Raw genomic sequence first — 144179 nt, 5'->3', positions numbered from 1 at the left:
TGGAAAAACAAGCATATGCATTGGGAAAGGATTTTAAGGATTTTGGAGTTTATGTGCTCCATTCCCATGTTGTTGCATATGTTCCAAATGTTGTTATGAAGGAAATTTTAACATAGCATTATCCTGAAGGTTGAAGGGACAGATGGATAGCAAAAATTATGGAGTATGATGTGGATATTAAGCCTAATAAGTTGATAAAGGGTCAAGGATTGGCCAAATTGGTGGCAGACTCAAATCTTAGTGTGTTGGACATAAACTTTATTGTTGGTTTGTCCATTGACAACAATGTAGAATCTACTCAACAAGTATTTGAAACGTTTCTCTCTTCCCTTTAGTATGATGACATAATTTATGTTTTTTAACATTTATAGGCCCTCCAGAGTTGACCAAAAAGAAGGAAAGATTTTTGAAGTTGAAGACTATAAAATTATGCATTTTAAATGAGTTTCTCTATTGGAAAGATTCAGTATGTGTGTTGTTAAATAGTTTGTTGGAGGATGAGGCCCAGAAGGTTATGCAGGAATTTCATAAAGGAGATTATGGAGGTCATAATTTTTGGAAAGCCATAGCCAATAAGATATTGAGGGCTGGTTTTTAATGCCCAACATTATTTTTTGATGTGGACAAAAGAGTATCAAACTGCCATGAATGACAATTTTTTGAAGGAAAGAGAAATATCTTACCCTTACGCTTGAAACCTATTGTAGTGGAGGCACCTTTTTAGCAATGGGGTTTGGATTTTAATGGGGAAATCTATCCCTCATTTTCAAATTGACCCAAATGGATTTTGACAGCCAAAAATTATTTCACAAAGTGGATAGAAGCGATACCAACTAGGAAAGCCACACATACAGTCATCATTTGATTCGTGGAAGGTAACATTCTTTCAAGGTTTGGTTGTTCTCATAGAATAATCAAAGACAATGTTGCCGCCTTTAAATCTAAAAGAATGGTTGAATTTTGTCATAAATACCACATTGTAATTGGTCACTCAATAGAATATTACCCATAGGGTAATGGCTTAGCTGAGCCATCTAACAAAATCCTAGTGAATATCATTACGAAATTGCTGCAGGAGAAAAAGAAAACATGGCAAAAAAGTTAATTTATGCCTTGTCAACTGATCGGGTAAATAACAAAAAATCAATAGGTATGTCTCCTTTCCAGTTAGTGTATGGGACAAATGTTATTTTCTCTTCCTCGTTGGTAATTCCAATCATGAAATTATTGTAGGAAGAGGATACAGAACCAAATGACATGAAAGGTAGATTAACCAAATGATTAAGTTGTAGAAAATTATAAAGGAGGTATACGACACCACTCAGACAATTCAGGACAAGATAAAAAAAAAGCTTTGATAAGAGGGAAAAGGCTAAGGACTTTCAATATGGTGACTTGGTTCTAAAGTGGGATGCTAGAAATGAAGAAAAAGGGAACCATGGTAAATTTGAAAACCTTTTGAAGGGACCTTTCGAGGCTGCAACATTTCACGGGAGCAATGCATACTTGCTACAGGATTTTACAGGGGAGTTTGTTGCTGGAGGGTCTGTGAATGACAGGTTCCTCAATCACTATTTCACTTGAAATCAACAGAATTTCATCACTACATTATATATATTCATTTAATTTTCAATATTGTAGGCATGGGAAGTTGTTACTAGAATTTGGAGGTTGAGGAGAAGGCTCAGAGAGTTTGATGGCCTACTTCCATTTTCTAGAATGTAATCAATTTTTGAGTTAGTTTGGAGTTAAGTAAAAAATTCAATAATCCCAATGGTTAGGCACTTGGTCTATGGTGCTTTTGGCACCTCAAAGGGAGGATTCCATCCCCATTGGAGTTAATGTTAGTATCCTATAGTTATATTAGTCATAAATAAATGTTGTCTTTGAAATTTTGTTAAACGTATAGAGGTGTGGCTATGATCTTGTGTAAGATCAAGCTTTAGGTCTTAAGGTTGGAATAATATTTTATTATTGATTATAAATATGTCAAAGTGTGTCAAGAGTCACAAAAATTGTCTTTTATATCCCAACGAGTCATGTTAAGTAGGTCTAGGTTCAAGTTGCATCAAGAAATCATGAGTAAGATTGTGTCGCCATGCTTTGTCATCATCGACACAAATTTGTAGGTGTCTTCAGTCAGTTAAAATGTAAAATCATGATTATTCATGACATCAGCAATAGTACAAGAATCAAGAGGATGACGATTCACTTTTTCCAAGTGCTATGCTTTTGGTTATCAAGTTCAAATTGTAACTATCACCCATCAAGTATGCTCTCGGCGACCTTGGGAGGTTAATTGCATGATTATATTGACAATAAATCTCACAACACTCCATTTTTCCATCAAAAGCTCATTCTATGGTTGTTTATGGTCACTATACAAAGGAAGTAGGGGAGGGTTGTGTTTGCAGATAGTGCTGTGTTTCTCTCAACATGGTGGTTAAATCACCTATCTAGGTGAAAAATCTAGTTTTATTCAGTTACTTGGTTTTGTATGATTTCAAAATTACATGCATGTGCTAATAAAACAACTTGGAAACCTATAAAACACTAAATTTTTGCATTGCTACACTTTCTTCCCTATGCTGTGCTTTCTAGGATTTCTTGTGCTTTCTTTGTGTGCTACTTTTTTGTGTTTACCCTTGCCAAACAGTTAAATTCTAGTTTGTAGCCTCCATATATAAAGTCTACCATGTGATTGAAACTAAATTGAAACTTCTTACCTAATCTTTGTGTTCCTTAAAGGTTATTTAGTTTTTTTTCGATGCTTTGCACTTTTTGTGCATCCCTTCTAGCACTGCGCCTGTTTATTTAAATTTCTGCCACTAGGACCAAGCATGTCATAGTTGTGTTGGGTTTTCCAAAAGGTGGTTTGTGTTAACTAGTTTGTTTTATAGGGTTTTATATTCTCATTTATCATCAAATATTAATTTGGATCCCATTTTACATTATTTATATCACACTCGTTGCACCAATTAAATTTGCATTGAGATTATAGTTTAAAAACCCTAGAGTAACCTTCTGCAGCAAAAAACCATGTTAAACCCACAGGGAAGGAAACACAAGGGAGGTTCCATTTTTAGATTTGAACCCCAAGACCTCACATTTATCAATGCAGACCCAACTATAATAGTTTCTTTTGAGAAAGTGCGATGTATAAGGTTTTGTGAAAAAAATCAAGGGTATAATGTACAACTTACTAAGGATTTTTCCATGAACTTTAATGGGTTAGAGGCTATGATTGGAGAAATCGCCTTTCTAGTTTCATATGTCACACTATTAGTTGCAATAGAGATTCCCCTTTAGGGAGAGCAATGGTTCAAGGGCATGCCTCTTGATATTGTCCATTATAAAGATTTTTTGAAGCATGAGTATAGATATAAGGAGTATAGGTCCATTGTTCCTAAATAGTACTTACTTGAACATCACAACAAGATTTCACAAGCTATTCAGAGGTATTTTACATGTGAGGGTAGGTTTGGAAGGATTTATCAATACCATTTCATACATGTAATGTATTTTATAGGGAAGTGTCCCTTGCATTTTCCCTTCTATCTATTCAGGAGTCTCAATAAGATTGCAGACAAAGTGCAGGGAAAAGAAATCCAAGTGGAACCTAGCCTTTTCCACTTTTCCTTAAATAAGTTGTTGGTATTGGAGGAGCTAAACAAAATAAATCAATTGTGGTAGTCATTTGTATATTCTCCAAACCTAGTGGTTGACTTACCAACTAGTTCTTGGAGCAAGAAAGAAACACCCACAGTGGTGGAAAAATAAATTCAATTAGCAACTAGAAGTTCAGTGAAGAGGCCCTTAGCCACAATGCACTCAACAGGAAAGAAGAAAGGAAAGAATCTACATTTTTCTTCAGAATTCGAGGATGCCCCTAAAAAGTACGTCACTAAGGTTTGCTGCAAAAAGGTTACCCTTGGAGTAGACATTTGAATGCATGGAAACCATACAAGAAGATGAGGTTGTTGATGATAAAGTCAAATAGATTGCACAATTGCAAGAATAATTTAAGAAGGCCCATATAGTTATTGCACAATTGCAGTAGGAAAATAGGGAATTAAAGAAGGTTATTCTAGAAAAGACAGCTAAACCTAGTGAAGATGAACCAATGGCTAAGGCTGCACCAACTACTACCAAATCCAAGGGAAAATAAAAGGTAGTGAAAGAATATATTAAGAAGGCAAAAGTTCTAGCAGCTAGAGTTACCAAATCCTCATCTAGAAAGCTACAAATCCAAGAAGAGAAGACAGTGAAATAAGAGAAGACAAAGATAGATGAGGGGAAGCACACCTTTAACAGGTTGAGAATGCAATTGAAGAAGGCTCATAGGGAGATTTCTAAGCTCAAGCAGTAGGATGAAATGGCTAGGAAACAAATGAGTGATCTTTTGGACATCTATCATCCAACAATGGAAAATGCCAAATATATGTTGAAGAGGTCCCTTCCACTACATAGGAAAATGAAAAACATATGCAAGAAAAATATTTCTATGAGGAAATAATTAAGAGCCACCAAACAATAGTTAAAAGAGATGTAGGATAAAGATAGAGGCAAGTTGGACCTATTGGTTGAAGCAGCCAAAGTATGAATTATAAAAAGGGTGAAATATCACAGTTTTGATTTTTTATTTTTATCTAGAGTATGTTTGTTTATGAGGTTGAGGTTTAAGGTGATAATGTTTTGCATAAAATGCCTCCTATAACCGCAGTTAGTCTGAGGTTCTTAAGTAATTTTTTACGAAGAAACTTTCACAACATTTTTTTTCCCTAACTAGTATTAGGGTTAGGGTTTTTGGTGTGGACATGAATTTTTTGTACTTTTGAAAAAGGGGACTTGAAAGCGACATGTGGCATGATTGTTGCAGTGTCAAAATCATCACCATTGTTGTCACTCACTCCTTCATAAGGTTATCAGTTGCCGAAAGTACAAAAAAGCAGTGACATTTGAAGACATTTCCCAAGCCACAAAAGATCTCAAGGTTGAATCAAACCCTCTCGACTGCATAGTTCTTAATATAATATTTACAACAATATATAGAAGTCCAAAAATGTACTTCTAGATTAGAAGTTAAAGCAGTTTGAAGATGGGGGTTATGTTACCTTGAAATGAACGAGGAGCACATTGGAGGGCCTCGGGCACAACAAATACCGCATTCTTGCAATATCATAGTCCCACAATCCCGTAATCCCACATCCCACAAGTCCCATAGTACCGTAATCCTGTAGCCTCGTAGTCCTGTAGTCCCATAGTCTCACAGTCCCGCAATCCCACAGTCTCATGATCTCGCAGTCCCACAGTCTTGCAATGAGTCATCCTTAAGGAATTACGAGGGGAAAAACACGCCAATAGCACAAATCGCTGATAACTCAAGTCCTTAGTGTTAAATCGACGGGGAAGTCTGAAATCATTTAACAAAGGAAATGAATGAAAAACAGGAATAGGCAGCCCCCTTTCTCTCTCTTCCAATGGGCCACGTTGCACAATCCCATTGGCCCATATGTATGGCATGACAATTGACATCAATAATGTGGTAGTACGGTTGTGATGTGGCAGTATGGGTGACACGTGGCACATAGATTCGACATTTTCAGGGGTCCTATAGGCGCATTTCCCAGTGACACATGCCAACACTAACAAGGTGACATGTGGAAGTGATGATGTCATCCGCCCGCAGATTGGTGATCGCGCACAGAAAAATTCATTCTTCGGCTGAAGTTCCTTCCCAACCCGCAATTGTGATATGCGGGAACTCCTAAGAGGCAATATTTTATACAGTAGAGTTATAGGGATGTTGGGTCCATCCCTTTAAAAAGTCGCATGCTCATTCATCACTCTATCCTGTAGATTGGCGATCACAAGTGTCAAAGGGAAAAGGCTAAGGGTAAAATCCTATCAAGAATCAAGACGCGGGATTCCAAGTAACAAAGAAAACAGGCCCTTGGGATGGGAGCCTAAAGGCCTTAGCACCCGAGGGCTAAGCCCCTGGTCATAGCCCCTGGTCATATGATAAGAAAAGTAGAAAGGGGCTAAACCAAAGGGGGTTGAGGGGGATCATAGCCTGTGGATTCATAATATTTCAAAGGAAAAAGCCTTGATTATAGCAAGGCCCCAATAGTACAATACAGGGAATTGAAGGCGTATGAGTCAGCAGTTGAAGCAATGAATGATGTATGGCGTGACAATAAATCAGTATGGGGTAACTCGGGAAGACTTAATGACTCAACATGGAGCCTCACTCCTCTGCACAACAAAGGACCGGTGAGACAAGCACTTGAAGTGGCCCACTCCCTATTACACAAAACTAGTCATTCGTGCAGTAAAGGAAGAAATGACAAAAAACAGCTTCGCAACAGAGAAATGCAAAAAAGCAGGGAAGTGGCTTGACTAGAGACCATTCACAGGAACAATAGAATGGACACTTCCTCCATCCTCCACTAGTTTTATTTTTAGTTCTGTAATTTCCATTTATTTCCATGAAGGGATTGAAGCCAAATTGTAATAGTTTTGGTCAACAATGCCTTACATGGGCCGAGACAGCTAGTCTAGGAGACAGCTAGAGCTCTAGCTCAGATATTTGTAAATTGTAATTATAGCTCCCCCTATTCTTATAAAAAGGGGGAAAAGACACTCTAACAGGGTTGGCTAGTTCTAGAATTCTATACTCGTAGGGTTTGAATTCTAAGATGCCATTTTGGTTCAATTTGTTTTCCATGGGGGCTTCATTGATATCATGCTGAATGTATGGAGAACTTATTTGGACCCTTTAAGATAAATGGAATTTCCTTGTTGATTCTAAGCATGATCAATGTGTAGTATGTTTTCGATTCTGTAACCTCATTTCATAAGCTACTTTTCCTTCTTTGAAATAATGTAATGAGAATGTTGGTTTCTCCTTGGTTCATCGATTTACCTTGGCTGCTAAGTAGAGAAAAATTCCTGTGTGTATTACATATTTACTTGTGTTGTTTAGTAGCCTACAATACCTATAGTAACTGTAGATTTACTTGTGTTATTTGATTCGCCTGCAATACCTGTATGAGCACAGAATTTCTGACACTATTTGGTGATAGACGTACCCACGTCATAGGCATAAAACCTCAACAAGTACTTTGTTGTTTCTATCACTCCACCTCCTCCGTTTTCCATATTTATATTGGATTTTTTTAAATTAGGATTCTATGTTGTTTACAGCCCTATACATTGAATTCCATATTTTTGCTATAACACTGCTGCTTAGAATTTTGTTTGTTACAACACTATGTATCTACTTCCCTCCTTCCTTTGCTCCTCTCCACCATTTCTACAACTCCACTTTTAAGTTGTCTCATTGTTGTGTGTCGGAAACCAGAGGAAGAGGTCATTTGTCTTTGAGATTTCCCCAAATATACCCCAAGCATTTGGATTGATGTGTTGGCTTGAAACTACCCCAGTGAAGGCTTATTGGACCAAACCCACCCTATGACCTTTTTACGTGACAATTGGAGTGCCGAAAACCCATCAAATATTATCTCTTAAGAACTCCTATCTCTAAGATGTCCTAGGAACTGGTCTACAATCAACCCAAAGGCTGTCTCTAGGAGGTGTTCTATCTCCCTTGCAGCACTTGTGCTGCTAGTGTGATTTGAAGTGACAACATCTTTTTGGAACCAATATTGTCGGGGAACACATTAGAATATTTTTCTCTGGGTACAAAATGTTTTTACATTTCCTCTGTTAGGTGAACACGGGAAGTGCAGGTTCAATATCTCTCACCTTGGTGGCTCGACTGTTTCAATTTTATGGTAAACATCCTTGCAACTCCATTGTCCATATCTCGGTTTGATCATCCTGGCTTTAAAGCAACCCCATACTCACTCTAATGCTACAACAACCAAAAAATTCCCCTACTTTTGAAACTGAATACACTCATATAGGGAGGTTTTTGAGATCGCCCTTCTTGCATTTCTAGCCAACGAATTTTCCCCACTAGATTTCTCTTGTATTGCTGGTTATCCCAATCATGTCCCTACGTTTCATGAGTGGAGTACCTATTTGCCTAGATTCAGTGGGAACATAGAGAGAAGACCAGACTAGCACCTCAAAGACTTTCATGAATGCATGAAACACCAAGGTATTCTTTTTGAAGATGTACAAATGAAGTTGTTCAAATTGTCTTTAGATGAGGATGCTAGAGTCTCGTATAGAACAATACCTCGTGGGAGCATATCTTCCCTAAGAAGTTTTCATACAATGTTCAATCACTATTACAAAGGATTATATCCACCAAATTCTCTATTTGAATATTTATGCGCATATTTCAATGATGAAGACATTTCCAAGGTTGATGACTCTGCTGAATATGTTTGTGGAGATCCATTCCAGGAAGACACCCTCTCGCATCAATAAGCATCACCTACTGAGCAAGAAAGAGAAGAAGGGAATGTCATCGAGCTGCCAACAAACCCTTTGGGGTTTGATTCGACTGAATGTGATGCTCCCCTTCTTATAATGAATATGACTCTGGTGAAGAGTCGAGTGATGCGGAGCCACAATGCTTCCAATCAGGGAAAGTTGTTCAAGAAGAGGAAGCCCATCAGGAAGATAGTGAAGAGGCTCCAGTTTACAGTGCCCACCCTTCACATGGAGAGAAAGATAAAAAACCTCCTCCCATTTATGATGCATATTATTCAGAGGAGGATGAGATGGTTGTGGAGGTCTAGAAGGATTTGTTTACCAGCAAGTGGGGAGAAAGCTCCCAACAACAGGTTTTTCAAGGAGAACCCAAAGCTGAAAGACCACACAGAGTCTGTTACTGTATATCACAAAAAGATTACTACCAGGAATTCTTAGCAGACCCTCTAGTTTATGACTCTTACAGTTTAGAAGCTGAAGATTCCATTGCAGATTTCCAAGAGGGTTGGCCCTTTGAAGAATGGGCAGTAAAAGATCAGCAACAAGCTTTTCTTGAAAGACCTAAGGTTGAGGAGCTGGTAAGTAATTGTGGCTACCCTGACCAAGAGGATATTGGTCAGTAGACTGCTCATGAAAAAGAGGCAGTTGCAAAATTTCCTTGTCCATTCCATGACCCTGTGGCTGAGTACATGGGCATATTCTTAAGCCAACAACAGAGGTTATGTCTAGAGCATGCATCAAGATTTTCATTTGCAGATTTTTCATGGTGCTTTCTTGTTTTAATTTTTATTTTTTAGCAGCATGAAGGCATAAGGTCTAGTACTCAAATTCTGGCCTAGCTCCATTAGAGGGTTGAACTCACTTAGGTGAATTGAGCCCTGTGCATAAGTAGGAATGTATATAAATAAGCTCACTAGCTGAGCATTTAATTTCTAGTTGTTAGAATTTTTATTCTTGCATTTTTGTTTGAGGTGGAAGTGACTCTTAGTAATCAAAGTTTCATGGATATTTTATGTAAGTTCATATATTTATAACTCCATGCCCAATGGTGAAGGATATTGATCTACTCGTTCTCAGCACCTTGCTAGCAAGGCACTGTCCCCAGTTGGAGCCAATGTTGTCACTCACTGCTTCATAAGGTTATCAGTTTCCCAAAGTACATAAAATCAATGAATTTTGAAGCAATTTCCCAAGTCACAAATGATATCAAGGTCAAATCAAACCCTCTCCACTGCATAGTTCTCGTGATAATATTTTCAACGATATATAGAAGTCCAAAAATGGAATTCTAGATCAGAAGTTAGAGCAGTTTGAAGATGGGGGTTCTATTTCCCTGAAATGAAAGAGGAGCACATTGGAGGGCCCCAGGCACAACAAATCCTGCATTCCCACTATATCATAGTCTGATGGTCCCGCAATCCTGCATCTTTCATCCCACAGGTCCCGTAGTACCATGATCCTACAGTCCTGCATTCCTGCAGTCCCAGAGTCCTGTGATCCTGCAGTCCTGCAATCCTGCACTCCCATAGTCCTGTAGTACTATGGTGGACCATCCTTAAGGAATTGCAGGGGGTTAAACACTTCAGTAGTGAAAATCACTGATAATTCGAGCCCTTAGTGTTAAATCGTTGAGGAAGGTCGAAATTATTTGACAAAGGAAATGCATGCAAAAACAAGAACGGGCCACATGACATGATAGCTAATTTCATCAATGAAGTGGCAGTACAGTAGTGATGTGGCAGTACGGGTGACACATGGCAGACAGATTCAACATTTTTCAATGGTCCTATAGGGGCATTTCTCGGTGACACTTGTCACCACTCACAAGGTGACACGTGGCAGTGATGGCATCATCCCCCCCACAGATTGGAAATCGGCGATCGAACATAAAAAAAAATTCATTCTTTTGCTAAAGTTCCTTCCCAGCCCACAATTGCAATATGAGGGAACTCCCCAGATGATATATTTTATACACTAGAGTTATAGGGATTTTAGGTTCTTCCATTTCAAAAGTCAAATGCTCATTCATCACTCTATCCCCCAGACTGAAGATCACAAGTGTCAAAGGAAAAAGGCTAAGGGTAATCTGCTATCAAGCCTTGAGACATGGGATTCTAAGTAACAAAGGAAAAAGGCCCCTAGGATGGGAGCCTGAAGGCCTTAGCGCCCGAGGGCTAAGCCCCTGGTCATAGCCCTTGGTCATATGATAAGAAAAGAGGAAAGGGGATAAAACAAAGGGGGTTGAGGGAGATCATAGCCTGCAGCTTTGTAATATTTCAAAGGAGAAAGCCCCAATTATAGCAAGGCCTAGAAGTACAATACATGGTATTGAAGGTGTATGGGTCGGTAGCTGAAGCAATGAATGGAGTATGGCACAACAGTAGATCAGTATGGGGGGAACTCAGGAAGACTTAATGTCTAAGCATGGAGCCTCACTCCTCTACACAACAAAGGACTGTTGAGACAAGCACTTGCAGCGACCCACTCCCTATTCCACAAAACTAGTCATCCACACAGTAAAGGTAGAAGTGATAAGAAATATCTCTATAGTAGAGGAACACATCATAACATGCAAGTGGCCTGACCAGAGGGCATTCATAGGGACAACAGAAGGGACACTTCCTCCATCATCCTCCATTTTTTTTATTTATGCAATTTCCATTTATTTCCAGGAAGGGATTGAATTCCAATTGTAATTTTTTTGGGCAACATCGCTTTACATGGGTTGAGACAACTAGTCTAGCAGATAGCTTAAGCTCTAGCTCAGATATTTTGTAAACTGTAATTCCAACTCCCCCTCTTCTTATAAAAAGGGGGAAGCAACACTTTAACAGGGGTTGGCTGGTTCGAGAATTTTTTACCTGCAGGATCTGAATTCTTAGATGCCATTTTGGTTCAATTTGTTTTTCATGGGGGATTCACTGATATCGTGATGAATATATGGAATAGTTATTTGGACCCTTTAAGATAAATGGCATTTCCCTATTGATTCCAAGCATGATCGATGTGTAGTATGTTTTCCCTTCTATAACCTAATTTCATAAGCTAGTTTTCCTTCTCTAAAATAGCATAACAAGATTACTGGTTTATCCTTAGCTCATGGATTTACCTTGGTTGCTAAATAGACAAAAGTGCCTATGTGTATTACCGATTTACTTGTGTTGTTCAATAGCCTACAATACCTGTAGTAACTACAAATTTACTTGTGTTATTAGATTAGCCTGCAGTACCTGTATGAGCACAACCTTTCTCACACTGTTTGGTGATAGAGGTACCCACGTCATAGGCATGAAACCTCAATAAGTACTCTATTGTTTCTATCACTCCACCTCCTCCCTCTTCCATATTTCTATTGGAAAATCTTTGCTTAGGATTTTGTGTTGTTTACATCCCTATACATCGAATTCCATATTTCTACTGGAACATTGTTGCTTAGGATTTTGTGTGTTCCAACTCTATGCATCTACTCCCCCCCTTCCTTTCCTCCTCTCCACCATTTCTATAATTTTAGTTTTAAGCTGTCTCATTATTATGTGTAGATCACTGGAAGAAGAGGCCATTTCTCTTTGAGATTTCCCCAAATATACCCCCAGCATTTGGATCCATGTGTTGGCTTGAAACTACCTCAGTGAAGGATTATTGAACGAAACCCATCCTATTATCTTTTTATGTGACAATTGGAGTGTTGAAAACCCCTCATAGATTATCTCTTAAACACTCCTCTCTTTCAGGTGTCCTAGGTATTGGTCTACAATCAACCCAGAGGTTGTCTCTAGGAGGATTTCTATCTCCCTTGCAGCACTTGTGTTGCTGGTGCGATTTGAAGTGACAATAACCAACATGTGCATCTTGTCCAAAGACCTCACTATTACTCAAACATTGAAAACGGTTGGTGCTACGCTTCTTTCATCTCATGCTGGGTTTTTGGCTATGGATGAAATTTTCTAAGTTGGAGGCTTTATGTGGTGAAAGAAATCTTATAAGGGGAAAATTATCCATGTATATGTTTTTTCACACATGCTAAAGTCATCAAGAAGCTCAGGGATCGATCAGAGGTATCTCAATAATGGAGATTTGTGTTTCCTTGCTGCATTTTTGTTTTTATGGATAATTAGGTGGTTGTGTAGCACCGACGTCGTGCTTCCAGACACTTATGTTTTTTATCGAGTTACCCATGCAAAAATATTCTATAATTTTTTTCATTGTCTAAGTAATTGTAATAAAGAATTTAATGACTCATGTGATTTATTTGGGTTAGGAATTCAATGTAAAAATGCTTAGAAAAGATCTAGTTAAGTAGTCCCTAGTTTTTTAGAAATCAGTTCTATTTTCATTGCTTAAGTTAGAAATAGAAATCCCATTGAGGAATTCCATTCCTAGAGGTGGGAACAAACTTTTATTATCATATTTATGATACGATTGTAATGAATCAAATGGTTGGCCATGCTCAGGAGAAAGGACATTGTGTACTACACTTATTTTTGATATATTTTATAGTGAATGAAGACAAAGGTGGAATTTACAGGGATTCTTATGTTAGTTTGCTTTGGAGACATGATTTCTTCCTTTGTAAGTTATCTTTTATAACAATCATGCTTTAAAATTTATATTCTTGTTTAGTTAAACACAAATATTGATTCAAAATTCACTCCAAATAGTGCTATGTTTCAGTTTTCTAGATATCTACGTTTTTTTCTAAAATGATAGTTAGAATTCATCTTGATGTTTGATGCTTTATTTTTCATTTTCTCTTCATTTCATCAGTGGAAACATAATCAGGTAGAGATGACTCCATGCCCAATGGAACTCTCTCCTTTCTTACCAGAAAATATTTCAAAGTTATACCCTACTGAGCACCCATACCTAGCCTAGAATTTGAGTAATTGAACATTCGAGATAGAGAGAGCACTCCCTAAAGATAGAAGGGATGGATTCTAGCTTACAAGTGGTTTTTTGGTTACCTCAGATTTTTGTGGTTACCTCAAATTTTCTCTCCTCAGCCTAGGGAAAATTACAGAGTTCTAATAGAGTCCTTAAGTCCTTGGGATTATAGGCATGCACCTCAATATCTTATGAGGAGGACCATGTAATTTACCCTTTTTTTATGGTTCCTATTATGCCCATGTTTCAAACATATCTTTTTATCTGCATATTCTCCTATATATAGAATACAATCATTCTAACATGCATGATATGATATGTGCTCAAAACCAAAAATTTCCAATAATTACTTTACTTCTTTGTAGCTACCAAGAAAGACAATATCACTCGGAAGAACCGTATTGAATAACTTGTAGTTGGTGGGAAATATAAATGTACAATGTCATTATTTAATATTCATAAAATTGGTCATTTGTAATATTGATTGTGTGACAAGATTTCTCAAAATATAAGGGACATGATCATGGTTAATTATCTCAATATTGTCAAGAAATATGCATTATACATGCCAAAATTTTCTTTCAAGTTGTATAGTATCATCATTGTCCCCAACTGGGTATACTTTGATTGGGTGTCATGTTCATAGAGAGGTGTGGTGGAGGCAAATTTCAAGCTTTCGAAAATGGTATCAGTGACATGAGCATCATCTCCTAGCTCATGATTCTGGAATGAATCTAACAACATTGTATCCGTGGCCACCATATCCCTTAAGTAATCATCCATACCTACCTCTATTTGGTTGCATCCATTGCCAACGTGTGATGAAGAACTACTATTGTTGTAGTCATTCCTAATTGGTGAATCTCGACGTAGTGGGAATTGAATAGGCAATTGATTCAACCATTCTTAGTATGCTTCCTCTCTAAGTTTTACTCTTAATGAAATCTTCTCTCGATTTGACATTGTAGTGGGGTGCATCGGGAGATGGTAGGTGGGTAACTCATCATCATTAGAATCCTAATTTCAAAAAATATTGAATAGTAGCATACACCAATGATATTAGTAAGCATAACGTAGTTGGTTTGCTGAATTTACATTATATCAAACAATTATTACCATCGACAACTTGAGATTGCAGATGGAATATGGCATGTTACAATTTCCAGGGCAAAAATATTGTCCATTTTCATCTACCAAGTGCTTGTGGTATGTTGCTCCTGATAAGAGATTCTGACATTTTTGAATTGGTGGAATATTGTCTGCATCTGAATTCGATTCAAAATTACGATCCTACAAATTTGGATACATTTTTATTCAAATTGACATGAATAAAAAAAAATTCAATTAGATAATCGAAATATAAATAAAATATAAACTAAGTGGAGATGGAAAGGGAAAACTCTAGGAAGGCCTTTGAGTAATATGGAATGAGTTGGAATTTGAAGAATTGGCCATTTGGTATTACGATATTTTCTCCATACATTTGAACAAAATCAACATTAATTTTTTGCACATATATCTAAAATCAATTTTGAGAACCGTACAACAATATGAATTTCAATATAGTTTTCAAATCATTTTTAAAAAATAAGGCAGCTTTAAGTGGGAAATGTGTACTATGAATTAGTATAATTCATGTGGATGGATCCTAAAGGATAATATGAGATGAACATGTCATTTTATGTGAAAATACAAATTCAGATAGCTTTTAAATCATATCTATGATCTTGTAAAACTAACTACATCGATGCATTGAAATAATAACTGCATTGGCTTCTTGGATTTCGAAAATAAAAAAGGAATTCTATCATATCGGTGCATTTAAAAAATTAATGCACCAATAAGTTATCTTAATCGGTGCACGTTACCAGTAACCACATTGGTTTTTTTACTAAGAAACACATCAACGTTTCTAAAAACTAAGGAAAAAATGCGGTTTGATTTTTTTCAAACTGGAAAATGAGTAGTAGTTGATTTTTTGAAATCTAGTTTCATAATTTTTTTTAAATAGTAAGAAGTTATTCACTGTTTATTATTTTTTCCAAAATTTCAAGGGATATATTTGCAAGAGAGACATATTGGGAGCATTATCAAGCAACAAAATACTTTGGAACAACAAAACTATTGAGAAGATCAAAATTTGGAAGGTATGGTGATTCACTCAAAACCCCACATAGTAAATTTTATAAATTTTACTGTTGATTTTGCTAATAAAGTTTTTTACAATTTATGTTAGATTTAATTAAAATTCAGAAAAAAATAGAAATCTTTTATAGTAAAAAATTTACTATTGATTTTACTAATAAAATTCTTATAATCTTTGTTTCTTTTAAGATCTAATTAAAATTCTAAAAAAAAAGAAAAAAGAAAAAGAAAAAAGAAAAGAGGAACAAAAAAATGTAATACTTAAAACCTTTCTTCTCTTACTTATATGATTGCAAAATTTCACGTTAGGGTTTAACTCCCTCTACCAATTCACAATTAGGGATTTTGATTTTAGGCATTTTAGATTTAATGGGTTTGTGCTACTGTATATAAGGTGTTTTACATGTAAATCAAGGGGACCATTTATTGAATCCGATCCAAAGACTGTTATCCCTGTCTATTTTTTTTAAACAAAAAATTTGTTTATCGCCACGCCTTGTGTAAGATAATGCACCAGTGCACCCTATGTAAGAAAACACATTGGTGTGCCTCTGAAAAATAACACCGTTAAATCCAAAAAAGTTGTGTTTATTTTTTTATGTTTTCATTTTCTTACTATGATGGTGGTGCATTTATCATTACATATTGCACTGTCATAATATAAAGTTATTTAAAATATAAAAAAAATTCATTGTCGGTGCTCAACAATTAAACACATTGATGTGTTTGTTAAATTAAATGCGTCGGTGCATTAACACACATAAGCGCACTGGTTACCAGACCTCTTTTTAGCTGAAAATTATGTGATCTATTTATAAAATATATTTAATGGCTTATGTATTGAATTGTACAAGTTGTATATTGATAAAAAAAATGTCTAAGAAGTGGTTAAGTAACAAAAATACTGATGGACACTATGATATCACATCCAAAAAAGTAGAAAAGAAAAGTTCTTTGTAAATTCTTTACAAAATTAATATGTTTGAACTATATGTAAGTTTAAATAATATGTATTTGTTAGTGTGTATCATGCAAAGCCACAAAATGAGGAAGCTCGATAAGATTCCTTCTAATCTAAGTGTAGAAGAGAATAAAAGCATGATGGAAAATTACAAAAAGATGAACCAGATGAATGAAAAAATACTATTCAATGAGATTTTTCTTCATTAATAATATACTTAAGAATATTAGATAACATGTTTCAAACAATCTATTAATTCACATATGTTTAATGTTCTAATGGTCCAACAACAAATAAGAGGAATGTCATTCTAAGAAAATAGAAATTATAGAACATGTAAATGATGATAAATTGGTCCTTAACTCATCTAGAGTGGTGTTGGAGCTTAATGAAAGGGGGGGGAACTTTTACAAAACCATGAGGGATATAGTGGAATGAACGTATAGACATGTTTTCCACTTATAATACAAAAATTAATCCAATTATTCTAATAACCAAGTTTTATATAAACTATAGGAAGAATTTCCAGAGAAATGGTCAATGAGACTTGTCAAACTTGTAATAGAAAAAACATACAAAAAAAAATGCATTCAAGATGTAATATTCCTAAACAAAATGTTTTTCTAAAATTATATTTATATGTTATTACAAAGCATTCATTTACTAGTTTATTACTTTTTCAGTAATATTATGAAAATCTCAAATGATTAATGAGCTAATATCCTAAACATGCCAGCAGGAATGTCAAAAAAAGTGTAAAAGGAGATGGTCAAAGAAATAGACATAATTGCATCACAAGAGGAGCCATCTCAACAACAACATGCTTAAAATGTATGTAATCATTGAATTTTTCTATTATGTACATATAAAAAAATAATTTAGCATTAAATATTAATTTTCAAGTATTTTCTTGTAGACAAGAAAACAAAATGGAACCCATTCAACACATAAAATAGGACAACAACGAAGAAAAAGGTTGATATCAAAGTTTGTGAGTAATTGTTAATATTTCCTTATAACAACTTAAGATCCCATTTCTGTATATTTTAAGTTGTTTTACAACAAATATCCTTGAATGTCTTCAAATAGATGTTAACATACAAAGAAGAGCCATGAGAAGAATTGATTGCCATTGGGTTAAATATGGGTTGTGAGTATATGTTGGCATATCAAAAATTAATTGTAGAATTTTAAGTATCCATGTTGTTTGACTTGTTTGAGTTTATAATTAATAGAAAAAATACTTTATATTAAATCTATGATTTATTATTGGGTATAAAACTTGCAAGAAACAAAGTATGAAACTGCACCGACAAAAGAGTTGTTGAAAGAAGGAATGAGATTTGGTTTTGAAAGAATGTGTATAGTTCATGACCCAATTCTTGTTGTGTACATTGTTTTTTTATTTACATTGATGAATATTATTTATTTAAATTTTCATTATTTTCACCAATGTAGGTACACTCATTACACTTTAGTTTTATGTTTGTAGATGGAACTTGAAGAAGATGAAAACAATTGACACAATCAACAAAACATTCATTCAATTAACCCAAGTCATGGAAGTAGCTCAAGCACTGATGAAAATTCCAGTGAAGAATGATGATCGATTTGGATATCAATGCAAGTTGTATTTTTTGAAATAATTGGTTGTGAAAATCAAACATTTTGTTTAATGTAATGGACATAGTGTCCCAATTGAAAGCCAAGGGTTACCAATAACTATCCCATTTTACATGAAAAAGAGCCCCTTCTTCATATATAATAAAATACATTTTAATTTATTCTATTACATTTTCTAATATCACTGTGAAATGTTACACCTCCTAATAACATATGGATGATTAAATATTATAATGAAGAGATTCAATATCTGATGATATAACAAATTAACCCAAACATCATATACAAATGCACTAATAAAAATTTAATTTATATGAATATTTTTATAAGATATATGTTGATTTTTCAATGAATAATGGATTTTAAAAATCACAATAATTTCACTGTCATAGGTCAATGTTTCTAAAAAAGAGAAAATGGATACCTTGACATCATATATTAATGCACATCACTTTGAATATTAGCTTTGCAACAATGATATTTATAATAATAAAAAATGATATCATGGTGCATTCGTACATACAAAATCTTGGTGCATGCATAAAATCAATACACACTAGGAAGATACACATTTCATGCAGCTGTGTGATTCACCTTTAACGCACCAGCGCATCATTACTGTTAAGACACTAGTGCATTAAATTACATAAAAGCACCAGTACTGCAAGATTTTTTTTTTCTGCCCCAATGCCTTTTGTAAAAATTACAGCACCGAGGATTTTGCAAACATAGAAGCACTTGGGCATTATGGTTTTCAAGCACTTGCTTTCATTTAATTCTTTGGTGCATGGTATCATAGATTGTACAACCTAGTGGATTGTTATTATTAAAGAACCCATTCTTTTATAAAACCAATGCTTTGGTGCTCCAAAATATTGTTTTCAACCCTGGTGTTATTATTTAAATTAACAACACTAGTTATTTTATATTAGTGGCTCCCAAATGCTTTTATACAACTCATCAGGACCAGTGCATTGTTACACATAACAACCCAATGTGTTGGAGAAGATAAAAGCATTGGGGCTGTAATATTTTGTTTCGTGCCTTGGCGCCATTCCTAAAAAGTACTTTGTGGGGTATTTTTAGAAGACATAAGCATTGAGGCAGTATACTTTTCAAGCACCAATGTTGTTTGCATTCAACTACCCAATGCATGGTATCATAGATTGTACGAGGAAGTACATTTTTATTATTAAAGCACCAATGCTTTTATAAACTTAACGCATTGCTGATCTGAATGTTTGTTTCCAGTCTTGATTCTTTGATTTAAATTTATAGCACTGATGATTTTATATTCGTAGCACACCGGTACAATTTGTCTAGTAAGTGCACTGCTAAGTAAACATCTGCTAAAACCTCTAACCACCCATATTTTTTTAGTTGTGATGAAGTTCCATTATCATCTCCACTAAAAAAATTGATACCAAAAATGGGTGTTGTAGTGAGGATTTTTTGACAATTTATGCTAATTTTATAACACTAAAAACCTCTTTTATAACCTCCGCTATAAAGTATTTTCCTTGTAGCATGAATCTCTAGACATCTAATCATGTTGATTGTGTAAGAGGCTCCTTGAACACCCTTCCTCAAGTTCTAAAATCTAGCTCAAGAGTGATTGGTTGTAAGAAATATTGTGGTGCAAGCCAATCTAAGGTTGGGTGGAGAGTTGAAGTCTCAATCTTAGTTGCCAGACTTTACATCATAAGATAAGTGCCTATCTAATATTTTTGCATGTGTTTGTTGTGTAAATGCTCTTTATGTTGTTAGAATGTGTGTGATGAAACATAGGAATGTTTATTCCTATATAGACATTTTCAATGCTTACTTTATGTTTGATGCATGAATTGATGCTGAGAAGTGTTATTTCCTTCTTGATTTTGAGGAGTGGTCTAACTCTTTTTTGTTTGATGGGACACTACTAAATTTGGTGTTTGTCTTTGAGCTCAACTTTATGTGAAATTATTCAGTATTCGAGAAGGGTGACTCTATGTGGTATAGTCAATCTACTGCATTAAAGATGAATGGTATTAGTAGGCATGTTTTGTGTGATTTTCTCGACAGAGTCATGATTTTCCATATTTATATTTATATACCTATGTATGGTTGTGTACCTATAATCGATACAATGGCTAGGATAGTTAAAAGCCCTTATAAGCTAAGAGAGTTAGGCTGCAATGACTAATCTGAGGAAGCCTCGAATTATATATATGCACACACACACACACACAATTTTATTGAAAGCTAAGGAGGGATAATCCCATATGGTAGGGTGTTGAGAGCGCCCCTTTAAATTAATTTCATACATTATATAAGCTTAGGAGAGATAGATTTATTATTTATATATAAGTGTAGGCTAGGCCAAGTTTTGCAAGCTCAAGGGTTATGATGATGTATGTATAAATATAGATACATATGAACTATGTATGGGCTAGGACAAGTGTCTGTTAAGATCAAGAGAGATGGTGTTTTTTGTCAAGTATAAGTTTAGGAGGGGCCAAAAAATAGCTAGAGCTGAAAGATGCTCCCCATAATTAATATATATATATATATATATATATATATATATATAGATAGATATATATATATATATATATATATGGACCGAGGATTGGTGCAGAACTTTTATGGGTGGAATGTAGACGAAAGACCCCCTCCCATTGATACCTCATTAGGGGGTACCCCACCTCATTCTATTGATTTCGTGGGGTGAATGCCCACCATAGGATGTTGAGTATTGAACTATAAATGGAATCAAAAGTGTGATACATCCCCCATGATTCCACGAGGGAAGGGAGGGTCCCTCATTTAAATCTAATCCATTGACAACCTTAACTCATCATAAATGTTGTATGGAATCCTTAGGGCTAGAAACATGCTAAATGAATTTTAATGAGAAATTCATGTTTCACAAGGGGTTGTGACCCTTGTGGGACCCAGGGCCAGGTGGTGATTACGTGTATCTAGGTCAATGTGGCATCACATTGGTATGCCACATGGTAGCCAGATTTGGCCATATTAGAGGGTTGAAAGCCCTAAAAATGAGTGACACATGGCACATCCAGAGGGAGTCAGGTGGATGGGATGATGTTAGATCTTATTAATGAGTTATTTATGCCAGTGGATAGAGAATTATTCCACAGTTGATGGATACCATTTTCATCTTGGGGTATCATACCACTAGGTGTAAGTATGGGAACATTGTGCATAGGGACTCAGATGACCAGTAGACATAGGCCTGGAGAGGAAAAGCTCTTGTCATCTCACATAGAAAAATGTTCATCTTGCCCTAGGTCTAGAGTTTACAGAATTATTGAGCGCCAGGGAAAGGGGCAGATAGATGAAGGCGAGAACAAAGGAATTTTCGGCTGCTCATGTAAACATAAGTCTATTCTGCCCCAGGACTATAGTTGATGAAATGGTTTAGCTTCAAGGGAATGGACCAATATACGGAGACCATACTAAAGGAAAAAAAAATCGGTTCACGTAAAAGGAAGTCTGTCCCACCCTGGGACTAAATTTGATGGAATGGTTGAGCATACGAGGAAGGGGCCAATATATAGAAGCCAAGAAAAAATTATTCATATATGATTTCATTAGCTATAATTCCATCACCTCAAGAGGATTTATAAATTGGTACATAATAATGAATAAGTGACAAACACGCATTGGGATGGTCCTATGGGCCTTAGCGAGGATGATGTGGCATAGCCATGTTGATGGCCATGGGGTAGGGTGTGATGACGTAGACCCATTCAGGTGAGGACATGGTAGTAAGGAGGAGTTCTATGTGGGAACCACATGAGAGGCATGTGGGTTCCACATGGTAGTGCATGTGGATGTGACACAATTTTATTGGCCAAATATTTTGATCAAGGATTCAGATTAAGGAAAATTTTATATCGTGGAAAAGCTATCGATGATCTAAACGTGATGGTGATGTTTTTTTTAGTTTTGAGGAATTTTAAAAATGAAAAAGTTTTGGAGACCCTATTTCCATGAAAGGACCATGGAGGTCAGGTCAATAATAACAACACCCTCTTATACCCTTATTAAGTTTTATTAGTGGAAAGTGGTATGTTCAAGAGTGGCATTAGAGAAAAGGTTTAAACACTAGGTATTTGGGAATAAATATTTGAGCATTGTTACAAAATAATGTCAAAGTCGAAGGTTCTATGATTGGACCTTTAGAGATGAAGTGGAGCTCTAGCTTTGAGTGTAGTAGGTTAATGTGAATGTGGTTGTCTGTTTATTATAACATTTGTTTGTGGATTTCATGTTGACTGCAATGATGTTTCTAACATCTCACTTTGATGGATGCACCAACATTACATGTGTTTTCTCTCTTTCATCTTGAAGGTTTGGAAAGTCTATTGTTGTGACCTTGGATGTTTTTTGTTTCTTTATTTTATTGTAGGAAGTTCCTTCATGGATGTGTGTATGGTTGTTTGTAGAATACCATAAATTTTAGTTAAATGGCATGCCTTTAAATACTTGGAACGAAATGTGCATGTAAATGTTCATATGATATGAGGGATTTGGGGAAATCCCTATGTTTCTTACATCTACATAGTATTGCTTGATTATGTGGAATGTTATATATATACATATATGCATACACACACACACACACACACATATATCTGTGTGTGTGTGTGTGTAGGCCAATTGGGATGGGCTAAGCCGATGGTCTATATGTTATGTGGCAAAGAGCATCGATGGGTTGGAGGCATGGTAACTATGACTATATTAGAGAGTGATGTGTTCCAATCATTTATTGATTCTGCAAGAGGGTGTTGGTTGTAGCATTGTGATTGTTGGGTTTTTATGTGCTAATTGTAAATTGTGAATTGTTTTCATACCCATCATTCAAAGTTATAAATGTGATAATTTTTACTTATAAACATGGCAAGTGCTTGCGTGTCAGTTGTTTTCAAACTATCCTTTTTAAAGTTGTAGATTCCATGGTTGTTAGCCTTTGTGAGGAGGGTGAATTTAATTGTTGATGTTCGCCTTGGTAGAAGGCTTAATTTAATTTACTAATGTTGGTTGTGGTAAAAAGTTCACTTTAATTTTTTGTTATTGGTCTTGGCAAGAAGACTAAGTTTTGAAATTTTAAATGTTGAATTTTAAAAGTTGATAATGTCTTTTGGTAAAGAGGTTGATTTAACTAATGCATATGGTCTCGGTAAAAGGATTGATTTTTAGAATTTTGGTGCAATGGCAGTAAATGGTAAACATGCTAATATACACATGTATGAATTTCTGATTTTTGAAAACATGTTAATGTATATGTTTAATTGTGTCTCGATTAGAGACATGCAATTGATAATAATTTTTATGATGTGTGAACATCTGCAAGGTAACATGCTTGGCCTAGCATGGTAAGGGTGGTAGCTAATATATATGTATTTTATTTTCATTAATGCACTAACAATTGAGTCTACGTGGAAACATGTAGAATGAATTATTGGCATCCAAAAAGAAGCATGGACAATGGCATGGTACAACATGATATGAATTGATTCCATCAAGAATAGGAATGGGGTGGAATGCCTTGAAAGAGTAGAAGCCCTTAGGAGCTTGAAGGCTAAGCTTAGGTGATCCAAGGTAGAGAACATAAGGCTCATAAAGGAGCAAAGAGAAAATGTAAGGTTGAACACCACACTGATGCAAAATATGTCATACCTACAACGATTGTTACATCATATTTCCACCCTCTGAGATGTGGAAAAATTTCCTAATGAAACGGCCAAAAATAGGCCTTGTAATGTTGAAATGGAAAGGAAAGTTATTTCTTCTTGGCATTATGGAGGGGAAAACGTAGAAAAGAACTATCCCCATAGGCAGAAAGAGAAAGAAATTAGTCTATGCAATCCATATGAACATGAAACAATAAGGTATAATACTAAGAATAGAAGGGGGAGTTACCTCAAGATCTATGATATATTTTTGTATATATATTGAAAAGGCCCCCGTGAATTATTTTGAGTGATGTTGAGACTTCAAGGTTGTTTTAAAACCTTGGGAAAAGTCTTAGAATGATTTTTATATATACATTTGTATATGATGGTGAAGTATATATTGAACATTGGACTCATGGAGTTGAGTTTTTATGGGATTTATTTTTTATTCTTTACATGCTTTAATTTTAATTTTTTGTCTCATGTTTGTTTTGCATTGCTTTCGTTGCTAACTTGAGTATGACCACGCTATTCACTTGTAATGTTTTGTGTTGTTGTCGTGGATTTTGTTTTTTTTTCATTTCTTCTTATTATTTCCTTTTTATGTGTTGGAGTCTTGGAATTTGTTGGATGTAGAAGGAAAAGAAATGGAGTTCAAAGAAAGAGGTGTAAAGAACCCACCATGAGGCATAAGACTTGAATGAAGCCTCGGGTGTGAAAGAAAGGGTAGTTAAAGGTAGGAAAGGAAGAATATGAAATCCAAGTGAGTTGGCTGGGTCGACAAGAGTAACGGATAGTTGTATAGAAACCATGAAAATGGCACTAAAAAGAGGTTTTTCTAAACTCAATCTTACTTGACATATGTGATTATGTGGATATATCTTATAATCATGAATACAGTCATGATTAATTGAATGTATGTAAAATGATTTTGACTTATAGGTTCTTGTCAAGGATAATTTTCATGGAAAAATGATCGTTTAAATTTATGTGATGCATATGTGAGTTTCTTGTTGGGATAACATAATGAAGTTATGCAATAAGGTTCCCAGTTGTGTGAGGAATCAATTGGGAAAGATAAATCCTTGAATGACTATAATTTCTTTATCATGTGATCTTGATACTCACGCTTATGTCATGGTTGTAAATAGGTAATGTTGAAGGTTATGTTAGTAGATAAAGAGAATTATGATTTTTGGCATGCTAGGAAAAGCATGGGAAAGTTGAAGGAACCATAGACCTGGGATTTTGGTTCTGGGTGCACGTGGAAAACTATGGGAAAGATATTAGAGGTGTCATTGCCTAGTTTATGTAGGTAGAGGTAGTGTAGTCTTTGGATTCTTCGTTCTGTTGTGTAATGTGTATATGTGTATATGTGTCTATGGTGTGCAATGTGTATATATGCATATGTTGTATAATGTGTTTGAGATAGGAAAGTTTGGGACTGTTTGGATCAGTGTGTTCTATAATGTGTTTTGAATAGGAATGTCTAAGCTTGTAAGGGACTATGTTTTGTATAACATGTTTGGGACAAGTAGGTATGGGACTATCTATACATATGATGATTTCAAAATAGGTAGGTCACTAGGGATTGGGGGATTCCTGGGCATGTTATAATATTCTTCTCAACAAACGACTACTAGGATTGGTAGTGCCCATACTCGCAGTGAAGCAAATGGGCTTGATTATATATATATATATATATATATATATATATATATATATATATATATATATTCCTTTGGATGCTTGTTTGGTTTGGAAGAGAAGAAGAGAAGAGAAGACTAAATATTGCATGGATCATGTCCACCACTGAATATTGTGAGGTTCGATAACCATTTTAGTGCATGTGAGTTGAATATTGCATTGAGATATGTCAGCATTGTCGAGTTTTTTCTAGGCTTACAAAATCACTCATTATGTGAGGATTGAAGAAGAAAAATAAAACCAAAGAAAAGTATTTTCCATTTAATTTAATGAAATTCTAATTATTGCCATGATTTATCTAAATTTAAAATTACAATTTAATGAATTTATAAATTATGAACACGATTTAATATTATGATTTATGATGGTTTGGTTATGAACTAATTTGGTTTTGTTGTAATAGGAAGTAAGTGTAGGGTTCAACTCATGGATAAATTTGCTAATAAGGTATGATTTAATTTTATTGCACTTTCTTTATGATGAATCTCATGAAGATTCATATGCCATGATGTAGGAAAGCATGAGAACTCCGCAATATGAGTGAATGGAGCTATATGAAAGGTTAGATAGTAGCAACAACAAAGGTATTAAACCATGTAGCAGTATGTTGAAGTTAAATATTTTATGAATAGGGCCATTATGGGACACAATGACCCAATAATGTCCATTAATTACCATGAAGCATTTCATGATAGGTATGAAGGTGTTGAGGTAGGGACTTGCCTCATTTATGAAGTTCTTCTAATGCGAGGAAAACATGCCAAGGCAAGGGGCGTTCTAGAACATGGAAGGTGAGTGACTGCACATAAGAGAAACTAGATCACCCAAGTGATTGAGATTCATAGAAGGGGATGCCAGAATGTAATTTTGTTTTAAAAGAGTCATGGGAATGATTGATTGGAATCATAAGAACATTGGGTGTGTCCTGAGAAGTAATGGGCCGGGATTGTTTGCTAAAGGAATAAATAGCATAAACAATGAAAAAATTGTATATTGGAGGTAGGAAACACTCCAAGAAAAGGGAAAAGTTATCAAGTTGGATTGGGTGCAACAAAAGCACCAGAAACTGCAAAAGAGCCACTGAAGGATGATTTATTTAATGAAGTTTATTCTAATTGAGTTGTTGGGAAATAAAATGTGTATGTAAAATGTAATTGTAAATAGAGTTATATTTATGAAGCTCACAATTATTTAAGTTTAGGGTTAAACATGTTTGGTAATTGTATTCGTGTATAGAACACCAAGGATAGTGTTCCTCTAACGGGGTTGGGTTTTTGACAACCTCTTTGGGCTAGTCCCCTATTGTAAATAATATATCCATTTTCTTATAATTAAATGGCTAAGATATGTTTCACAGATTGCATAGCTTGGGTAGGGAAGTTTCTTGGGAAAATGGTCGAAGCCTAGTTCTTTTAATGATAGTCATTAAAGGATAACCAACATACATAATGGGGATTAATATGTTTTAATTTAGCTAGAAAACAAAGGTTGGAGTTGACATTCCTCTTGGGAAAGTACACAAGTAAAAGACGAAATAATTAAATGTGAGAATGGGTTGCACTGGCCAAGAAAAAAATTCCTGGGAAGAATGCATGTGGTAAGTGTTGGAAAAAGTAACTAGGTTTGGTCTTCATAAAATACTTGAAGAAGGCATTTACTAATTAAAATAAATTTATTTTGCAATATTTCTCATTTGGACATTTGAAAGAAAAATAATTTTGAAATTTTATTTAGTTGTCCATGTAGCCAAGTCATCCCTCCTAGATGTCATGTCATCCTGACTTGAAAAGATGTGACTTTTCACATGGAAAAACCACTATATATTGGCATAAGCATTCCATTTGGAGAAAAAATTGTGGATATTTTGGGATGAAATTCAGATCTCCGTGGTAGAATTCTGGTGTATTCTATAATGGATTTTGGACCTCCTATGGTTCATATTATGTAGTGCCTTTCTGTGATGGAATACAAAGATACCATGGAGCCTTTATATGATGGAATACAAACATACTATGGAGCATTTTTGTGATGGAATATCAGCCTACTATGGAGCCTTTCTGTGATGGAATGTGAGGCTACTATGGATCCTTTCTATTATTAGTATATGAGCTCTTGTGATGTATCTTTGTGACTTATGGATGAACCTATGGAAAAATATTTGAAGGATGTTAGAAAAACCTATGGATAGACATATATAGGTCATTGGAAAGACCTATGGAGGATGTTGGACAAACCTATGGACAAATATATGAAGGACATTGGACATACCTATGTAGGATGTTGGATATACCTATGGAAAAACCTATGCAGGACGTTGGATAGACTAGTGGATAGACTTATGGATAGATTCTTGAAGGACATTGTGAAGGTAGATGCTTCCTAGTGGAAGGCTGATATAGAACTTGGGATAATGATTGATTGAGTTGGATTTTTCCCTGACTCTATAAGGAAAGGATTTTTGGGTTTCCCCCTTGGTGGGGTTTTGCCTCAGATTTTGGCATATTTCTGGTGTCTCATATCTCTTGTGTTTAATTTCTTGCATTCTAATGGTAGTTGCTTGATGAAGAAGATTAATAAAATAAGAAGAAAAAATAATGTTGATAAGTAATTATCATGTTAAATATTACCTTTTACACTGGAATTCCAACATGGTATCAGAGCTAAGGTATCGAACAAATTTATGAATATCAAGAAAATCATAGTTTGTGTAAGAAATTTGGCAATGTGTATCAATAATATGAACTATCCCTACACCAATGAAAAATAATAAATAAATCTTGCATACTAATAGCGAGGAAGAATAACCAGATCTCTATAACAATTCATATGATATTAATCTTGAGGTAGTTAATGTGAATATTATAAGGTTGTATAAAATGTTCCTTTCCAAAGTAATTGAAGCCTCTATGATGCCATGACTTTGATGAATTTGAGTTTATTTAGGATGATAACATCAAAGGGTCCGCAATATAAGAAATTTTGGAATATATCTATAAGCTCCTTGCTGAGAATTTGGATGGTAGTATGAACCTGTCTAAAGTTTTCAATTGATCTAAGGTTTGTAGAGTCTAAACTTTGAGCTTATTTCCAAAAATGTGTTCAATGTTGTAGCTTGAAGTCAAGACCTAGTATTGATGTATCTAAGGAGAAAAGTTCTTTTGTACATCCTTGTGGGATTGAAAGCAAGTAAAAATTGGGTTTCCATCTAAGGATTTGTAATAAAAGAAGTAAGAAAAATGATTCTCGTGGATAGAGATCTAAGATTTACCAAAGGTTATAAAGGTTTACAAACCAGTATCAAGTTGATAGTTATATATCTAAGTTAATGAATGTATATACTAGGTCGAGACCTAGTTTTGATTCCAAAAACAATATAGAGTAGTCATTGATTGAAGGTTTGAATAAGGCTTTGATCTTGTGTTCTATAAAAAATATTGTTGTTGATTAGGCCAAGACCTAATGAGGACGAGATTCCTAAAGAAGATACTCAGTGGTTTAAGGTCAAGATCCTTGAGGCCTATGTGAGTATAAAGGACTAATATTCCTAAAAGAATTCAAGATTCCATGACAGCTTGGGCAAAGTTTTAATGACTTTTGTATGAAAAATTTGAGATACATTATATATTTCAGGACATGAGGAAGGTTTGTTTCCATTTATGAAGTTGACCTCGTTTCAATGAAGGACAGTCCTATGAGATTTTGGAAGAACATCTTGCTATGATTATATATGTGCAATCCATGTGAAACAAGAAAAGGAACATTGCAAGAAGATCGAAGGAATTTGTTGCGATTCGATGGCTAATAATTTGAGGTGTATTTGGTAGAAAAATATGAAAATATTTGTTGAAGAGAAGGACTTTTGATTAAGGAAACCTTCATTTTGTTGAAATAAATCTTAGCTCTTGGGAATGGAACATAGTGAAAAATGATTATATAGCTCACGTTTAAGAGGGAGTTGTTGCTATTATGTTTTCGCTATGACTAACACCCTCCAAAACAAAATTTTCACTTTAATTTTGGAGCCTACTAAGGATCTTATGATCTATCGCTCTATGGTTACTCCATGATTATTTTATGTTTTGTAAATTATTCAAGTCTTCTTCCTAGTTCCAAACTGTCAAGTCACTTGCACACACCTACATTAGGGGAATTTTGAGGTCTAAAATGGGCCTTCTAAGAAAAATGTACAACCAAAATAAACATTATAAGAAACAATAGGATTCAAGATGATGATGTCAACAATGGGGGATCATTCAGCATCTTTGGAGTAAAAAATTAAAAATTTTAAAAATAATAAAACAATAAACCTACCTTTTTTTCAATTTATCTCCCTAAGGTTTTACTCAAATTTCAAGGGGGAGTACTCGTTGGATGAACAATTTAATTATTCATCTAAGGAGTACCCATGTTGCATATTTTTTATGGACCCTGCTACACAAAAAATGAGAAATACATGAAAAAAGTGATTGGAATCATGTTTTTCATTTATTTCTCATTTTTTTGTAGCAGGGTCCATTGAAAGTATGCAACACGGGTACTGATTGCATGAGGAGTCAAATTATGCATCCAATGAGTGTTTCCACTCAAAATATGAGTAAACCCATAGGGACATAGGCTGAAAATACGAGTTAAAAAACTAGTTTTTCCTTTTCTCCCTCTCAAAGTTGTATGATGTAATATAATCTTATTTTATTATTTCCACTATTATTTTATGATTTCTTTAGGAGGCCCATTTTAGACCTCAAAATTACCCTAATGCATAGTTTTTAATGATTTCATGAGAACACTTCCTTTATGCAATCTTGAACAGGAATAATGTCATCCATTCAGACAACTCCTATGTGGTTTTCACCTCATGTTGATAGTTAATCTACACTTTTATTTGCAGCCCTCCTCACTTGTTGTATTTTTACATCTTTGGTGAGTTTTCTCAACTGTCGTCTTTTGTAAATTTTCACTTTCATGAGTGTCATTTTCACACTTGTGGTTGTCATCCTGATTTGATTTTACTTTGATAAGTGGTGTTTTCATGTTATCTTCACTCTGTCATTGTTTCTTTCAAGGTCGTTCACTTTTTTCAAGTTTTGTCTTATTTTTTACTCATTTAGCGTGTGTCTCTTTTGTCATTTTGACTCCTACATGTGTCACACCTTTGTGCATCACCAAAGTTTGTTTTTGCATAGTATTCTACATTAGATGGTTTTAATTATAATTAAAATATGTGCTAGACACATTCCTACATCTTAGTACACCGTTTGATCATAGATGTCATAGTTGTCTTAAATTTTGTTCTAAGTGTCGTAATGTTTCGTTTCAACTGTCACACTTAGACATAAGTGTTGCTTTGTTTCCATTTCAAGGTTTAGTTATCATTCATGAATCTTGTGTATTTATTCTAGCTTATATTGCTATTTTTATGTGGTGATCCATGTTTGAGTCATGTCAGATGCATTTCCCTCTTTTACTTAGTTGATCCCAAACTTAGCCATTTCAGAGCCCTTTTTGGTTCTTTAGCCCAGTGAAAAATATTAAGCCTTTCTCCCTCCTATCAAGTGAATATATCAACCTAACCATAGGCCTAAATGATGAAATCTTGCTCCCAAAGATTGGTGCAATGAAACCCTCTAAGTTGCACATTATGATCCTCCCAAGGGTAGTCATGTGTCCCTTCTTTCTCATACTAACTCAGTTCACTAAGTTTTGGTTAGCTTTTCCTTACATTACACATAGATCACTCCTAGCTAGCAACATGGACCTCTTCCACGCTTTTATAGAGGCAAAGCATGCAATGCAAAGATCCTCCTTTCCTCCCAGTGTAGTTAAAACCCTCTCGAGATAAGTGGCTTCATCCCTATGGCCTCCCTCAATGAAAACCGTGATGCAAAAGGTCAAGAACCTATTGTTGGGTCAAAATATTCTAGCCTAGGATGAAAATTGCATTAAAAGATAAAAATGAGCCCTTGTTGAAGATAATTGTGCACTCTCTCAAGTCTCCTTTTCCTCTCAACACATGGCGCACTCCGGAAGGCTAAAGCTTCACCCTTCCCCCTTCCCCAATGCATTGTATGCAAAATCATGGCATAAATTCATCCTCTAAAGTGCATGGAATAGTATCAAAGGCTAAAGGAAGCCTCTTCCTGCCTCTGACCAGTCAAATTGCGCCCTCCTTGATGACTCCTTCCCCTTGAGTGCATAGTGCAGTCTTGAAAGTTAAACCTTTCACCTTCCATCCTTCCCAATGCGCTCATGCACAGTAATATTTCCTTTGAACCCTCCTTTTGGAACATGGAATAGTAAGGAATACTAAAGGAAGCCTCATCCTAGCTATGACCAGTCAAATTTTACCCTTTTTGGAGTATTCCCTCCCCTTTGATCGCATTATGTAGTCTCAAAGGTTGTACCTTTCACCTTCCCTCCTTCCCACTGCGCTCATGCACCCTAAGCTTTCCTTTTTCCCTTCCTTTGAGTGCATGTTATAGTAGGGAAGGCTGAAAGATTCCTCCCCTTACCCTTGACTTGGAAAACTGTGCAATTAATCTTTCCTCTCTTTTATCTAGAGCGCATGGTGCAACCATGAAGCATGCAACTTTTCACCTCGTCCCTTCGGCATCCCAAACTATGCTATAACAAGGAGATATCTTCCTCATAATGCATGGTGAAGTAAAAATGAACAATTGAGCCCTCCTAATGCATTGATGAGTTTGAATACAAACTCTTAATCAATACTTCTTCTCTAACCCTCTCACAGGTCTTTCATGAGCAAATCATTCCATGAGCTAGGTAGTGACATGATAGATGTTTTTATTACTGATCTTACCTTGCCATGAATGATTTTAATTGGAAAGAGTACGTCCCTAGCATGAAAAGGTGATGCTCAAGAGAAAATATCAAGGAGAAACCATGAAGAAAAACCTGCATAGAAGAAGCGCTGAGAGAGCTATCACAAAGACATGAAGAAAATCATGGATTGAGATAGAAAGAAGACATTGTATGATGACTCAAAGGATTCTGATATGATAAAATACACTTTGGAGGGTGAATATGAGAAATGAAGTGGATATTTTATGAATATGAAGCATAGATATGGCCTATCATCAAGAATGCAAAGATGAATCAACAAGGGAGGAAACTTGGCATTTTCACCTCATCATGAAGTCCATGTCATCATTTTCAAGTTGTAATTTGTATAAGTGTCATCGTAAAGGTCAATATGTGTCCTTGTTTCATTCCACATCATCATGTGGAATGTAATGATCTATTCTAAATAAAAGGATAAAATATAATGTGTGGAGTTCCAAGAGTCATATGTGGAATATGAAAAGTCACTTCATCATATATGGACAAAATGTCTTTAGGAAAAGTCCAAAAGTCATTAGAATTTCAAGAGTTGATTAGAAGTCCAAAGGAAACATTAGAAATCCAAGAGTCATGAGGATAATTCAAGAGTCATTGGGATATGAAAGTTCGTCCCATTTTTTATAAAAGAAACCTCATAACTCAAGAAAATGGATTTTTGGAGGCTTAAACTTTGGAGAACTAGTCTTGGCCTCTATACTTGTCATAGGATAGAAAAAGATATTCTTTGGAGTAGCAAGAATTGGATTAATTTTCCACTATTGGAACTAGTGTTCACAATTGTAATTGACATACTTGAACATTTCACCTTACAATTGAGGCTCTATGAGCCAACAAAATTTCATGAATGTATCACAAATGTTTTAGGACTATTCTTGAGATGTTTACAATCTATGTCTTTTTCATATGTACTAGAGAAATTAAACTATTTTTGTGGCTTAGATACTTATCTTGTTGAATGTGGGTTGTTTTTTCCATAATATTGTTGTGTGAACTATTTTACTAATGAATCATTTCATGCTCTCATATTCCTCTTCTAGGATAGTACTATTACTTTCCTCTTAGCGATTCACCTTTTGTCTCCCCTCGTGAAGGTTTCTTTTTACATACTGCAATTGGTTTTTCACAATGTTAGCTTACTTGCTTATTCAAGGTTTATGTATATAATCTCTTATGTTATCTATTGAAACTAGGATGAACCTTTGTGTTATGGTGGTTGGGTCGATACTCTGGATGGGGCTCCTATTCCAAATGATGTGAGGTTTAATTGGAACTTCACATCTCGGAGACCCCCTGTGTGTTGGGAGTCAAAAACTATCAAAATTTTGGGGCTAGAAGGGGGGCCAAATGAAAATTTGTTCCCATTGAGTCTATTTTGAATCTCTTATCTTAAATGGATCTTTCCCAAATCATAATCCCATGATGTTTTTCTAAGGAAATTTATTTTACCATTCTTGCGGAAATCAATCATCACTTGTCTCAATTCAAGTTTGATGGCACGAGTGAACTAACTGTCCTCAAATACTTCTTTTAATTTTTGAATTTTTTTCTCTATAATGGAATTGATTGTAAATATGTCATGGTCAGGATGTTCACCCTCACATTTGAAAGTCAAGTAAATAAATTGTGTCATACATTAGATGTTTCTTCTATCAAATCATTTGAACAATTTGTTAAGGATTTTCATGAATCTTTTAACATGTATGATTATAAAGATGTATGTGATAGAATTGATTTGGTTAGAATGGATCATGGTGAATCTATAGAGGAATTTCTTAATTGGTTTCTTCACCTATGTTGTGAATTTCCAAAAGGAGTTATTGATTATGATTTCATTTCGGGAAAATTTCATAGTTTGATTCTAGACTCTTTTAGATATTTTGAATTCGAACTCCCAGATGATTATCTCTACCCAACTTTGGTTAACCATTATACAGAGGAGGAAATTATTATTCCTTTTGTTCCTTGTCATTCTCCTTTTCCAGTACTAGTTTGGGTGCCCCTTGGTGATGATGTTAAAGTTGGGAGATATAAAAATAACACTGTTAATATATCCATTGAACCTCCATCCAATTCTTATGATCCACATCCTACTAAGGAAAAATTGGAGTGGTTGAATAATTTCATTGAGCCTAAAGTGAAAGTTGATCCCTCAAGTTTTTAAGATCATATTAATGTACATAAGTCCAATCATGAATCTGATCTGAATGAAAACTTGATTGTTTCTAGGGATACTTTAAAACCTCTACTACCTATGTTTCATGATTCCTTATTTCAGGATACACTTGTTTCACCTACTTCAACTTTTAATGATGTTCAACTTGTTGTTTCAAGTGTTAATCAAGAACAAGGTGGTATTATTTCACATGTAGAAGAAAAAAGTGTTCAAGATATGTCTTATCTTTCCTCCCTCTTTCAAAATGATAATCTTTCATTCCAACTGATCTCCGATATTTTAATATTGATAAACTATCAAGTGACTCTGAACCTCACATCCAACTTGAGACTTTGGATAACCATCAATGTGAAATCCCTATTTCCATTAACACATATGAATGTGAATATCACAGTACATCAGATCATATCTTCTCTTCTTTTAAGGGGTTGGATTTGCTAGGTATCGATTCAAAGTCTATTTCTGATAGTTTACAATCTCCATTTGTGAATTTGGATGATATTTTAATTCAAAATGGTCCTAAATTTTCTTTTATTCTTTCACCTTTGGATGATAAATCTAAATTGGTTAGTTGTAAGGTTATTGAATCTTTGGAAGATCCCGGTAAATTTGAGTGTCATATTGATATGGTTGTCTTTGACCACTAATTGATGAAAATGAAGTTGTCCCAATATTCTTTCAGTTCAATCTTATCTAAGTACAACTGCTACAACTCCTCTTGAAACCTTCAATCTTTCTTCATCTTTAGAAAATTATTTATTGTACCCAGATACGTTTCATAAGTTTTTCACACCAACACCCCCCATATATCCTTTTGATATCTCCCCATATGATCATGGTTGCAATCAGGTATAAGATGGTGTGACATTACAATCACAGGATGAAAAGTTCTAATCTACCATTCATGACCTATTCAACTGTAAATATTTCATAAATAAGGAAAAATATGTTCCAAATCTGAATGATCAATGGATTTTTCAAAATGATGTATCATAAATTTCTATCCATCAAGAGCTTGTTGTGTTTAATCTTAAACATGATCAAACTAGTGGAATTTACAATGTTTTCATTGATACATCTATTGGTAGTGGTGCATGTCTACCTGTTCATGTTTCTAAGCCACCGGATTTTATTATCCACCATTAGAAAGTTTTGAATCTGTCAGAAAGTCGAGGTAATTCAAATCCTATTGATGGTTATGTCAAGTCCTCATTATCCTGTTGAGATCTCCGAACTAGGTTGGATCCAATTTTTCGCACATAATTCTTTCCTTAGTATTCATCCACTAGTTATGAGTTCATTGTTAAAGCACTCTTGGTATTTTCAAGTCAATCTTCACGATATCCAAGCTATAATTTTTAATCATATGAGAGGTTATTGTTTAGTTATTTCCTTTTCATGTGAATCCCTTGAATTAGACGAAGGATTGGAAAGCCCGTATTTCATGGATCTTTACAACTTGATAACTTATCATTTTAATAATTGAGATAAAGGTCATTTTGGGTGGAAGGAATTTTCTCTATTAAACTCTTCCGAATATGACCATCTTATTATCTCTTTTGTGCATATCTTGAAGCTAATCATCTCCATTACACATTTTATTTTCTAGAACAATTGTAATTTCTTCAATCATCTGGCCAACCAAAATCCTTGTGCCAGTAGTGAGTTTGATTTCACAAGTGTTTCTAATCTTTTGTCAACCCAGTTTATTGATTGGTTTCCTAGATTCATAATCTTAGTAATAGTATTGAATGCCCTAAGCTTTGTTATTGTCGAATTTGCATGTAATTGGATACAAAGGGAACCAATAGATAATCTACAGTCTCCTATGTTAATTCACCAATTTGATCATAATACTAAAGATTCTTGTTGTGATGGGAATAAATTAAATGAGAATTTGTTTTCCCATAAGTCCCAGGGTTTTCAAATTGGTTGTCTTGAAAATCAATATCCAATCACTAAATCATTGGAACAATCATATGTGGCAACCTCTTTTGCAAATAACAAGTTTTGATCATTTTTAATGTTTGCAAGAATTGAAAATGCATATGAATTTGTATTCACAAGCAACCTGCAAGGTTTATATTATCTACATTTAAAACAACAATGTAAAGATCGAAATTTTCTCAAACCATTTGGTATGGAAAATTATTTTGGAAATAACCCAAACCTTCAGTTTATTGTGCAATTTTTCAAGGTTCTTATCCTTTCTATTGGACATAGTTTTATACTGCTTTTAATTGCTCATATATTTGTGGTTGCAGGTTGGGAACGACGATGGTTACATTGGAAATATCATTACACTTAGCATTGACCTTATAGCTTATTAGGTTAGGGGAAGTTTTAGTTGCATTTAGTTTCCTTTGCATTACATACACCCTCTACCTTGCTCTCCATTGAGTGTTTGTGTTTGTTTGTTTTCTATATAATCTACATGTTGTTCTATGTTTCACCTCCATTTGCTTGTTTCTTTTTCTTTTGTTTCATTATTTTTTATTGTATTTTCTTTTTTTTTGTTCAATAAGGCCTTGCATGAAAGATTATTTTGTTTGGCTCAAAATATAACGTGGAAAAAACATGAAAAGGGAAATTATGATGATGAACAATGCTTGGCTAATGTAATAGCTCTTCTCTATCTTGGGTTTAAATATATTTAAATTTGTTGGGTTTTGTTATATTCTTTCCATGACTAGCCCCAGTAGTGAAGCCGGGGGGTTAGATGGGGGGTGACCAACCCCCCCCCCTTTCATTGTGTCGGACGTAACAGGGGGGGTTTGAGGGGGGTGGTAGCCCCCCTCTATGGGGTCCAGGGCAGTGGCCCAAGAAATTTTTATTTGGACCTTATATTAGGTGGGTAGACCTAGCTATGGTTTTGTGGATGGATTTCGCACATGGTTTCGGTCGTGATGGTTTTCGGTCCATGGTATTTTGTAAATATGGTCAAGGGAACTATGATTATGTTTTCATCTAGGGTTAATGGATTGGAGTTTATGGATGCTTCAACATGTATATATACGTATTGTAACATTGAAAGGAACATAATGAAAAATCAATCTGGTAGTTCCGGTTTTGGGATCTAGGGGAAAATCTCTATGTATATTTCACTAGTAGAAAATGAGGAATTAGTGACTAGGTTACTAAAAAAGTTAGTCACCACAACTCTTCCAACTGAAATACTGCCAAAAATGAGTAGTCGTAAGTGACCAAACTAAAAATGACTAACATAAATCACTAATTTAGCCATGGGTTAAAATATGTGAGTAGCTAATAAGTAATACAACTAAAAATGACTAACGTGAATGACTAATTTATTCTAAGAACAAAATACAACTACCTAACAAGTACTACAATAATATGAATCATTTTTTTAGGTTAGTCATCTTAATTGTGTCAAGCAATCTAAATGTATAATTGATAGGGGATTGAAAGGTTATCCTTCCTTAAACACTTCATCCTCACATGGTGTATAGGTGAGCCAACTTTGCACTATGTATTTCTAATAATTTGTAATTTTAAAAATATATTTTGTAATAACAAAAATTATTTTATGTATTTTTTTAAAATTTATTTATTGAATCTAATTGGATCTAGTTCTAATTTGAAATTAATTTAAAGGGAAATTTTAATTTTTAAGACTATAATATCAAATAAAAACTACTTTAATTTCATTTTAACTAACCTACATCCATCTTAACCTCAGATCTATCAAGCATTGGGAGGGGTCCAATCTCTCGAGGTGCAAACTTTTTTTTCTAGTGCAAAACTTCAGGAAATGTTTTCACCTCGAGATATTGGATCCCTCTCGGCACTTGAAAGTCATAGGGTTAATATGGATCTAGGATGGTTATATAATACTATATAATATATATATATTTTTTGTGTATCTTTGTTATTCCCTCTTTCTATCTCACCCCCCAAACATACACACACTCTCTCTCCATCTCTTCCCTTTCTCTGTCTATCTCCCTCTTCCCCTTCTCTCCCTACCTATCTATATCCTTCTCTCTATTCCCTCCCACTCTCCTCTCTCCCTCACTCTCTCTCCATGACTCCCTTGTCACCCCTTCTCTCTCTCCACCTTTCTCCCTCTATGTTTTTCTTGTTCCCTCCATCTCCTACCCCATCCAATTCCATCTCTCTCTGCTCATCCCTATCTTCCTTCATCTCTATCCCTTATCTCCCACCTCCCTATATCTCCCCCACCCAAATCACTCTCCCTCTCTCTCTCTCTCTTCCTTCCAACTCTATCACTATCTCCCCCCCTCCCTATCCTTCTTCATCAATCTCCCTTCCCATTCTCTCCCTATCTCTATCCTCTCCTCTTCTTTCTCTTCCCTCTTCTCCTCTCTCCCTCACTCTCTCTCCATCTCTCCCTTCTCACTCCTCTCCCTCTCCACCTCTATCTCTCTATGTCTTTGTTCTTTCCTCCCTCTCTCTCCCACTCCAACTCTCTCTCTCTCTCTCTCTCTCTCTCTCTCTCTCTCTCTCTCTCTCTCTCTCTCTTCCTTCCTCTCGCTCCCTCTCTCCCACCTCACTCTCTCTCCCCCCCATCACTCTCTCTTTCTCTCTCTATCCTCCAACCTTTTCACGGCCTCGCTCCCTCTCTCCTCCCCCTCCCCGACTCTCTCTTAAATTTGATCACAATGTATTGTGTTTAAGAAATTATCTAAGTTAGAAAAACTTAATTGGTTGTAAAATATTAAACCTATATTTTGGATCAATCATGTCAAAGAAAATAAAATAATGAAAAAACTTTTAAAATCATGCAATATATTTAATCTATTATAATTAGTCAATTTGCTTGCTCTCATCCGTTGGATCCTTAGCTATGATGGATAGATGTCCGTTCTTTATATATATATATATATATATATATATATATATATATATATAAAGAACTGGCATAGATCCATCTTAGCTTAATTTTATTAAAACCTTATTTTAATTTCTATGGGAATATTTTTAGTAGTCATGAGGATAGAGGGTTTAGATATATCTCAAATTGTAACATTTTCCCTTTTAGATTCAATTAAAAAAATGTTGTAAAATTAAATTAAAATAAAATATTTTTACTATGAAATAAGTTATGGTTTTTTGGCATGTGGTATTGATAAGCCATGGTATTGGCCCATGGTATTGGCCCATGGTATTGTAACAAAGTGATTTACAAGTTAATATCCATGGTAAAGTGATGGTGAATATGCAAGGTTAACAATCTTGTCATATTGTTATAAAATATTTGATTGTGAAATACTTTATGTTTTTTGGGCATGTGGTATTGTTATAAAATATTTTGATTGTTAAATAAATTTATTTTTTTTGGCATGCGGTATCGATAATCCATCGCATTGACCCATGATATTGTAACAAAGGCTATTTTTTACAAGTTAATAATATCTACTGTAATGTGGGGGTGAATATCCACGGTTAAGAATCTTGTCATATTGTTGTAAAATATTTTAGTTGTGAAATAAGTTATGGTTTTTGGACTTGTAGTATTGATAAGCCATGGTATTGGCCCATGGTATTGGTTGTAAAATATTAAACCTATATTTTGGATCAATCATGTCAAAGAAAATAAAATAATGAAAAACATTAAAAAAATCATGCATAATTAGTGAATTTGCTTTCTCTCATCCCTTAGATCCTTAGCTAAGATGGATCTATGTCGATTCTTTATATATATATATATATATAAATATATATATATATATATAAAGAACCAGCATAGATACATCTTAGCTTAATTTTATTAAAACTTTAATTTAATTTATATGGGAATATTTTTAGTAGTCATGAGGATAGAGGGTTTAGATATATCTCAAATTGTAACATTTTCCATTTTAGATTCAATTAAGAAAATGTTGTAAAATTAAATTAAAATAAAATATTTTTACTATGAAATAAGTTATGGTTTTTTTACGTGTGGCACTGATAAGTCATGGTATTGACCCATGGACAAGTTAATATCCATGGTTAACAATCTTGTCATATTGTTATAAAATATTTGATTGTGAAATAATTTGTGTGGCATTGATAAGTTATGATATTGGCCCATGGTATTGTAACAAAGCATATTTACAAGTTAATATCCATGCTAAAGTGAGGGTGAATATCTGTGGTTAACAATATTGTCATATTGTTATAAAATATTTGATTGTGAAATAATTTATGTTTTTTGGGCATGTGGTATTGATAATCCATGGTATTGACCCATGGTGTTGTAACAAAGGCTATTTTTTACAAATTAATAATATCTACCATAATGTGGGGGTGAATATCCATAGTTATGGATCTTGTCATATTGTTGTAAAATATTTTAGTTGTGAAATAAGTTATGGCTTTTGGACTTGTAGTATTGATATGCCATGGTGTTAGCCCATGGTATTGGTTGTAAAATATTAAACCTATATTTTGGATCAATCATGTCAAAGAAAAGTGGTGAGCATGAGTATTGCAACAAGAATGCTACAACTCATTGGTTTCCAACATTACTTTTATCAACTCAGTAGTTCGTAACAAACTTGGAAGCCTCGGTGCTATATGCACAAGTACTAGTTTGTACTAGTTCTCAATGCAGATTGTCACTTGGTCAATCGGTGCAGTCAAGCCAACTTCTATAGATTTCAAAATAATCTCTACGCGTGATGAAAGGAAAGAAATATTACTCTACAGATGCTATTCTAACTGCACAAAGGAGGAAGACTGAAATGTAAAGAAAAACCTAGTAAACCCTAATTAACAAGCTAATTATAGTTTTTCTAAAAACACTATGAAAACAATGAAAGAAATGCCATTACCTACTCAAAAAAGTAAAAAAAATCTAACCATGATATTTCTGGAAGTAAATAAGCAAAAAACATATTTTTGGATTTTTATGTGTTTTTATGTGAATTTAACATGCATCTAATTTATTGTGTGTGAGTGTGGCAGCGAACACGTGGCGTTAGAGGGCGGTTTTGGAGCTTGGGAGAATGTAGGATGGTGTGGATGGGTCCTAGGAGGTCTTAGGTGGCCTTCTGGAGGCTTTTCCCACACTTGGTGTTCAAAAGAAAGCCTACAGAAAAAACTATAGGAGGACATAGGAAAACTACAGGAGGAAAATAGGGAAACTACAGGAGGCCTATAGGACGAGGCCAAGACCAATTTTCACTGTTTTGAGGGTGTGAGAGTGGGTGGAAAAGGTCGATGAAAGTTGGAATGAGGTATCAAGGTGCCTAAGGTCTACCATGAATCACCAGGAGAGAGAAAGATGATTGGGTTTGCTCAAGGAGAGAGGAAGAAGTTCTATGAAAAATGAAGGAAACTAGGGCAGAATTGAGGTGAGGTTTGGGAGACCTATAAGGCATCGATCAGATGGACGGTGTGATTGCTAGTAATCTGGCCTACTGCTAGAAGAGATATTCTGCATAGAAACTGACATTCAACCAAGAAAATCAAGCAACCAATGAAATGAATGCATCCTAGGAAAAACAGAGTTTTGCATTAAAATGGCCTAAACTCTGATGTATAGAAGGAAATGCTGGGAAATTTTGTAAGAAAGGAAAACATGAAAAAGGACTATTACAAATCAGGAAGTGAACATGATAAACAAGATCCAAAGAAAAGCAAAAATGGACTATCAACCTACTAGAGAGCTGCAAACACTAGAAGTCCTAGGAATGAAGAAAATTTGTGTTTTCGGGGCAGCAAGAGAGTCCTTGCAACAAATCATGGTCCCAGAGGGAGGAAGAGAGGAAAAGGTGCTATTGCTAGCCTTTTGAATCTTCTCTGATCACTGCTTAACCTACTACAAAAAGCACAAATGGAAGCATGCTACTAAATCATCAAAAGAAACCTATTCTTAACCATAAGAGAAATAAATCCAACAACAAACTAATCTACAAACTGAAGTAAAGCATACAAATAAAAGTAAAGAGAAGCTTCGCTTCTTGTGTTGGGCCCTAACCCAAGAGCTTCAGCCCTCTGAGGTAACTCAGTGTTAGCTCAAAAAATATTCCATCTTAATTATCAAAAAATAGCAAGATTACATAAAACTATCATAAAATAGTAAGCTCGAAATTTGAGCATAGTTTACAGAAGAAAAAAAGTCAACCCTAGTGATGCCCTAGGACTCTCTACTTATACATCTAAAGCTACCAATATCTTCCTTAAAATTAGGGAGTCTTGGCTCCCAAAACTCGAGATAATTATCAATCATATTCCACTTGCTCGACTGCCTTCTAGTGCATGATTCGGCTGCTTGTACTCCGAGCTGAATGAAGGGGAATTCGAAGTGAGGAGCAATAAATGAGGGGGATTCCCTCCTATAAGTCCTCTCCTCTGTCTACTTCGAGTTATTGCTGCAGTTTGACCACTAAATCCTTGACTTTGACCTTGAAATCCATCAATAATCTGCATTAAATACATGTTAGACCACATGGCATAATAACTAAGTCAACTCACCCTATAAGCATAAATATAATGAAAAAATCATACAATAAGCTAAGAGAATGGTTGATTTGACTAGGTTAGGAGGTAAAATGAGCCCACATAATTACCCATTTGTGAGGCTCATCATCACCCCCTACTAAAGGTGTTGCTCATCCTCTAAGCAACTTAGTCAATCTCCTGGTCTTTCATGGCCCTGGTGGCCTCCCTAGCATTCCAGGCTTCTAATGTCATTTTATTATGTTCTCCATAAAATATTGTCTTTTTGTCTATGTCTTTCGATTGCTCCTTCTCTTCTTCTTCTCTTCTTTCTTCCAGCATGCCTAATGTGAGTGGGGGACTCAGATTGAGGCCAATCTAGTTGACCTTCAGCCTTTGCATGGAGTGCTTGTACATTGGCACTCTTTCCAATGCCTCCTTTAGCCTGCTGGGGGAATGGTATTCTCTAATCTACAAGTTGTGGGGTAGGGTGTTCCATCTTCTCATGCATGCATGCACATAGTCATCCCCAAGTAGCCTAAGCACATCTTCAAAGTGTGCAATGGCCTATTCCTGATTGGCTAGATATTTAGGGAAAATCTGAGGGTCATTGGAAAGTAGGTTGTGTGTTCTGATGAGTGTCATAGGATCTGGTGGCTCAACTCTTATCATCAGTGGTTCATTTTACTCTTTTATTAACAATATTTTCATTTCTGCTACCCTCAATTCTTCATGGTTCATCCATGATGCCATGGCCCCATTAATTGCAGATCGCCTAGCTTGGCATTGAGGTCCCACACATTCAAGTCTATGAGGGCCATGTTGTGTAGATAGAACTCTGCCATATTTTCTTTGTCCTCAGAGGTGCTTTGGTCACACAAATCCATGAACTTCATGTAGTCTTGGAAAGGCATTATTCCTCTTTATGCCAAAGTTTTTATTTGGAATTGAAGCCATTGATCCTTCAGATAGAGGCCATAATATTTGGCTGGTGTTCAACACTGTAATTCTTCTATGGATAAGCTGGCCATGTATGCCAAATGAGTCTCTCTATCATGCAGCTGCCTCCTTAATAATTCATTCTCATTCTCAAGGTGGCTTCTTGTAATGGCTTCTCTGTCTCTAAGAGAACTCAATTCCCTGCCCATTTCCCTTAGTTTGTCTTCCATGTGGCCAATATCCTCAACTCATTTGGACTTGGCTATCTACATCCATCTATGCGTTCTCACTCTCTCTTTTTCCAATTCGAAAAATAGTGGAATTGCAAATTTCTATGGGATTATCTTGCCTCCCTAAAGTAGTTTGTAATAGGAGTCAATATTAGGTTGGGGGTCAGGTTCTTGTAGCTCTTGTGCTTCCCCTTTCACCTCTAGTTGTCCTCCTATCTTTTCCTCAAGTTTTTGTGTCTCCTGTAGTTTGGACAGTGTCTCTTGTAGGACTGTTTTAGCTTCCTGTAGGTCTGGTTTGGAGTCCTGTAGAATTGACTTTCCCTTCCATGTAGAAGACCTTGTAGTCCTTCTTTCATAGGTTATGGGTGTCTTGGAAGGGGATTCTTTCACCTTGGCAGATGGTGAATCTTCAATTTTAATGGGAGTCTTTGTTGAGGGTTGAGGTTTACTTGTTTTAATTCTAATACTCTTCCTTGCCTTGAAATACATGGACGTTTTTATTTTCCTCTTCTGCTTCTGCTTGACTGGTGTACTAAGGGCAGTGACGGCAGCTGATGCTTCTCTTTCCAAAGTTTCAGGGGACTCTTCTCTTTTCTTTGCCCTCTCTGCCTCCTTTTCTCCCTCTTCTGTCTCTTTTTCCTCCTCCTGCTTTGTCTCTTTTTCTACCTCCTGTTCTGTCTCTTCAACTCTCCCCTCCTCTATTTCTTTTCTTTCCTCCTTCCTCTCTTGCTCTGCTATGTCACCACTGGCTTCATATTCTCCTCCTTTTTGTTCTTCCTCCTCACTAATAGCAGGACTGACATCATAGGTTAATGCCTTGATGTCATCCTCAGCTGTCATATTTCTGAAAACTTCCCATGCTATAGGGATTGTAAGGGTATGGAGGGCTTCTTCTACTAGGATATTGATTAGGCCATGGTGAGCTAGTTGCTGTGAATTTCCTTCTTGTACCTTGGTGCTGGAGTCAATGAGGGACTGAAGGAGAAAGTAAGGGATATTGAGCTTTCAATGTGCTGGGGTATCCATGCCATATCTCAATTCTTGGAGGATTTTGAAATGATATTCATAAATAATGTTGTGCCTCCCCTCACAAGAAATGTATTTGATCACTTATTAGCTAACCTCATCCCAGGGATATGGTACACTAGCCCTCCTAATTCTATTTTTTTCTTCAACAAGGGTTTCATTATCTTGGAAAAAATTCCTCATGGCAGCCTGCCCAATTATTTTCTCATCTTTACTCCAAGGCAGCCCAAGAGGAAGGGTAGTGTTCAAGGGTTATTTCAATTGAGAGGCCTCTAATAGTTATAGTAGCATGAGTTCTTGTGTGAGGGACTAGAGAGAGAGAGAGAAAAATCATGGGCAATTTCATCATCAAACCCTCTAAACTTCTCAAAGAAATTCATCCAGTCTGCCCTTGTAAATATTTGCACCACTTAAGGAATCTGGTGGAGTTAGTGGGCTCTTTTCTCATAAACCCCCCTATCATACTGCTTGTACTTCTTTTGAAAAACCATATATGGAGGTGGAGACAAAGAATTTTGAGTGAAATAGAAAAACAAAGGGGACTGTATTTTTTTTTTTAAACAGATTTTTTTTTATGTATTTCTACACTCTTAAAGACTCATTTTATCTTCAATTTGAGACCAACTCTTTCACATTTTGATATTAAATAGAGGGCTTTCATGAAGCCTAGCTCTTTAGACTGAAATGTGTGCCAAAAATCATGTTTCCTCCCTTCAAAAGGACTCACTGCCCCTCTTGTAGAAGCCCGTTGTCCCTCTTGTAGATTTCCTATAGGTGCTCCTGTAGAAAAAATATAGGGCTCCTATAGAAGATGCCGAGAGAAAAAATATGGAGGAAATCGATGGAGGATGGTGGATTCAAGGTTATGGGGGCATAAGAAGACTGTTGTGTGGCTAAGTTACGAGGAGAAACTGAAGGAAAGGTGGTGAGAATGCGCGGGGAGGAGTGCTCATTACCTTTTATGGTTGTTTTCGGTTATGAGCGTTGAGCTGGCAAGGTGTACGTTGCGCAGATTAGGACTTTTGGTCCCCACCTACTTGGTCATCATGACCCCCCTCGTAATCATCCCCTCATTACTACATCAGAGTTAACTCTTCCTCCCACTACTTGTCCTTTGCATCTTTTGCTTGAGTTGATTGTGCGCACGTGTGGGTGATATCTTGGTTAAGTGGAGTCAACTAAATGAAGGTGGCCAAGTTAACTGGCCACCTTTCCCTCTTTCGATTTCAACCATCTCATTTCCTTCGTATTATTCCTAACTACACAAATGCAGATAGAGGAGTGACTTAGCTACTTACTTGTAATCCAAGTATATTTACTGCCATCGACTATTAGGAGTTGTGGCTTTCTCTGTTGCATGCCTTCATTTTCCTTCATGCATGTTGTCTCTGCTTGCTGATGTGTTGTTGTGTGTTTTTTTAGGTTCTTCTTTTGTTGGAACTGAGCTACATGTTCCTTTTCAATCTTCAGATGTGTTGTCCCTTACCGTTGGTGCTGGACTTCAATGGGATCAGCTGCTACAGGAATTCCTATAGGAGCTCATGTAGCTGCTTCTCCCCTTGAAACTTCAGCTATTTCCCTGTGCTAGGATCTCGAGAATGATGCCAGAGGTGGAGATGAATGATGGAGGGATAGTAGGTAAGTTTTAGGTAAAGTTAATTGTGCTTTTTTCCTCCTTTTTTTTTTTTTTCAAAACCGAAAAAACTATTTTTCTGTGTTTTTTCTTGGAAAGGAAAAAGAAATAATAATGATGCTTGGAGTGTAATGCAGGCTTGGAAATGATGGCAAGAATGTTTGAATATGGTAAGAGGGATTATAGGTTCCTCATGAAGCTTTTCTTGTCCCTCAAACATCCTCCTGTAGACACTTTTGGCTCTCTGTAATTCCTACAGGAGCCTTCTGTAGAGAAAATAGAGCCTCCCGTAGGAAACACAGTTTTGGAAGAAGAGGTACAGTGGAGTGAAAGAGATGCCAAAAATTGAGGAAGGTGTGGAGAAGATGAGATGGATGCTGGTATGAATGTCAGGGTCCCCTTAGCACCTTCCTCTGCTTCCTATAGTCCTCCTGCAAACCTGCAATGCAATAAAAATTCATTTTTCTTTCTCTTTTTTTGAAAACAACTAGGGCACCTCAGAGAGGTTTTCACCTTAATTGCCTACCCTAGGTACCTCCAAGGGAGGTTTTCACCCAGGGATCTTATTCTTTTCCATTTTTTTTTGACATCACTGGGCCACCTCAGAAGATGTTTTCAACCCAATGATGGGACTCAAGCGCCTCATGGAGGTTTTCACTTAAGTCCTTATTTTTTTATCTTTTTTCTTCTGTGAGTGGGTGAAGTGGAAGCTAAGACATGCTCCACTACCATAATTGTTTTATTCAAATCTTTAATAAACTCTCGCTTAGAGAGGGGTTTCTTGTAGACTTTCAACCGATGTCCATTGACAAGCATGGGGATGGCTTCATCATTAATGGTTCTGATCAGAACCGAACCATTTTCATTGCATTTCTCCACCTCGAACAAGAAGGTGTTAGGATCTTCTATAGTTAGACCATGAAAGTGAGGTAGGGCCGAAGGACTTATATTCTTCATTTTAATGTCCCCATTGATCTCCCGAATGGGGAAGGTACCCTCTATTCACTCTCCATTTCACCTAGCATTTCTGTTTTCAGCCATTGGCTCTAGAGGAATGTTTTCTTCTTCTTCATCCCCTATAGGTTTTTTAAATATGTCTAGATGTTCACCTAAGGGTTCTTATTGATTGCAACCACCGAAGAAGAGAGAAGGTTGGCTGTGTGAAGCACTGGGGGTGTTGGGCAAAAATTTTCCTTAGTTATCTCTACTCCTACGAGGCATGAAAGGAAATATTTTTGGTTGGTTTTTTGTTTATTTTTCCTCACACTAAAAGTACCTACAGAAATTGAAATTGTGATTGAACGAAACAAATTGCAACTAGCTAAAATGAACTTTCTGAATGGAAATTTACAGAATTGAAAAAGGAAGCAAGGAAATGCAGAACTGAAAGAAAATAAATGACTAGTCTACTTTTGTCGAAATAAATTATTAGTAGAATGTTACAATACGAAATATAAGAAAGCAGTGATCACAGAGTACTTTGACACTTCCCCAGCAATGGTTCCAAAAAGTGGTGAGCGTTAGTATTACAGCAAGAATGTTGCAACTCCTAGGCTGCCAACTTTACTTTTATCAACTCGATAGTTCGTAACAAACTTGGAAGCGTCGATGCTATATGCATAAGTACTAGTTCTTGTTGCAGGTTATCACTTGGTCAGCCGACGCGAGATCACTAGGAGCTCAAGCCAACTTCTATAGATTTCAGAAGAAGCTCTATGTGTGATGAAAGGAAAGAAAGATTACTCTACATATGCTATTCTAACTGCAGAAAGGAGAAATACTGGAATGTAAAGCAAAACCTAATAAACCCTAATTAACAAGATAATTCTACTTTTGCCAAAAACACTATGAAAACCATGAAATAAATTCAATTACCTACTCAAGGAAGTAAACAGCATCTAACCATGCTCTTTTTGGAATTAAATAAGCAAAAAACATATTTTTGGAGATTTATGTGTTTTTATGTGAATTTAACATGCATCTAATTTATTGTGTGTGAGTGTGGCAGCAAATAGGTGGCATTAGAGGGAAGTTTTGGAGCTTGGGAGGATGTAGGATGGTGTGGATGGGTCCTAGGAGGTATTAGGTGGCCTTCTGGAGGTTTTTCCCACACTCGGCTTTCAAAATAAAGCTTATAGGAAAAGCTACAGGAGGACATAGGAAAACTACAAGAGGAAAGCAAGGAAACTACAGGAGGTTTACATGAGGAGGCTGAGAGAAATTTTTGTTGTTTTGAGGCTGTAAGAGTGGGTGGAAAAGGTGGATTAAAGTTGGAATGAGGTGTTAGGGCACCTAAGGTCTACCATGAATCACGAGGAGAGAGAAATATGATTGGGTTTGCTCAAGGAGAGAGGAAGAAGTTCTATGAAAAATGAAGGAAATTAGGGGAGAATTGAAGTGAGGTTTGGGAGACCTATAGGTCATGGATCAGATGGAGGGTGTGATTTCTGGTAAGTTGGCCTACTGCTGGAAGAGATATGTTGCATAGAAACTGATAGGAAACGAAGAAAATCAAGCAACCAATGAAATGAGTGCATCCTAGGAAAAATAGAGTTTTGCATTAAAATGGCCTAAACTGTGATGTATAAAAGGGAATGCTGGGAAATGTTGTAAGAAAGGAAAGCATGCAAAAGGACTGTTGCAAATCAGGAAGTGAACATGATAAAGAAGATCTAAAGAAAAGCAAAACTAGACTATCAACCTACTGGAGAGCTACAAACACTAGAAGTCCTAGGAATGAAGAAAATATGTGTTTTTGGGGTAGCAAGAGAGTCTTTGCCTCAAATCATAGTCCTAGAGGGAGCAAGAGAGGTCAAGGAACTATTGCTAGCCTTTTGAATATTCTCTGATCATTGCTTGACCTACTACAGAAAGCACAAATGGAAGCAAGCTACTAAATCATCAAGAGAAACATATTCTTAACCATAAGAGAAATACATCTGACAACAAACTAATCTACAAACTGAAGTAAAGCATAAAAATACAAGTAAAGAGAATCTTGATTGCTTGGGTTGGGCCCTAACCCAAGAGATTCAGCCCTCTGAGGTAACTCAATGCTAGCTCAAAAAATATTCCATCTTAATTATCAAAAAATAGCAAGATTACATAAAACTGTCATAAAATAGTAAGCTCGAAATTTGAGCATAGTTTACACAAGCAAAAAATTCAACCCTAGTGATGCCCTAGGAATCTCTACTTATACATCTAAAGCTACCAATAGCTTCATTTAATTAGGGAGGTTGTAAAATATTAAATCTATTTTTGGATCAATCGTGTCAAAGAAAATAAAATAATGAAAAACTTAAAAAAAAAACCATGCACTATATTTAATCTATTATAATTAGTCAATTTGCTTGCTCTCATCGCTTGGATCCTTAGCTAAGATGGATCTCCATTCTTGTCATATTGTTATAAAATATCTGATTGTGAAATAATTTATGTTTTTTGGGCATGTGGTAATGATAATCCATGGTATTGACCCATCGTATTGTAACAAAGGCTATTTTTTACAAGTTAATAATATCTACCATAATGTGGGGGTGAATATCAACAGTTAAGAATCTTGTCATATTGTTGTAAAATATTTTAGTTGTGAAATAAGTTATGTTTTTGGACTTGTAGTATTGATAAGCAATGGTATTGGCCCATGGTATTGTAACAAAGCCTATTCAGAAGTTTATAACAAAATCAGAATATAACAAATTAAATTTTATTATTTATATTAATTTAACTTGTTATTATTAATTGAGGTCATATTTAAATGTTTACACTCATCCAAATATCATTTTTAACTTCTTATTCTTCTTTTTGATTTAGCTTCTTACTAAAAAATAACAAATTCTTATTAAAAACAAATCATTTAATCCAATTGCAATTTATATATTTTATTTTATATTATAAATATTTCTTTTATTTTTTCCCTTATAAATATTTCTTTTCTTTTTCATTTCTAGTTTAGCATTGGGTTCAAATAAAATATTCATAGATTACAACATCAGATTATAGCACTGTATTTTTCTCTGCCTTGTCTATATCTGCATGGAAAGGTTCTAATAAAATATTCGCAGATTACAACATCACATTGTAGCAATGTATTTTTCTCTGCCTTGTCTATATCTACGTGGAAATTCCAGAAGAAGGAAGACCATCAACGTGATCTATGGATTTCATTAGGAGAGCATAACGATTAGAAGGAGCAAGGGCAAGGTCGCTGGGCGTGGATATTTTGGCAATTTGTACATGGATATGAATTTGGACTTTGTTCTTAATTTTTACTAAAGAGGATTTTCGTTTGTATGGGTAAATAATTTCGAGGGTTTATATGATCAAAGCATAAATTTTATCTAGAGTTGAGGGTTTAGTGGATATGATAAGGGCAAGGTCATTGGGCATGGATATTTTGGTAATTTGTACATGGGTATGAATTTGGACTCTATTCTCCCTTCTTACTAAAGAGGATTTTTGTTCTTATGGGTAAATAATTTTGGGGGTTTATATGATCAAAGCATAAATTTTATTTAGAGTTGAGGGTTTAATGATTATGATATTTTGGTAATTTGTACATGGGTATGAATTTGGACTTGGACTCTGCTCTTCCTTTTTACTAAAGATGATTTTTGTTCTTATGGGTAAATAATTTTGAGGGTTTATATGATCAATTCATAAATTTTATCTAGAGTTGAGAGTTTAATGATTATAATAATGCAGATCTTGATTGCGCCCAACAATTCATCAAAAGACAATGCACAAATAAGCATTTTGCATGTCCTTATTGCACAAACGGTTTAATGATTATGATAGGCAATGCACAAGTAATAATTTTTCATTTCCTTATTGTACAGATGGTTTAATGATTATGATAACGTAGATCTTGATTGCGGCCAACAGTTCATCAAAAGATAATGGAAAAGTAAGCATTTTGCATGTCCTTATTGTATAGATCAGTTCGCTCGTCCCTAACTTTTCTAGGATCAAAATGCATGAAATTTTATTTTTTCTTTTCATCTTTTTTTTAGTGTTTGATTGTTTGTGTAACTCTGCCATGCCCAAATTAAAAGGGCTCAAGTGATGCAAGAAAATTTTCTGGTAGGATGCAAATGCTAGACCTTCCTCAAACTTTGTTACATGAAATTAAAATTTCTTCTAATCATGAACATAAAATATTTTTTGTTTCATCCTTAGATTCTGATCTGAACACCTATAGTTTTAAACCATGTTACTATATTTTAAGTTGAATATACTTAGATCTATTAAACCTTACAACTCTCCAAAGCTTAGGTTAATTTCAGCTAAAAAGAAGGAACTTAAACGACTTATGCAATTTAGATTCAATTCTTACAGATAATGATTAAAAATGGAAGAACTGAATGGGCTAATAAATTTTACCCACCCATCAATTTCGAAGACCTTTGGTATTATTCTGAACCTAAACAGAGAGAGTAGAAGAAGAAGAGGAACTTGGATGAGGTGGACCCTAACCTGCTTGATACTTTTCAAAAGTTGGGCATGCCCTTGACTTGAAGAAGAGATTGACCAACGTTGTTGTAGATGCTGTTTTTGACATTGCTTTCATTACTACCATGCATAGGTAGAATCTATAGGTATTTGAGGTTATCTTTTGTTCATTATAAGAGGTAATTTAGGAGTATCTTTATCTAGTTAGGAATTAGCTTGGCAGGGTTGTTGCTCCTACTGATAACTATTATGTTGCATTGTATTTTTATGTTTCTAGTGATATCTCCTTCTATTAAATCTCCAATCACACTTTGTCACCCATGGAAATATTCACTTATTTCAGGATGAATGAGATGGAGACCAAGCATTTTGAGAGGACCCTTATTTTTGAAGATGAGAGGAGTTCTGTGAGGTGAGAGGAGTTATGTGACATATATTTAACGCTGACCTATACCACTTTACGACACCAATCATCTCCATGCCACAGTAGTGGATCTCTATTTTACCGAGGGAGAAATGATAAAGTATTCCACTTTAATGAATTGGTATGTTCGGGATGAGGAATGCGGATGTGGGATTTACAATTTTATTATGAAAAGAGGTTTTTGTGGTGGAGACAAATCAACGATTTCATGGACCTGAGTAGAGACTGGTTCAAAAATCACCTGGAAATACTCAAACTTTTTTTTGAAAGGAAATGATGCAATTGGAGAGTTCTATTCTGTTGCCTTGAAAAATAACTATCAATAGGGGAGGACAAACATGATCCATATAGGGAATAATTGCAGGAGTAGGACTGTTTCTAAAATTATATCTATAGGAAAGTTACGGGACTACTACAGAGGATTAGTGCAGGTGCAACTAAGTTATCATAATGCAAGGAATTTCTCACAGTGTGATTTGATTCTCATCGGTGACTAGGAAGCTGCAAATACTTATTGTTACATTCAGGTACACTTGAGTTGCATTCTAAAGTCTCTAATTTCATTTATTGATAGTCTTTCTTATGTCCTTGTCTCTCTTAATTTCATTGTTCTAGGATTGGAATGAGTTAAAAAATCAAGCATATCATTGAGTCAAATAGACACCCACATGTCACTACATGTCATTGTGCATACTCTTTGTTTTTGATACAATTAGAAGTGAATAGTATGATGTGTGCACACACAAAAAATCCTAGCATGCATGATGAATCCCCCTCCAATTCCATTTTCTATGGTGACATTTTATTTCCCTTGTTTATACAGGTCATCTAGCCACATAATGGCCACTATCAAATGTTGAAGTATATATCGTATAAATATTTTATAGTCTACTTTATTTTATATTCAAGTATTCATTGTCTTTGATGTCTTATACTCTGCATTGTATCTTCTTTCATTTTGAGTAGAGGAACTCAATATCGATGGTAAGAAGAAACGATTGAAGAAAGAGGAGAAGAATAACACTAGAGTGACAAATGAAAAATGAGAGAGAGAAGAGAATATGTCTAGTGATACCCTTAGAGCTAATATCTTGCATAAGACACACTGATAGAGACTGGTGGTCAAGCCTTCAGAGTTGGTGAATTCATTTGCAATTCTTTGGCAACACGGTGATAATGTTTTGAAATGACGAAACAATATTTCATGTATAAATTGTAATCCAACCCATATTAAGTTGGAAACTCATATTGAAATACTTGATATTTTATATAATAAAATTTATATGGTTGAAATTATTTTTATTTGCACTTGGTATTATTTAGTCTTGTATTTAACATATGTAACTTTGTGTTATCATATTAGATAAACATGCACATTGTATGACATTTTCTTAAAATTTAGCTGCAAAATCATACTAATTAATTTATGTTGATTAATAATAAACACATAAAATCAATATGAAAGTACTAAATTAGTAGTTCATATTAGTTAATGATGAACATCAATAAAATGAATATGACTAAATTAGTCGTTTATAACGATTATGAATGAAATTAAATGAAATGAATAGAAACTAATAAATCAATCATTTATATAATGAGTATGAAAATACAAAAAGAATATAAATGAATACTGCAAATGATAAATTTTTTATTATTAAATGATGACTAAATTTTTCATATATACGACTATTAGTAGCTAATTTATAGCATCTTATAACACGACTAAAATTTAGTCATATTTCTTTAGTCATTAATTGATTTTAAGTGATGACTAAAATTTGCATATATATGATTATTGGCAGCGAATTTACAGTATCTTATAACACGACCAACGTTTTGGTCATATTTCTTTGGTCACTAATTGGTTTTCTTGAGGATTCATATAGTAATATATTTTGTTATATATTTGGTCATTGATTGTGACACTTAATGACTAAACCAATAAAAAATTAATGACCAAATTTATGACTAAATATACTACTATATGGTAAAGTTGAGGAAACCAATTAATGACTAAGCTAAAAAAGACTAAAATTTGGTCGCGTAATAAGATACTGTAAATTAGCTACTATTGGTCACCGACTGAAAAATGGTCGTTTATATGCAAATTTTAGTTGTTTTTTTAGTAACTAGTTAGTCATTTTGTACTAGTGTTTGTTTTATGTGTTATGCTCTCGCCATTGTTTATTTTCAATTTTTAGAATTCGTATGCAAGTAATTTCTGTATGGGGTTAAAACCTACAAAATTCAATGATGCCTAAATGGAAAATATGATCCACTTGAACGAAAAGCTTTCGGCCAAACTATAAATGCTTGTATCTATTTTAGGATCCTAATTCCTCAACTATGTATTGTAAGTAAATAGTGTTTCTCTTATGATTCAGTCTAATATGGAAATGATAAGGGGAAATTCAATTAGCAATAAAACCAATGTCATAGGTTATATAAATACTTCTCTGAAGGGGAAACCTCCTCTGCTTTCAATAAGTCAAGATCCCTCTTCTTCCCATTCAAAATAATAAGTGCTAAAGCACGATCCTTTTAAATAAATAAATAAAGTTTGAAAGAAGAAAAAGACATCATACACAGGGAGGTAATGCAAGTGACTTCACGCGGGTACTTTTCAGGCTCGTTGAAAGCGAAGCAATGATTGTTCTCCTATAGTGAATCTTTCAGGGTACTGTCCATGCCTACTAGAAGTGGAGAAACACTAGATTTGAAACTCATACTCTGAACATCTTAACCTCACTGCGCATATTACCCTTTCCTAGATCGAAACAATTGTGGTTTGACAAACCTTGATATGTGTTTAACTGAGTAAGGAAATGGATGGAACTATATATCTAACTGGTTAAGTGGGGAATCTGAGGTAATACAAAATATGAATCAATACTTCTTGAAATATTGATACCTTTCACTTAAAGAATTAAACCTAAACAATGAAGATTGAGTTCTTCCAATGTGTCACCAAGTGTTGTCACTGCGACTAACACGCTCGAAAATTTTTTCTGCACTTGAATTTTGGAGCCTACTAAGAATCTTATGATCTATCGCTCTATGGTTACTCCATGATTGTTTGATGTTTTGAAAATTTTTCAATTCTTCTTTCCTATTTCGAAACTATCAAGTCACTTGCATGCACATGCACAATTTTTAATGATTTCATGTGAACACTTCCTTTATGCAAGCCAAAAAAAACATAGAGCCATCCATTAAGAAAATTCCTATGTGATGTTCAAATCATGTCAACATTCAATGCACACTTTTATTAGCAGTCCCCCTCACTTTGTTGCATTTGTACTTATATTTTGGTGAGTTTTCTCAATTGTCATCTTTTGCACATTTTCGTTTTCACGAGTGTCATTTTCACATTTGTGGCTATCATTTTGACTTTATTTTACTTTGATAAGTGTCTTTTCCATGTTATATTTTCTCTGGCACATGTCACTTTAAATTTTGTTTGAATTTTACAATTGTCTTATGTTTTCCTCGTGTAGTAGGTGGTTCTTTTCTTATTATCACTCCTACATCTATCACACCTTTTTGCATCACCAAAGTTAGTTATGGAAGACTCTTCTACATTATATGGTATTACTGATGATTAGAATATGTTCTAGACACATTCCTACATATTATTGCACTATTTGATCGTAGTCATCACAGTTGTGGTAACTTGTGTTCTAAGTGTCATAATGTGTCGTTTCAACTGTCGCACTTAGACGTAAGTGTCACTCTATTGTTGTTTCGAGGTGTGATTGTCAGTCATGATTCTTGTGTATTTATTCTACCTTCTGTTGATGGTTTTATGTGTGTGATCCAAGTTTGAGTCATGTCTAGATGCATTTCCCTCTTTTACTCAGCTAATCCCACACTTAGCCATTTCGGAGCCCTTTTTTGTCCTTTATCCCTATCCGGGTTGTGAAGCCTTTTTCCCTCCTATCAAGTGTAGATATAAACCTATCCATACACCTCAATGACGTTGGTGTAATTAGTCCCTTTGAATATTTGTAAGGTCCCACCTTGCCAACCATCAATATTATGGAGAAATATTGGACACTAAGACTCAAAATGTGATATTTTTTGTTTTTGGTTTTGTTTCCAAATCCCATGGCAAGCCCAAAGCCAATGTCTCACTAAAACCTCAAAGCCAAACTACCAAATGACAACCATCAGTTGATTCTAAAGCTCAAAAATCATATTTAAAAGAAATAATTTTAGTGGGATGAATAAATGTCAAACTTTATGAGCCACAATTTACAACAAGCTAATTGTTACTTATTTTTCAATTAGATGTGTTCAAGAGTGACTAATTTTATTTTATTTTAAATAACATTCTTATGAATTATTTATTAAAAGGAGAATTCAGCTTCTATAAGAGTGGTATCCAATAATTATGAATTCATATGTAATATGACATTACAACAATTCAATTGCCCAAATCTGACTTTATTAGCACAAATTTTAACTCAATGAGATTATCACGCATATCATTCAGACATTCCAGAAACATCTTAGTTACAAATCCTAATTTCACTTAGGCATTTTTTAGGCAATTCATAAATGTAAATAGCTACAACCATTGAAGCATTATGACAAAATAATTGCAAGCATACAATATACAACCATTGAGACATTTTGTCAAACACTTGGCAGTCATCATCTCCTAAGACAATTTTGACAACCATTAGAAACATGAATATAAGAATATTATTCAACCTATTTAACTCATAAAATTCATAAATTAAAACCTCAAATATTGGCATATTAAAACAAGAACCAAATCATCTTAATCCTTCACCAAAAGCTCGAGAACAAGCACACACAAATGGCAACAATGATATGGAAAATTGCCCAGATTTACAATCTAGGTTCTAAAAGGTTATTTTTTTTTTAATGAAATGGGGGTTTATAGGTCTGTAAGGCACAAATACCCCTTGATGCTGGGTTGAATCATGTCCAAAACGTCCAGGGATGTGATTCTTTAAAACAAAAAAAAAAAATCTAGATCCTTAATGTCCCGTTTAACACTTTTGTCAAACACATGGAATACAAACATTTATCTACAACTCTACATGAGGAAACAAAATTCATATTTATCATACTAAGATATGTTAATTGAATTCACACATTTCTAAATCCACCATATGATTTCATGAAACATTTTACATCCTGTGAGCTAATTCTTTTGACATAGTTTAACAAGCTTATTGCAGCGATTTCCACAATTTGATAAACACATGGAAACCCTAAATGCTATAACCATTAAGGATTTTTGTCAAAATTATAATAGTACTATACAAAAAAAATGAATAAAAAACATTGAATTATTGATAATAGTATCAAACATAAGCCATAATTGAAATTTACCACAAACTTACCTCAAGTCTTTGACATTCCAAACCATATTTTAGCTACCATTATTTTTGCTTTTTCTTTTAAGGGATGATTATGTAATTCCTCCAGGTATATTTTGGGTACATGTCCATTTTCTTACTTCTCTTGCAAGCTACAAGTTGGCACTTATTCATGCATAAATAAATTGATATCTAACGCTTTGCAAACATACGCTAAAATCCTTTCTAAAATGCATCTAATTACCTACTTCAATTAAAAAAACACAAAACCATAAGTCATGAAACTCTCACCCAAACTCCTCGCAAGTCTTCATTATAATTACAATTAGAAATATTTGGCTTTCCTTTCTCAAATGTTGCAATACCAAGGTTAGTACCATAAACTACACTAATAATAATTCCAATCTTGATATATAAACATCCATACATATAGAATCCTCTTCGTCATGATTTTCAACTAGCTAATAAGATTCAAGATAACATAAGCTTAAACCAAAATTAGATGATTACAACAAATTAAATTTCTACATTTTCTTTTATGCTAATGCTATATTATAATGTTAGAACAATTAAAATTATACCTGATAATATATTCAAATCCAATTGCTAAGAATATGATCCATCACTGATTCGTTAACCAACTCATTTGAATCATGCAATGTTCCTCCCAACCATATCTAGGAAGAAATTATCCCCCAAGAACCCCTGAGCTATATATGCTCACAAGCAGTACCAAAATATAGAACTAGAGATATATATATAAGGATAGTCGAGGAATATAAGTTACACTTCCTCCCAATTCCACTCATGGTCAGCTCCACTATGTAGAGCTACTTCGTATTTTACACTAGTACAAAACGGCTAATTAGTTACTAAAAAAGTGAATAAAAATTTCATATAAACAACCATTTTTCAGTTGATGACCAATAACGACTAATTTATAGTAGCTTTTAATGCGACCAAGTTTTTGTCATATTTGGCTTCGTCATTAATTGGTTGTCTCAAATTTATCATGTAGTAGTATATTTAGTCATAAATTTGGTCATACATTTAGTCATTAATTGTCACAATTAATGACTAAATATGCAGTAACATATACTACTATATTATCATCGGATAAAACCAATTAATGACAAAAGAAATATGACCAAAATGATAGTCGCGTTATAAGATACTGTAAATTTGCTACTAACAGTCACATATATGTAAATTTTAGTAATAATTTTAAACCAATTAATGACCAAAGAAATATGATTAAATTTTGATCATGCTATATGATACCGCAAATTAGCTACTAATAGTCATATAAATGAAAAATTTAGTCATCATTTGTAATCACAATTTTATCATTTACGATAGTCATTTATATTTTTTTGGTAGTTTCATATTAATTATATAGACAGCTGATTCAATAGTTTATATTCATTTCATTTACTTTCATTAATAATCATTATAAATGAACATTTAGTTGTGTGGGACACCTAATCCTCAATGGGTTAGTGTGGAAGCCAAATGGACAAAAGGAGTCCAAGAGACCTTGGGATGTGGAACCCAATGGTCACATAATGTACTATAAATGTATATCTCTTGTTAATAAAAATTGTACTCTCATGTTTTATCCTTCATATTCTATTGTTGTCCATGTGTGTTTAACATGGTATCAGAGCGGGCGATTGCTGGTCCTGCTCCAATTTAAGCCACTAATTTTTGTGGTCATTTTCTATGAGTTTGTTGCTAAACCTTAGCGTTATCTAGACTCTCTGAAATCTGCAACTGTTAGAATGTAGGACCTAAATTGGGCTCTCTACCCCACTAAATCTTTCTATTAATCATTCACCTGCCGCTGAACCTTATTATAGCCTGCCCCAAGCAATGTGATATACGTTTTTGATATTGTTTGCGCCCTCTATCAGGCTTGCGCCCTCTGTCAAGAGCCCTGCTGCAAACGCTGCCTTTTTGCGTGTCTTCTATGAATAATTTTCTGCACCCTGGGCTCTCTGCCATAATAATTTTATGCATCCTCTCTGCGCCTTTCAGAAATGCCAACACTGACATTTCTATTACCCTTGCTAGACCTGCACTCTGTGCATTCTCCCATGCAAATAACACTCATATTCTGCATTTGCTAAATGTTGTCCTCTCTGTCTACTGCGCAGTCTTCCTACCTAAATTCAGAAAGCATTGAGAGAGGGATGGCTTCAGCACTGGAATATTGTCTGAAGAAGTTTCGGTGGAATATTGTCATGCTGCGTTGAATAGTTGATTTGTGCGTTGCTCCTACTTTGTAAGAGACGTAGGTATTCTAAATGTGTACACTACTCCTATTTTGTAAAAAAAAAAAAAAAACGTTGATCTGAAGTTTATTTTGGCACATAACGATGCGATGAATTGTTACGCTACTCAGAATTTACTGTCCATTAGACTAACCTCGGTGATACACAGTTTGAGCCAACGACATGCCGTCCATTGCCTCGGCTCTTCATCTTGTATATATAGCCCTGTGACCTGTCATGTAACAGTTCCTCATCTTACCATGCGATCTCATTTGTAATAGCGCTCAGCCTTACCATTGCAGCAAGTCTCAGGACTTCACCCTGAATATATACTCTTGGTATATACTGAGTCAAAGCTGGAAACAACTGTAGTGATATAAAATTTCTGGAGATAGTCTCATTTGAAGAGATAATGCGTGGTTTTGTACAGTGTAAGGAGATCTATCACTCCAGTCAACCTTTCTGCAGCTTGGGGACTACAACGATCCCCACATAGAAATTTGAGGGCATTTCCTATGGGAAATCAATGTATGTTCTCTGTTTGTGATTTTAAACAGAAACCTCCAATCGCAGATCTTGTAATTATCTCTTATGTAACATATATCATGGGGATTGAAAGAAATGCAGTCATGGTTGATAGAACTCGGGTAGTCTGGTTTGCGAGACTGCAGTTCCTCAGTTGATTTTCACCTCAGACACTGTCCGCACTAAAATTCTTCATCCTATTCTTTGAGGGCGTAGACTCACTACAGAGTTTGAGGAGCAGTGCCAGACCATTAGATCATTGATACTGTGGACTGATCGTGATAATCTCTGTCACATCATGGTGAAAGATTCCAGGTAGGAAACATCGTCATGATATTTTGACACAAACCTGTGCATTATGAAAATAGTTGTGTCTGGATTTCCATGAAATTATTGCTTCGGAGTGGAGGGTTCTACTTTCCATGAAATTACTGTTTCAGAGTGGAGGGCTCCACTATCAGTTCGAGAATCAAAACACTTTGACTTACGATTGTTTTATCCAGAGGGACTGCTAACAACTATACAATTTGCTAAGTATTTGGACATGTAAGGAGGTCTATCACTATTGTTTTAGTGTGCTAGAGACTCATTCCAATGCTTATGACCTGAGTAAGTGTTGGAGCAGCATCCTGGGTCTGAAAGTCCTTGCTGGAATTTACTCTCATTTCTTATCTTCATTGCCAGGAAGTGGCAAGATTAGAGAATTGTGTTATAATTGTGAAGTTTTGATAGTCATCATTTCTGATTTGAAATTGAAGGAGTATTTGAAGGATCCAAGCAAGTTTGTAGTTGCTACTGCCCTATTTTTGGTATTAAAACTCATTATAGTCTCTGTCTACATATATATGCATTGATTCCTTGATTCATTTGCTACACATTTATAAAGGATGTTGCTGTGTACTGTGAGTGGGTATTACTTTTAAACACTGAGTAGTAGTTGTGATCAGTTCTTCAGGTGTAAATCTGACATTGAAAAAAAATGGCTAGAATCAGTGAAGTATTAGAGTTCCTCAAAACTCTCATATTGTCTACTAATCATGATACATTAAAAGTCAGCAAAGTTTCTCTCACAAACATTTAGGTCTCTCTACAAAATGCATAAGAAAAATTTGATTTTTTTCAGCTCGAATCTCAACTACAACAAGAAGAATTAAAACAAAGGAGTTATTCTAAACATGTTTATGTTCAGAACATTGAGACTGCAACCCATCAGAAGCAAGTCAATAATGTTACAATTGGTTCAGATCCAGTTCCCAATAAAGTAGCAGTTGTACATGCAAATGCAGAAACTCAGTCTGCACTTCCCAATCCCATCATCAGACCTTTGGAACAACTCATCCACAACAAGCACAGAACTGGTATTGGATATGACAAGGACTTTTCCTTTCATATTCCAGACTACGCCAAGCCCATTTAGTTTCAGAGTGCTGGATTCATTCATGACAGTTCACACCCATCTGTTCCAGATTATGTCGCTCTTCCATAGAAACAACAACAGATTGTGAAATGATACACTGTGATCGAGTTGGCCATTTTAAAGATCACTGTTTTGATCTTCATCCATGTAAGCATTGTCATAAAACCACCCATTCTTCACACAGATGCTTCAGAAACAAATGTCCTACAAGAACAAAGATTCACCTTGGATGGATCGCTTCTTGGCAATGGGCATCAACAGCCAAGAAGATATTCCAATCACATGTCAGAACTTTCTCCAGAGTATTGAACAGTCATGCAGTTGAGTTTTCTCCATCATCTTACCTTGTATCTGACGGGGGGAGAAATGATGGTCATCTACAAGCTTCAAAGTCACATCAAGTGAGCCTGAGCCACAACCTACCTTACCAGATTCAGAGTTGTAGCCAAAAACAAAGATTCCAGTGAGCATGCCTCCAGTTGGTAATCTAGGACACTTCCTCTAGCAGAAGACTTCAGCTTCTTGCTAGTTTCGAAAGAATTCCAGGAACAAAATTCAGAACACTTCCTCTAGCAGAAGACTTCATCTTCTCACCAGCTTTGGAAGAGTTCCAAGAACTGCATTAAGAATTCCAGAGTTGTTGGTCATCCTTAAACCATCACAGGTTGAGACTTCCCTTTTCAGGTTGAAGTTCTCCCTTTTATGCGAGGTAAGACTTCCCTTTCATGGTTGAAGGTTTCCCTCTTCAAAACAATAGGAGCACTTCCTCTAGTAGAATACTTCAGCTTCTTGCCAGTTTAGGAAGAGTTCCAGGAACTGCATTAAGCATTCTAGTGTTGGTGGTCATCCTTAAACCACCGCCTTTTATACCAACATTTCATAGAGCACATTCAGCCTAGTGCTGCCATGCATTTTTGCACATTTTGTATTACGACTCTCTTCTTGGACTCATACATAACCCTTCGGATTAAGGGGGGGGGGATGTTGGACACCTAATCCCCAATGGGTTAGTGTGGAAGCCGAATGGACAAAAGGAGTCCAAGAGACCTTAGGATGTGGAACCCAATGGTCACATAATGTACTATAAATGTATATCTCTTGTTAATAAAAATTGTACTCTCATGTTTTATCCTTCATATTCTATTGCAGTCCATGTGTGTTTAACAAGTTATTGTATATTCATTTTATTTATACTTATCTTTAATCAATATAGAATACTAATTTAGTAGTCTTAGATTGATTTTATTTGTTCATTAGTAATCATCATAAATTAATTAATATGATTTGGAGACTAAATTTTAAAAATATCATACAATGTACATGTTCATTTAGTATGAAAATGCAAAGTTACATATATTAATGACAATATTAAATAATATCAAGTCCAACTATAAATAATTTCGACCACATAAATTATATTATATGAAATGAAGTATTACAATATGAGTTTCCAACTTAACATTGGTTGGACTACAATTTACACATGAAATATTGTTTCATCACTCCAAAACATTAACATTGTGTTTCCAAGGCATTATAGGTGAATTCATAAACTCTATAGAATTGACCATTAGTCTGGATATCATGCAGGATATTAGCTTTAAGGGTATCACTAGATAAATTATCTCTTTCTACATTCATTGCTCCAATGTCATTGTTCTCCTCTTTCATCATTTCCTACTTCTTACCATCAACACTGAGTCCCCCTTCTGAAAATGAAAGACGATACAATTCAAAGTATAAGGCATGAAAGACGATGAACATTGGAATACAAAATAAATTAAACTATAAAGAATTTATATGACATATACCTCAACATTAACAATTTCAATGCCATTTTTTCCTATAAAAGCAAGAAACGAAAAAAAAAATTCTTTAGTTGGGTGATAGAGGCTAGATGACCTATATAAACAAAGAAAATAAAATGTCACCATAGAAAAGGACAGCTTAGGAACTTAAGATTAAACCTTTAGGAACATCTCAACATAAAGAAGTAACCATTTTCCTATATCCATTAGTTCTCCAAGGAATACAATAAAATAACCCCCTCAATAGCTTCCTTGTAGAAATAGAAATAAGTTGTTGAGACCCACTTAGTTCTCCTTGAATAATTAATAAAATATCCAAGGAAAACAAATTAAAAAATGTTCTTGTAACCAAATCCATTAGACAAACAAACAATGTTAAAATAATATAGTTAGTTTCCCATTTGAGTGTGAAGGACCTAAAATTCAAACCAAATGATGGATCCAATTCAAATCAGATTCATGTGATACCCCCAATACATGCAACATATAAATCAATCATTATTCATACTCAATGAGTCAATGTAAAAATCCAACTCCATCAAAATAAAGTGTCGCACGTCCTCCTTAATACTCATCGTCTAAGTAATGGAAATATAAACCCATAGAATTATATCAACTTATGGATCAAAGACACAACTCCATTCACATGAAAAATATCACATGATGGATCCATGTGCCAAGAAATAAAAATAGCTCCATAGCATACTATATTCATCCACCACTATGACAATATGTGAACATTTGGACCCATGGCATCACAATGGAAGCTCCATAATATTAAAATGTAGATATCCCATGTGATAAAAAGTGTGTCCTTCATAGCTCATGGGCTAGGCATGTTTACCCATGATTCCACGAAATAGTGATGTACAACCCCAATGAATATGATATTGTTTCTGTGTAAACAAATGTGCGATGGATAAATAATGGGGCCAACCATATGTATGGGTAGCTCAAATAAAGGGTAGGACTATACCATATAATGTGCAAGATATAGTACAAGTTGTAAAGTATGTGCCCACCATGGTAAAAAAAGGGAATGCCTTCACCAAAATAATAATATGGTATTTCCACATGTTTCAATACAACCCCACTAATAAATCAAGAGAACAAAGGGGATTGTGCCAAACACTTTCCTCAAATGTGATGTCATCCTTACCAACATGTGATGACCATAGGAAATATATCAAGTTCTCGGGGAACTCAACAATCAAACTCAAATATCAACCCATCTAGGTCTCACCAAGTGCCAATTGATGATTAACAACATAAGAGAAGGGGAAGATGTGAAGTGTACCCTCATAACCAATCAACCAATGTTTTATTATCGCCACCATAGCCAACCCCTTGGGGAATTATACCCATCATACATCACAGGAATAGGTGTAGTACGCTCTAAACGTAATAAGAAACATACTAATAACAATATCATGATGCTAAGAATAGTCACATGAAGCAATTTTTAAGCGCCATAACCAAATATCCAATAGCATATTTATCCATCAACCATAGATATGCCACCCTAAATAGAGAACCAAAGGATAATCCATTTCCACTAGTCCCAAAGGGATAAATTAATTTCATACAATCCAAAACACTGAAGAAACCTAATGGAATTACCATCTCCAAGTAATCATTTCTCATAAAGATATCATCCTGCAAATCCCCATAATACTTAATAAAAGTCACACATACGATCCTTATGTTGTATGAGGGGTAACAATGAAGAAAGTGGAAATAATATAGTACATTTATGATTGATGAATGGAAGCTCAATGCTTATGGTTATGTATTCCAATGTTAATTCCCTAATAGTAATAATGGATAGTAGTTCTCTAGGACTTAGCTATAGATACAAAGGGTTATATCCATGTCAACAAAGCAAGCTAGATCTCTAATGTAGTATTGTAATACAATTTAGTTCTCTAGCATGATGCATTGATATAAACCATGATGGTAGAGTCAAATATGTTGTTATATTCCTCAATAATAGCCTAATGAAGGTCAAAATCAATAGATACCAGAAGAAAGATCTTCAAGCTGGTCTGGGATTTCATCGGGATAAGAAGCTAGGTGAAATTTTCAATGCTTTAGATTTAGCCTAAACATTCACTTGACGAGCAAAATTGTCAGGCATCACTATTGCAAAATTTTCACATAGCTACATGATAACTTAACAAAATACAAAGAGTGATTCTTTAGAAAAATAAGAAAACTAATCCATATGTGAGAAGCCATTTTACCTTCCAAATGGAAAATATCATTAGCATCACCTAAATAGAATCCAAGGAAAATCTAAAGAGAAAAGTATTGTCACAAAAAACAATTTTTAAAAATTAGCTCATATCATAATCATCTATGTAAAAAGAATCCAAGGCAAATCTAAAGACTGAAAAAATGTCTTACAAAACAATGTTTAAAACTCGGCCTAAAAAATGAGTTGTTGAGGCAAGAGTGTGAAAGTTCCACTCAGAGTTGCCAAAAAATAAAAAAATAAATATAGAAAAAAAATGAAATGATTGTTCTTTTGTTTTATGTTTATATAATGACACCAAACAAGTTTTCCCTCAAGCTCGCCAGTCAAACTCACTAAGCAAGGAAAAAATCAGCAAGTAGTATGTGTTAGACTTAGACCGACAAGTACTTGCAAGTTTAACTTACGTAAGTTTTTTCTTTCAAAAATTTATTACTTCTAACTTTATGTATTTAAGGATGGGATGGAGTGTTCAAAACTTCATGCAATTTTTCTAATAGTTCTAAGTATGTTTCCTTGGTTAGAAAGAAAGAATCTTTAATATTATATTCTATAAGTTGTTCTACTTCTTTTAGAGGCATTTTGATTTTACTTCCAAGATGTACTCAGATGTAATATTATTCTCAACTTATTGAAGTATTGAACAATAAAAGAGGGGCCAAAAGGGAGGAAAGTTTGAATATAGTTTAGCATACATAATAACTTATGGCCAAAAGTATCAAGCCTCTATATTGCAAAAAATTCACTTAAGCACATAATAACTTAACAAAATATAAAAGTGACTCTTCAAAGAAAAAAAAATTACAATTCAAATGACAAAAGCCATTTTACCTGTCAGAAAGGAAATATCATATTCATCTATCTAAACAAAATCAAAAGGAAATTTAAAGAGAGAAAAAATGTCATACAAAACCAATATTGAAAAACTTGGCTTAGCGAATGACTCAGGCTAGAGTATGAGATTTTGTCTCAGACTTGTCAAATCTCATAAAATAAACATGGGGAAAAAACAAATATGATTTCTCTTTCATTATTTTAGTTTAAACTAACACCATACAAGTTTTTCACTTGGACTTGCAAGTCAACTCGCTAAGCAAGAAAAAACTCAGCAAGTAGTGGTGAGTCAAAGTGAAGACTTAGATATATGAGTACTCACAAGTTTAACTCACAACCATATTGTAATGGCTCAGTTTTGAGGCTTATATAACTTCTAATTAAGAATCAAACTTAGTGATTTTTTCAGCAATGTAGAAGATACAACTATAGAGCAGGGGAATTAATGTGCAAATATATACATTGAGTCAGTCTGTCAGACCCATTTGTATAGACCCTAAATTATGTGACTCCTTAAGAAGTCTTGCAATTGAATATTCAACATATTCCCAAAAGAAATAAGCAATTGAAAGGGTGAACAAGATAAGAAACAAGAACAAGGTGCTTCAAGAAAGTGATAACCAAATATTGAGTGATAAATCCATATGAAAAAAACAACTTCCTTGCAAAAATGAATACAACAATACTAAAATTTAAAGGGACCTCATCCTTTTATAGATTTGATTGCGCAAAGAGGTGCTCTACAACCCAATATAGTAGAGTTGTTGTAATGTAATGTAAACATTTTAACATAGCCAAAATAAAATAAAATAAAATAAGCAAAATAAAAATAACCTTATAAAAATGAAATACTAATAAAAATAAAAATTACTCATGGTACTGTCCCATGATACTGAGAACACATTGTATTGAACCATGGTATTCATATGAATATAGTCTATTTAAAAGGTGAAATTAAACCAAACTAGATTCATCTAAACTCCAGATCTACCAAGTGATGAGAGGGATCAAATCTCTTGGCATGAAAACCTCTTTTAGAGTGAAAATAGATTTAATCCTTCTTTGTGTTTGGTAGATCTAGAGTTAATATGGATCTGGGCTAGTCTTAAAAAAAACACACTAAAGAAAAATGAAGTGAAATCTTGCATTATAGTTGATAAATAATTTTCTTGAAATACAAAATAATGTACATATATCTGTGAAATTTATGGAGCCATAACACCTTCAATATTACTAAGAACAAGTTTCCAAACAATTAATTAACCCATACAAAGGAAATTCATGTTTGTCTTCATACCTTGTTAGAGTTTCGAACAAGTTCTTGTAAATATTTCATCCTTTCTGCAATCCTCTCCTTACGAAGATGCCATAAGATATGTGATATCCAATGCCAAGAAAATTTTAAAAGTTAGTTTAATAGACATTAAAAACAACAATCAATTATTGGAGCTTTGTTACCAGGAAAAGTGTCTATTTAGAACTGCTCTATCCCACTAAGGTGTGACAGTTGCCTTAGAAACAAACAGAGAAAACTACTTCTGTATTTCCTTTATGAATTAAAGATAGAGGGGGATAGAAGGAACCGACCTGTGTCTTGCGCTAATCCTTTGATCCAATCCCTCTCTTCTTTGACAGCTTCCAGCTACCTGCTCCCTTACTTGCCCAGCTTCACCAAGTTCCTGTAAGATCACAGAAGAAGAAAACTATGCAAAGACATGGATCTATATTCATAAACAACTTAGGATCAGATTTAATCTAAACATACAAATGTAACAAGCATCAATGATACACAAGCATGTAGGAGAAACTCAAATAGTTTTTACTGATATACAAGAAGATCTAGGAGGAGTTACAACCGACGATTCCTGACCCAGCATCAACCTCCTAGCAAAGAAGCCCCTTCTTCACCTCCAACAAAACATAAATCACCCAATACTCTGATATCTATCTCAAAACCAACAACAATTCCTTGCAATGTACAAAATTCCAGCCTATGGATCTCTGGGATGAGGGATCCATATATAGATGTATGTAATGAGGATGAGTCAGCTTATGATTTGATTAGTGTCTTCTCTCTGTCAGTTCTTGCTTCCACTTGGAGACTGAAGGCCTCTTACTCATCCTTGGTCGAACTCAGTGAGGCAAGTGTCATTGGAGAAGATTCTGGAAGCTTCCATTGTCTTTCCACCTCGCGGAATGGCACTGCCATTTGTCATTTCCCGCTCAACGCACCCTCATAGCGCATTTAGGTGCATTGCAACGCACCTAGCTAGTGTATTTAGGTGCTATGCAACGCAGCTAGCCAGTGGAGCAGCTGAAATGATCCTGATTTGATTGATTCTGAGCAGTTTCTGGTGGAGAACTTCTGGGAGAAGCTGTAATTTGTTGACCTTGTTCCTTTAGGGGTTGGAACAACACTTTTAGGGACTTAGGAGCCCTTGGTTTATGGACATTTCATGCTTGGAGCTGCAAGGCACAAAAATGTCTATAATAGTTGCCCCCTAAAGTATGAGGCCGTTAATCAGGTGAAATGCTTTATTATGAGGATCCGAAGTTCTTTCAATGCTGGGAGGAGACCTGTAATAAGATACAATACAATACATTATCTTCATACCGTTTTTCATGATCTAGCTGAGGCTGGCATTCCCATGCTCAACTTTATAAATTCATTTTCATGTACATAGGACAGACAATCATCTGAGTGTAGACTGATGATTCTGATAGAGCCATCATCCTTTTGGTAGGATGATTATCTTTGCTGCAATGCTGTACATTTTAATGTCTTTATTTTCCTGAATATATATCACAGCCCGGATGGATGAAACTAGATCCGGGGTCTTCAATCTCGTCCGATCTTCACTCGAAGTACAAGTCGATCCATGTGAGAAATGTTCTGAAGTCGAACATGGAAAGACATCGCTTGATTACCAGTCAATGATGTAAACTGTTAACAAGTGCGAGAGGAATCACCGATAATGATAATGACCCTCAAGGTACTACAGTAAAATTCACGTGGTGTGAATAAAGGACTTGGTGTCGAACACCACGCAAAATCTTTCGGTCGAAGGTCATTGATGTAAACCTGTCACCGGAAGTGAGAAACTTGCCATTGAGGCATGCAAGCTTCAAAGTACTGAATGGGGTGTTCCTAGATCAACTTCTTGGATAATGAGCTGATGTCGACAAGAAGTGATCCGTCAAAGGAGGGCCTTAATGAATCCCACATCAATGACACGGAACGGAGCAAATGATTTTGATGGAGGTGAAAACAATTTGATGATATATGGTTCAGGATGGCGGTCATGAAAGAATGGAGTATAATGTATGGTAGTGGGTGGGACACAGGTGACTTCTTTGGATGACTTCTCTTGAACATGTCGGCGACACTTATGTGATGGATTGGCAGCATTAACCCAAAATGTGGATGGTATGGTGAGACCATGGCGATGTGACCGGTGAATGAAACAACCCAACCCGACTCGGACACGGAGTGGAAGTGTCATGTTCAAGAGCGACTTGCTACCAATAAAGATTCTTTGAGTTTTCTTCCCAATTTTTCCCCAGTCATTGCTGACCAGTACCTCTTTATTTTTGTCAAGCTTGAGGAGGATAACATATGCTTGTTCTATAATTTTCCCTTCGGGCAAACCCATCGCTATGTTTTAACGAGCCTAGCGATAGTGAAACTCGTTCTCGTCTAAAGACAAGTTTGTCGCTATTAATCTTTTTAACGAGTTTAACGACAAAGATAACTCGGTCCTTTTCATTTTTAGAGAGTCTGAAAAGGTACGTAAAGGTAACTCCAAAATTCCTTTTTCATCATCTAATCCCTTAGGTCCAAAAAAGTATAAAACAATACAGAAGGGATGAATTTTCGACAGTTTTAACGAGCCGAACAAAACAAGCGCTCAATCGTTTTGTGCAATAATCCCTCAGGTCCAAAAAGATTAAAATCTAGAGGAGGGATAGCACTTCCTGTCCCTTTAACGAGCTGGAAGGCCAAGGACTCGGCAATCTTTTCATATTTTACAAGTCAGTTGAAAAGAGCTTAAAGGAGACTCGTCTTTTGAGGAACGAGTGATAAAATGGGTAGCAGCTGATTCCAGGCAAGGTTTGGAATTTTCCAATCACGGCAGTGTCACAAGGATGGCTAGTGAAATCACTCTTCGTAGCTGTTCCTCAAAATGGGTAAACAATCAAATGGAGGTGAATGATCGGCCAATGTAAAAGTGGAGGTGACGGTGCAAACACGACCAAGGCTTTAGTGGCTGAAGTACTACATTCACGGTGGTTATTTACCGGGGAATAGTTCATTTTTTAACGAGCTTAACCGCGGGTGGAAACATTTGCTCGGTCCAGGTTTATTTTTTAACGAGCTTGAACCTCGCGGTAAACACTGCTCGATCCGGGTTTATTTTTTAACGAGCTTGAACCTCACGGTAACACTGCTCGATTAATCCAATCATATGATAAGAATGTCTCATATAAAAACGGCAACTTTTAGATTTTTTCCCCACATCCTTTCTTTATGCAAGTTAGGAAACGACTAATCCAAAAAACAGATAAATAATCGCTCTTCGCTTACACTCCAAAAGGTTTGCATGCCCCCAGGTATAAAACAGAGTTTCAAGATTACCTCTACTTCTCTCCGTCAAGACACTTGTTTTGATGAGAGAGGCCTACCTCTTACAGGTTACCCAAAGATTGTTCTATTCGCGGCGCAAACAAAACACTTCTTCGGTGATGTCTATCGAAACAAACAAAGGTGAGCGACGATGCCCGCCAACTCACATAACTTTGACAAGAGAATCTTGTTCTAGAATAACCCCTCTTCCAATCACGGACGGGGTACAGACTAGTCATATTCTCCCGCGGAAACCTACCCTATACCCGAAGTTTTCCTGCCGAAGCAGACCAGGATGCATGCCCCCTGGGTTTCAGTCATATCCCTCCGAATTACTCGCACTCATCGGGAGGACGGACTGGAGATTGAGACATTTCTTGCGTGAAAAGACCATTCAGGGATGGTATATGACTATTTGCTCTGTATGATCCGGGGAATGAAAGCTGGTCCACGAGCTTGACCACTCTTCCTTCGTGCGGAAAACACATTACTCTAAAGAGTGAGGAGACAATCGCTCCCATGCAATAAATATAGTCTCGTCCAAGGAGTAGATTGTAATCTAGGGGTCCTTCAACTACCATTACATTCATGTGAACGGTTTTCCCTCTCAATGTTATGGGCACATCGGGAAGGATCCCTAAAGGTCGACTGGTTCCTTTATCAAAGCCTGTTAGATTTCTCATCTCAGGAAAAAGTGATGGCGAACCAAGCACTTTCCAAGCAGTTGAGGAAACGATACTGCCCCCTCATCTATGATGGTACCAGCCATAACCATTCTATATATTTGGACGATAATTCGGAGTGGTATGCTTACTGGTAAAAGGGGTCTGCCTAGTTGATTCCAGTCGAAGGAGACAACTAGGTTGCTTGGAGGTGGGACCAAATAGACGGTCGGGTACGACTCTGACGAACTTCCTTCCTGCGGTAAAGGAACGGGTATATTGCCCCCCTGTTCATTGGAGTCTATGCTTATGAAGAGAATTTGGACGGTGTCATCCTTGTTCTCCTCAGTGATTGTATCATCTGAAGATGAAACCTTTGAAGGCAAGACCGGGTCAATTGCCGCCTCGACCTTTTGACTTTCGTCTAGTATGGATCCAGATGGTTTATCTTCAATGATAGGTGCTTTAGCCGACCACCTGAGCGGGCCAGCCGGATTTTCAACTAGTGATGGACTCGGTAAGAGTTTTTTATATCCAGGAGGAAGTCATAACGGTGAAACCAGACGATCATCCAAAACTCTTTTAGCTTCGTCTAATAAGGGACAACGGTGGACGGTATGATCGCCTTCACACAGTTTACAAGGAAATCTATATTTTCCTTTTTGTCCTGGGACTTCACTTTCACTAGTCGACGGTGTGCTTTCAACATGATCATCAGAGGTTGATGACACCGGGTTGTGCAATCTAGGAGACCAGTCCTTTAATATCCGAGGGATGCAAGGACAATCTCTGTGAAATTTGTCTCCTTTGCAAATGACACATGGAGATTTAGGCCTGGTTGGTGCAGTGTGTGGATTTTCGTTAGACGACACTCGTTTTCCCCCATTCGCCTTTGGCTCCTTCTTCTTCTTCTCTTTCTTCTTCTTTTCTTTCTTCTCCCTAGGAACTTGACTTTTGGCTTTACTAGCCTCATCAAGTGAAGAGGAAGGAGGAGAAGAAGAATTAGAGGAAGTAGAAGGCTAGTGGGCAACTCTGGACTTGTCTAATTACTGATTCGATTGTTCAGGAATAGTGGTGTTCTGAACGACAGAGGTTGAGAAGAGCCATACAGGCAAACCAATTGTCAGTCCTGGAAGCGACAATGTGGCCATATGGGGTGCACCAACATCTCCCCAAGAGGAGAAGGGACTAGGATTTCCTTCAAGGGGAATTCCTTGGTTGGTACACTCCATTTTCTCAACCCAAGATCAACGTAGGAAAGGGGTAATGAATATTCCGTTTAAAATAAATTTTTAGACGCTTTGACACAACTTGTTTTTTCAGTTTTAAAGAGTCGAGAAAAAACAAAAGATGACTCTAGTCTCCTTCGATTTTTAATGAGCTTGAAGTGACAAGTGCTCAGATGGACCTTTTCCGTTAAAGAGTCTGAAAAGGAACAAAAGGGACTGCTCTGGAGATCTAGGTAGAGGGATTACCAAACCAATCACAAAACTGTAGAATACTTTTTACGGTACGACAATCAATCTTCTCGAATGCCGTGTTCAGTGCATTGCAATCGATAGGGCGGCAGAAACGACTTCCTATGGATAAAGGATTTAAACCTATAGGGGTCTCCCAAAATATACTCGACGGTACGTGGGAGCACAAGTCCGTACTGGCACTTATCGTCTCAAAGTGGAGGAATCACCCAACCATCAGTGAGGACAACAGTTACCAGGCTTTACGACGCCGGAATACGTCTCTAGCCTAGACCTCTAAATGATGTGCGTTAAGTTCCAAAGCATTGTTAGGTTCATTGAATTTATTTTAAGTTGATCTTTCTTATGAAGTTTTCCTTTTGGGTTCACTACGAGATGTAGATGTAATTCCTAAAATGCAATCTAAAGATGATAAGCAAACTTTTATCTCTTTTCAACAATGAAAATCCTAGCTACTAGGGGAAAAGAAAGACACAATCTTTTCACAAAGAGCAAAGAGCACACTGTAAATGCACTTTCCTAAATCAAGCCAAAAAGACTGTCAATATGGAAATGCACATGTGCATGTATTTGTTTTCGACTTTCTTAATATTGATGCTAAAAAGAAAGTTGATGTACAAATCTAAATTCGCTTTCAAGCGACAAACACAATCAAGCTTCTTTTCGAAATCAAAAGATAAAAATGATTACGACACTTTAATATTTTGAAATAAATATTCGTTTTTGACACTAGAAAGTCACAAATTCAGACCAAATGCAAAAGTAAAAGTATAGTTGACCATCAACAGCAATCAAACTTTCTCCTATGATCGAAATCGACACTTTCGACAGATCTAAATCAAAGGACGACAGTACGACTATTCTACTCTTGCAATGGAAAACTGTAAACGACCCAACAAACACACAAAAACATCTACAGTTCTTTTGTACAAAGGAGGCAGAATAACAGCAAGGAAAAGGGGTTTTTAAATAGACACATATACTGATCACAGGCTGCAAAAATCAGAGACAAAACTGGAAAGAATGAAGCACAAGAAAGTCAGCTGCACAGGGCTAACACCCTATCAGCGCACCTGTAACACAGAGAAACTGGATTGTAGCGCAGGTTGCCCTTTCGGGAACTGCGCTGAAATGCAGGAACTCTTAACAGTACCTGCGCTGGGGTAGAAACGAGAATCTTTCTGGGTTCTGGGTCACGGTTTGCAGTTTAGTCTTTGGTTTTTGGCCGAGTAAAAGCAATCAGTAATGCACAATCAGGGGGTAGATCTAAGGAGGGTCTAAGAGCTATCACAAAGGGTAATCAGATCATTTGTGAATCAGCTGTTCAAATCATAAACAGATCCAGTGAATGGATTGAAGTAGTAGATGTCTAATTTGCATTTGTTATGGCAAATGCAGTTCGAATGCTACTTATAAGTTTATGAAACAAACAACAAAAAGATACACAAACAAACTAATTAGACAATCGTCCCCAGTGGAGTCGCCATTTTGTTACTAGGAAAAGTGTCTATTTAGAACTGCTCTATCCCACTAAGGTGTGACAGCTGCCTTAGAAACAAATAGAGAAAACTACTTTTGTATTTCCTTTATGAATTAAAGATAGAGGGGGATAGAAGGAACCGACCTGTGTCTTGCGCTAATCCTTTGATCCAATCCCTCTCTTCTTTGACAGCTTCCAGCTACCTGCTCCCTTACTTTCCCAGCTTCACCAAGTTCCTGTAAGATCATAGAAGAAGAAAACTATGCAAAGACATGGATCTATATTCATAAACAACTTAGGATCAGATTTAAGCTAAACATACAAATGTAACAAGCATCAATGATACACAAGCATGCAGGAGAAACTAAAATAGTTTTTATTGAAATACAAGAAGATCCAAGAGGAGTTACAACCGATGATTTCTGACCCAGCATCAACCTCCCAGTAAAGAAGCCCCTTCTTCACCTCCAACAAAGAATAAATCACCCAATACTCTGATATCTATCTCAAAACCAACAACAATTCCTTGCAATGTACAAAATTCTAGCCTCTGGATCTCTGGGATGAGGGATCCATATATAGATGTATGCAAGGAGGATGAGTCAGCTTATGATTTGATTAGTGTCTTCTCTCTGTCAGTTCTTGCTTCCACTTGGAGACTGAAAGCCTCTTACTCATCCTTGGTCGAACTCAGTGAGGAAAGTGTCATTGGAGAAGATTCTGGAAGCTTCCATTGTCTTTCCACCTCACGGAATGGCACTGCCATTTTTCATTTCCCGCTCAACACACCCTCATAGTGCATTTAGGTGCGTTGCAATGCACCTAGCTAGTGTATTTAGGTGCTATGCAACGCAGCTAGCCAGTGGAGCAGCTGAAATGATCCTGATTTGACTGATTCTGAGCAGTTTCTGGTGGAGAACTTCTGGGAGAAGCTGTAATTTGTTGACCTTGTTCCTTTAGGGGTTGGAATAACACTTTTAGGGACTTAGGAGCCCTTGGTTTATGGACATTTCATGCTTGGAGCTGCAAGGCACAAAAATGTCTATAACAAGCTTCCCAAAAGGTTGCAATCCTTCATGATGACAACTGTCAGAGGGACCACATGGTTGAGTTAGTGAAAACAACCATTTTAAAAATAAGCCCATGTACATACACATTAAGTGCCTTTTGTTAGAATTCCTAAAAGAAGAACATGTTTTGACCCATTCAACAATATTATGTCGATCAGTAGCTTGACCTAGACGTGCCCTCACACATGGCCTTGTAGCTCCATTTGTAGTTGTGCCACAACCTACCCTATAATGTAGTTGAAAAATGACTGAATGGTTTCCATATTGCTATAGAGAAGTTCCTTCACCTGATTGTATAGTTTTTGTGCTAATATTATGTTGAAAGACATTCCCAGGTAAGAGTGCATCATCAAAACATTCAAAGAAATATAATTCCCCATTTGCAACTTTGGAAGAGCATGTAGTATATACCCATACCTGTTGATGGGATTATGCCCTTGGAGTTCTAGGAAACACTGTCAGACCTCCTTGTGGTCCTGTATAAGATGTCAATAGGGCCCCTTGAATATCATCATGCTCCTCGAGGCATTTAACCCCAATATTGTATTTGAAAAATTACTCTAGAATTCACCTCACACATGGTTTCAATAATCCACATTGTTTGTTTTATAGTACCTCTAGTTCCTAACTTCTAGAGGAATAAGTAACAAAAAATGGCAGTTTTAATGCTGGATAGAGAATACTTACAGTATATCAAAATCTATTTTCTCTGGCAGGAATTTTGTCGTCAAAGACATTTTGCCCAAAATTTTCCCTTCATCTTGAACAATTTCTTCTTTCAAGGTAAAGCCTTCTACCTTTCCTTACCAAATTGTTGTAGGAAGAGACACAAAAACTGTGTAGGATTCACTCCAAACTAGAGTTGGTGGATGAGGATCAGCTAGAGCTTGATGAAAGCCAAATGTTTTACTACTATTGCTTCCAGCTAAAACTAATTCAGCTAGTGAAGCAGTTGTTCTTGATGGACCTGCAACTATAGTTAGAAATTGTGATGTGCTTCCTTGTTGTGTCATTGGGACAAATGTGTTTAATTGCAAAGAAACAAGACTACTTGCAACATTGTTACTCTCAACTAGTCTATGCAGTGTGTCACTAGGTGTTGTTGGATGTTTTAAGGTATATTGGGACAAGGTTCCCTATGGTCAATTTTTTAATCATTTTTGTTAATTATTTAAAGTCTCCGCATTTTGAGGAAGGGAGCATGAAGGTTGTAGGAGTCAAAAGAGCTTTAGGAAAGTCAAAGAACCTTAGTTTGTTAGAAGTTAAGATGTTTTGTGACCCACCCATGGTTCGTGAACCATGGTATTGTAAAGAAAGAATCTATATAAATAGGTCTTAGTGAGCCATACGAGGAAAGTTAGTCATTGAAGATCTATGTATGAGCAAGTAAGCTAAGGCAGAAAAGTATGTTTTCTATACTTAGGCGAAGGGGAATGCTCTTGCAGCTGTGTACATAGATACCTTGATAAGTCCACAGCTGAGTGTGCAGGCCCCTGTAGCTACATGTGCAGGGAAGAAAGAACCTTTAACATAAGGACTTATCATAATAAAGACTATTTTGAGCCATATTTGTGTATCTGTGACTTTATATTTACTTATGCATTTTTTGTGTACTCGCTATGTTTTTTGTATTTACCTAAAGAAACACTTAATTGGTGCATGAATGTAATAGATATGCTACTTTACTTAATGATATGAATGTTTAAGGAAATTGGCATAGGGTTAGCAGTTGTTGTTCGTAAGTTACTATACTTTCTGCATTTAAGGGTTAGGGTTCACGAAGGTTAGAATAAAGCCCTAGAAGTAACAAAAACCCATGACACAGACCTCTGGATGTAGAAATTTGGTTATGTCATCTCGCAATATTGCTATGGGTCAGACTATAGCCTATGCTACATAGGTTGTTACTGAAAGGGTCGGCAGTGAAGTATTTTGTTGGTTGGCAAAGCTAACTATAAACTTGGGTCTAGATCCCCTCAAGCCAACAAATAGTTTTGTTGTCAGGACCGGGATATGTCTGAGGAATGTGTGATGTCAAATAAATGGTTCCCAACTAAGAATGAAATCAAGAAGTGGATATATCGAAAGTTTCACAAACTTACAACCCAAGAAAATAGGAATTTGTTTCTGTATACAGATGAACACAAAATTTTTGTCTACTCCTTTCTATGCGAATTACACCAATGGTTATCTAAATTGGCAGATAGTCAAGGTACATGGAAGTTAGACAACCCTATTGTGCGAACTCCGGAGTTGGTAAGACATATGGAAGTTTAAGAAAATAAGATCATGATGGTTGTCAATTACTAGATCGATAGCATTTTGGGCATATTCATTACTGAGATCGTGATCGATACATCTATCAGTTATAGTGAAGATGAACACCTCTTTTTTAAAGGACCAAGAGGTAAGTATTTGAAATACCTGAAGACTTGGATTAAAATTATATTGTGTGAGAAAAGGGTTATGAAATTAAATTAATGTTTAGAAGATATATGACGGGAGCTATGCAAAGTGGAAAGACATTCAGAAGAGATCTAGATTCAGGTGCTAAGTACAATCCTCTATTGGGAGCATCTTACAGTGATGAAGAAAGTAGTGTTCTGGGGACACCTCTAGGTGTGCTACAGGTGATAAGGAAGGGTGTAGCAGGAATAACACATCCATCCACTCCAACTCCACCATCACCTCCACCTCACACACCTACATCATTGGCCTCACCTCACATCAAACAACACCATTTCAACATGGCCAACATGATGAAGATTCCCATATTCATGGATTTTGAGACGGATGACCATGAGCAATTTTGGTTTGTAGCAGATGCTGTGTGGAAGTCACAGCAGGTTATAGACGATGACTTGAAGAAAGCACATCTCATTACAACACTACAAGATAGAGCACTAAGCTAGTATATTAAGTTTTTTTCAACTCATCCAAATGCAACACTAGATGAAACGAAGAAGGAACTCAACAATGAATTCAACAAGCCTAAGTCACAAGCCCAGTCTATGATAGTGGTTAAAGAGATCCAGCAGATGGTGAATGAGTCCACGTGGGACTTTGATCAGAGGTCGAAATTCTTGCTGCAACAGGCTAATATGCAGATCATAAATGATCAACAAAAGGACTGGTACATTGCTTTGCTATTGCCCCATTTCATATTACCTTTGTCACAATAAAATATTGGAATGCAAGCTGAGGCACTAGATATTGCCATGAAATTATTACCTATTCAGGATACAAATTTGGGAGTGCAAGAGATTCAGTCACAACTGGCTAGCCTGCATATGGCATTGCAGAGCCTCAAGAAGGGAAAATGAGTTGAAAATGAGGTCCATGTAGAGGTATGGTGTTTGAAATGTAAGGGCCAGGGACATGATAAGTGTCATTGCCCAATGTACTAGAATTATCTATCTGGAGGGGGTCTTGTCCCCTTAAAACTAGAGAACACCGATGGGCCAAGTACGAGAGTAGTACCATGGTCCGCTATTTGTCAGATTACTAGAAAAGATATGACGGGTAATTGTCATTTGATGCAGAAGTTTGTGCAGACTCAACAACAACTGTTCTATTATTTGTCTAATTTTGTGGGTCATGACAAGCGCAATTGCTAAAGTTATGAATTAATGATGGGTCAAACACCAACATATAGAGTACAGATGGAGGTTCGTCCTTAGGATCAAGGCACAATTGCATCGCATGGAGGATTTTAGGGTCGAGGAAGAATGCAAGGGGAGGGTCTGGAAGAGGTCATCGCCAGATGATCTGTTACAATTCTGGAGAACCAGGTCACTTTGTGTGTGATTGTTAGAATCCAACGCACCCCTCATGTCAATATTATCACTAGTTTTAAAATGTCATAGAATTGTACCCGGTGCTCGTCACAAAGATGAAAGAAATGAATACATAGACTCATAAGCCTACCTAGAACATCTAGATGATGAGATCTAAACCACACGAAGAGGGTGCTAATGTTAATAATGTTATGCGAAGTGGCGAGCTACCAGGCAGGATAAAGGGAAGCAACTTGAGGAAAATGTTTGGGTTCACAGGGTTGCTGATAAGGAGACAAGATTCAATGTAAATTAGGTGAAGGAAATGTTTATGGAAGCAAAAAGGAGCTTCCTGGATGAAGAAGCTTCTACATCAAGGAGCCAAAGTACAGGAAAGACTGAAGACACCAATACTATGCAAGAGGCAGTGCCATCATTATTAGCATCATTTTTAAGAACATACATGAAACTCCTAAGGGGTAAGAAGGCAGTAGAAGGACTATAAGAATTGACAGATAATTGCGCTAGAAAGAATAATTGTCTACCAGAACAACACATGGCACATAAGGTGGGAAAAAGTAAGAAAGGGACTGGACACGAAATGAGATTGACTACGCAGATTGAGAATATGAAATGGACTAGGTAATTATTGATTTAGGGTTTGATGCAGATGTTCTACCAAAAAAAACCTGGGAAATAATGGGAAGACCAGCGCTATAATGGTCCCCAATCCAACTGAGATGGCCAATCAGTAGAAGATTATTTGTATGGGGTGCATACATGGAGTGACTATGAATATTGAAGGGGCATGCACCATAATAGATTTTGAAGTGATCAAAATAGTGGACGAAAGTAACTCATATCCAACGCTACATGGAATTGATTGGGAATTAGATATGAATGCAGTCATCAGCTTGAGGAAGTGTAGTATGAAATTAAAAAAGAATGAGGGTCACTATGCCATTGGACCCAGCCAAAGAGAGGGTGCATATACTACACAAGAAGGATTTGAGTCTAAATCTAGCCATGCTGCCCATTCAGAATCTGCACGAGCTACACCAAGGGGTGTTAGAGGAGCTCATGATTTGGCAGGTACACGCACTGCTGGTCATCAATGAGGTAAAAACCAATAACAAGCATATATTTCAGGAAGAGAAGCAAGCCCTCAAGGAAAAGGAGGAGGTAACAACGCGAAGCCAGTAGCTAGAAGCAACTATGGCACAAGCCTACAATGTGCTCACCAAGCTCCAAATTAAGGCAGAAGCAACCCCTATGAAGAAGATTCGGAAGGTAGCCACTGAAGTAAGGGAGTCATTGGAAAAAATATACAAGGTCAGATTTGAGCTGCAGCTGCAAATATCAGAGCTACAACTTAATATGCAACCCACTACCCCTCTAGAAGTCAGAGAGCAGTGCGGAGCTACTATTAAAGAAGGGATGTTCACCTTCAAAGATACAGTCAAGGGCTGCACTCATTTATTTGAATAGGCCATGGAACTCTAGACCTCGCTGCAAGAGGATCCAACTCTTCAGAAGATTGAAGTGGACATTAGATAGAAGCAAAGACATTTTGATGAAATTAGGTTGATGGCATGAAAGTTAGCACCAGTGCAAAGGTGTGCTAGATTATAGGAAGGCAAGCTCATCATGTGAGAAATTGATGAGTTGCATCATAGGGAAGTGATCATATCTTCAAGAACGCAGCCATGGGTGGATGAGGCCAATTAGTTAACTCTATCAGTGCAGAGAAAACTGAAGGTGATGAAGTAGACACAATAGACCATGGGCCTTGCAGTTGAAGGCCTAACCACTGAAAAACTGGTCATGGAAGTGTGTCAGGCTGCTATGCAAGGGAAAACATATCTACGTGTTTTGAAGATTGAATTCAGTGAGCTGCAGGAGAATATCAAGGCACAACCAGCTGAGTGACTCGAGGATGATTCATGACTTTGTGTTGGGGGCATGTTGGGACAGGGTCCGTGTAGAAATTCCCACTGTAGATCACCTGATAATGCAATATACTAAAGAAAAATACTTTATCTACTTCTACAAACAATTATGCGGAAGCTTAATTGAATTGAGCAAGATCAATTGAACACATATAACTGATAAGAAGAAATCTATCACACATAACACAGAAGAAATAAACAGGGGAAAGCCTCAGCCTAAAACCCCAACTCTTTATTATCATACAAGTGGAAATATAGTTTGAATTACAAAAAGAATCAGCTCATAAGCTATCCCGCTCTCTCTGCAATCCCTTTGCTACTCATAGACAATCAAAGGCCTCTCTCAAACCTTCTCCTCTGCCCTCCAAGCCTCCTATTTCCTTGGAAAATTTTCCTTGGGGTCCAGTGCAGCCACTTATGTGAATTGGCCTCTTCACACACTCACTAACCTCTGATCCAACTTCGCAATCCTGAGGAGATAAATCCTTCTCCATGGATGAGATTCCTTTATAGGAAAAATCCATCCAACTGATAGTACACTGTCCCTCCTGTAATCTCAACTAGGTCTCTGTCTGAACTGACATGCATGAGTTATTCATGAGAGAACATTCAGTTATCTAAAGTGCAGCAATTATATGAAAGCATGCATTAACTAACTGAACTCACATTAATTTAAACAAAATGTTTAAATCAATCTAACTAGACTTGACTCAGTTAACTGAGCCAACTAATTACATCTCAAATTAGAACTCATGCTTATCTCTTTAACTGATGGATAAATTCCTCAATTAATGGAGAAACTGTTGCATGTCCCCACATAGACTTCAAGTTTGATTTTTCACAACTAATTAACTCATGGTGAATTAATTAATTTATTTTCAAACAGTTGTTAAGTTCAAATTCGAATTTTTCTTCCTATGTTTATTCTAGGGACTGAATAAAATAAGAATCCATCTTGAACTGCTAAAAATAGAATGTTATTTTTAGCACTTCCATTTTTCATTCCCTGTTGCTCAATGCAGCACTGGTACCCAAAATACTATTTATAGCAATGTTATTTCTAGCACTTGTAATTTTAGCATTTCTTGTTGCCATTTTCAACAGTCCCATGGGGTCAATTTTGTAATCATTTTTGTTAATTATGTAAAGTCTCCGCATTTTGAGGAGTGGAGCGCGAAGGTCATAGAAGTCTAAGGGGCATTAGGAAATTCAAAGCCCCTTATTTTGTTAGAAGTTAAGATGTTTTTTGACCCGCCCATGGTTCACAAACCATGGTATTGTAAAGAAAGAAGTTATATAAAGAAGTCTTAGTGAGTTAGAAGAGGTAAGTTAATCATTGAAGAACTATGTTTGGGCAAGTAAGCTAAGGCATAAAAGTTTTTTTTTTTTACTTAGGTGAAGCGGAAGGATCCTGCAACTGTGTACATGGAGACCTTGGTAAGTTTGCAGCTGAGTGTGTGGGCCCCTACAGTTGTGTGTTCATGGAAGAAAGAGTCTGTAACAAAAGGATTGATCATAATAAATACTATTTTTGAGCCATATTTGTGTATCTGTGACTTTATGTTTACTTATGCATTTTCTGTGTATTCGCTCAGTTTTTTGTGATTACCTGAAGAAACACTTAATTGGTGTGTGAAAGTAATAGATTTTCTAATTTACTTATTGAAATGAATGTTTAAGTCAATTGACGCAGGGTTAGAAGTTGTTGTTCGTAAGTTACTGTACTTTCTACATTGTAAGGGTTAGGGTTCGCAAAGGTGGGAATAAAACCATAGAAGTTGAAGCAACCCATCACACATACCTCTGGATGTAGAAACCTGGTTCTGTCATCCCCCAATACTGCCTCAAGTCAGACTGTAGCTTGCACTATGTAGGTTGTTATCAAAAGGGCCAGTAGTGAAGGGTTTTATTGGTTGGTGCAGCTAACTCTAATGAGGAGGACGACGATACTAAGTAGATATATAAGCTGAATGCGTGAGATCAAGATTGGATCAACCCTATTATTGCACATCATAAGTACTCTCTCTTTGACAACTTTTCTCACTTCTTTCTCTTGTTTTCCAAAAAAAACAGATCATCATCACTCATAAATGATCGATTTTGTCTCAAGGAAGACATTAAATGATTTACATTTTATACTTTGATGTTTTCTCTATTTGAAATAAGTTTTTTAAAATTAGCTACGGAACATAGCCTATTATGTAGCTAACCATGTGTTCTGTAGCTATTTCCAAGGTTGAATAGGTTACAGGTGTCAAACGAAGAAACCGACCACGTGGGCATCTATGGAATCATCTCGACATGGATCCTATCCTAGTCACCCATCCCAGATTGACAAAGAAGCCAGCTCAAGACTACAGTCAAAGGTGGAGTCAAATGTATGAAAATTGGAAGAAATAGGACTCTTTGTCTACCCTTTCATGGTTAATTAATAAATCCAACATATCTGTTGAAGCATTATCTCGGATCAGCCACCTATGTCAACGGTTCTGTGCAACCACCTTATTCGAATTCAAGTCACCTGTAGTTGATCAAACATTTACGCAGATTGGTTGTAATACGTGTAGACCACTTGTAGCTAATTTTCCTCAAAATATAGTTATGAATGTTTTCTTTAAATACCAATTGTATAGAACTAAGAGCAGTTCGAAGTTTTTGGATGTATTAAGCTCAGACTTGCAGCTCTGTAATTTTGAACTTTTGTTCCTGTTTATAATATAAAGCCATGTGTTGACCAATGATCATTTGAAAGAGTATTTTCAACTAGTTAGCAGCTCAACCCAGTCAGTTGCAGAGGCCCCATGTGCTGAAGGAGGTTTTCTTTTCATTTGTTTTCTTCTTTTTATTCAATTTTAAATTCTTCATTTGCTTTTAGCAGTGTTTATAACTTAAGTGGATTTCTTATACTTTTATTCCTTTTAGTTTTAATCAGTAGCATAAAGTTAGAATTCAATTATGCAAGTGTCTTTCTCCATTCCATTTCATAAAGGAAACAACTTTGTTTCTAAATAGAGTAAGGCTGAAAATAATGAGGATGCATTATTGATTAGTTTACTCACTGCTTTTGTTATTTACTTCAAAGTTCAGGTTGTCAATGCACTGTACTAATGAATATTTTGGTCACCATTTCAAGCTGATATCCATCCTAAACTAAATGGTTAATCATTCACTTTACATAAGGGTTGAAACTAATCAGTTACCTTCTGCATGTTTTTATTTAGTTTCTTTTCTAGATCATGAAGTACAGAAGTTGCTTGAATTCCATCTTAAGAAGGTTATCCTTCAAAATTAAAGGTTAAGGTAACTAGAAGTACTTTAGTTAATTTGATTCTCTGTATTTATTTCAACATGACTTACAACTTCACCTTCTAGTTTTAAGAATTATTGATGAATTAGGATTAGATGAGAATATGGGATAGATTCTCTGTTTTTTTCCCTTATTCTAACTTAGATTTTGACTAGATTTCGAGCTCTTGGTTCACCTTTAAGAAATTTAGATTCAGTTTCTCATAGTTCAAATTGTACATCATTAGGGATCAAAGAACAGAAACCCCCAAAACAATATAAAATACAAAACAACGAACTAAGAAGGGTTAACTCACACATACAGTGCACTACACTTCATCAGCTTACGAGCCCCGGTTGATAATTTATACAAAGGAATTTAGGCTACTAAATTGACTAAACTTTTTGGTGCCGTTGCCGGGGAAGTGTAACTAGGTAACCTTATCTCTTACATTAAAAAAAATGATATGCATAGATAAAGAGACTCTAGGGGTAGATTTATAGCTAGAGGTATAATTTCAATTCCTACAACACCACCTACTCCACCAAGAACAAGAAGAGATACACCTCCATCCCAAACTCATACTCCCAGCCATAGAACTCCCGAAATTCCAGGTGCAGAAATCCAATCAAAAGAATCTCCTACTTCATCTACCAAGTTAGTCCTAGAGGAGAAAAGTCTTGGATCTTCAACAGTAGGAGTAGCCTTTTTCTCCTCTACAGGGGAGCACATTTTAGTTGAAGAATTAGGAATACCTGGTGAGGAAGAAGAAGTAGAACCTCTCTCCCATATCCCATTAATAGAAGAACCAGAGGAGGAGAAAGTAACCTTGTAGGTTGAACCCTATATTGACCCTGAAGAAACTATAATGGCAGAAGAAGGAGAGGATGGAGAATTCACACTGTTTGGAGGAGGGGGTAGAGGAAGAGGTAGAGGAAATAATGGAGGAGGTAGAGGAAATAATGGAGGAGGCAGAGGAAATAGGGAAATAGATAATTCTTTTGGATTCCCTATAGTGGATGAAGAAACAAATGCCACAATGAAAAGTATCTCACCTTCTATCCTGCAAAACTTCCATGGGTTAAAAAGTGAGGATCCTGAAACATTTTTATTTGAGTTTGAAGTCTTGTGTAGAACCTATGATTATCTAGAAGACTCTCAAAAACTTAAGTTGTTCCCTTCAACACTGAAAGGAGCTGCTTTGAAGTGGTTCATGGGGTTAGTCACTCAGTCCATTAGAACATGGAATGACATGAAAAAAGTGTTTTTGGATATGTATTTGGATTATTGCATGCCTACCAATCACAAAGATGAAGTGTTCAAAATGATGCAAAGAGAGGATGAAAATTTAGAGGATTTGATTGAGAGATTCAACTATAATTCAAAAAGAGCAAAGATGGACAATTTAGATGAATATACCTTAAAATATATTTTATTAAAAGCCATTAGAGATGAGTTGATAGATACCCTTAACATGATGGGGAAGGGAGATATCTCTAAACTCCCATTAAATGATATAGGATAATTATGTGTTCATCTCTCAAGAGGGAAATCCAAAACTGGGAAAGGTCCAAGAGATCCTTCTCTTGTTAGAGTAAATAAATCTGCAACTGGATCAGTGAGTAGGGCCGAAATTGGTAATATGATTGATGAATTCAAACATATATTCTATGGAGTCTTAGTGAGAAAATAGACACCCTTAAGTTGCAAAAAAGGAAAAAAACCAAGGCTAATGCTTTAGCTATTTTCTGTCCAAAATGAAGAAAAAAAAACATGCTCTAAGAGAATTCCCTTTAGATGCAAAAATTATAGAGACTTGTATGATTTTCTCAGAGAATCATTAAACCAAGGGTTCTCCTACGATTCTAGGTTTTAAGGCTATTTTTCAAGAAGAAACTGTTATCACCCCAAGAAACTCTCCTAGGTTGTATCTCAGAGATGCTCGGGAACATTACAAACTCAACAAAAATGTTGGAAATGGATGGATGAATGGAAGGAATGATGCATATTCAAGCCAAATAACCACTTATACTATTCTTAACCCTAGACATGGGTAAACACCCCCATACCACAAGGCTTTAGACCACCAATTACTCACAGTTTGAGGATTAAGTGAACATGGAGAATACTGACCACACCAGCAGATGCACAAGACCATGTGATGGCCAGCTGCAACTAGTAAAGAGGTCTGCAAATATATTTCCTAATGCACAGACAGGATGACAGCTCTCTGGCACTAAGTAAACAGAAACCTGCATAGCACAATCAATGATACATACTAGATTCTAACACAGAGGTGGGATGACAGCCCCTCTAATGCTAAACATCAAGAGCACATGAATAAATGAATAACAGGCACAACCTAGAACAGAATAAAAGTGGAAAGTGAGCAATTAACAACAAAAAAAGCTTGTATTAGCTGAAAATGAAGAGCAGATGCTGCAGGTATCACAGTAGTTACAGTCTCCAGAAGTTGAACCTTACATCAACACAACAACCATCAACCCCATTACATTGTTTTTCTCAGTATATATAGAGTTTGTTTACAAAGATATTCTGTTGTTCTATGTGTGGAGGAGTCATAATGGACCACCAACCACCTTAACTCTCTGATGGAGTTTCTGCTACGATCTACTGGCTTTAATGAACAAATTGACCTTTTCTGCTATTCGGCGGTCCTTCTCTGAGCAGGTGGCGTGTTGACTGAAAGAAGCTCCATAACTTATAAATGCCTTTAACTACTCGAGGTTTGTACTTTCCTTCCTCGACCATGCTGTCTCTTGAATGAGGTAGTTGAAGATTTAAAACAAACAGTATTGGGACTGGTTATGCTCATCCTTTCGATACACAGAGAAACTAAGGAGCTTGGACTTCCTGGCGGGCAGACGAACTGAATGGAAGAACAAGGCTGACCATCGGTTTCACATATCAGCGGCAGAGATCTCCGAGTGGGATACATCGGGAAGAAGGAGAGCAGCGAAATGTGAGCCGTTGGATGTAGCAGATGAACGGCGGAGATCATTTCTAGAGGATATCAGGTAGAAAACGTGGAGGGCAACCGTGAGCTGTTGGATCTCAGGCGGGCAGATCCAACGGCTATCAGGCGACTAATGTGTGCGGGCGATAATGTGCGAGGACGGGTGAGACGAGTGGTAAATGGTATTCCTTGTACCACTTTCGGAGGATGGCGAAATTCGTACAATGGGCGCGTAATACCATTGAACGCGCGACACGTGGCAGATGTGATGAGGGGAAAACCGCTTTCCCCACAGGTTAACGAGTGGGAAGCTTGCGCGATCAGGAGGTGTGAATGCCGTTGGATCACGCGACAGACGATCGGACGACGGGGAAAAAAAACGAAGTTTAATGCGCAAGGAAAAAGGTGGAGACCGTTGGATCAGGGCGATCAACAGCGGAGGAGCGATCACAATATCGCGTCGGTGGAAGACAGGGGGCGTAGCCTTATACGCATGATGCGATTTTCTGATAGCAATGAGGGAAAGGGCTTATGAAAAGTGCATGGTCAGATGATCGCGGTTGTATGACCATTTGAACTCAGTGCCCGGGGCTAAGGAAATATGGGTTATGCAGAGTTTAGAGGAACAAAATGGAGGAAGCTGGGTGAAAGGAAGTAAGCAGGGGAATAGGGAAAAGCGAAGATAACCAGTGTAGACCATCTCCGAGCCAAAAACCAAGGAACGAGCTTATTCCTCCTCCTCAAAAATTAGCAACATGTAGCAGAGCTAACAAAAACAGTTCCAAATTCAACAGAACCTCTTTGCTTTGTCTCTAGAAAACCTTGGCAGGGGCCAAAAAATCAGGGATTTAACAATCAAATGTATCTTCGGCCCCCACCAAATTGGAATTCTTGGCAGCAACCTTGGCCTCAACCTCAATCTCAATCTCAACCTTGGGCACAAGGAGTACAAAATACTTACGGGAGATTTTCTCAATATTATCAATACCCTCCATCATATCAGAATTATCTTCCCCCACACATTCCACAACAAAATCAGTAGCCATAACTTCAAAATCAGAACCCTCAACTTTTATTACCATTTCCACAACAAAACCAAAGTCCTTAACTCTTATTGCCATTTCAGTAGAGACCAAATCAGCTACCCGCCCAACCATCACGAAACCCCAACAATAAAAATCCTTATAATACTTACATGGTGGAAGGACAAAAATTTCCAACTTATATGATCGCTCCTCTAGATCTCAATGATGTTCAACTAAGATCTAGTAGGATATTAGAAAAGGAAAGACCTTCTATAGTTATTCAGGAATAAGACAATTCTAAGGAAGATTCTCTACAGCCCAATAAAAGTTTTGAGGGAACATCTCTCCGAAACCAAAATACTGAAAATGAAAAATAGAAAGAACCAGTGAACTCAACTACTATCATTGAGCAACCAGTATCTACTTCTGCACCTCCTTTTCTTGAAAGATTACATGTCGATAGAGGAGTAGAAAAGCAAATCACGTTGCCTAATTATGATTGTCTAGATGAATTAAAAAATGTCTGTATCAAAATTCCTTTGTTACAAGCCATTAAGGAGATTCCAATCCTAGCTAAAAAAATAGAGTTGAGCATAAAGAAACCAGGAAGAAAAGGAAAAGAAACAAAAAGAATTCACCTGGTAGGAAAAATAGCAGATATAATGATGGGAAAAATGGCCATACAAAAATATGTAGATCCAGGAATTCCAATTGTGAAAACACATATCAATGGAGTTGAAATTCCAAAGACGTTGATTGATTTATGGGAAACAATAAACATCATGAGCAAACAAACCATGGAATAGCTCAAGCTTCCTAATCTTCTTTACACCCCTACATTACTGAAATTAGCGGACAGATCTTTAATCAAACCAGATGGAGTGTTAGAAGATATTTCGATATCCTTAGATTCTTGGGAATATCCTGTTGATTTTATGATCTTAACTCCCAAGAAAAATCTAGGAGGACATGCACTCATATTAGGAAGACCTTGGCTGGCCACAGTTGATGCTTTCATTAGCTATAGATTTGGTGATGTGTATATTTCTGACAGGAATTCAACAATGAAATTCTCTCTATATTCTCTAGCAAGAACAATCATAGAAATAGATGACAAAGAATGGATTGATGATGAAAATGGCATTCAGCCTCTCCTTACTATTTCAGATATTAATGAAGATAGTCAAATCTTAAATACAATGGAAAATTTTGAATCATCTCCAGAATATGAACATGATCAATTTCAAGAAAAATCCAATATTGAATATTTGTCATCTAGGCAGATGTCTCTTTATTCTATGTAAGAATTTGGTAGCTTTACAATTGAAATCTTTCTAGGGAGAACATTGAACATAAACAATAACTTGGAGAAATTACAACAGGGAAAGCTAATCAAGACATTACAACAACATTTTGCTGCATATGCATGGGAATATACTAACATGAAAGGAATTAGTCCTAAGATTTGTATACACCACATCTACATTGAGGAAAATTGTAGACCTATAAGACAACCTCGGAGAAGAATGAATGCAAATCTTAGGGAAATTGTGAAAGAAGCGCTGCAAAAACTGCTGAATGTAAACTTCATTTACCCAATTTCAGACAACCAATGGGTTTCCCTTTTAGTAACTGTGCCTAAAAAGAATGGTAAATGGAGGGTGTGCATCGATTACCAAGAATTGAATAAAGCTACCCTTAAAGTTCATTTTCCTTTGCCCTTTATAAATCAAGTGTTAGATACATTAGAAGGTAAGAAGTATTTCTCATTCTTGGATGGTTTTAGTGGTTATAATCAGATTCAGGTGGCACCTGAAGATCAAGATAAAACCACATTTACTTGTCCATGGGGAACCTATGCCTACCGAGTACTTCCTTTTGGGTTATGTAATGCACCTGCAACATTCCAAAGAGCAGTACTAGGAATTTTTTCTGATCTAATACATGATTGTGTAGAGGTATATATGGATGATTTTACAGTCTATGGGAATACATTTGAAGAAGCTTTGGAAAATTTGGAAAGAGTTCTTAAAATATGTAAGGAAGCAAACCTTTCACTAAGCCATGAAAAATGTTTTATGATGTTTATAGAAGGTATTATTTTAGAGCATCACATTTTAGGAGATGGGATTAAAGTTGATAAATCTAAAGTTGAAGTCATCTCTAAATTATCAATTCCAAATTGCCAAAAGGATGTTCGAAGTTTTATAGGATTCACAAGATACTATAGACGATTTATAAAAAATTTCACTAGAATAACATCCCCACTCTTCAAATTACTCACCAAGGATTGTGAATTCAATTGGAATCATGACTACAAGTTAGCATTTGAGACTTTAAAAACAAAAATTTCTGAAGCACCGATGTTGAGAGGTCCAAATTGGAAACTACCTTTTCACATTTCAACAGATGCTTCAGATACAACTCTGGGAGCTGTATTAGGACAAAAAGACTTGATTCCATATGCCATCTACTATACAAGTAAGAATTTGACTCCCACTAAGTTGAACTATACTATAACTGAAAAGTAATATTTAGTTGTTGTTCATGCAATCAACAAGTTCAAACATTATATAACGGGCTATGAAACCTTTGTTCATATAGATCACTCTGCAATTAGATATTTAATGAATAAACATATCACTAATGACAAAGTTACAAGATGGCTTTTACTCTTGCAATAATTCAATATTATTGTGCTAGATAGACCTAGAAAACAAAACACAGTTGCTGATTTTCCGTCCAGAATTCAAAATCTCAAAGATGACACTCCAGTTGAAGATAAGTTTCCTGATTAATATAATTTTGTAGTGACTACTCAAACTCCTTGGTTTGCAGATATTGCTAATTAATTAGTCATAGGGAAATTACCTTCATATTTGTTTCCTAGAGAAAAAAGAAAAATAATTCAGATAAGTTCAAGATACTTATGGATCACTAATGAATTGTATAAAACAGGCCCAGATCTTATGATCAGAAGATGTGTTAGGGAAGATTAAATGCATGAGATTCTTAAGGCATGTGATGATGAGTCGTGTGGTGGACATTTTGCTAACAAGAGGATACCCTATAAAATCATTTCTTTAGGATATTATTGGCCATCCATCTTCAAATATGCCAAAGAATATGTCAAGAGGTGTGACAGCTACCAGAGGGTAGGGAAACTTGATCCTTTAAATGAAATGCCACTATAAATTCAGGTACTCATTGAACCTTTTGAAAAATGGGCCTTAGATTTTGTTGGGCCAATTAATCCTTCATTTAAGTAAAAGAATTTTATATTGGTATGCACTGATTATGTCACTAAATGGGTAGAGGCCAAATGGCAAAGAATTACCTTTTTCTAATGAAAAATCTGTAGTTAATTTTCTTTTTGATGACATCTTCACTCATTTTGGTGTTCCAAGAGAAATTGTGATAGATCAAGGATCTCAATTTACATCTAAAATAGTGAAGGGTCTTGTGGAAGATTACAAGATCAAACATAGGAAATCTACTCCCTATTATCCACAAGAAATGGTCAATTTGAATAAACAAATAAGGTTATTGAAGGAATTCTCGCTAAGATTGTGCATCTATATAGAAGAGATTGGTCAGAAAGGTTTCCTAAAGCCTTATGGGCCTATATAACTACATGGAGGAACACAATGGGACATACGCCCTATGAACTTCTTTATGGGAAACAAGCCCTGTTCCTTATAGAGTTTCAAATCAAAACCTTCACGATGGCAGTCCAATTGGGATTGGATTTATCAGAGGCATAGAAACATAGAATGGAGCAGCTCAATGAACTTGATGAAATCAGGCAAGATGTAGTCCAAAGAACCAGTATAGTCCAACAACAGAGGGCTAAATGGCATGATAAATATATTAAGGAGAAGAAGTTTCAAGCAGGAGATTGGCCACTATTGTTCGATTCAAAGTTCAAATATTTTCAAGGGAAGCTTCAAAATCATTGGCTTGGGCCATATGACATTGAAGAAGTCTTTAATAATGGAGCAGTAAAGATAAGGAGAATAGATGGAAGCAAAATACCTCTTCTTGTGAATGGTCATCGGTTAAAGATATATCAAAAGCCAGTTTCAAGAGAGGAGTTCATTAAGATTTTCCAGGATAACTCTGAAATGAAGCTAGTGAAGAGGAATTCTTCTTCTCCACTAACTTAGTCTTTATTTTTCCTAAAAAAACAAAAAAACAAGCAAAAAAAACAAAAAATTGTATGAGGTTGAAAACCAATCATTGATTGGCATCCTTATACAGAAAATATAGGGTAAAAATCAGAGATTTCTGACATCCTATATTTTCCATTTCATTTCTGTAATAAGTAGTGACAAAAAGCTACATTCATTTATAGTTTAGAGTCTTCAAATTCATCATCTCATTCTATCTTCATTTTTTTCTACATTTCCACTTCATCTCACTATCATATTTCATTTACAATTTATCTTCTTACATTTTTACCCCATTTCACCCTATTTTTCATTTTATCTTACATCTCATTCCATCTCACTTTCATAACTCATTTCCATTTTTTTTTTCCATATTTCATAATCCATATTTCATTTTTCCTTCTTTTCACATTTTGCTGCTGATTCCATTCCACAGTTAATCTAATTCTGCAACTACAACCTACTTATCAGCTCTGGCACAATTGTATAGCTTACAAATAAATCATGAATGTAGGGAAATTGAAGAATCAAGTTTTGGATATCAACCATGCTCAAAGTACCTACGGATCAACACCAAAAGAATTATCAAGCAAAAGGTTAAGCTCTAAAGGTAAAATGAAAATTTATTTCAAACATCAAGTCATAAACATAAGTCATGTATAATATGAACGATCATATGTCTCCTTAACAAGTCATCATTTGATTTGACTGCCACTTCATGGTACCACATCTCCGCCACAACTTCCACATTCGATACCAAATAGTCTATAATGATTTCATCGTACCAGACCACCACTACTATGTACTTAGACGGTCTCTAATAATGCCATCTATTAACGGTCAAAACTACGATGTGACCAATGTATTCACGTCTCTCCAAACCCTCACCGTCTACTTATTCCATGTAAACCCGTAGTTTTTTTTCACCATACCTGCAATCATTCCATTTCATAGACCAGGAGAGTAATTTTGAAGGTTATAAAATTCTATGAAATAGAGACCATGGGACTCATTGTCAGGGCAGAGCCCTTCGGGGTAAAGTTTGTGGAAGGGTACCCATAACTCAAGGAGATGCTACAGAAGACTAGATGGCTCAATTTCATTGAAACATTTGACGGATATCACAAGGAGGTCACAAAATCTTTTGCTAGAATATTTGATGGTACAGAAGTAGAGATTGGAGACATTAAGTTTGCAGTAATAGAATCTTACATAGCAAAGGCTATAGAACTGCCAAGACTTGGTGAGAGATGGTTCAAAAAAAAAAAAATTCACAGTGAATCATGGAAGGTAATCCTCGGGAACCTAGATATGGATGTCACTGTGTTTATAAAAGGAATTCATATTTTAACACTTAAAAATAAATGGAGAAGCATGCTTTTGATATTACAAAATTTATTACCTGTGAGGGAAGATTCGGATGCATGTATGTTTATTGATGAACTTCCTAGAAAATTGAAACATCAACCTCCCTTTCTTCCTTCTAAATATTCTAAGGAGGATGGCTTCAAATGTACAGAAGAAAATAGAATTCATAGACACAACTATGTACCATCATGGGTTGGTAAAAATACTGGTTGAGTATCATCTGAAAAGAATAGGAGATACTTGGGAAAACTTCTTGATAAGAAACTATTTCCAAGGGACACCAAAATCACCTGAAGAGGGTAATGTTAGAAGGAGTAAGAGGAAAAAGACCAGTATGACCATTCAAAGCAAACCTGAGTCCTCCACACAGAAAAATGATGAAGAGCCAGTCTCTGAGATAGAGATCAAGGAGCAGATCAAGCAAAAAGGAAAGATAAAAAAGAAAGCTGGTGGAATTACTGAGAACAAACCTAAATCTTCATTACAACAAGATGATGAACAACTAATCTCTAAAAATTTGACAGAGATTAGGAAACAAATCAAGAGGAAGGAAAAGATAGGAAAGGAGAAAAAGGGTACAAAGGAGGAGAACATAAAACCCCTACAACTTAGAAGGAGCTCTAGACTTCGAGGTATGGTAAAGAAGGTATCATCAAAAGGATCAGAGTTCATAAATCCAGAAGAAGAAACACTAGTACCATCTCCTAAAAGTGTTCCATTTACATATAGTCCTCAAAACTCTCCTAAACAATATTTTGAAGGCAGCCCCAGTAGAGGATCCCTAGGCATAGACCCAGTGCATCAACAAATTTATCATTACATAGAATCATTGGAAAAGAAAAGTACCTCAATGGATCCAGGATCCTCAGCCAATCCAAAACAACCTTTCAATCCACAAGAACCTCTGACTAACTCTCTCAAACATGAAATCTATGAGTTAGAGATATTGAATAGGCATATCAAGAAAGAAAATGAAACCCTGAAGGAACAAAGAAAATTGGATAAAGCCATTCATGATAATACAATACTACACCTAGGGCTATGGTACAAGAAGAATAGGAAGTTGAATAGGAAGAATAGAAACTAGAACAAAACAATCATCAACCTTAAATATGGACTTCTCATGAAGAAACCCAGGATGGCAGCCACTTCAAGGAGGAGCAAAAGAAGAAAGTTAGATGTACTAGCAGAGGTATCTAAGCAGATGCAATAGGAAAGAAGAGTTCACAGTTTTCACAAAATTTCATGGGGACATGCAATGATTTTACAGTGGGGGTATGTTGGACTTTAGAATTACTCTCTCTTTGGCAACTTTTCTCACTTCTTTCTCTTGTTTTCCATAAAAGGCAGATCCCCATCACTGATAAATGATAGATTTTGTCTCAAGGAAGACATTAAATGATTGAGATGATATACTTTTATGTTTTTTCTATTTGAAATAAGTTTTTGCAAATTAGCTACGGAACGCAGCCTATTCTGCAGCTAACCGTGATTTCCGTAGCTATTTCCATGGTTGAACAGGTTACAGCTATCAAATGAAGAAAATAGCCACATGGTAATCTCTGGAATCATCTTGACATGGATCCTATCCTAGTCACACAGCCCAGATCAACAAAAAAGCCAACTAAAGACCACAGTCAAAGGTGGAGTCAAATGTATGAAACTCGGAAGCAATAGGACTCTTTGTTTACCCTTTCATCGTTAATTAATAAATCCAACTGATCTATTGAAGCATTAACTTGGATCAGCCACCTGTGTCAATGGTTCTGTGCAACCACCTTATTTGAATTCAAGTCACCTATAGTTTATCAAACATTTATGCAGATTGGTTGTAATACGTGTAGACCACATGTAGCTAATTTTCCTCAAAATATAGTTATGAATGTTTTCTTTAAATACCAGTTGTATAGAACTGAGAGTTCAAAGTTTTTGGATGTATTAAGATCAGACTTGTAGCTCTGTAATTTTGAACTTTTGTTCCTATTTATAATATAAAGCCTTGTGTTGACCAATGATAATTTGAAAGAGTATTTCCAACTAGTTAGCAACTTAACCCAGTCAGTTGTAGAGGGCCCCTACTCTGAAGGAGGTTTTCTTTTCATTTGTTTTCTTCTTTCTGTTCAATTTTAAATTCTTAATTTTCTTTTAGCAGTGTTTATAACTTATGTGGGTTTCTTATAGTTTGATTCCTTTTATTTTTAGTCAATAGCATAATGTTAGAATTCAATTATGTTGTATTGTTTCTCCAATCCATTTCATAAAGGAAACAACTTTGTTTCTAAACAGAGTAAGGTTGAAAGTAATGAGGATGCGTCTTTGATTAGTTTACTCACTGTTTTTGTTATTTACTTCCTAGTTCAGGTTGTCAATGCACTATACTAATGAACGTTTTGGTCACCATTTCAAGCTGATATCCATCCTAAACTAAATGGTTAAGAATTCACTTTACATAAGGGTTGAAATCAATCAGTTACCTTCTGCATGTTTTTATTTAGTTTCTTTTCTAGATCATGAAGTACAGAAGTTGCTTGAATTCCATCTTAAGAAGGTTATCCTTCAACATTAAAGGTTAAAGTAACTAGAAGTACTTCAGTTAATTTGATTCTCTGTATTTGTTTCAACATGACTTACAACTTTACCTTCTAGTTTTAATAATTATTCATGAATTAGAATTAGATGATAAGATGGGATAGATGCTCTATTTTTTTCCTTTCTTTTATCTTAGATTTTGACTAGCTTTTGAGCTCTTGGTTCACCTTTAAGAAATTTAGATTCAGTTTCTCATAGTTCAAATTGTACATCATTAGGGATCAAATAACAGAAACCCCCAAAACAATATAAAATACAAAACAACGAAGTAAGAAGGGTTAACTAGCACATACAGTGCACTACACTTCATCATCTTACGAGCCCCGGTTGATAATTTATGCAAAGTAATTTAGGTTACTAAATTGACTAAACACTTATGGTGGATGGACTAATTACGTGGGATAAAGATAGCTCTTGTAATTCAGATTCAGATGAAGAGCTGGAACACTGGAAAAATAGGTTACATGAGGTATCGTCACTCCAATGCAACAAGCTTAGAAAATCACTCTGATGTATATCCACTAAGGTACGCAAATTACCACATTATGATGGTTTAGAATATGTTAATTTATTTCTGGATAAATTTGAAAGGGATGTATTGGAGGAAAATTGGTTCCAAGCACTAGACCTTACGCTGAGAGCCACGCCTGCTAGATGGTGGAGTAAACATAAGAACAACTTTACAGACTGGAAGGAATAACAATGGATAATGAAGCAACAATTTGGATACGCCTATACCCACATTACGGAAAAATACATGGGCAAGGATGATCTGTGCTAGCATCTGGATCGACTGATGAAAGCTTGGGGAGAAGAACCACAACCAAAATGGTTTCATATGTTCTGCCATACTTTGGATACGATTTCGATGAACTGGTATCTGGAAATGGAACTGCAACATGGAATTGCATAATGGGGTGTTTTGAAGGAACGTTTTCTATTAACCTTTAGCTTTGAAGATGGATTTGAATGCATTGATGAAGCATTACAAGAGATCAAACCTACAATATTCAAAATTCCTGAAGCACCTGTTGCATGGGTACAACAAGATTGGAGTATACAACTGCACCATGCACTAGAATGTTACAATATGACCACTTAGGAAGGTGAAGAAGATCCTAGGAATATCAATATTCCTGAGTCAGAAGGACAACACAAAGTCGCAGGGCCTCAAGCAAAAGTCCCTAATGTCTCACAGCCTTTGAATACAAAGCGGGTGAATATTGGATCATAAGCACAACTAAAGTTTGTGAACATAGGTGATTATTGGGATGAAGATACATTGGAAAAAGTTGTGGAGCTACTATGGGAGTATCAAGACTTGTTTCCCACCAAGTTCTCTAATTTGAAAGGGATAGTAGGGGATCTTGCCATCAGGAAGATCACTTTAAAGCCAGATGTAAAGCCAATGAAGCAATGCTCCTATGGAGGAGCCATAGGAAGACATTATGCGGCAAGATTAATTGCGTTGAATATTCTAAGAGAATGACTATGGTGGCTGATTGTGCATAACGATTCCAAGGTTTATTGTAGGGCATGCGATGCTTGTTAGAGGATGGGGAGACCATCACGAAGAGATGAGTTACCTCTAAATATTCTAGTGTTGTTGTAGGCATTTTATAAATGGGCTATAGACTTTGTCGAGCCAATTCAGCCATTGGGAAAGAAGACAATAGCCAGGTGTTGGGCCGTGAATACGACCACCTTTTTAACACTTATTTCATCCATTTTTACTTTTCTTTATCATGTTATTAATCACGGTTTATCATATAATTCTATTTTACAATGATTTATGCTCTTATGGATGAATATTATTTATTCTACTTTATTTCTAATAAATTGATGATTATGAATGATTTTATCAATGATAGTTTCAATAAATTAGTTGTAACATCATTCACCATTTTTAAACCTCAAGGATAATTTCTAGATTGAAGATTTGATCATTAAATGTGCCAACTCAGAAATTCGCTGGAATAAGAAGTGACAGTTTTGCGGTTGAGATTCTGAGCAAATGAAGAAGAATTTGGAAAATCTGGAACATGGGTTTTGTCCAGAACGGACCAAATTAACTTTAACAGTGAATGGTTTGCCCAAATTCGACTTGTATTGAGAGAAACACAGGGTTCTTTGAGCACTATTTTCTCACATTTATTGTGTGGCCGTTTCCCAAATCTCAGCTGCAAAGCCAAATTCGCCTTGCTCTTGTTGAAAGATGGATGGAAATATATTTTCTTGTTTATCAATTGGTTGGAAACAATCCAATTTTGTAAAAGAAATCATGTTGTAGTTATCTCTATTATAACTTCTCTCTAATCTCTCTATTTAAATGAAAATAGAGATCAGAGAGGGGGATGGAAAAATGAAGATGGAGAATTAAGGATTCAGAATTAGAAATTAAAGAATGATGATGTATTATTCATGATAGGATAGGAGGAAGAAGGGATTGTTTCATGTTGTGATTCTCAAGCTTTTGCTGTTGTAATGATTTCACAATTTTATGATTAATATATGATTTGGGAGTTGCCATTCATTCCTCTCGTCTGAAGTAGCCCAGAAGCATTCGCTGGCAGCTAAGGGCCCAACCTCTGGTGGATTGTGTTGCTGCTGTATATTACCTTTTTGGTTTATGCGTGGTTTTTCTTATCATCTTTATTCGGTAATCTGGTATGTTCTATTATCTTACATCACGGTTCTGTTATATCTAATTTATGTTCAATTTAGTAATATCATTCTCTATGATAGGAATGTCGTATTGATTCATCTTGACTTGGTAATGCATTGTTGTTATTTTAATCATTGATATAATGTTGTTGATCCTTATAAAATGTTATTTCTATTCAATTACGCGTAACCGTGTTGTAACACTTATTAATTGGTATTACTGAATTCATCTTAGAGATTATATTTCCTTGCGATTGTTGAATCTATTGACGTTGTTGTTCCATTACAAAATACATTCGTATTCTTCATAACTAAGATTGATAACTGGATTACCAAGATCAGATTACTATTAAGGTGTGCTGTGTGTTAAGTTATTATGCATTTGTATTTGGCTTTCAAGCGTTGTTCCATATTCTATCATTAATCAATGCTTGTTCTATTGACCGTGTGTTGTTCGATTCATCTTTAAAGATAGAAGATTGCTATTTGATTTCTGTAGGACATGATTGTTGCATTTATTTTTGTAGATTAAGGTGGTGTTGTTTATAATAATTAGTTTTTGTTACATTTCCTAGCTGCTGTTCCATTTCTTGTTATTCGCATTATCTTTGCTTTGGTGTGTAGAAGGTCTGAGACTGTAGTGAACATTGACATATGTTGTCTAGTTCCCAGTTTGATGATCTTTCTTTTGAGTGCCTTTTCAATTGCATCAATCTCTAGAGGAATGATTTATTGTTACTGTATCCTCAATTGATGGTTGTTGAGTGAATGATTTAGTTGGAGAGCATTTGAGTTTCTTGCTATTCCGATTATATTTTGTTTCAAGCATTCATTTACTTTTGGATTTTGAACACTATACTGCAAAACATTACTCTTGAGTAAATAGCCACCTCAGACTGAGTACACTCTTCAAATAAAAATTTGTCCCTGGGTTGACAATTAATGTGAAGGTAATTAGGAGTTAGAAAGACACCTTTTTATCGCTCAACATTTTGGTGCCGTTTCCAGGGAGAGTGTAGCCATTTTTAAAGAGTAGTGTGCATTTGATGAGTGCCTGTTAGGAAAGAGTTGGGTATTAAAAACGGAAGGTAAGAACCTGCGTACGGAGCATGTAGAAGCCCTGCTCCCCCGCCCGCTTTCTAGCAGGACTGTTAAAGAACTTAGGGTAGAAATAGATGTTTGAATTTTTGTGTGAATGACTAGAAAAAAAATATATAAATTTTGAAAAATAAATCTCATGATTTCACTTAAGTGGTGATGTAAGCACCACCCATTTCACTAACCAATTGGCAGGAACATTTGAAGAAGGAGCTTCGAAGAAACACATGAATAACATCTTCTGTTATGGTAAGAAATGACTCACATTTCTACTTTAGAATTTCCTATCAAAGATCTAGGAGAAGTGACACAAATTCAAATCATTCCCCCATTTTCTTTACCAAATTTTCATGGTTTAGAAAATGAAGATCCAGATACATTCTTATTTGAGTTAGAAATACTTTGTAGAGGATATGATTATTACACTAATGATCAAAGGTTGAAAGTGTTTCCTCTTACTCTAAAAGGAGCAGCTCTCTGATGGTTTATGAGCCTAGGTGGAAACTGCATTCAAACATGGGAGGACATGAAGAGCATATTCTTGAAGAAGTACCGAGACTATTGCAAGGCCAATGAAGATATTTTCGATATGATACAAGGGGAAGATGAAAGCTTGGAGGACTATGTAGATTGATTTCAATATAACCTTCAAAAACCAAAACATAAGCATTTGGAAAAAGAAATTTTAAAAACACTCCTACTCAAAGGGATCAAAGATGAATTTTTAGAACTCTAAAATGTGAGAGGAAAAGGTGATGTTTTTCAGTTATCGTATGATGATGTTTGTGAGTTGTGCATAAGGTATTCAAGAGGAATCTCCAAGGCTGGTAAGAATTCTAGAGATGTTTGTTCTTTCTTTTCCAAATCTTCTATAAGAATAGGAGACATAAGCGCTGAAATCAATGCTTTATTTGAAAATTTTAAAGTTGATTTTATTAGCTATCTAAATGCAAAATTGGATGTTTTGTAGGTTCATAAAAACCAAGAATTTGATGAAGTGCTTTTCACTCATGACCAAAAGGAGCATACCATAGATGGTTGTTCTTCCTTATCTAATTTGGAAGTGGCATATCAAAGAGATGGAGAAGCTACAACAAGGTCAATAGGTATGGTTCAAAATACTTCCTCTTCATTCTCTTACTTGCATAATCCATTATGGAATACTAATGTGTTAGGGCAGCCATGTCAATTTCAATATAACCACCAATCTTGTCTACAAGTTGGGCATGGTTCACCTTATGATTGCAAGACTACTCTCCCTCATATTGTAGCATAAACATATTCTCCATATTTTTCACCAGCTCTTCCACAACATCCTGCTTGCATATCAAATTCTTCCACTCAACCCAACGAACCACATCATCACAATGCTCCATTCCATACACAATTTCCTGCTCAACTAATTCCACACCCTTACCATAATAAACCAGTACAACATGCTTACAATGTTGAACTGCAAAATTTACCCACCCTTCCCACCCATTCTATCTCACATGCACCAATGGAGAAAACTTACAATGAGATTCAGAATGTTTCAAATTCAAAAATTGTAGAAGCTATGGAAGAAAATGAGGTTTCTTTTAGTATGCATCAACAAGTCATTTTAAAAGCTCAAGAACTTCATGATATGATGGCTATGGGAAATCAAGAATGTAACGGATATATTGAAGATTGGTTTCATTCCATTACTTGTTTGCAGCATTGCTCCATACTTCAACAATTTTTTACTCCATCTTTTCAAGGGAAGTTGGCTTCTCATACCCTAATTTTTATCAATATGCATTTTTCAAATTTGGATATGTGCATACATGAAGCCCTATTTCGAAGATGGCTCCATTGGAAGTACTCATATATGTAGTCATATTCATTTTTCAAATCAAAATAGTTAGCGTAGAAAATAAAATAAATAAGGGAATAAATAAATGCATTTTGTTTTTTTATGTAAAACTAGTTGTTTTTGTTACAACACGCTATCGAAATCAACATTGGTGATAAATGTTTCAATTCATTTGTGTATGTATACGAATTATAGTGGAAATAACAATTCTACAAACGCTTATATTCATTTTTATCATCAATATTGAAAAATGCTTGAATATCATTTTTTTTGGCTTGTGGGCTTGATGACATTTCTGAAAACACAGTCGGGACAGTCATGTTTTGAGGAACCAAAAGGGAATATTTTTAAAACTTATTTCTATCCTAAGTATCCCTTTATATCTACTTTCCAACCCAATTTGAATCACTCAATTTGGATTTGAAACGAAAAATGTAGAACCAAAACATTGACAGGGTGTCTAGCGGGCAGCTCAGGAACAGAGTTCGGACAGTCAGTTTTTGGAGGCCTAAATGAATGATTTTTTAAAACAGGCTTCTATGGTAGATTCCCCTATGAATATATTTTACAAATAAATTTGAATCACTCATTTTTGATATCGTATGGGGAAGTTATGATCAAAATACTGAATGTCTATCGTAAATCAGCACCCTTAAAACTATGTCTTTCCGGTTGTTCCTTACAGTATTTGACCTATCAATTCTTCTTGTCTTCAAAAACTATTTCTACTGGAAATAAATAAATTAATCTAATTTCATTTTCAATTTGAATCATTTGAATCTGATATCAAACGAAAAATTTATGCTTGAAATATCAACTGTTGGTCTAAGCTGGGTAATCGAAAATGACTCTGTTATGCAGGATGTTCTAACTAAAATTGACATATCATATCATTGAATTTTTAAAACCTGTTTCTATTGAATATTAAATTTTGAATTAGCTCTCATTTGGCTTTGGAATCACTCAATTTGGACGAAAAACAAAGAAGTTGTGATTAAAACATTGCAGGCTAGCATGATTGGCCACTGCTCTCCCGCGGGTAACAAATGAATTTTACTTTGTTATTTTCTCCATGGATTTGTTCTACAGAGTAACTACTTGTTATTTCTTTTCATAATTCTTGGATTAGGGGAACCCATGCACCTATCTTTCTCCATGATTTAATGTTTTATTGCAGGTAGATACTCATTTTTTTCAGGTCCTCGAAAAATAAAGAAGGTCAATTTATGGATGAGTGATTCTTGAAAGAAATTTTAATGAAACAAAGGAATTTCATCCAACTCATTACCCAACGGATTTATAATAGAAGAAATGGATAATTTATTTCCATTTAAAGATTCATGTCATTTCTTTGCTTCCAAAACATTTTTCGAAGAGATCATTTTTTTTACATAATATCATAGCAGTTGTAACTTAATTTATTTATTTACATACTATTTTAAAATAAAATGTTGTTTCTTTTCTTATTTCTCTTATATTTTGTGTTTTAGGTGTTGCTTCATTCAAACTGTAACCCATCCTCAACATCAATACAGTGAACATCGAATTCATTCCTTGCGTGCTTGCATTTTATGGTTGTGCATTTTGCTGTTCCTTTTCTGAAGGGACGACATTTGTGTGCGCTTTTGTCGTTTTTGTTGTTCCTTTTTCAAAGGGACAACATTTTCATTTTGTTGTTCCTTTTCCAAAGTAATAGAACCGTTTGGGTCAGCTGTCCATTTTGCTGTTCCTTTTTCACGTTCTTTTGTTCCTTTTCCAAAGGGACAACATTTTCATTTTGCTGTTCCTTTCTCACGGTTCATTTTTCTGTTGCTTTTCCATGGTTCATTTTGCTGTTCCTTTTTCACGTTTTGCTGTTCCTTTTCGAAATGAAACAACACTTCTACACTTTCACGTTTTTTTGTTCCTTTCCAAATGGAACAGTACCTCTGCACTTTCACGTTTTGATGTTCCTTTCCAAATGGAACAACACTTCTACACTTTCACATTTTGTTGTTCCTTTCCGAATGGAACACCACTTCTGCACTTTCACGTTTTGTTGTTCCTTTCCAAATGGAACATCACTTCTGCACTTTCACGTTTTTGCTGTTCCTTTTCAAAGGAACAGTACTTTCACATTTTTGTTGTTCCTTTGAAAAGGAACAGCATTTTTGCATTTTTTTTGTTCCTCTTAAGGAACAACACTTTTTTACATGCATTTTTTCGTTGTTCCCTATAGGGAATAACACTTTTTCTTGTGTATATTTTCTTTTTGGTATGCATTTTATTTGTTGTTCCCTACACAGAACACCACTTTCTTTTTGAGTGTTTTTGTTGTTCCTCTAAAAGAGCAACACTTTGGGAGTATTTTTTAGAGAAACCCTTCCTTCCTCTTGTGGGATTATTCCTATTTCATCTCAACCACATTTTACTAATTCTCTTTTATGGCATGAAGTACACGATTTTTATGAGGACGAGAATTATGGATTCTATTGAGGTGAGTTAATATCATTCACGTTATGATCTTTAATAGGATAACTCCTTGATGATAGATTATTTTCAAAAGGGACATAATTATTTATATACTACTTTACTGAATTGTTTTCTGTTGTACACGATATTGATTGATCATCTTAATACCATGTTGGTTCGACCCTTCCTAGTTATATTCTTCTCTGTCTGTAATAAATGAGATTATGGGTATATTTTTATCTATTGACATGTTCAACTTCTTCCACCATCTCTACTCTTAAGGAGTATTGAGCCTCCCTCTTTTTATCATAAACATGTGTAATAACAACAAAATTTTGTTCGCAGATGGAGGATAGGGGGTCTCATTATGAGCCAGCCTACCATGTTCATAAGGCTGTAACAAAGTGACATTCCCATTATGGCCACCACACCAGGGTTATGATCTATTGGATAGCCAAATTATCCTTGGAACAAGAGGTCTCATCACGAGCCGGTCTAATCACTTTTGTTACATCCCAGTGAATGGCAGTGTGGTTATCTGGTTACCACGCTAGCACACTGATCTCTTCTGTAGAACAACACTGGAACTTTCCATTTATAAATTGAGGATCCTGGCTCATATGGGTTAAAAAGCAACCCTACCGAGGCTATGGACGCCTACCGGTAGCAGAGGCTCTACTTATGGTATTGAAGTTATATCTTATCGTCAATTATTGCTATAATACCCTTTTCTTATTTTTTGCTTTTTATTAGAGAAGTTATTTCCTTAATTTTCCCTTTTTTGAACCTTTATGCATGAGAAATTGTTTTCAGATCAATCACATCATTTTCAGCCAGAACACCGTCAGTAAAGCATCTTTTTGCAATATTGTCGTTCTTTTTCATTTTTCATAAACTATCATCAATCCAAAGTGTCATATCTCTTATTCATAACTATCTTTATACACTTTGCTCTCATTATAACCATACCTCTCGCTGTCCTATCATTGATATGTGTACTCTGCTTCCTTTACTGTTGTATTGTTCATTCCCTTGCCTTGTTGTTAGCATAACACCTTTCATATGCTTTATGGTCATGAAGTCCCTTTTCCAATTGGAGGGGGAATGTATGCATTATGGGATTGCATGTGATATGATTATTACACCTTGCCATCACTTGTTGATTTGACAACATATTACTATTGCATGTATACATAAATTTTTCTGATTATAATTTTTGCATGCATCTTATCTGTTGCTATTCAAAACTAACACTATGGATTCAAGAACATTGTATGCAAAATAGTGATTTGTTTATAGGAAAACAACAAGTATGGGGGAACTCTATTCGCAACATGACCACACTATTGCAACCAACAGAAGCAGCTCGAGCAACTCACGAATACGAACAATTCTTCAAACATGATGCCCTTGCCTGGATTCCACCTTTTGCATCACTTTCAGCCCCAACTCTGTCTACATCAGCGTTAACAAATGCCAATACATATATGTCATTTTGGAGGTAAACTTGAGGTAAAATAGCATAATTTTCTGATTTATTACGAATTTAGGAGAATTTCATAAAAATCCATTTTGAGCATTATTTATCATCCTTCAGTGCACATATTTACCACTTCCCCTTTTTTAGTGGCATATCATCTTTCGGTTTGGGGGAGTGACACTTTCATTCATTTCTTTCTTATGACCATGTCATTCATATTCTTTATCATCCATTTCTATTCTTATTCCTTCTCAACACCTCCCTTATTCCATGTTGTTTTACACCAAGCATAGAATTCAATAGATGGTAACAACCACCTCAATTTTTTTTCTAGCATCGGATGAGGGCATGCTAATTTTTCAAAGAGGGGGAGGAATTGCTACGCATCATGGATGTTTTCTACTTTCTTTCTCATTTTAGGCATACAATTTCAGTGCAGAAGTTGATTTCCATAATATTTTTAAAACTATGAACTCAATTCTTGTGATTTCTGGGAAAACACAGATGTATCATTAAAATACACACACCCAAATAATTTCAAGTTAAATTGGTTCATAAAATTTCGGAAATCATGAACTCTCACCTACAACCATTTTGTTTATATCTCATGATCTGTGCATCAAAACGATCTAATTTTTGGATCATAGAGGCATTCGTATATTATAAATTTACTTGCAACAATTCAACAAAAGTTGGTGTGTAGTTTTTGGGGAAATGGTTAATGCAGATTGTTGTTACTTATATCATGTTTTGCTGCAACTTCATATGCACATAACTTGAACGTCAATGTAAAAATTGTTATGCCTTCATCAACATTCCTAAAATTGAATATTCATTAATTAAGGAAGAATTCATTAGTTCTATCCATTTCATGAGTTGGGATGAACAAATTTTTTATTGCTTGGTTAACACATGGGTTTTGTCTTTGGATTGCATGAGGACATGCAATATATTCAGTTTTTTGTTGCATGAGGACATGCAATATATTCGGTGTGGGGGTGTGTTGGGCCGTGAATACGACCACCTTTTTAACACTTATTTCATCCATTTTTACTTTTCTTTATCATGTTATTAATCACGGTTTATCATATAATTCTATTTTACAATGATTTATGCTCTTATGGATGAATATTATTTATTCTCCTTTATTTCTAATAAATTGATGATTATGAATGATTTTATCAATGATAGTTTCAATAAATTGGTTGTAACATCATTCACCATTTTTAAACCTCCAAGATAATTTCTAGATTGAAGATTTGATCATTAAATGTGCCAACTCAGAAATTCGCTAGAATAAGAAGTGATAGTTTTGCGGTTGAGATTCTGAGAAAATGAAGAAACATTTGGAAAATATGGAACATGGGTTTTGTCTAGAACGGACCAAATTAACTTTAGCAAAGAATGGTTTTCTTAAATTCAACTTGTAGTGAGTGAAACACAGGGTTCTTTGAGCACGATTTTCTCAGATTTGTTGTGTGGCTGTTTCCCAAATCTCAGCTGCAAAGCCAAATTCGCCTTGCTCTTCTTGAAAGATGGATGGAAATATATTTTCTTGTTTATCAATTGGTTGGAAATAATCCAATTTTGTAAAATAAATCATGTTGTAGTTATCTCTATTGTAACTTCTCTCTAATCTCTCTCTATTTAAATGAAAACAGAGATCAGAGAGGGGGATGGAAAAATGAAGATGGAGAATTAAGGATTCAGAATTAGAAATTCAAGAATGATGATGGATTATTCATGATAGGATAGGAGGAAGAAGGGATTGTTGCATGTTGTAATTCTCAAGCTTTTGCTGTTGTAATGATTTCACAATTTGATGATTAATATACGATTTGGGAGTTGTTGTTCATTCCTCTCGTCTGAAGTAGCCCAGCAGCATCCTCTGGCGGTTAAGGGCCCAACCTCTAGTGGATTGTGCTGCTGCTATATATTATATTTTTGGTTTATGCGTGGTTTGCTTATTAGCTTTATTCAATAATCTGGTATGTTCTATTATTTTACATCACGGTTCTGTTATATCTGATTTATGTTCAATTGAGTAATATCGTTCTCTATGATAGGAATGTCGTATTGATTCATCTTGACTTGGTAATGCATTGTTGTTCTTTTAATCATTGATATAATGTTGTTGATCTTATAGAATGTTATTGTTATTCGATTACAGCATAACCGTGTTGTAACACTTATTAATTGGTATTATTGAATTCATCTTAGAGATTATATTTCCTTGCGATTGTTGAATCTATTGACGTTTCCGTTCCATTACAAAATACATTCATATTCTTTATAACTAAGATTCATAACTGGATTACTAAGATCAGATTACTATTAAGGTGTGCCGTGTGTTAAGTTATTATGCATTTGTATTTGTCTTTCAAGCATTGTTCCATATTCTATCATTAATCAGTGCTGTCTATTTACCGTGTGTTGTTCGATTCATCTTTAAAGATAGAAGATTGCTATTTGATTTCTGTAGGACATGATTGTTTCATTTATTTTTGTAGATTAAGGTGGTGTTGTTTATAAGAATTAGTTGTCGTTACATTTCCTAACTATTGTTCCATTTCTTGTTATTCGCATTATCTTTGCTTTGGTGTGCAGAAGGTCTGAGACTGTAGTGAACATTGACATATGTTGTCTAGTTCCCAGTTTGATGTTCTTTCTTTTGAGTGCCTTTTCAATTGCATCAATCTCTAGAGGAATGAGTTATTGCTACTGTATCCTCAATTGATGGTTGTTGAGTGAATGATTTAGTTGCAGAGTGTTTGAGTTTCTTGCTGTTCTGATTATATTTTGTTTCAAGCATTCATTTACTTTTGGATTTTGAACACTATACTACAAAACATTACTCTTGAGTAAATAGCCACCTCAGGCTGAGTACACTCTTGAAATAAAAAGTCGTCCCTGGGTTGACAATTAATGTGAAGGTAATTAGGAGTTAAAAAGACACCTTTTTATCGCTCAAAACCAGGTACATCATTAGAACAACTAAATATTTAACAAGGTGGACTGAGGTGCAACCTGTAAAGGAATGTAGTGCAACTACTGCTCTGAAGTTCATCTTCGATTATATCTTGTCTCAGTTTGGCTACCTGAAGATCTTGATAAGTGATAGAGGTATGCACTTCTGAAATGAAATAATTTCCGCTTTGCTCGAAGAATTATAGGTGTATCACCAGAAGAGTACAACTTATCACCCCTAAGTGAACGACATTGTAGAAGGATTTAAAAAAAAATTGGAGAATGCCTTAACAAAGATTTGCAATGCGAAGAAAAATGACATGGACATGTGCATGATTGTTGTTCTATGGGCGTATAGAACTACCTGCAATAATTTGACTGGAGAAATGCCATTCATATTGGTTTATGTACAAGAAGTGGTAATGTCGATGGAATACATAGTGCCTAGTTTGCATATTGTTGCAGTTACCGACATGACCAATCAGGATACCATGGAAGAATGGCTCAGGCAACTCGTTGAGTTGGAGGAACATCGTTTCTTGGCGGGTTTCCATCAGTAGGTGCAGAAGGATCATGAAAAGTCATGGCATGATCATCATATTAAACAACACACCTTTAAGAATGACGATTTGGTACTGATGTATGACAGTAACTTCACAATGTTTCAGGGAAATTTCCAAACGCATTGACTAGGGTTGTATATTATTAAGGATATTATCGATGGAGGTGCAATTCAGATCGTGAAGTTGAATAGGGAATTATTTTTGGGAAAATTCAATGGGAGTCAATTGAAGTTGTACAAGGGTGATCCCACCCCTGTGCAACAACTATATGATTGCGGGATAGTCTTATTGTTCTAGGAAGTTGCAAGGGAATGCAGGACTTTAAACTACACTAGCAAAAGAAAGATTGGGTGAAGTAATGGGGCTACATGATATAGCAAGGTGCAGAGGAGAGCTGTGATAGAGGAGTTATGCTATGATGGTGGGTCCTGCATAGCTAGGCCAAAAAGTAAACTTTGTAAGAAATGTAGCTGATTAGATGGAAATTTTTCGTTAAGAGGAGCAGGTGGGGAGCATTTGAGGGTCATGTATTTTTAAATCTACCGACAAACATGCATTAATGATAGGGAATTGGAGGGAAAGGAAAGATTTGAATTCAAATTGAGCTGTAAATATGGCATCTCACTCCACATTTGAATATTTTTCTTTCTAAGAATTTTCCTTAAGTTGTTATGCTTGCAATTGTGTCTAGAATAGTGCTGCATGTTTGATAATGAGTGGGAGAACATTCTTTCATGCCTAAATTTATGAACTTACCTTATTGGCACTGCAAGATAATACTCGAGAGAATGACAACAAAAAAACCTAAGATAGAGGCGGCCCAACCTATACCTATAGGGTTTCCTACTAACACACCTAGGTCATCAAGGCCTAATCCATCTTCTTTTATGATGAGATATAAGAATCATAACAAACCTTAGTAAGAAACGGTGCGACAATCACTGTGGAAAATTCCAACAGAAATCTGCCAGAAGGGCAAGATGGATAGGTCCAGCCAACTGACAAAGACACTAAACTTGGATGAGGAAGAATTGCGTGAAGGAATAGATGATATTGATGCAAAAGAGGATGAGCCAATAACTTGGCTACCACTATATATACCACCTAGAAAATCCACAGTGAAAGTGGCCAAAGACGCAAATTCCACAACATTTATGGTCTCCACACCTTTACGGTCGAAGAATATGTTCTTTAAGGGCCGGTTGTTGGCCCATATACAAAAATTGAAAATGGAGGATTGGGACCTTGGAGCCCATGAAAGGTTTCCATAGTTGGCGCCGAGTAAGTACCCCAAGAAGGTCTGCTATGAATATTCACACACCATGCGACTTGAACTCATGAACTCGGTGGCTGGAGTTAGAGGCGCAGGGCTCTTAAATATGTTGTGGGTGCCACACTTTAGTCACACCACAATTAACACACTCTGTGTGTGCCACTTTCTAACACTGGTACAAGATGGGTGTCTTTGGTTGCGAAGGCCCAACCTAATCACTAACATGCTAATTCACTACATAACGTTGCTGCCATCAGAAGGAGTGGACCCTACTAAGGCTTTCGTAGGAAAGTCATAGGGAAAGAAGTTGGTAGACCAAATGAAGAGTGAGTTTGTTCTGGTCAAGAAGTCACGTGGATATTCTATTCAGTCCATATCATATGGCATAGTGTATTTTTCTACACAGATCTTGGCCGATAAGATCATGAGGAAGCACCGCACAGATGAAGCATCGACTCCAATCATTTCTTTGGCTGCGCAATGCGCCAAAGGAGTCCAGTATAAATGGCCTCAATATTTATGTCATGAATTTTTGGAGGACAACAGAGAGGCCTAGGATGATGGCAAGCCATTCCACTATGCGTCGTTGTTACTATTGATCACGTTGGTTGCTTGGAAGACGATGGACGAGAGTCAATTCCCATAGTAGGACTTGGACCTACCTGAAGCCATGAAGTTCGCTTCGCTATGGGCTACCAAATACCCCGCACAAGTGATGGAGATGAATATATTTTGGGTCTTGTTCGAGTAAGAGCTAAGGATGGTGATCAACCAGTAGTCAAGGTTATCACTAAGTTTACACGAGCATTATGCTAATGTCGCAGACTTCAAGGAAAATTTCCACAATCGTCACATTTGCACGAAGAAGGATGCACAGGGAATATGGTACAAGTTTCCATATTTAGTTGCCAAAGATGATATTACAGAGGTTGTCAATAAGTGGCCAAGTGACTAGCTGACCCCCTTGGATGCCGGCACAAATACGAGTAAGGCTACTGAAGGTGAAGTAGCGCAGACAACAATGAAAAAAATAGTAGAAAAGAAGAAGGAAGAACAGAAGGCTTCCGCTAAAGAAAAGGTTGTGGCAAGAGAAAAAGAAGTGCAAAAAAAGGAAGAGGATGTAGAGGAGAAGAAGTAGTTGCTGCAAAGAAAAAAGAAGAAGCGATGGAAAATACTATGTCACAGGCCACCATTGACCTCGACGAGTTAGATATCAAGCAAACGGGCATGGAGGAAGAGATCAAGGGAGAAGAGGAAGGGTGTACAGGATTGGAATCCCCCTTTTTCATCAAGAAGAGGCAGAAAAGAAGCTCGAAAGGGTTGCACAAGAAGAAAAAATCAGATAAAGAAGCGGGCACAACACCTTTGGTCCTCACACAGGGGGACCTAGATGAAATTGGGGATGTGGTCCACGATGCAACGATTGATATTATGAGCCACTTTGAAGTGCAGTACCAACAACATTAGGGAATGTACAATAGCGCCTGCGGGAATTGCAGGTCCAAATAGCTCTCATTCAAGCGAGCATGGGACAAGCGAGCGAGAAGAAAACAAACCTAAATCAAGCAAGTGGGTCAGCCCAGGAAGCAAAAATCACACTAGATCTCCACATAGTGTCATTTCTATAGAGGTCCCTAGGCATCGACTCAATCGAAGAGAGGGCGAATCTACTACACATAAAGGATCCGAGTATGAATCTGGTCACGCTGCGCATTTAGACTCTGCATGATCTACACCAAGTGGTGTCAGATGAACTCAGGATTCGGGACAAACATGCTCTGTTGGTCATCAATGAGCCAATAACCAATAGATATTTGAGGAAAATGTGCAGGCCCTCAAGGAAAAGGAGGAGGTAATAGCACAAAGCCAGTAGCTAGAAGAAACTATTGAATAGGCATGCAGTGAGCTCCCCGAGCTCCATTTTAAGGAAAAAATGGCCCCTCCAAAGAAGATTCAAAAGCTAGCCGCTCCAGTAAGGAAGTCACAGGCAGAAATTGGTAAGGTCAGGTTTGAGCTACAATTGCAAATCTCGAATCTACAAATTTATCTACAGCCCACTACCCCTTTAGAAGTCAGAGAGCAACGTGAAGCTGCTAGTAAAGAGGGATGGCCACCTTGGAAACTGCAGTTAATGGTCGCACTAATTTATTTGAACAAGCCATGGAACTCTGGACCTCACTACAAGATGATCCAAATCTGGAAAATATTAAAGTAGACATTAGAGTGAATAAGAGACAGTTTGATGAAATCAGGTTGACAGCATGAACCTTAGCACCAGTGAAAAAATTTTCTATATTACATGAAGGAAATCTCATCCAGAGAGAAATTGATGAGTTTTGTTGTAAGGGAGAAATCATATCTTCAAGGATGCAGCCTTGGGCAGATGAGGCAAGTCAATCGACCCTGTCAGTGCAAAGAAAATTGAAGGGGATGCAGCAGACACGAAGAACCATTTTCCTTACAGTTGAAGGCCCAACCACTCAAAAACTGGTCGAGGAAGTGCATCAAGTTTTTGTGCAAGGGACAAAATATTTGTAAGTTTTCATGATTGAATTCAGTGAGTTGCAGGTGAAGATTGAGGCACTACTAGCTGAGTGACTTGAGAATGATTCACGACTTTGTGTTGGGGGCATGTTGAGATAAGGTCCCCTGGGATCAATTTTGTAATCGTTTTTGATAATTATTTAAAGTATCCGCATTTTTAGGAGTGGAGTGTGAAGATCGTAGGAGTGAAATGGGATTTAGGAAGGACAAGTCACTTAGTTTGTTAGAAGTTAAGATGTTTTGTGACCCACCCATGGTTCAAAAACCATGGTATTGTAAAGAAAGAAGCTATATAAATAAGTCTTCGCGAGTCATAGGAAGTAAATTAATCATTGAAGATCTATGTATGGGAAAGTAATCTAAGGCATAAAAGTTTGTTTTCTATACTTAGGTGAAGTGGAAGGCTCATATTGTTGTGTGTGCAGAGACCTTGGTAAGTCTGCAGTTGAGCGCGTGAGCCCCTGCAACTGTGTGCACAGGAAAGAAAGAGTCTGTAACATAAGGGTTGATCGTAATAAAGGCTATTTTTGAGCCATATTTGTGTGTCTGTGACTTTCTGTTTACCTATACATTTTCTATGTATTTTCTCTATTTTATGTAATTACGTTAAGAAACACATAATTTGTGCCAAAAGTAATAGATCTGGTATTTTACTCAATGATATGAGTGTTTAAGGCAATTGGCGCAGGGTTAGAAGTTGTTGTTCATAATTTATTTTACTTTCTACATTTTAAGGGTTAGGGTTCATGAAGGTCGGAATAAATCCCTAGAAGAAACAGAAACCCATCACATAGACCTCTAAATGCAAAAACCTAGATTTGTCATCCCCTAATATTGCTTCGGGTGAGACTGCATCCTGCGCTACTCAGGTTGTTGCCAAAAGGGCTAGCAGTGAAGGGTTTTGTTTGTTGGCATCGCTAACTCTGAAGCTGGGTTCAGGCCCCCTCAAGCCAACAAGGTCTCTTGAAATGGTCCCATTGAGTTAGTAGCCATGCCACTAGCTTATACTCCACTCATATCGATCTGTGATGATGTCACATCTGATAAGAATTGATCAAGAAAGTCCTCCATAACAAATTTCAAGGAGTAAACTTGTTAGGAGGATGCCACAAGACAATGATATTAAAATAATCTCACTTCCAACAACACAACAATACCGTATTACTTCTATGATGTAATTGGTAATGTCATATCGCTAATACTGACATGACATGATAAAGTAATAAAAAATGTCTACCAATAAGAATCAACAATATCAATCTTTTCTAGTTATTTATAACCAGTGAAAAAAAAGCTCATGTGTGTTATTCAAATCATGTATCTTACAATATTTGATAATTTTAATGTCTCACTGGTAGCCAAAGCACTTTGTTCTATACTTTTCTAGTCAATTTTTTCTCTTACTTCTTGTGAATAAAAATGCCTTGGGAAATATGTTAGTAACCTGATTGAGAAATAAATAATGAACATAGCTAAAAGATGATAAAATATCAATATGAATTATCTTTTTGATTGCAAATAAATTCTTAACTCACCATCTGAGAAGAAGCATGCATGATAGAGATATAATTTGAAACTTCAGAATCCAGGCATCTCGCTAAAAATGGTGACCAGTGAAAACAAACTTCGTGAAAAGCAACAACCTAGGATTATATTAAACATTACAAAGGATTGATCGTAATATCTACTTGAAGCTAAAATGATGTCACTTTTATGGAAGTCAAAGTTTTTTGTTTCTAACTTGTATGCTTTGAGAGTTGCAACATAGTTACAGTTGAAATGCAGTAATTGCTGAAAGTGAATGCATAGTAAATACCAAATAGTTAATACTAATCATTTCAAAGTTCAAATCTAGTACCGAATATAGTTACCTTAGTCTTGTATAATTTCTATGAGGGGTCCTTATAACTATTGGACTAAACACCCGCTCCTCCTTATAAGCTACATTTCCACCAGTAATTCATCATCCCTTATTGTTATGGAATACCATCTCCTTAGATGTTTTCATAGATTCCAACATGCTCTTAGATACACACTTTTGTAGTCTTTACTAGCTTCGATTTTGAAAAATTGTTATCCCCAACTGTTATAACTAAATGCAACATAGACTTTTAAATTTTATCTTAGCCCATTTCCAGTTTGAACTTGACTAAACTCTATCTAATTTAAATAATTTTTTTGCAAATCCCTGCATGCTGCTTCTCAAAATCCACATATCCTCTCACCCCCTCCAAAAAAACCAAAACACAAGTTTTCTTATCACTCAAGTTGTACCTAATAAATTTCCATCAAATAATTATTGTGCAATGTTGTATGGTCTATTAAGCTAATACAATAAATACAAGACCTTGGACCCTTATCATTCACTATAACTATATTGGTAATGAAAAATATGTAGAAGAACTTATAAATTAATCTAAGTGGCCTTGAAGCCAATTTTCAAGGTAGTTAACAATCATCTAGAATGCATTGATTGTATAATATAAGCTTACAACTTGAAATTAGGAACAATTCTAATATAATATAATGTATCTGTCAACATAATAGTTTAAACTTGACATGTTAAAATGGATTAATTATGAGTAGAGAAATCAGGAAGAGTTCTCAGGATATAGCATAACATTGTTTATGGATCCCATCAAATGAAAACATTATTTAAAAAAATACATGTAGCCTAACTATAACACCCCTCCTTATCAACCCTGATAAACATAAGTGATTCTTGAGAGGATTCGACTCCCATTGCACCTTATTGGGAATGGGATCTACAGGTCTCTTTTTTTTTATACATGCCAACATTTCAGACCCTCACCCTACTTACTAGCACCATAAATCTCAACTGATGCACCATATAATAAAGACATATTTTTGGGATCTACTAGACTATTCCATTTCCCTGAAGGAAAGTTGAATTTTTTGTTTTAGTTCTCGGGTCATTATAGTACATAATAATGGGTAGCATATGAGACATTATGCCATAAACACAATATTGTTAGAAAAGTATGAATTTTCACCTAGATTTAGAAATCCTCTTCCAAATTCCGAAATCTTGACCTCCCCAAGGAAATTCCAAAAGTGAATTTCCTCAATTCCTTTCTACACGTATGAACATTTGCATCTTCCTAGTCCCTCCATATTTTCTTTTTGGCAAAACAATCATATGCCATTTTCAAATTTTCTCATATATGATGTAGAATAGTACAACTAAAATATGATAAGAGTATATAACAGAAGCATATTTTATTATGTTTATTGTTTCCATCATGCAACATACACAATTCCAAGTTGCTCCCCATATGTATCTCTGTTGGGGTTGTTACATAATGTCTGGTATCTGACACAAATGGAGTTAATTTTTTAGCAACTTTTGCAAGACGTAATTAAGGAATAATGATTTTTATTAAGGTGTATTGGGGGTTTCTTTAAGAGTTGTTCAAATGCTGAATTTGGCCTCTTTGCATACTTTGACTCTAGTCTTTACAGGATTCAGTGAAAATATTCTATGCCAAGTCAAAACTTTGTCTATCTAAATTTACTCTGATTACTTCAAGCTGTGAAAAATAGTTCTTATCTAGCATACATTAGTTTCCTTGTTCCAATGGCTCACATCTCTATAAGGTAACATTATGATTATTATTTATAAAGTAATATGTCCTTGCAATTTCTGATCAACAACCTAGTCCAAGTGATATAGAATCAGAATTGGCATTCACATGTATCCGGGTCATTGAATCCATTTGACTAGATGTTTTCCACCTTCAGTTTTTTTTTTTTGTGGTCTCTAGCTAGCTTGTTGAGATTACTTGACATTTTTAAGACGAGCATGCCATTACTAGGAATAGTCCTGCAGAAACCATATGGCACGGTAAAGATCACACTCTAGTGTATATGATAATCAATCTATATATTCATAAGTCAAATCCCATAGACAATTCCAAAAGGGTTTATTGCTATATTTGAGCCTCATTATCATTTTCAAGAATATTTATACAGTCCTCTTGGCTAGGAGGATCATATAGGCCCAAAGGGGTTGGATGAAGGATCAAAAGGATAACTAACTTCTTTAAATCCTCTCCATCTTCATAGTTCTTCATCTACTTCACTTCTACTTATCTCTTGAATATATTTTTTATGTATTTAGGATAAATTTCTTGATTTTCATGTCCCCCTACCTATAGGACTCCATCTGATTCTTCCCCTGAAGAGACTTCAATGGGTGGTAAACCCTATTCATTGAGGTTTTATTCTTATTCTCCTTTTCATGCATGGATGTTCCATATCAAGATGCAAACCCAATGTCTCATATTCATCGACAAGCTCTTCTTTTTGACATTCTTCTTTTTTTTGGCCTTGACTAGTTGTTCTGAGGTTGGTTATATTAACTATCTCTTTTTCTAAGAGTTATAGTTGTTACCTCTCAAAATACATTATATTTTGAGGGTCCATTTCTAGCAGTACAATTTTTTTATTTGAGTGATGAATTTAAGTTGGTATAAGAAGTAGATTTGATCATAAAATTCACAACATTAGTGTATTCCTTTTTCATTACTTGATTAGATATTTTGGATCGGTAGTGACAACATGAGGCCAACATTAGTGCATGGTATGAATATTTGGCATTGTGGTGGTTTAAAGTGCATATCACATCACCAATACCCAAAATGTGGAAGTTTGAATCAAATTTAGCCCAAAAATATTCTAAACGATCAAAGTGAAAGCTTAAGAGCCCATATTTTGTGACATCGTTTTGTACTATTGCACTTTTGGTGATCAAGGTGAAAGTAGACTTTAAAGAAAAAAATCAGATCAACAGTAGCCTCACTATGGAACTAATTGAAGCACAAACAAAAGTTTCAAAGGAAGAGATCATATCAAAGAATGGATGTACTTATTGACATTAAAATTATTGAGCCCATATATAGTCACTTAAATTACTTCCTTCTTCTACCTCTAAATACTACTTAGAAGCATCTCAACCCTCTTATTTATCAAAATCTACTTCATGTCCACAAACAAAAAGTTTTGAAGTTACCAAGTATCTTCCCTCTACTGCATTAGTGGTTACTACTCCAATGGAAGCCTATATTAGATAAGCAACACTTTCAACAATGCAAGTAGTAAACTCATAAGTGTTTCTTAGTCCAACTATCAAGGCTATGAAACTTTATCAGTTTACAACCATGACGAAATAATGGTCTAGTTTGCAAGGAAGATTCTTGGCACAATTTTGTTAAAACAAATCTATGATCTGGCCACATTATCCATGGTTCTTATGGTAGGGCTGAGACTCAATGTTATTGCTTGAAGTCGACTATTATACTAGATTTGGAGGGTTGAAAGGTCTAGCAAGGAGAAGAAGTTAAGTTGTTGGGTCTACAAGGGACAACACACAGGATTAAGGGCTAGAAGAAGGGGTTTCACAATGAGTCTAGGTAGGCTTGGCCACAGATATTAGAGCACTCCTTTTGGAACCCCAAGGAGGGTCAAAACCCCAAGTTGAAGTGTGCTCAAAAGCTAAGTATTGAGGGCCTAAAGAGACATATTCCACGATGAAAAATGTTAGCTAATGGAGGGTTTTTTTAGGGTTGGAATAATATAGATTTAGCCTCTAAGTAGAGTGAGAAGAAGTGTATCATCATTGTTAGAGTAGCAATCCTGAAGGGTTTAGGAAAGAATGTATAAAGCCCTAAATTAGGGGAAAATGAAGAATAATGCCACAGGTGCATGTTTATTATGGAAAAGGCCTGATCTAAGATAGTCACAACACCTAAGGAGTCAATCCAAGGAAAACGGAGGAGTAATGGAGTGTCTCGCTTAGAGTTTAGACAGAGTCCGAGATAAGGGAGCTTGCTTGAAGAAATAAGGATTGAGTTAGGGCATGTGTTTGGTCTAATCCAATTAATAAACAAGGTCATGATCTTTCTGTGGTGTAGAAAATGGAACGAACCCTAGATCAAGATTGATATTAAGGTTTGAAGGCTAAAACAACTAGGATAATAGGGTCGTACACCAATGCAAGAAGAAGGGACTATCAAGGAGGGTCAGTGAGGGTTTAGCAGAGGTTTTGAAGATTGGGCAATGACTAGTTTGATGACCTAACCAAGCATAAAAACCCTAGGCTTGTAGCATGCTCTAAGCCTAGTCTTATTCTAGTATTGTAATGTCCTTTTTATAAGTCATTGGTATTCATGTTGATGAATATGTAAGGTGGAGGAAGACTGATTCTAAAGAAGATAGATAACAAAAGGAAAGATCCCTAAGCAAGGGTAGATCCATGAGTCCTAAATCTATGCAATAGAGGAAGCATATTACAGAACTAAGGGAAACTTAAAGTAGCCCTAGATCATTCGAGGAGTGGAATGAAGATGGGTAGATCTAGAAGTGTAAGCATTACAGGAATAACAGTGCAAGAAAATAGTGCAACATTGAAGGTCTAGTTTAGATAGATCTGAGTTGGAATCTAAAGGACCGGTTTGGAGGGATGACAAATTATGCTAAATGAGCCCTAAGTGAAGATTTGAGATTGAATTCAAATATGTTAGGAGTGGAAAACTTATTGAGCTCAAGATTTGATCAGCCAAGAGAGCCATATTGACATCCCTAAGTGGACCATTAGAGAAGGACATTTGATAGTCATGGTGGGAAACCCCCCATGCCCTAAGTTCGCCGCATTGGAGTAGCGAGCAAGGAAATAGATGGAAGAAGTCCATAAGGGATGAGGAGTAGTAGCGGGTAGTCAAGGATTTTATTCACAAATGAAGTTGTGAACAAACTCGAGAGAAGGCCCTATGTGTTGAGTCATTGATGTATGAATGACCAACTAGATGGGAGATTGGAGTCGTGTTTAGTCACCTAAAGAAGTAGGACCATTGATAGAAGAAGAGCTATATATTGGGAGTGAATGGACTAGTAAATATGTTCAAGACACATGGAATGAAAGGGCTATGGGGCACCACATTAGCGATTTCAATCCCTAAGCTGATCATGAGTGATATTTTTGTTTTGAAGAATAGGGATTCTATATCCCTATTGCATGCATCTTTGTGTCTTATTATATTAAGGAATCTACACTATAATCTACTCCAAGGATCCAAGATTCCATTCCTTGATGTTTTAAATATTCAGGACTCTGTGTCCCAATATTTTTATTATAGATCCAATACTCAATCTCTTTATCTTTCATGTATTTAGGACTCCACGCCCTATTTTTCATGGCTTCTCATCTACTATGCTTTGAAACTTTTCACTTCACCAAAGTTACTGATTGTGAGCTCATACCCATCTTATGGTTCGTTGGTAACGTCTTGTCCCAAGACCAAGAATTGTGCATGACTTCTAAAATCATTTTGATTTTGAAGAAATGATTTCTACAGTCATTTATAATTTGGACATCCTTGTTTTCAAATAACCACATCCCTTGCCACATCCTTCTCAGTACAAGACTGAGCATACATAGTCATAAAAATCATGTACCATGACTTCCACATGAATTCCATAGCCATTTATAATTTGAGCATCCTTGTTTGCAAATAACCAACCCCCTTGCCACTCTTGCTTAGTACAATATTAACCATATAAAATCATACAAATCATGTATCATCCATAAATCATAATTAACCATACGTTCCACATAACCATGATCATCCATGGATCTATGTGTCTCAATCCTAGATCACCATCCATGTCATACACCTATGTCCAAACTAGGATACATAAAGAGAAAAAATCGATAATATGAACTTAACCAAAATCATTCATTATCATAAGCACATAGTAAACGTGTGACCTAAACCAGGTATATAACATACAAGAATATACATATATCTAACATGAACATACTTTATATCACTACATCAAAATCACCCTCTCCAAGTGTTATCAAAGCTATCTCACCAAGAAGGGATACTACATGAATACCCCAAATTTGTTGGACATTCAGATCCTCACATGGGCAGTCACGTGACCCTTATTTCTCATACGATCTCACTTGACTGATTTTTGGTCACCTCTACCTTACATGATACATAGAGGACTCCTAGATACTAACATGGACCTCATCCACACTTTTACAGAGGTAAAACATGCAATGCAAATATCCCGCTTTCCTCTCAATGCAATGAAAACCCTCCTAAGAAAAGTGGCTTCATCCCTGTGTCCTCCCTCAATGAAAAACACCCTCCAAATGGTTAAGCACCAATTTTTGCATCAAAATGTGCTAGCCTATGATGACAATCACATTAAAAACCAATAGTGACCCCTTCTTGAGGAAAACTATGCTCTCTCTCAATCCTCCTCTTCCTTTCAATGCATGGTGCACTCCCGAACATTGAATCTTCACCCTTCCCCCTTCTCCAATGCGCCCTTAACCTACTTTTGGCTTAAATATATCCTCTAGAGTACATGGTATAATAGAAAAGGCTGAAGGAATCCTCCTCCTACCTTTAACCAATCAAATTGTGCCCTCCTTGATGAGTCATTTCGACTTGAGCACATAGCACAGTCCTGAAGGTTGAACCTTTCACCTTCCCTATTTCCCAATGCACTCATGCACCCTCAAATTTCGTTTGACCCATCCTTTAAGCACATGGAATAGTAAGGAAGGCTGAAGGAAGCCTCATCTTACCTTTGACCAGTAAAATTATGCCCTCCTTGGAGTCTTCCTTCCCCTCTGAGAACATAGCACAATCTGCAAGGATGAACCTTTCACCTTCCCTCCTTCCCAATGCACTCATGCACCCTAAGCCTTCCTTAGTCCCTTCCCTTAAGTGAATGGTGTATTAGGGAATGTTAAAGGATTCCTCCCATCACCCTTGACTAGTCACATTGCTATATTAATCTTTCTTCTCTTCTCTCTGGAGCGCATGGCGCAACCATGAAGTATGAAGCTTTTCACCTTGTACATTCGACATCCCCCATAGTGCTAGACCAAGGAGAGATGTTCCTTATAATGCATGGTGTAGTAAAAATTAACATTGGAGACCTCGTTATCCACTGATGAGTTTGAATACACCCTCTTAATCAAGCCTTCTTCTTCTAACCCTCTCACAAACCTATCATGAGAAAATCATTCCATGAGATAGGTAGTGATAGGATACGTGTTTTTAATACTGATCTTTCCTCACCATGAATTATTTCATTGTTAGGAGTACCTCCCTAGCATTAAAAGGCAATTCTCAAGAGAAAATATCAAGTATAAAGCATGAAAAAAACACCTACACAGAAGAAGCACTAACAGAGCTATTAGAGGGACATGAAGAAGATCATGGACTGAGTCAAAAAGAAGAAGAGTCCTTTAGAAGTCCAAAGGACACATTATAAGTCCAAGAGTCATAAGGGTAATTAAAGAGTCATGGGGATATGAAAGGTCATCCCCTTTGTTATAAAATAAACCTCATAACTCAAGAAAAGGTCTTTTTGGAGGCTTAAGCTTTGGAGAGCTAGTCTTGGCTTATCTACTTAGCATAGGAGAGAAAACATATTCTTTGGAGAAGCAAGAAATGACTTAATGTTCCACTATTGGAAATAGTATTCAATATTGTAATTGATGTACTTGGATATTTCACCTTATAATTTAAGCTCTATGAGCCAACACATTTTCATACATGTGTCACATATATTTTAGGACTATTCTTGGGATGTTTACAATATATTTTGTGTTCATATGTACTGGATAAATTGAAATATTTTCATGGCTTTGGCACTTATCTTGTTGAATTTGTGTTGTATTTTCCTTTATATCTGTGTGTGAACTATTTCTCCAATGAATCATTTCATGCTCTAGTGTGTGTCTTCTACGATAGTACTATTAATTTCCTCTTAGAGACTCACCTTTTGTCTCGCTTCATCAAGCTTTTATTTTACATACTTCAATTGGTGCTTCACAATGTCATCTTACTTGATTATTCAAGGTTTATGTATATAATCTATTATGTTACCTGTTGAAACCAAGAATACCCTTTGTGTTATGGTGGTCAGCTCGATACTCTAGATGATGCTCCTACTCCAAACGATGTGTGGTCTAATTGGGACTTCACATCGAGGGTACCCCCTATATGTTGGTGGTATCTAGAACCATCAACATTTTTGCACTAGAAGGAGGGAAAGATGACAAGTTGTGCCCATTATTTATGTTTGGAATCTCTTACCTTAAATGTATCTTTCCCAAATCGTAATTCTGAGATGTTTTTTTGAGCTTGATTTTACCATTCCCACAAAAATTGTTCATCACTTGTCTCAATTCAAGGTTGATGGTGAGATTGAACTAATTGTCCTCAAATACTTCTATCAATTTATGCATTTTTGTCTCTTTAATGGAATTCATTCTAAATATGTCATGGCCAGGTTTTTCACCCTTAAATTTGAAGCTGGAGTAAATAAATTGTGTCATACATTACCTACTTCTATCAATTCATTTGAACAACTTATTAAGGAGCTTTGTGAAGCTTTTGAAACGTATGATTATGAAGATGTATCTAATAGAATTAATTTTCTTTGAATGGAAGTCGATGAATCTGTAGAGGACTTCCTTAATAAATTTCTTCACCTTTGTTGTGAATTTCTCTTAGGAGTTATTGATTCAAATTTCATTTTGGAAAAAAATTAGAATTTGATTATACTATATTTTAGATCTTTTTAATTTGAACCCCTAGATGATTCTCTCTCCCCAACCTTGGCTAACATGAGACACCTAAATCTTTCAAGGAGGAACTTATTATTCCTTTTGTTCCCTATTTCCCTCCTTTTCTAGTACCAATTTGGGTGCCCCCTAGTGATGATGTTAATGTTGGGAGTTATGAAAATAAAAATATTGATCTATCCATTCAACCTCTATCCAATTCTTATGATCCACATCCTACTGAGGAAAACTTGGAATGGTTCAATAATTTCACGGAGTCTAAAGTGAAAGTTGATCCACCAAGTTTTCAATATCACATTAACATACATAATTCCAATCTGGAATCTAATCCAAATGGAAACTTGATTGTCTCTAGGGATATTTTAAATCATTTAACACCTATGTTTCATGATCTGCTTGTTTCACCTACTTCAACTTTTAAAGATGTTAAACTTGTTGTTTCAAGCGGTAATCAAGAACGAGGTGGTAGTATTTCACATGAAAAAGAGAAAAGTGTTGAAGATATGTCTTACCTTTCCTCCCTCACATTAAACTTCATACATTGGATAACCATCACCAGGACATCCTTGTTTTCATTAACACATATGGTGGGGAATATCCAGGTACATCAGATGACATCTTATCTTCTTCTGAGGGATTGGATTTGTTAGGTATTGATTCAAGGTTAATTTGGATGCTCTTTTAATTGAGAATTATCCTAAATTTTCTTTAATTCTTACATCTTTGGATGATAAACATATAGTGGTTAGTTTTCAGGTTCTCGAACCTTTGGAAGATCCTCATTAATATGAGTGTCATATTTGTATGCCTAAATTTGACAAATATACCAATGAAAAGGAAGTTGACCCATTGTTTTTTCAAGTTCAATTTGATTTAAGTTCAACTGCTAATCCTCCTCTCAAGTCCATCAATATTTCTTCATCTTTAGAAAACTATTCATTGTACCCAAATATATTTGATAATTTTTTCACACCAATAGTCCCCCTAAATCATTTTGATCTTTATCCAACTGATCATGACTACAATCATGTAGAGAATGGTGTGATACTACAATATCAGGATTAAAAGTTTGAATCTACTATCTATGGCCTATTCAACTATAAATATTTCGTAAATCAGGAGGAATATGTTCCAAATTTGCATAATCAAGGGATTTTTTAAATTGATGTATCTCAATTTTCTATCCATCAAAAGCATAATGTGTTTAATCTTAAATATTATCAAACAAGTGTCATTCACAAGGTTTTCATTGATACATTTATTGATAGTGGTGAATGCCTACCCGTTGATGTTTCTAAGCCATCCAAATTTGATGATCCATGATCATAAAGTTATGAGACCTATCAGGAAGTCATGGAACTTCAGCTATTGTTGATGGTTATGTTAGGTCCTTGCCATCCTATTGATATCTTCAAACTAATTTGGATCCAAATTGTCACACGTAATTCATCCCTTAATATTCATCCACTAGTTATGAGTTCATTCTTAAAGGATTGTTGGTATTTTCAAGTTGATCTTCATGATCTTTAAGATAGAATTTTTTATCAGACAAAAGGTTATTTTTTGGTTAGTTCCTTTTAATGTGAATCCCTTGAATTATACCGAGGGTTGGAGAGCACATATTTTGAAGATCTTTATAGCCTAGTAGCCTGTCATATTGATGATCGAGATAAGTGACATTTTGGGTTGAAGGATTTTTCTTAGTTAAATTCTTCCAAATTGGACCATCTTATTATCTATTTTGTCCATATCATGAAGCTAATCATCTCGATGGCACATTTTATTTTCTTGAACAATTATAATTGCTTCAATCATCACGCCGATGAAAACCCTTGTGCTAGTACTGAGTTTGATTTGACATATACTTCTAATATTTTTTCAACATAGTATCCTGATTGATTTCCTGGATTCATAATATCAATAATTATCTTTAATTCCCTAATATTTATTATTGTTAACTTTGCATGTAAATGGTACAAAGGGAACCAATAGAAAATCGAGACTCTCTTATTTTAATCCACCAATATGATCATAATACTAAAGATTCTCGTTGTGATGCAAATACATCAATTGAAAATTCATTTCCACCTAGTCCAAGGGTTTTTAAATTAGTTGCCTTGAATGTGGAGATCTAATCATTGAATGGTTAGAACAATATTATGTGGAAATCTCTTATGCAAATAACGAGTTAATTTTTGCAAGAACTAAAAGAACAGATGAATGTGTATTCATAGGCAACCTGCAAGGTTTGTATGATCTACATTTCAAACAAAAATGTAAAGTTAGAAATTGGCTCAAACCATTCGGTATGGACAATTCTTTTAGGAATAAGCCAAACCTTCAATATATTATGCAAGTTTTCAGGGTTCTTATCTTTTCTATTGCAAATATTTTTATACTTCATTAATTTCTCATATCTTTGTGGTTGCAACTCAGAAGTGACGATGGTTACATTTGAAATATTGTTACACTTAGCCCTAACCCTCTAGCTATTCAGGTTAGGAGTAGGCTTAGCTACATTTACTTTCCCATGTATTGCATCCACCCTCTACGCTTCTCTCCATCGAGTCTTTGTGTTTGTTTGTTTTCTTGTTGTATACTATGCATGTTCTTTTATGTTCCACCTCCATTTTCTTGTTCCTATTTATTTTATTTTTTTATTTGTCATGTATTTTCTTTTTGTTTGTTCAATAAGACCTTGCATGGAATATGCTTTTGTTTGGATCAAAAGACAATGTGAAAGAAACTTGGAAAGGGAAATTTTGATGACAAACAATGCTTGGCTAATATGATACCTCTTCTCTATATTATGTTTACACTTCTTTAAATTCAATGATGTTTGAATGGAAAATATGATCCACTTGAATGGAAAGCTATTGATCGAACTATAAAATCCTTTATTTGTTCTAACACCCCCATTCCTCAACTCTGTATTGTAAGTAAATAATGTTTCTCTTGTTCATTCTTTCTAGTAGAGAAAGGATTAGGGGAAAATCAACTAGTTAGAAAACCAATGTGAGAAGTTAAATAAATACCTTTTTGAAGGGGAAAAATCCTCTGCTCTCAATAATTTAGGATCCTTCTTCTGCCCATTAAAAATATTAAGTGCCGAAGCACAGTCATATTAAATAAATAAATAAAGGGTTAAATAAGAGAAAGACTTACTGCGCAAGGAGATGAAGTAAGTGACTTCACTGGGGTACTAGCCAGGATTGCTGGCAGCAAAGCAATGCTTGTGCTCCTGTAGCGACTCCATCAAGGTACTATCCAAGCCTGGTGGAAATAGAGAAATTCTAGAGGTGAAACTCATACTCTGAACATATTAATATTGTTGTGCATATTACTCTTTCCTATCTCAAAACAATTATGGGTTGGAAAGCCTTGATATGTGTTTAACTAATTAAGGAAATGGAGGGGAATATATCTCTAATTGGTTGAGTAGGAAAGTCAAGGTAATTATCAAGATGAATAAATACTTCTTGAAATACTGAGACCTTGCACTTAAATAATTAAACCAAAAAAAAGAATCTGGATTTCTACTAGTGTGTCACCAAGTGTTGTTGTTGTAACTGACACCCTCCAAAATTTTGCCTACACTTGAATTTTGGAGACTACTAAGGATATTACGATCTATTTCTCTATGGTTACTCCATGATTTCTTGATTTTTTGCAAAATGGTCAAGTCTTCTTCCTAGTTCTAAGCTATCAAGTCACTTGTACGCACATGCATGGTTTTTAACGATTTCATGACAACACTTCCTTTATGCAAGCTTGAACATGCATAGAGTCATCCATTAAGATAATGCTTGTGTGATGTTCAACTCATGTTGACAGTCAATGAATGCTTTTATTGGCAGAACCCCTTACTTTGTTGCATTTGTACTTCTATCTTGGTGATTTTTCTAAACTGTCATCTTTTGTGCATTTTCACTTTCACGAGAATCATTTTCACATTCATGGTTTTAGTTTTGACTTGATTTTACTTTGATAAGTGGTTTTTCCATGTTGCCTTTTCTTTGGAATGTGTCACTTTCACGTCCGATCGCACTTTGCAAATGTCATCTTATGTTTTCCTCTTGTAGCAGGTGTCTCTTTTATGATTTTCACTCCTACATGTATCACACCTTTATGCATCACCAAAGTTTATTCTACACACTCCTTTGCATTAGATGGTCTAACTGATCATTAGAATATGTGCTGGACACATTCGTACATCTTAGTGTACTATTTGATCATAGTCGTCACAGTTGTTGTAACTTGTGGTTTAAGTGTCGTAATGTGTCATTTCAACTCTTGCACTTACACATAAGTGTCGTTTTGTTGTCGTTTCAAGTTTTTATTTTAATTCATGAGTCTTGTGTATTTCTTCTGGCTTTTATTTATGGTTTTATGTGTGATATCTATGCTTCAGTTATGTTCAGATGCATTTTCCTATTTTACTCAATCCATCCCACACTTATCCATTTCGAAGCCCTTTTTGGTACTTTAGCCTGATGCAAGTTGTGAATCCGTTTTACCTTCTATTGAGTGAGGATTGCAACCTATCTATAGAACTCAATGATGCAATCCTACTCCCAAAGGTTGTTATAATGAGTCCCTCTCAAAGTTACCCAAAATTTGTTGCACATTATGGTTGTTCCAAGGGTAGTCACATAACCCTTCTTTCTGATACTGAATCACTTCACTGAGTTTTGGTCACCCCTGGCTTACGTGACACATAAAGAACACCTAGATAGAATCATTGACCTCTTCCACCCTTTTGTAGAGGAAAAAACATGGAATGCAAAGATCCTCCTAACCTCCCAGTGTAGCGAAAACCCTCTTGTGCAAAGTGGCTTCATCCCTAGGGTCTCCCTCAATGAAAATCACACTCCAAATGGTTAAGCACCCATTTTTGGGTCAATCTATGCTATCATAGGATGAAATGAAATTAAAAATCAATAGTGACCCCTTGTTGAATAAAACTATGTTGTCTCTCAATCATTCTCTTCCTTTCAATGCATCTCCCGAAGGGTAAAGCTTCACCCTTCCCCCTTCCCAAATTCCCTTTGCACACAATCTTGGCCTAACTTCATCCTCTAATGTGAATGGTGCAATAGTGAAGGCTAAATGAAGCCTCCCTCTTAATTTGACCAATCAAATTGTGCCCTCCTTGATGACTCCTTTCCCCTTGAGCGTGTAACATAGTCCTAAATGTTCAACCTTTCACCTTCCTTCCTTCTCAATGCACTCATGTGCCATAAAATTTCCTTTGAGCACATGGCATAGTAAGAAATACTGAAGGAAGCCCCATCCTTACAAATTGCACCCTCCTTGGAGTCTTATTTCCCCTTTGAGTGCATAGCGTAGTCTTGAAGGTTGAACCTTTCAAATTCTCTCCTTCCCAATGCACTCATGCACCCTAAGGATTCTATTGTTCGCTCATCTAAGTGCATGGTGTAGTAGGGAAGGCTAAACAATTCTTACCCTCATCCTTGACTCATCAAACTATGATATTAAGCTTTCCCCTATCTTCTCTAGAGTGCATGGCGCAACCATGAAGCATGAAAGTTTTCACCTTATCCCTTCGACTTTCCCCACTGCATTAGACCAAGTTGATATCTTCCTCATAATGAATGGTGTAGTAAACATGAACAATTGAACCCTCCTAGGTCATTGATGAGTTTGAATACACCCCCTTAATCAACCATCCCACAGGCCTATCATGAGAATATCATTCCACGAGCTATGCAGTCATAGGATATGTGTTTTTAATAATGCTCTTGCGTTATCACGAATGATTTTTATTTCTCGAGAGTTCCTTCATAACATGACAAGGTGATTCTCAATAGAGAAGATCAAGGAGAAAGCATGAACAAACACCTACACAAAAGAATCACCAAGAGAGCTATCACGGAGACATGAAGCTAATCATGGATTGAGACAAGAAGAAGACATTGTATGATGACTTAGATGATCCAGACTTATACAGGAATGCAACAAAATACAGAATTACACATATACATAGATATGCATTAGAAATAAAACTTCATTTCATTAATATCAAAGAACTGAAATATTCTTACATAAAGAGATGGAAATAAACTATCTCAGGCAATGGTAGCTTATCTCTGAGAAGAGATGTGGTGGCTACATGCCTCTGAACTTTTTACAATGAGGCTCTAAGGCCTATTTATTATTGGGAAGCATTGGAAAACCATAAACATCCAAAAATCTAGCCTGATGAGATGAAGCACCACAACTATGGGCTCTGTTTGGGTAAATTGGTACATCAATTTCCTAAGGTCTCAACTTTGGCATATGATCTCCATTTGACATGCACAATACCTCATTAGAAAAATCTATCCAAGGGCTAAAAATTTAAATTTAAAGATGACTGAAAGACTTGTTTTCTTGTTTTCCAAAAAATCATCATTTAAGGCCTCAAAATAGCTTTGGAAGTTCACAATCTAAAAAACAGCCAAAAATAGTAAATTATTCTACAATTAAGAAAACTGAAAAACTGAAAGAAATAGTGGTGAGTGTCAAAGTGGAATAGGCGGGTGGCGACCAATATCCACCTAGGTCATTCCTCCCCCCATAGGAACCCATGGTTTCCATTACATTCAGTGCCTCCTCCATGACATGGGTAAACTTCTGCTAAACTTGGTCTCGGGTGAGCCAATTCCGTTGGTGTAGGAGTTAGCCAGCTTTGACAACCTGATATAGTTGGATTTATTGTTGGAAATTATTCTTTATCTATGTGTCCTTGATCTGATCAGTTGTAGCGTGTTCCATGCAGTCTGGGCTGTTAGCACCTAAATCTGCCTTAGGCTGAAAGGAAGGCAAAAATTAGGGTAACAACAAACCACGCTCAGTCTGGTAGCTAGCCCTACCAGAGCAGGAGAGGGCTCTCTCCGAGTCACGCTCAGCTAATGGATAGGCGAAATGGTCTGAGATGACATACTATGCAATATTTACCTTAGGCTAGTAAGTGAAAAGGGATTTTGGAAAATATTTTATGAAGTGACCGAGCTTCTGGGATGTATATGGGACTGGCGCTCAGCAAAGAACAGAGAATTGAAAATGAAGGCACAGATTATTCTGTGAGGCAAGGTAGGCGGCAAGCGCAACAATTTCAGCTTAAGGTAACGCGGAATGCAAAGATTGTTGAAGAGAGTGAAAAGGGCATGGTCGCATGAATCCTTTTCAAGAGAAGAGTAACACTGCACATGAAATTTTCCCACAGGCATAGCAATATAAATTGAATTCTACCTAATCTCACTTAGAAAATTTCACTGAAATGAAGCATGAAATGAAATATGAAACATAACAAGATACATATGGAACATAAGAAGACATTTGCTACACTCACGACCACAAGAATCTCATGAAACAGAGCCGCTACCTTTCATTAATTCTCTGTCAAAAATACACAGTGCAGAAACAAAGATTCTTTCCCACAGTCTCCCAGAAGTTACAAGCCAGCCAACCCTTTGCAAATAACTTGCTTACAATATATAGAAATTGTATAGAAGAGATGGAACGCCTATGGGTTGGGAAGTTACTAGAATCATTTCGAAAAGGAGATGGAGAGCCAACCATCAGCTACAGGTGCAACGCTCTCAAGCATGACATTTGGCTGGGGTGACCCTTTGCATTCTTTGCCACTTGGATAGACGCCCACCTGGAGAGAAAATTCTTTAAAAGGTGCCCTTGGTGCCAAAAAACTGAAGAGTAAATGACCGGGCCCACTTGGAGAAGTCGCGACCCAAAATTTTGCGAAACATGAGCAATTTGGCAATTTTTTCCCCTGTGCACCACGCCAAATTCCCTGTGCATTGCGCCACTTTGGAGCCTATTTTGGGGCACTTGCAGGTGTCCAAAATGTGCCCAAGTGGGCTTGTTGGAAATCCTGTCCTGTCTACTTTCCAACCCAACTAGAATTTCTGAATTTGAAGCTCATTTTCCCCTCCAAAACTTCATTCTCCCAAGACTGCTTTCTGTGTGTCCAAAAAGTGGCAGAGAGGCCATTTTTGGGTGTTTTTTGACATTTAGGAGACCCAAAACTTGTCAAAATTTCTTGCTCGAACACCAGTAGACGTATTTTTTGATGATGAATCCAAATATGCAAGTCATTCCTCGATTAGAGTGCTATAATTTTAGCGTCGCGCAAATGGCGCGGTGCACAGGGAGGAATTTCCTGTTTTGTGCCCTAAATTTTTGCCTATGACCAAAATTTTCCCCAATTTGCTGAAATTTGGGCTAGAGGTTTCTTATGGGGTGCCATGCTGAGCCAAGGAAGCCTCAGCCAAGATTCTAAGTCTATCTTGCTCCTTTTCCCATTTTTCCCTTTTTGATGCCTTCCTTAGGTTTGCCTTCAAATTCCTTATTCGTGCCTTGCAAACCTTGTTCCATGCCGAATAGTGGTTTTTCATGTTCCTGAGCATGTCCCTATCCTTGTGTGCTTTCATCGACAGCTTCTCTAAGTGGATGTGGATCCTCTCGAGCCAAATCTCTCAATCAGCCTCTATCTCCTGCTGAATAGGTGTCTTCTCATTTAGGCTTCTTTGGGCAGCCTGCTGGTCTTCACGGATGTTTTGCAGCTCCATGATCTCATGCTAGTCCTCAGGCTGCTTGTTTCTCTGCTCCAAATACTTGATGATCCATTTGGCCCTCTCCACATCTGCATCATCATCCTGAATGAGGATGAAACCGGCCTCCTGCTCACTTGATGGCCCCTCATCATGCATAGGTTTCTTGTCCTTGTCCTGTATTGCTCTGAGGGGAGCATCAGAAAGAAAATCCAGCTTAACCTTCTCTTTTTTCCTGATTAGGGTTTCCTGGAGTATTTTCTTCAACTACTTGATTTTGACTTTGGAGACCTGATTCCTTGTGTAGCAATGAGTAGCCATGCGTCTTTGAAATTTGTTATCTCTTTTGGCCTTCTTAAGAAGATTGTTTAAATGGAAATTTACTTTGTCAAGCCAAAAATCCCTATTTTCATTTATTTCTCCTGTGGGCCTGTTCTCCTAAAGTTGTGTCATTGTGGGTCTCCTCCTCATATTCTAATGAAACCTCGGATGCGATGACTGTTGTTTTAAAAGCTGAATTTGGGTTGCCCTTTGATTTAAATGAAGCTAGAAGTTGCTTTGATAATCTGCCACCAAGGGGACAATTTTATAGGGAGCATTAGTATGGGGATAATATAATGGGAATAGGGGTTTATAGGAGAATTTTGTTTAGGGATATACAGGGGTTTTTGGGGTATTTTGATAGGGTAGGGTTTGGGTTTTTAGCAAGGTAGGGTTTGTGTTTATTGAGCAATAGGAGGAGGGGAAAGGGGGTATGATCTTGGTAATGTTAGGGTAATGATTATGGGGACAATGGCATAGGGGAATAAGCAGTAGGGGTAGGGTAGGAAGAATAACCTTGGCAGCAACAACACTATAGCAAAAACCCTAGCAGAACATTCTTTCTTTGATGTCTTCTTCTGTTTGCTTTATGAAACTTTTTGCATTCAATCACAGGCAATAAACCATCACATCTCTATCAAATTTGATGCACAAGTGAGTTTATGGAGCCTACCTTGCAATTTGATGGGATTCACAAGAAATTTGAGACAATTTGGCACAATTTCAGGCCCTTTTTTCCCCGTGCACCGCACTCTCTGTGTGCATCGCGCCAGTGTAAATTTTACACTGGAACATCTCTCCCAGTGCACCGCGCTCCCTCTGTGCGTCGCGCTCTTTTCCAGGTGACGTTTGGAGGCCTTCCCGGTGTCAAAATTGGATGCAAGATATCTCGTTGGAAAGGTATTTGAGTCTACTTTCCAACCCAACCAGAATTTTCAATTTGGAGTTCATTTTCCCTATCAAAAGTCAAATCTTCCAAGACTGGTCAAAATGTGCCCAGTGAGGCTACCTCAAGGCAGAGTGCTGTTACAGTCAACTTTTGAATGCCTTCCTCAACTTCAAATTGAGCTCATGATAGCTCGTTGGAAATATATTTTTGTCTAGTTATCATTTGACTTATTAAAAAAGTCATTTTTCCAACTTATCTAGGATAAAACTTGATTTTCCCAAGGTCACTTCAGAGGTGCATCAATTCTCCTAAGGCAATTGTATTTTTGACATTTCTCTAAAACCATGACACCTGTGTAAAACATGAAGGAGGTTTTTCTTCCTTGGCCTGTTTTGGACAAAAACCTCTCTCAGTTTTCATAAATTCATCTTTGATTTCTCAGAAACATCATTTGAGGGAAACCTACCCCGATTGTTAGAACAAGGGATTTGTCGAAATGAAGAGAAATGAAGGGGATAGGGAGCTTCTAAATTATTGAGGGAATTTTTGGGGGTAGGGAGGGATGTTAGGAAGTAGGGGAAAGTGGAATATCTGAAATTGAGTGAGGGGAAGGGGTCCAAAAAGGAAAAACATAGGTTCAACCTAGAAAATTGTCGGATTCAACCTAGAAAATTGCCAGGTTGTTGCAAGAAACTAGGGTTTGTGCGAAAATGAGGAATTTGGGGGATCTCGGTGATGGGAAGTGTTTGATAAGGTACTTTAAGGATAGGGGAAGGTGTATGAACATCCGGATACAATTTTTGCTGATGATTTGGCTGTCCAAGAGAAATTGGCTTCAAAACCCTAGGAGAGGGAAATGACCTTACCTAGGCGCAACTGAAGCATGAACAAGGTGTAAAATGACCCAGTGGGACTTGACATGATAATGAAAACTCTCTGAATGATGGTTCACTCAGCTGAACTATGACATGGACCAAAATTTGGACAACTTTGACAAGAGTAAAATCAAACCCTAGACCCAATGCCTAGTGACCAAATTTTGCTTGAAGACTCACTGAAATGACAAAATTTGACCTTGACACATTAAAATCACTTTGTAAGATCATGTTTGATCACTGGAGGAAGGCTGTAAAGACGGAAACTAACATGGGTTTAACTTTGTTGGTATGAGTTTTTCTACAATGTTTGATTTGTCCAGTAATGGTGGGAAGTATGGTCGAAGGCGTTCCACATTGAACATTGGATGCAGGCAAAGGAATGGTGGAATGCTAAGCTCAAAATCATTGTCCCCTACAACCTTAGTGATGGTTTAAGGCCCATATCAAAGTGAGTGAAGCTTGCAGTGGGGCCCAACAAGGCACTCCTTCTTCAAATGTAACCAAAATTTGTTGCCCACTTGGAACTTATGTGGCACCTGATGTTGATCATTACATTGGTTGTACTTAGCATTATCCATATCCAATATGTCATGAAACTACTGGAAGATGTGATGAATTCACTCAATGAAGTTGTTAGCCCTGTCAACTTCAGTTTGGACACGAGTTGAATCTGCGGGAGTAGCTTCAAATGGTATGACCATATGAACGGGACATAGTCGCTAGAATCCAAATCCCACCTAAAAAGGGATGTGGCCAGTTGAGCTATGGAGAGCTCTGTTGTAGCTGTGTTGGACATAGGGTACGCTTTCATGCCATGTACATGGATGATTTGAGTTGTACATGCACATAATGTGTGCGATCATCCTGTTGGCAACCTTTTGTTCGGCCATTAGTTTGGGGGTGGAAAGCCATGAACTTAGTGAGCTTGGCATCCAAAATCGATCAGAGACTTGACCAAAATGTACTTCGGAACCTGCTATCCTGATCTAATATAATGGAATGTGGGATCCCAAAGTGTACCCACACCAATTCAAAGAAGAGATTAGCAGTGGCTTCTACTGTGATACTCTTCTTACAGGATGCTAGAATGGTCATCTTATAGAATCTGTTGACAACCATGAAAATGAAATCATTTCCATGCTTAGTAGAAGGAAGGCCCGACATGTAATCCATGGATATGGATTCCCAAGGTACACTAGGAGTAGGAAGAGTAGTATAATAGGCCTTTCTTATTGATAGTTGGTTTGGCAATGGCACAAGAAGTGCAGGATCTTATGTACTCACAACATACTTTTGCCAATAAACATACTTCTGCAACACTGCCAATCTTTTCTCTACCCAAAATGTCCAATGACCTGACTTTAGTGCACCTCCCAAATCATCTTTCCATGCTCGCTTGAAGGAACACAAAGGTGTCATAGGTGGAATAACAGTGCATTAATGGAGGTGAAAATTTGGAGCTTTCCTTCATTCCAGGAGCTTCTGGTATGTGTTGTTGAATTTTGGATCAATCTTTTAAATATTATAACCACCCTCCTCCCACATCTACCCAAGTGATAGGGAAATTGGGGTAAACATGTGACTAGACAACCACGGTAAAAATGTGATGAGAGAGGCAAATATGAAGGGATTCAGCCTCCTTGGTGACCTTAAGGAAATGGAATGGATGGAACACATCAACCATACCTTCCACATTAGCAACAACACACCCAGGAGACATCTCAGCCACTCAGACATCCCACCCCTAGGTCCCACTAGTATTTTATACATATTGACCTCTAGACACTCTCATGCTATAGGCATGCCAGCTTCCATGGAACTTTAGATGCTCTCACAGGCTTACAAGCCAACGTCTAGGGACTTTTCCTAGTAGACTTGTGCGAGCGTTCATGGAATTCAAGGCACTTTCCTAGCCCAAAATTCCAACCACTGACCATAACTTGTTATAACTTTTGAAATCCATAAAATATACGATGACAAGAGTAATAAACCAATGACTAACCTTAGGACTAGGCCTGACCATCCCCAACTAGGACTGAATTTCTATTAAACACTTAGCATCAATGCAACCTACAGGTCTAAGATACAAGGCAGAGCATGAATGACTAAAAAATCTTATGAAAAATGAAAATAAGGATCACCACCTTGTCCCTTGAACTATTATAACATTATTTAGGTATTATATCCATCATTTTAAAAATTTCAATTAAATACATGAAATGAACTACTTAATTAACCATCCTTATAACCAGCATAAAACCATGTAAATAATAGATATATAATAGCTGTTAAATCCACATATAAAAAAGTGAAAAATCAACAGAACATAACTTTCATTAATCATAGGAAAATTGACTATGTTTGGGACTTCCACATACCACCTGACTGTAAACATGGCTGAACCAAATCATTCTTTCAGCCAGTTAGCCCCATGACATATGCCAAGCATGAATGTGGGATATCATGGATAAACCAATCCAAAAACAACCAAGGGAATCCATAGGTTAAACCACCTCCACCCTCACCAAATTGTGATCACACCAAAACCAGTGCTCCGATCATAATCGAACAAAAATTGGAATGCCATCCGGAATCCATTACTATCCCCTAGGAATTTTCCGTCTCCTTATCTCTCAGGCTTTACCACAATCCCATCCCGTATCCCTAGGTCATAAACTGAGACCAATCTCTCAGGCTTTACTGCAATCCAAACTTAGATCACTAGTCCCTAAATTGAGACTTCTCCCTCAGGCTTTATTGTGTATCCTGCCAAAGCCATCAAGGGATTCATAGGCCTTTGGGAATGAACCTTGAGACCACCTCCACCCCAGATTCTGAAATCTACATGGCAAATAAAATCTCAAAACTAAGATAAACATCCCAACATACCATGGCATCTAGAAAAAGGTAAGGCTAGACTAAAAACTAGTGGCATAACCTGACACAACCATGCCACCGATAGCAAGAGAGCCAAACACCAACATGCAAATCCATGCATGTCAAAACCAACCAGGAAATCACACATGAAATATGTTACCTGCAAGTGTTCCTGTTGAAGTTGTTTGATCTTGCTCTTCCTTCCTTGATCCTTGCCTTCCTTCCTTTCCCCTTGCTTGCCTTTCCTTCCTTGATCCAAAACTAGAGTGCTCCAAGAAACTCTAAGTGACCAAAAGTGAGAGAGAGAGAATAATGAGAGAGCTCCAAAACTTGAACTAAAAAAAGGTTACCAACTGGTCCTCATAAGTCTTTTTATTAATGAGGCCTTTAATTTCATCATTTTCCATTATTTTCCTTCAATTTCCTCCTCACATGCAACCCGTGACCTTTCACCTTGGTTTTCTCCTAATTTCCTTTATTTTCATAAATAAAACTACCAAAATGCCTTTTTTTCCTTTTAATGCCTTTTCCTTAGCCATTTTCCAATTTCATTAGCCATAAACACATCCAATGATGCCCACTAGGATATCTTTTCCCAACATTCATCTTAGAAGAAGTTTCCCTTAACAATCGTCTTATTTTTCTTTTATTAATTTTTATTACATGAACTTTTCACTGGTGTTGTTATAGAACCCTCCCCCTTGGAGAACACCATCATCAGTGTTAAACCACACCAAGACCTCAACAAAACCACTAAAAAGCATGAATACTTCCCATGGATCTTTATAACTTATCTCATTGTAGTATTTACAATGAAATATCTACATAAAATCAAAACATCATGACAACATGACAAAATAAGAACCATACTGCTTATTGGAGCTTTATAACTTATCTCATGGCAGTATTTACATCCATATACATATATGCATATACCAAAACATTAGCAAAACCTATGCCAAATATATACCAAACATCAAACCAAAACTACTTTACCTCAACCGAAAAACAATCAAGGATACAAGGCCCGCATCTGATCCACCATCTCCCATGTAGCTTCTTCAAGCCCAATATGCTTTCGTTGCACTTTAACTTTCTCTATGGCTTTTTTCTTGAGCATGAGATGCTTCTGCTGCAATATGCATTGAGGCTCCGACTAGAACCCTCCTTCTCTCTCCACCTGCAATACATACCAATCAATGATATGATCAACATCCTTTATATACCTCTTAAGTAATGAAATATGGAAAAATCATAGACTTTCACTTTTGTAGGAAGTACAATTCGATACGCCATTGGTCTAATCCTCTCAAGGATCTCAAAAGGCCTACAATACCCTGGTGCCAACTTGGTACATGATCCAATCTTCAAAGTGATCTTCTTGGGCTTGATGCAAAAATACACATGCTCCCCAACCTGAACCTCCTTGAACACCCTATTCTGATCTACATAACTCTTCTATTTATCCCGTGTTGACTTTAGATTCTTTTTTATAACCTGCATTTCTTTTCACCGTGACTACCAACATATCCAATCCCATAAGTACCCTTTTCACCAGATCACTCCAAATGATGGGAGTTCTAGAACTCCATCCATCCATTGCCTTGAAAGGAATCATCCTCAATGACTCATGATAACCATTGTTGTATGTGAACTCACCCAATGTAAGATACTCTTTCCATTTCCTCTACAGGTTAATCACATACATCCTCAACATATCCTCCAATATTTTGTTGACCCTCTCTACCTGTCCATCTATCTGTGGATGATAAGTTGTACTGAAGGCCAAATCTGTACCGAGACCTGCAAATAGCTCTTTCCAGAACTTGGAAGTGAACGTTACATCCCTGTCCGATAAAATCTTCTTTGCAACACCATGTAATCTCATTATCTCTCTGATGAAAACCTGCTCTACCTCATTGGATGAATATGTAGTCCTCACTGGAAAGAAGTGAGCTACCTTGTTGAACCTATCGACCACAACCATAATAGAATCATGCTGTCTCACTATCCCCAGAAGATCTATAATGAAATCCATGGAAATGATCTCCCATTTCAATTCTAGAATTGCTATAGGCTATAGTAGACCACATGGATGCTTACATTCTACCTTTACTTGCTGAAACTATAAATATGTAACCACAAACTCTGCCACTTCCTTCTTCAGATTCGACCAATAGTAGAATTTCTTCACTGTCGTCATTGTCTTCTGATATCTTGGGTGACCTGAATATGGCTTGACATGAAAATACATCAAGATAAGCTTCTTGAGCTCACTGTAATTCAGTACATAGATCCTATCCCTGAATCTCACCAAACAATCTACCGTAAGATGATAGTTTGCGTCCAAATCACCTATACATGTACATGTACCGTACCTGTACCCATACCTACACTTGTACATGTTCCTGAAACTATACCTACACCCACACTTGTACCTATACCTCTACCGGCACCTGTACCTATACTCAGCGATAACCTATGCATGATCTCCATGTACTTGTCATCCTGTTGTCATGCCTGCAAGATCCTATCCTGTAACTCTGTCCCATCAGAGCTCATAGATGCTATATGATTTACATGTACCTTCCTGCTAAGAGCATCTGTAACTTGATTCTCCTTTCCTTTTCTATATCTAATCTCAAAGTCGAAATCCCTAAGGGTGGCCAATCATCTAGCTTGTCTGGCATTTATATTCAGCTAGTTAAAGAAATCCCTCAACTCACTGTGGTCGCTCATCAATACAAACCTCCTACCAAGAAGATAGTGCCTCCACATATTCAATGCATGTATGATCATTGCTAGCTCAAGATCATTCATTAGATAGTTATGCTCATGCTGGTTCATTTTTCGTGACTCATAGCACACTACCTGTCCTTCTTGCATGAGAAATCCACCAAGTCCTCTCTTGCAAGAATTTGTACACACTACAAAGTCCTTGTCCGGATTTACTATCTTTAGCACTAGTGCATGTGTCAACAATTGCTTGAGCTACTCAAAACTAGTTGCACATTCTTTTATCCATTCGAACATCTTACCTTTCCTCTACAATGATGTGATAGGATATGAAATATGTGAGAAGTTCCATATGAACCTCCTATAGTAACCTGCCAATCCAATAAATGATCTCATGTCATCCACATTCTTAGGAGTTGTCTACTCCATGATGGCCCTTATCTTTTCTAGATCTACTATTATTCCTTCCTTAGAGACAACATGTGCCAAGTAATCCACCTTAGTCTTAAATAAGTTTCACTTGCTAAGCTTAGCATACAATTGATGCTCTCTTAGCAATCTCAACACTGCTGCTAAATGCTCGGCATGTTCTTCCTCATTTTTAGAATATACCAATATGTCATCAACGAATACAATAACAAACTTGTCTAGATAAGGACGCAACACATTATTCATCAGACACATCAATGTAGTTGGAGCATTAGTCAAACTGAATGGAACTATAACAAACTCATAATTCCCATACCTGATCCTGAACATAGTCTTGAAGATAACCTCTTCCTTGATGCGTACCAGATGGTATCCTGATCTCAAGTTGGTCTTAGAGAACACTATTGATCTCTTAAATTGATGAAACAAATCATTAATCCTCGATAATGGGTAATTTCTCTTAATCATTACCTTGTTCAGATGCATGCAATCATTGCACAATATGGGAGTACCATCTTTCTTCTTTATGAGAAATGTTGGAGCACCCCAAGGCGATACACTTGGCCTAATGTATCCCTTGTCAAGCATCTCCTTTAACCACAAATTCAACTCTACCAGCTCAGGTGTGCTCATCCGGTAAGGTTCCTTGCATGCCAGAGATGCCCCTAGCCCCAACTTAATATAAAAGTATACCTCCTTGTGAGGTGGAAACTCTGTAATGTCCTCAGAAAATACGTCCTGAAATTGTTGTAGAACTGAGTATCTACTCAAAACATATGCATCACCAACTTCCTTACTTTTTCCACTAGAAATGTGCATTTCCCACATAACACAACGTTTTCTGCAAATACGCTTAGCCTGCATAGTGGTAACCATCCTCATTGATGTAGGCTTCTTTGTCCCCTGCAAAGTTCTTTTTTCTCCACTATCATCCACACACTCAATGGCATTTTTGAAGCAATCCACTTTGGCCATGTGAAGGTAAAACCAATCCATACCTAAAAGCATACTATATAAACCCAATGGAAGTACATTCAGATATGTTGTTGTAGGCATACCATTTAAATAAAATACAGAAGCTCTTACCCAATGGTGAAATTTCTTATTTTTACCTGTAGCTAACTACACCAACCAAGATTCTCCATGCACTTATTTTCTCAAACCACACTTATCCACCAGGTCAAGATTAATATAACTATAGTTAGATATCCATAATCAATCAAAATAGAAATAACTTGATCACAAAGCTTACCATCCATCTCAATGATAGATGTCCGATGGTCCGCCTGCCTGTTTTCCACTACTACATAGATACGAGGAATTCGATGACCAACATCACCAATTGTATTTGCCTCCTGAGCATTGTAAATCCACGGTCTACCACCACTCTGATACTGTGGAAAATCCCTCTTACAATTATCCTTACCACATATCCAACACTGCAATGGTTTCCTACCACCGCCTCTAGCCTACTGCTCTCCATATCCTTTCTCAGTTGTATTGAACCTCTTGTAAGGAATACATTTTCTTTCTCACTTGGATCTTGAGGTCTTCCTAATTTTGGTGGCCATTTTCCTTTAGATTTCTCATTTATTTTCAAGTCATGCTTAGTCTCAACTTTGTTCTTCGACTGCTCATAACAGTGTTTCAACTTTTATATGGCTTCCTCCAATGATCTAGGCTTATCGAACTCAATTTGGTCTCTGTATGCTACTATAAATCCATTGATGAACCTGTGAACCTTGGAATTATCCTCCTTAAGGTAAGGCACACATCTCAATAGCTCCAATAACTTGCTCATATACTCATCATCTGTCATGGAATCCATCCATAACTCATAAAAATCTTTAGCTTTATCATCAAAGTATCTTTCTGACAAATACTTCTTCTTGAAAAGCCTCTCAAACTCATGCCAAGTCAAATCATCCTCATGTATACCTTTAACATTATTCACATCTTCCCACCAAATATCTTTTTTACCTTTGAGACTGAAAGTGGTTATCTTTGCTTTCGTGTTTTCTGAATAATCATTCAATATGAAGAATTTCCTCATACCAAGAAACCATGCCTCTACATCCTGTGATTTGTTCATCTCTCCATCAAAGTTAGGTGGATTTTCTTTCTTGAAATCATCCAAAAAGTATCCCCTATCACTCCTCCTATATGGATAATCAAGATTACGATCATGATGCATGTCCAAAATAGAACTAGAATAATAGTTGTGTCCATCACCTCTATATTAGGAGTGTCCAACAACTTTCCATCTCTGATCATGTCATCTATGTACGATCTATGACCATCATAAGAACTATTTCCATATTCCCCATTAGTTTGGTCCTCCTTCTCATGGCTGGTAGGAAGTGGTCCCTATCGTTTCAATTCTGACAAACTCTAAAGTAGTATTTCATTAACCTCTTCTTGTTTCTCTTGTGCTTTCTTGATTTTGTAATTGTCTGCCTTACAACTCCTTATTTATCCCTTCAATCTTCTTA

General features: G+C 36.2%; 1 pseudogene; it reads right to left on the bottom strand.

The window, feature by feature from the left end:
• Positions 1 to 59740: 59740 nt before the first annotated feature.
• Positions 59741 to 115419, bottom strand: LOC149202445 (uncharacterized; annotated as a pseudogene).
• Positions 115420 to 144179: the final 28760 nt, after the last annotated feature.

This window comes from Pinus tabuliformis, chromosome 2_1, assembly GCF_031772625.1.
Source record: "Pinus tabuliformis cultivar Carrire ecotype Pingquan chromosome 2_1, CPIR1, whole genome shotgun sequence".
Classification (NCBI taxonomy): Eukaryota; Viridiplantae; Streptophyta; class Pinopsida; order Pinales; family Pinaceae; genus Pinus; species Pinus tabuliformis.
The sequence above is the reverse complement of the archived record's forward strand: the minus strand, read 5'-3'. Positions and strand labels throughout refer to the sequence as shown.